The 144,179-nt window shown below is 44.4% G+C and overlaps 5 protein-coding genes and 3 pseudogenes across 7 annotated transcripts in view; 4 read left to right on the top strand and 4 right to left on the bottom strand.

Moving 5' to 3' along the window:
• Positions 1–26,542: 26,542 nt before the first annotated feature.
• Positions 26,543–28,151, bottom strand: LOC136485674 (chitinase CLP-like). Its single transcript, XM_066482521.1, has 2 exons — positions 26,970–28,151; positions 26,543–26,937 (listed from the first exon to the last, which is right to left on the bottom strand). The coding sequence occupies exon 1, from the start codon at positions 28,087–28,089 to the stop codon at positions 26,995–26,997; it is 1,095 nt and encodes a 364-aa protein (XP_066338618.1). The 5' UTR covers positions 28,090–28,151; the 3' UTR covers positions 26,543–26,937; positions 26,970–26,994.
• Positions 28,152–40,050: 11,899 nt separating this feature from the next.
• LOC136485675 (chitinase CLP-like) lies at positions 40,051–41,289 on the bottom strand. The gene has a single exon (XM_066482522.1). It carries the CDS (start codon positions 41,228–41,230, stop codon positions 40,133–40,135), a length of 1,098 nt encoding a protein of 365 aa, XP_066338619.1. The 5' UTR covers positions 41,231–41,289; the 3' UTR covers positions 40,051–40,132.
• Positions 41,290–50,050: 8,761 nt separating this feature from the next.
• On the bottom strand, positions 50,051–51,610 carry LOC136489592 (uncharacterized; annotated as a pseudogene).
• A 1,133-nt stretch (positions 51,611–52,743) lies between these two features.
• Positions 52,744–67,948, top strand: LOC136489594 (fatty acyl-CoA reductase 2, chloroplastic-like; annotated as a pseudogene).
• A 6,104-nt stretch (positions 67,949–74,052) lies between these two features.
• On the top strand, positions 74,053–95,891 carry LOC136489595 (fatty acyl-CoA reductase 2, chloroplastic-like; annotated as a pseudogene).
• Positions 95,892–123,882: 27,991 nt separating this feature from the next.
• Positions 123,883–125,353, top strand: LOC136485676 (disease resistance protein Pik-2-like). The gene has a single exon (XM_066482523.1). It carries the CDS (start codon positions 124,021–124,023, stop codon positions 124,759–124,761), a length of 741 nt encoding a protein of 246 aa, XP_066338620.1. The 5' UTR covers positions 123,883–124,020; the 3' UTR covers positions 124,762–125,353.
• A 9,485-nt stretch (positions 125,354–134,838) lies between these two features.
• LOC136485678 (disease resistance protein Pik-2-like) lies at positions 134,839–140,638 on the top strand. Of its 2 annotated transcripts, XM_066482525.1 has the most exons (3): positions 134,839–136,044; positions 138,333–140,047; positions 140,122–140,265. In XM_066482525.1, the coding sequence occupies exons 1-3, from the start codon at positions 135,095–135,097 to the stop codon at positions 140,133–140,135; spliced, it is 2,679 nt and encodes an 892-aa protein (XP_066338622.1). In that variant the 5' UTR covers positions 134,839–135,094; the 3' UTR covers positions 140,136–140,265. The 2 variants fall into 2 exon arrangements, with proteins under 2 accessions (XP_066338622.1, XP_066338621.1); XM_066482524.1 differs by having other exon boundaries at positions 134,841–136,044; positions 138,333–140,638.
• A 2,157-nt stretch (positions 140,639–142,795) lies between these two features.
• LOC136485679 (disease resistance protein Pik-2-like) overlaps positions 142,796–144,179 on the bottom strand; it is a 7,239-nt gene continuing 5,855 nt past the window's right edge. For both annotated transcript variants that reach the window (XM_066482527.1, XM_066482526.1), the window contains 2 exons: positions 143,205–144,179; positions 142,796–143,107 (listed from right to left, as the gene is read on the bottom strand). The exon at positions 143,205–144,179 is cut by the window's right edge and continues 1,002 nt beyond it. In XM_066482527.1, the coding sequence (XP_066338624.1) occupies positions 142,984–143,107; positions 143,205–144,179 (1,099 nt within the window). In that variant the 3' untranslated portion in view covers positions 142,796–142,983. The remainder of the gene's footprint in view (positions 143,108–143,204) is intronic.

The raw sequence follows: 144,179 nt of genomic DNA on the forward strand, positions 1-144,179 counted from the left end.
ACATTCAAGGTTATTTGGAAATTCTAAATTTATAATTTCAAAAGCTATTAACTTAAAACACATATTTGAGACTCTAAACGACTTCAAATAAAAAAAAGTTTCCACTACAACGTTCTATATTGTATTGAGAACAACTTTTGTGTACACCTTGTCAACATCTCAGGTTGCTTGAAATTTTCAAATATCAAAATCCATGAACTTTAAACAATATTTGTAGTCTCTAAAACAGGTTCAAATAAAAAATCTTTCAACTACAAAGTTGTAGATCATGTCGAGAGCAAGAATTTTGATATAAAGTTTGTCCTCATCCAAATTCATACGAAAAAGTTATGCATTGTTTTTAGACGAAACTATTTTTAGACACAAGTATGGTAAGATGCCTGCCTCTGACAATCAGTTTTTATACACGAGCGCTTGGAATGGCTATCTCTTTTAATAGTCATTTCCAGAGATGGGCATCTTAAGATGTCTGCCTCTGAAAATTGACAAAGACCGATGTTCCAAGACGACTGCCTCTATTAAAAAAGTTTGATCTCTCGACATACGAGATGTGCATTTATAGGAGACGGATGGAATATATAGAGACATGGTACATGTTAAAGAAAATATGCAACATATACAAACAACATATGACATCACATAAACCGGTAATCACATGAGGACGAGTAGTTAGTTGGGCAGTCCGAATAGGCACGAGGCACGTGAACTTTCCGAGCAACCGCCCATGATTGAACAAAAAACAAAAACAACTCAAATATATATTACACTACTACCTTTATGATTTATAGAAACATCGGCATTTTCGAAGTAAAGGCGGCTCAATCTATAGGTGCATCTAAAAATGGTTCCATCTAGAGCCGCCTCCAGAAATGTATTTGTAGGACGGTTGCTATTTTGAGCCGCCTTTGCAAATGCCCTTATCTTTAGAGGCGGCTCTTGATGTAACCTCCTCTACAAATGAATTAATATAGGTGGCTAGATCTATGTCTTTTCTAAAAATCGGTGTAACACAGTAAAATTCATAACTTATTCAAATGAAGTGGGACGAAGACAATCCTTATATCAAAGCTGTATATCTCGAGATATACAGCTTTGTATTTAACAGCTGTTTCATTAGAAATAATTTGGATGCAGCAAATTCTATTTGAAGTTCTCATAATTTTAAATTCAAAATTTTCAAGATTTCCAAACAACCATGGATGTGGAAATGACTAAAACCATGCTACTCCTTCCGTTCCTGTATACCCGGCGTACAGCCGTTTTTTAAATTGGCCACAATACCAGGCGGTGCATGTATGCTGAGGCGTCCGTCATTTACTCGTCCAGTCTAGGAAGCAATGCATGCAAGCTAGTACTCCTCCGTCATTTCTTCTTTGCATGAGATGGAGCTGAAGTGTTGTGACCTCGCTGCATGCAAGCGACTTCGTGGCCGGCGGCACGGTGCTAATCAGACGTACGGAGTTAATGCGCTTCACATATTCCCGAGACCGTCTTCGTCTCTGTAATCCGGGCTTGTACGCCGGGTATATAGGGACGGAGGGAGTACTCCCTCCGGTATCGATTTAGACGTTGTTTAGACAAGGTTTAGCATACCAAGGTGTAATTAATTTAGGGCTATTCTTTCATGTTTTTGCTTATTAAATATGCATCGGATTCGTTTCAATACAACAACCCCTCTTCGCCAGAGTGGCTAGCGCATTTGTTTTGGTCCCTTGAGGTTTCGGGTTCGATTCCTGAGTTGCTTGTTTTTTTCGACTTTTAACGATTTTGCATGGTGCGCTTGTTTTTTCGACTTTTAACGATTTTGCATGGTGTGCTTGTTTTTCCGTTCCCTCGCGCGGGTTGCATGGCGCTCTTTTTTTTGTTGCATGGCTTTGCATGGCGCTCTTTTTTTTTTGCATGGCGCGTGCATGGCGCTCTTTTTTTTTTCTGTTCCCTCGTGCTGGTTGCATGGCGCTCTTTTTTTGTTGCATGGCGCTCTTCAGGTTGTTGCATGGCGCCTTTATTTTCGTTTGCGCCGTGCATGGCGCCTGTGAATGGCACTCTTTTTTCCCCGTTCCGTCGCCTCAGTTGCCTCCTGAACAGCCTATTTAAATGCACAGCAGCCCGGCAGGGCACCTAGCACACAAATTAACCTAGCACGCAAATGACATCGGTAATGAACCTTCATCCTCCGCTTTGGAAAACAGCATCGGTAATGCTTTACTTCTTCTTTATTCGGTTCCCCTGCAACTATCCTTTTAGTATGTCATCAGTTCTTAGTTTTTTTAATAGGATTTGATTTAAACATGGAGGCATAAGATGATGGTTTCATCGATTTGAACTTGCCACTAGATGAATATGGTGCCATCGATTTTGAGGCACCCCAATATGGTCAGTCTGTTATTTGAAAATTCTTTTTATCATCTTTTTATCATGATTTTGAAGCACCCCAATAGGACTACCGGCTAAAATTATGTCTTGTAGGTGGATTTAATCTTATCTTCGATGGCAATGATGTGATGGACTTGATTGAGGAAACAAGTGATGGTAGTGATGGATTAGAGATGGAGGCACCGGAGCTAGGTTTTGTTTCTTCAACTTTTATTTGTGTTTTTGTGAACTTGTACCTGTGTTGAATGTCATGTTCACACATTTCTATTTTAAACTTCTAGGTGCTAGTAGAAAGAACGATGCTACTGATGAAGTTAGGAAACTAATTTACCAAACTTTATTGGCAAGAAGTAACAATGGGAGGTTAGGGAAGGGAGTTACAAGAGAGGTTGCATCTCAATTTGGTTTGCATATTTGTACAGTTCAGAAGATTTGGAAGAGAGGAAAAGAGTCACTAGCTCAAGGCATTGTGATCATTGTAACAAGTAGAAAGAGAGGTCGTTCAGGCCGTAAGGAAACTCCTATTGATTTGGAACCTTTACGCAATATTCCTCTCAATGAAAGAATGACTTTAGAAACTGTGAGTAGGCGCCTCCTTGTTAGCAAGGCAAAGTTGATTCGGTGCATGCGTAAAGGGCTCCTTAGGCGCCATTCAAACAGCATCAAACCTTACCTAACCAAAGCAAACAAGAAGACTAGGTTGCAGTGGTGTGTTGATATGCTTGATCCGGATAGCACACCAAATGATCCATGTTTCAAAGATTTATTTGATCATGTATTCATCGATGAGAAGTGGTTTTTCCTTACACAACATTTTGCAAAAAATTACTTGCTTCCCGAGGAAGATGATCCACATCGTTCTAGTAAAAGTAAGAACTACATTCCACGCCTAATGTTTTTGGTTGCCTCAGCTCGGCCAAGGTTTCATAATGGAGTTTGTATTTTTGATGGAAAAATTGGATTATTCCCTCTTGTGACTTATGAACAAGCTAAGAGGAGTAGCGTGAATCGGCAAGCCAGAACATGGGAAGTTAAACCAATTGCTCACATCATAAGAGATGTGATTAGGGAGTTCATGATTCAGAGGGTGCTGCCGGCTATTAGAGAAAAATGGCCAATGGAGGATATTCACAAACCGATCTACATTGTTCAGGACAATGCACCATCTCATTTAGAGGTTACTGATCCTTTATTATGTGAAGCTGCTAAGCAAAAAGGATTTGATATTAGACTTATTTGTCAACCTCCGAATTCTCCGGACTTCAATATATTAGATTTGGGTTTCTTTCGTGCAATTCAAGCCATTCAATATAGGAAATCAGCGAGAACAGTCCAAGAACTTGTTCCAATTGTGCAAGAGGTAAACTACTAGTACATTCATGCAATAATATTTCATATCAGTTCCATACTCATTCTAACATTTTTTTTTCATAACTAAAACAGGCTTTCAATGAGTACTGTCCAGAGAAGGCTAATAGAATTTGGCTCACATTGCATCTAGTTATGAAGGAAGCTATGAAGGTTGCTGGAGGGAATAAATATAAAATCCCTCACATAAACAAAAAAAGACTAGAGACACTAGGTCAGCTTCCATTGCAAATTGCTTGTGAGACATCCATAGCTGACCAGGCAAAGGCGATTCTTGCTGCAGCAAACAATTAGGTGAAGAAGATCACTACGTAAAAAATGATTTTTAGCAACGGTTCGATTTTTTTGTAGGGGCGGCTGGTGATGGAGCCGCCCCTACAGTGGCGTGCTCGGGTGCCCAGACACCAGCCGCCCCTACAAATGGAGCAGCAGGGGCGGCTGGTGTTACGAGTCGCCCCTACAAATGGCCCCGTATTTATAGCACCGATTTGTAGGGGTGGCTCAATCACCAGCTGCCCCTACAAATGCCCCCCATATAAAACAGATGCAGCACCTTCTTCCTCCTCGGATCACTCACTCCAACCCGTGAAAAAAGGTGGGGAGGCCTTGGGCACTTCCCAAATATTGCTCTACTAAGGGGGGAAGGTTTTGGTCTCAAATCCTTTGGTGGAGAGATTGTAGAAGGTAAGAAAATGCTATTCCATACTTTTTTTAAGTTTTAATGGTTGGTTAGTGAGTAATTAGAGTTTTGTTTTTCTCTCTCTTCTATGGTGCTTGAGCTATTTTTGAAGCAAATTAGAACCAACTTTTGAATGTACTAGGGTAAATTAGGGAGGGAAACAAGATCATACCCTTATTTGGTCCATGTTTCTTGATTTTATTGAACAATTAGTTAGTTTTATGGATGTTTCATGTGCATGTGGATCTAGATCTAGGGTTTGATTTTTTTATTAATTTCGTTTTTGTAAATTTATGTTTGATGAAATTGGACTAGGGTTTGTATGAAAGATATTGGGTAAAGTATAATTCTTGCTAATTGTTATCTTTGAAATTATTTATTGTAATCAATAAATATGTATTTTAATTATTTATGGATAAATGGGCCGTTAATTAATTTTCTTTTACCATGGTGTGTTTGTATGCTTCATGTAATTATATTAGATTTATATTCATATATATCTGAAGTATATACAATTATTCTCAAGTAATTATTAATTTGTTTCATTTTTATATATATCTGAATAAGTACTCCTTTAATGTTTATTTTGTTGTTGTTGTAAAAGATGGAGTACAGGAACTCTTGGATGTATGGTTCGTTAAGGTTCAAGGCAGGTTTCCGTGAAGAGGTGGATAAATTTATTGAAGCCGCAAAGAAGCATGCAACGACATTGAAAGAGAATAAGGATACAATTATTTGCCCATGTAAAGATTGCAAGAACCATATGGCATGGATAGATGTGACTATCATCATATCACATTTGATTATGCGAGGATTTGTTGAGGACTACACAGTGTGGATTCATCATGGTGAAACGGTTATTGTTAACGACGAGGATGAGGAGGAATACGACGACGAAACCATAGAATCCCTGTCCCAATATTTAGGAGAGCTTGATGCACGAATGGATTTCGAGTTTGGCAATAAACAAGGTGGTGATGCTGGTGGTTGGGATGGTAACGACGAAGGTGGTGCCAATAATGATGGTGGAGCACGTGTCGGGGATGAAGATGATTTGGAGGACATGATTCGAGCCCTTGGACCAAAGATTTTACTAAATAGCCCAAAAGGTCTAGAAAATTTGGAAAGGGTGACAAAAGCATCGAAGGAGACTGTGTATGGTTTTAAAAGGGTTGTCCGATACATTGGACATTGCTACGTTTTGTGCTTGAGCTGCTCATCCTGAAGGCTAAGTATGGCTGGTCAGACTGTAGTTTCAATGATCTATTGCATCTCCTGTCATGGGTGCTGCCACAACCAAACTCAGTTCCCACCAACACATACCAAGCAAAGAAGGTCATAAGTCCATTGACAATGGGGGTTGAAAAAATCCATGCATGCCCCAACCACTGTATACTTTTTCGTGGCAAAATGTTCAAGTCACTGGATAAATGTCCCCGGTGTGGGGCCAGCCAGTACAAGAACAATGACCTTTACGGTGGAGACGAAGCCTCCACAGGGAAAAAGAGGAATAAGAAGGGTACCAAAAAGGTGGTACAAGAATCTCAGTCCCTAGAGGACACTCCATTAGGCAACGATGCAAAGCAGAGAAGAATTCCTGCCCTGGTAATGTGGTACCTGCCAGTGACCGACCGCTTGAGACGTATCTTCATGAACCCTAAAGAAGCCGCACTCATGACATGGTGGGATGATGAGCGCAAGGTGGATGATGATAAGATTGCACACCCGGTTGATTGTAGTCAGTGGCAAAGATTTGATGAGAAGCACAAAGAATTCAGCGATGACCCAAGGAATGTACGGTTTGGCTTGAGCACCGATGGAATGAATCCCTTCAATGAGAGGATGAGCGACCACAGCACATGGCCAGTGATCTTGACCATGTACAACATCCCAACATGGCTGTGTCAAAAGAGAAAGTACCTTCTCCTCACTATTCTTATTTCTGGCCCTAAACAACCAGGCATTGATATAGACGTGTTCCTCGAGCCCTTGATGCAAGAAATGGAGAGGCTGTGGAGGCATGGGGAGCAGATGTACGATGCGTTCTGAAAGGAGGACTTCATATGTAGAGCAATAATATTTGTTACTACCAATGATTACCCCGCGCTGTTTGCTTTATCTGGACAGATCAGAGGGAAGATGGGATGCTTTGTTTGCTTGGATGGTACTACATGGGTGTACCTGAATGCATCCAAGAAGATAGTTTACCTAAGGAACCGACGCATCTTAAAGATAAGTCACAAGTACCACAGCAAATTGTTCTTTAGATTTTATGACAACGCCCCGGAGATTGAACCCCCTCCGGAGAGACATCATAACAGAGAACACGTGTACATAATGGTGAAAAACATACGCGTCGTCTATGGAAAGAAGAATCCGGATGGGACGAACAGAGATAGAAGCACACCTCCTGTCGAAGGCATACCTTTCAAGAAACAATCGATCTTTTTTCAGTATCTGCCTTATTGGCCAGACTTAGAGGTCCCCCATGCCATTGATGCTATGCACGTGCAGAAGAATGTCTTTGAGAGTCTCATTGGTAACTTGATGGACATAGGTGTAGCACCCGGTTTTAAGAACAAAACCAGATACACACCATATGTGAGCCCAGGAAGTCAAATCTCACATATAGCTACAAATAAGGGTAATACCAATAGACAATGCTTAAATACATAATGTATTAGTACAAACAATATGACCTTAGATAGCAAACAGCGGAAAGACAACTCTGATCTTCGGGTGAAGACTCCAAATCCACAGGGACAACTGACTGGTTGATCACAAGCCTAATTCCTCCAAACTCTAGCAATCTGGTACCCATCCGAGATTTTTCCAAAGTATTGAAAAGTAAAGCAAGCGTAAGTACATGTCGTACTCAACAAATATAACATGGGGTTCATGAGGCTCAAAAAGGCTGACACTGGTTTAACTGCGATTAGCTTTTAGTGAGTCATGATTTTAGCATAGGAGTAGCAACAAGTTTATCACAAGCCCACAAACACATGATCAGGTAAACATGAATAATGAATAGCATAAACAGTAATAATTAGTGAGTATCTTCATCATCCATATCATTAGTGTTCATCATCTATTCCATAAGGGTTCCAAGGCCGCTCGTGACCGTGAACATGGCTGATATACCAGTTTTACACTCTGCAGAGGTTGTACACTTTCACTGTGAGTCGTGATTTACCCTTTCGCTCGAGGCGGCCAACCTCTTGACCCACTACCAAGGAAGGTCGGCAGGGTTTACTATGAAGCCTTTCAAAGGTTCGTCTAACAAGTTAGGGCCATTAGATTCACTTGGCAAACAAACATAGGAACCCCCCTCTCAAATGGCACAATTCCATCACGGCTATACATATAAGAGTAGAGGCTGTCCTATACCCGATTCAGCAAGCCATTCTTACACCAATAAAGGTAACCACTAACAAGCTAGAAAAGGTCCTCATACTGAGCTAAAGCTAGAGTCATGTAGCCCTCACAGCTGTACTGTAAGTCCCGGAGGATCACTTACAGATAAGTCCTTAAGGAGAGGAATCTAGAGCACCATAAATAGCCCAATGCTCTAGCCCCCTTGTTCCATGTTGCTAAAAAGCATCTTTTAGTGTTTATTGCATATACCATTAGTCAAGTTACAAGATCATGGTCTTTAATTGAGCACTAGCATCATACTACTCAATGCAATAACCCAAAGGTATCAAGGTACAGGATAACAAAGTACAAGGAAAATTATTATGGTTGCCAAGGTAGACGCATGCAGTATGAAATAAATGATTAAAGGTGAATAGGTAACAAGGAAGATCCCATGCTATACTTGCCTTAAAGCACCGATCCTTCGGTAAGCTTTAATCTTCAATGTTCTTCTTCTTCTTGATCACCACGTATACCTCACCGACTGGACGTAATCATAAAGCACCACACAAGCATCTATACAATCATACATGAAGCAAACAATAGATCTAAATTAGAATAATACACCAAACATAAAATTAAGATGAAAAGTTTGTAAAACGAATCTACGTCTTACTATGAACACACAGACGTGAAAAGCACGCTAATCGGAGCTACGGTTAAAAAGATACAACTATCAATAGATTTACTCATAAAACTATTAGCTTCATGTGTCTTAATGGTATAAAAACATATATAAGATATTTTATAGAGATTATAATTTAAGTCAAATTTAGATTTGATTTATAAAACTAAAGTGAAACAAATCATATTCTATTTATAAAATCCAGTTGCATATTTGTTATTTAAGATATGATTCAAACCATGAAATTCCAGTATTAGTGACATGATAAACACTGTTACTAACGCATAGATCTTGACGCTATGAATCCAACGCAACTTGAATGGACTAAAACAGATCTAAGACACAGAAGATATGGTTTAAATAAGATTTCTTTTAATCGAATATTAGAATAAATCTAATCACGAATTTTAAAAGTTAAAACATACAGAACAGTAGTATGAACATGTAGATTATGAAATTACGAACCTAACGCAAGTTGAACGGATCAAATCGGAGTTAAAACGGAGAAGTTATGGATAAAACAAAATCAGTGGCAATTCTATAAATAGTTGAAAACGTATTTTGGATTTAAACTGACGAAACTACGCTTTTAAAAGAAGAAGATGAAGTCTGGGAAAACATTTTGGATGGCGGTCTTACCTAGGGGTACCTCGGCGGCGTAGGAGGAGCAAGACGGCAACGGCAACGGCAACGGCGATGGCGACGACGACGGCGACAGCAATGGCGAGAGAAAGAGGAGAAAAATATAATTTACTACACAAGGGATTTCTCAAACTAGGGGCTTCTCATACGGTAGTTTTGGTGTGCTTTGCCCAAGGTTATTGGTTGATATATATAGAAAGAAAAACTCCCCACATCCACGTCAACTAGCGATATGGTACTAATTGATGTTACCCCGTCCACATTTACTAATGGGCCTAAATAATCATTAAAGCCCATTAGTAAATAAATGCATGGCCCTTTAGGATTTATTAGGATTATTGCACATGGGCTTTGAGCGTTGGGAAAAATAAGAGATTTATTATTTTCGAAATTAATTAATTTCATGGATAAAACAATTCTAGAAAAGTCCAGAATTGATATTTAAGCCACGAAAAATACTCCGAGACCTCCGAAAATTGGAGGAAAATTCCCAGAGACACTTTGGAACATGATGAACCCAAATAAAGTATTTGGAGCTCATAAAAATATTGTTGAAAACTTCGAACATAAAGATTAAGGTGAAGGAGGTAGGAATTAAATTATAGAAAGAAGCTAGAAAATTCCTAGAGATAGATATTCGTCTCCTAAACGTATAAAAAACATACATTTCACTACTACATGATCGAATTTGCACGACGTCGCCCAGGTGGCCTCCGTGGCGGGCATCTTTTTGCCCGCCACGGTTAATGCCTGTCGATTTACGTAGGCGGGCGTTTTTTATTTTCTGAGGCGGGCACTTTTGCCCGCCACGGTAAATCGATTTATCGTGGCGGGCGTCTTAAGACGTCCGCCTCGGAAAATAGCCTATTTCCCGAGGCGGACGTCTTAAGGTGCCCGCTACGGTAAATCGATTTACCGTGGCGGGCGTCTTAAGACGTCCGCCTCAGAAAATAGCCTATTTCCCGAGGCGGACGTCTTAAGGTGCCCGCTACGGTAAATCGATTTACCGTGGCGGGCATCCTATATGGCCCGCCTCGGAAAAAAGGCCCAAGCCCAAAATCCCCAGCAAGGCCTGATTTCTACCCCACTCCTATGTCTCTCTCTTCCTCCACCGGTCGGCCCAACCTCCTCTCCGTTCTGCACGACCGAGTCTGAGGCGAGGCGACCTCCCCACTCCCCACTCCGCGCGAGACCGAGGCAGTCTCCTCTCCACTCCGTCGTCACCACCTCTCCACTCCTCTCCCGACGCGACATCCACCGGCGGCGCTAGGGACATGGGGCGCGCGTCAGCTTCTACGCGCGGGACCTGGCTCCCTTCCTCGCGCGGCGGCACGACTTCCACCGACGATGCGCCCTGGTCTCCTCTCTCTCCCTCATGCGGATCTAGCCCCCTTCTTCCTCCCTGGCCGGATCTAGTGGGAGGCGGCCTTCCCATCCCTCCCTGACGACGGCGGCGTGCGGTTCTAGGTGGAGGGCCGCCGGATCCTATAGGAGGGCAGCTGGATCCGACAGATCCCGGCCGGATCCGGTGAATGCCGCGACGGTGGCGCTGCCAATGCAGGTACAGGTCTCTCTTCGTCTCCCTCGCTCTTCTCTCTTCATCTCCCTCACTGTGCCCTCTCCCCTTTCCCAGATCTAGAGCCGGCACGGACGTCGGAGCCGCGGTGGCGGCGCACACGGATGCACGGCTACTCGGCACCCTCCTCCTTTCCGGCCTCATCTTCAGCAGCAGCGCTGTAGAGGCGGCTGCAGCTGGATCCAGGGACGACAATGGCGGCGCTAGGGTTTCGGTTTGGGATTGGGCTCGCCGGTGGGCTCAGTCAATGGGCTCGCCGGTGGGCTTTGGGTTTTTTTTTGTTTTTTCCAAACGATTAACCGTGGCGGGCGGTGTAACATGCCCGCCGTGGTAAAAGTATATTTACCGCGGCGGGCACGTTACATCGCCCGCCACGGTAAATCGGTTAACCACGGCGGGCAACGCCGCCTGCCGCGGTTAAGCCACGATTTACCGTGGCCTCTAGGCCACGGCGGACGGCTTTGCCCGCCGCGAAAAACCGAAAACGCCCGCCTCCAGTAAAGTTTTTGTAGTAGTGTTTTGCACATAGAAACACAAGGTGCGACCGACATGAATGCAACAAACATGTTTCTACCTTATGATAAATTTTAAATTAATGAAAATTTTTATTTTCCTATGTTTTCATGTGCACGATAATTCACAAATAAATCATTTGAACTCTATTTTCAAAAGTGGCAAATTTTGGGGTGTTACAATAGGCAAGTCAAAGGATGGTCTGAAAGCACGGAAAGACATGGTGCAGCTAAACGTGATGCCACAGCTTCACCCGGTACCTGAGGCTAATGGAAAATACACTCTGCCCGCGGCGTGCTTCAACCTAACACCAGACGAGAAGAGAGCTATATGCACTTTCCTGAGAGGGATCAAAGTCCTGACTGGGTTTTCAACAAATGTGAAGAAGCTAGTATCGATGAAGGACTTGTCAATAACACACTGCAAGGCTCACGATTGCCATGTGATGCTGACAATATTTCTACCTATTGCAATTAGGGCTATAAAGCCAGAGTTCTTGAAAATGACCATCACCCGCATGTGCTACTTCTTTTCGAAGATCTCACAGAAGACGATTGGCAAGGAAGAGCTGAGTGACCTACATGAATTTGTGGTGGAGACACAAAACCAACTGGAGATGTGTTTACCTCCTGCTTTTTTTGATATAATGCCACATCTCATGATTCATATGGTTCATCAAATACAGGCGCTTGGCCCTTGCTACTTGCATGAAATGTGGTCCTATGAGCGGTTCATGTCAGTTCTAAGTCGATACGTGCATAATCGAGCATACCTAGAGGGCTCCATGATAGAGGGTTACAGTACTGAAGAAGTCGTCGAGTGCTGTCAAGAGTATCTAAAAGTACAGAAAGGGATTGGTAAACCTGATTCTCATCACAAGGGTAGGCTGGCTGGGAAGGGCACCAGTGGTAGAAAAGTATTCATCGACCATGATTACAAAGAGGTGAGTCAGGCGCATTACAGTGTCTTGCAGAGTACACAACTGATGCAACCGTATATTGATGAACACTTGGCTATCATTATGGCGGAGAGAAATGGTCGTTCGGATGATTGGGTCATGAAACAACACAAGCAACGACTAACTACATGGTTGAAGGACCAAAACATACCGCCTGGAGAAACCATAGACTCTATTACCATTAGTAGGTTGGCGGAGGGGCCATCGAGACAAGTGACATCTTGGAATGCTTATGACATCAATGGGTATACGTACTATACCCACGCAAAGGATAGTAAATATGTGAACCAAAACAACGGCGTTCGAATAGAGGCTCTTGATGGATTAGGGCGAAAGATCCAATACTTTGGCATCATTGAAGAGATATGGGAACTTGACTATGGAAGGGATATAACGGTGGCCCTGTTTCGATGCCCCTGGATCAAACAACACCAACTGAACGAGATCGGATTGAGAGTCCTGGACCTCGAGAATCTAGGCTACCAAGATGACCCTTGGGTGCTCGCTTCACGTGTCGCACAAGTTTTCTATATGTCTGACCCACAAAGTAACCTCCCCCCGAAGAAGAAGACAAAGCACGTGGTTGTCTCCGGGAAACAACACATTATTGGAGTTGATGGCGTGGACGATGTTGAAGCTTACAATAACTACGATGAGATGCCGCTATTCACAGACTTTCCTAAGAAGATCAGTGTTGTGGAAAAGAACCTCCCCCAAAGACATAATGCCATGGGAACGAAAAGGTGTGAAGGGGAAAGTCGTTACAGCGGGCTAGCTAGTTGTTGAACGTGGAGTGTTTGTGTAAGTGTGTGTTTGTAAGACTTCATTTATGCATGCGTGTGAGACTATATATTTATGTACATGTGTAAGACTACATATTTTTGTATTTGTGTGTGACTACATTTTATGCATGTGTGTGAGAATACCAAGATTTTCAACCATTAAATGATTTCAGCTGAAAAATTGTTGAATATCAAAGTTGTATAACTCATCAAGATCTACAACTTTTATTTTGATCATTTCTTCATCTGACAAATTGATAGTAAACATTGTTCACAAATCAACATGTTTCTCGTATAGTTCACGAAACTATGAGTCATATGTGAATTTATGAACAATGTTTCCTAATACTTTGCCACATGAAGAAGTGACCAAAATAAAAGTTGTAGACAGTGAGGAGTTCAAAAACTTTTATGTTCACGACTTTTATTGTTGAAATCATTTAAGGTTTCAAAATCTTGTTTGAAGTTGCTATTTAGTGAAATTCAAAATTTCAACTATTCAAATTTGGTCAAATGAAAATATGATGAAAATAAAAGTTGTACATATTGATGAGTTCTACAACTTTGGTATTCATGAGTTTTTCATCTGAAATCATTTACTCTTTCAAAATATTGTTTCAAGTTGAAATTGTTTGAATTTCAAAATTTGAATCATTCAAACAAAGTCACATGATAAGATGACCAAAATAAAAGTTGTACATGTCGATGAGTTATACAACTTTTATGTTTACAACATTTTCATTTTATTTCATTTAATATCATAAAATTGTAGTCGAAGTTTTAAAATTCAAATTTTTAATTTTTTTTTTGTTTTCTATATTGTTTTGACTACAATTGTTTATATATATATTTCTTCATATATAGAATAATACAAAATATTATATTTGTGCATATACACAATTTTTTTATATTAATTTGTGTTTTTATGATATCAAAAATTTAGAATTCATAATTTAAAAAATAGAAACTATTTGTAGGGGTGGCTGGATCAGGAACCGCCCCTACAAATGCATTTGTAGGGGCGGCTCGATCAGAAACCGCCCTTACAAATAGTCCCAAGTATAAATAAGAGGGCGCACGGGAGTCAGACTATCTGGGCGCTGTCTTCTTCCTCCGACGCTGTCAGGCTGCCCCGTGCGCCTAGGGTTTTCGCCGCCGGCCATGCCGCCGGTCCCGCACTCACGCCCGCCCACACCCGGCCCCCGGTGTCTTGCACTCGGCCCCCAGCGCCCGCCCCCGCACGCCTAGGGTTTCCGCCGCCGGCCATGCCGTCGGTCCCGCGCCCGCACCTGGCCACGGCGCCCGACCCCCGGCGTCCCGCCCCGCACGCCGACGACCAGGCTCCCGGCGCCCCACGCCCGGCCCCCTGCCCCCACGCACCGACGACACAGGCTACAGCGAGAAGCAGCTGGAGGATTGCACAGTGGCCAAGTCAGTGATCTCCCGCTCTCTCTCCCTGTGCCTCTCCCTCTCTGATTTATGGATTAGAAAGTAGCAAACAAAATAGCTATTCTCATGTGATACTGTTATTTAGTTTTGTTGGTTATCATGAGATTGACTGCCTGGGTTGAGTCATCCTGGTTCAGTTTCATTCCTTGGCCCTTGTTAGTTTCTTGCGGATGTGCTTGTTGGATTCTAATTTGTTGTCTTACTTATCCTGATGCTTGGGATCACCAAGATTTGGTATTCCTAATAAGTTTTATCATGATGATGACCAAGAATGTGTATCTGTCTTGGTTATTTACTAGATCTTAGTATCTCACCTTGCTGGTGTTGCACTTGATGCTAGATGTTTGTTGACATCTGAGATTTGAGATTGGTATGTTGGCTTGTTTAGGATTTACGTTGCATATGGGAATTGTTGCAGTAAATATGGTTTCTGGTAAAATGTGTACCTATATTTATTGTTTTTTTGTTAGAAGCCTTGGTTTACTTTGATTGCTTTGTCAACAGATGCATTTCAATCTTCTTCGCTAGTTGGTTGGTCCTTTTTATTTGCATCTTTTTTTACTCATTCTTATTATCATTGAGTCTTCACTGTTATTAGTGGTGTGTAGAATAACTGTTATTTATCTGTGCATGTTTTCCAGTATTCATGTCGTTGATACAAGTACCTTTACTCCTATTTGGTACTTGGGCATATATCATTAGAAATATGCTTTGACCTAATTTTTACTTCCTACATATATTTAATTGTGCTACAATAATATTCTGCAATCTTCGTACTGAACTAAATAATTATGCGATATATTTGCACTTAAAGGTTTGCAAGATCAGTGTGCAGTTATCAAAACTGTTATACTTGATATTGCAATACTCTGAAAAAGAATATAGTCTCTAAGTTTAATAGTTTATATGCTTTATGTATTAAACATCATATGTCGTACTACCTATGCCTGTGCTAGATGCCTACCTGCTTCTTTGAGATGCGCTTGCTCTTAGCATGTTCTGCTAGGCTGTGAAATTTATAATGAAACTGGGAATCATGGTACTATCTTGTTTTTTGAATGCACACATTTCACATATTGACCAACTGCATCACAAAGGGCTAGCTATACTATATGCATGGAACCTTTCAACTGCAGCTAGTACTGTTTGGTCTTAGTTCTCAACTTTGAAGGAAAGCCACCTTTCAGTTAGCTTGCTTTGTTAAGTTTATTAAACAGTTCTGACCCCCTTCCTATTGGCATTAAATTTCTTTGCTTTGTTCTGTTTACCAAGCTGTTTCAGGTGTCGATCTATAGCATGTTTTTTAGTACTCAATTACACATGAAAACTGAGCACATTTTACTGCTCAAAACAAGGAATTTAACACAGATTTAATTTGTCTTTCTCATTCTGATTCTGCTAGACCTAGATGTATACATATGTCACTAATTTCTCCTGAATATGGTAGAACTGTATTGTTAGTTCTTCTCCAGTTCATGCATAGTTCAGTGATGAGAAACAGGAGGTGTTCAGTTCATGCATAGTTCTAAGCTACTTGATAAAACAAAAATATAGTTCTTCTCCAGTTCATGCATAGTTCTAAGCTACTTGATAAAACAAAAATATAGAGCTGCCCCAGGATTTATTACACGCTTTTGCTGCTTTGCGGGGATCTGGCTGGCCTGCCCCTCGCCCTTTGGCTTGCCTATTCAGCTCTGGCCACATCAACTCGCTGCTACGACGAGCACCATCTACGAGAACCCTAGAGCACAGCCCTCTCCCCCACATCCTACTCCATGGTGCAACTTGAGTCAGTTACTGCAACTTGCAAGAAGGCTTACTATTTTTAGAAATGCCCACTACTTTTAGATATGTGCATTGTTGCTTGAGCTTGTTTAGATATGACAGTGAAATAGTGGGCAATGCAGTCATCAGCCTGTGTGCTTATTTGTTGTATTATTAATCAGCTCCCTAATATAACTAGAAAGATGTAGAGTATTTCCCAAGCTTTTTGGATTGCTAAAGAACATACTTTTTGGATGGATAGAACTCTGGTTATGATTTTTAGATGTAGCCTGGCAGGTTTTGACCTTGCTTTGCGCAGCAGTGGGTCTTTGTTATTTTTGACCTTGATAACTGCAGCGTATGATTGTAGTAATAACTAGATAGATGTAGAGAATTGCATAGGCTTTCCGGATTGTTAAAGGATAATTCTTTTTTGTTGTCCAGAACTCTAGTTATGATTTTTCTAAGCATCTGTACTGCTGTAGCCTTAAAAATTTAGATACTTTGATAGCTGGTTTTGATTAACTGGATGGCACCTGTAGAACATGATTGTTGTACTGGAGTTGTATAGGTTCTATTGACTTGCTCTTGCACCTTCACCAAACAAATTGTGATGAAAGGAAAAAGGAGAGTCCTGTTGTCTTTATTTAGTTAGTGCACGACGTCCTCCTTATGTTGGCTGCTCCTTGCTTGCTGTTTTTCATGTGTAGAAATGTGTTGTGTTTTATATGAAATTTTATCTCTTGTGTATGTTTCACAGTATTTAGGTTGTATGTGCCTTACTTTCATGTACTACTCTTACTACTAGTGGCTGGTGGTTGGTCTCCTACAACTCTTATTACTACTACTTGCTACTCCTACTACTACTCTACTACTATATTGTCCTCCTACTCTTCTCATACTACTCTCCACTCCTCTTCTACTACTACTCTCCTCTACTCCACTCTACTCCTCTCCTCTCCTAAGCAGTTGTTGCTTTTTTTGCTACTTCTACTACTTCTACTACTGCCTTACTACTATTGTTTACTACTTCTACTTCTGTCTTCTATCAACTACTTGTACTTTTGTCAACTACTTATACTACTTCCCTACTACTACTGTCTACTACTTCTGATTGTCCGATCTGTCTATCAGATTCGGAAGATATTAAGCATATGATGTTAAGTCAGTATGGCAGCTGTTGCTTTTTTTGGGAAGCAGCACCTGCTTTTTTTGTCAAATCTCCCCTCTCCTCTATTTTTGCCACCTTTCCTATCCTCTATGTTTGGGAAGCAGCAGCTACTTTTTTTACACCTTTTCCTCTCTATGTTTGTTAAGCAGCTGTTGTTTTTTTGCCAAATCTCCCCTCTCCTCTCCTCTCCTTTGTTTTGCCGATGATGAAATTGTCCAAGTCCATACATTATATGGAATATGAGCTGATGATCAAGAACTTGTGAGGAACTTGGCATCATTAGCAGCCGCCCCTACATTACCTTCTCCTCTCTTCTCTGTTATGATGACTTGATGCTCCAAGTTCAAGATCAGATGATGTTTGACATGTTTCTGAGGCCTCTACCACTGCTACTTCTCATTTTTTATATATTGTTGTTTTATTGGACTACTTTGGTTTATAGACCTTTTTGATTTCTTATACCTTCTCGCATACCTAAAGCACACTTTCTTGCATCTATTAGAACAAAGCGCGAAATAATGTCGCGGACACCAGATAGTGCAGCCCGATGCCCCGAGCATGATGAGCAGCCAACCCTTGAGGAGCAAGCACTAGAGGACCAGCTTACTCAGGAACAGTTCAATAAGGAGGTACAAAATGATCTAGAAGTGATGCTTACTCAGGAGCAGTGTGACGAGGAGGAAGGCCCCAAAGGAGAGGCTGCTGAAGGCGAAGAAGAAGAGGATGATGCTGATGATGACTCAGAAGAGGGATATGTAAGTCCCGAGGATCCTTTCCCACGTGAAGCCAGAAGGAGGCCAATGGAGGAAGATTTGGACAAGGACTTTGACCCGAACGAGGAGGTAGGGAAAAAGCCTTAGCTTGTAATTTTGCTAAAGCTTTGGCTGTGTTACCTCTGCTAACACTTTGACCTGTCGTATATACAGGTCCCTCCTAAAACTCGGAAAAGACAACATCGACGTCCGCGACATCTCGCTGGACAAGACGGAGTAGAGGAAAGGAGAGCAGAGGCAACAGCCACAGAGATGGATCACGATGCCTCTGCTCCACAACATGAAGACACAACCACGACTACCAAGTCTAAGAGGAAACGAGGGGATAGAAAAGGAAATCTATATCCAGGTAAGGCATGCTATGTGATAATGGAGGTCGGGCCAGTAGGGGAGGTCCTTGAGCCGAAGGAATTAAGAGGATGATTCCATAATGCGATCAGGGCCCTAGTAAGAGATAAATTGAACCTAGCAATCCCTAACTGGAAAGAGGTACTAGAGAACAAAAAGAATGAACTATGGGATAGGCACCTGAGGATCAATTTTAGATTTCCAGAGGGTAAGCACGAACTTGTAAAAAAATGCTTTCAGGATGATGGGAGAGTTATTCTGACGTTGGAGGTCGGAGCTCAACACGAAGTATATCCAAAAGGGGTTAACTCCCTTCAAAGAGTTCGGCAAAATAACTTCTAGTCAATGGGAGGAGCTCGTGGCTCAGAAGACTTCACCGGAGGCATTGGAGCTTAGTGCCCGTAACACCGAGCTGGCGAAGAGGAACAAACACCACCATCATCTAGGCCCCAGTGGCTACTATGCCAAGGAAGAGCAGTTTAGGAAGATGGACGAAGAGGCCGCAGCTGCTGGAAATATCGATGTGACGAATCTGAAGGTACGCTCAAGGAACTGGATATATGCGAGGAGTACAGAAACATCCGGCAGTAATCTTAAGTTTGATAAGCCGGAGACCCAAGAGGCGGTATCAAGGATACTGAAATATGCTGAAGACAAGGAGAAGGGATCCTTCAATCCTTCCAGAGAGAGGGACGAGCTTATCCTTGGCTTGGGCAACAAGGAGCACACAGGCTGCACCAGGGGGCTAGGGAAAAGGACGACCAGGAAGCAAGGATTCGAAGAGGACAGGCACATGTACAAGAAACATGGCCAAGACCGGGAGACTAGTCTTGAGCTCCAAGTGAAGGCTCTAGTTGTGAAGGCACTGGAGGAGCAAGGACTGTCTATGGAGCCACGGATGTTAGTGACGCCACCGGGAGAACTGGCATTAGTTGGCAGCCCTCCGAAAGTTCCTAGCAGCCAAGGTTCCACTGCAGCCTCAACCCCCGTCGATCGCATACAGGAACCAACTAGTTGCACCTTGGTGTTTCTAAGCGGCTGATAGAACACTGTGATGGAGGTGGCAATGGGTGTGGCACATCCTCTCGGTGGCTTACACCACAATAATAAGATACCACCGGACTACACTTGGGTCGAGGTGCATACCGTGAAGCCCGAGTTCATGCAGTGGAGGATAGACTACGCAACTCCCGAGGGACTGGTGTTACTCAAAGACGTTATTGGGTAGTTCATCCTCTAGCACAAATGGGACATTATATTGTCTGCTTCTTCGCCACCTCCCCCTCTCCCAAATTTGGAACGAGTTGTTGAGGTTGGGGAGATATTTTCACCGTCTCATGACCACCATGTACCTGAGATGCCATATTCTTCCCTGCCTCCTAGCGAGCATGTGCCTGATGAGATGCCACAACCTTCTCCAGCTCATACCAAGCAAGTGCATGATGAGATGCCACAGTCTTCTCAACAAGCACAACCGATACATGAACAACGAGTGCCTCCTGAAGAAGGTGATGCACAAGAAGATGAGGACGTGCCTGAATGGGAACTTCGAAAGAAGATTCCAATCAACATAAGGTCAGTTTATGTTTCGGTGAAAGACGTCTCATCGGTGTCCAAGTGGTATTCACATGACCAGTTCAAGCTTGAGAACCAAGTTAAACAAGTCCCAAAACGAGGTTCTGAGGAGGCCATAACTAGCAAACTCCACCAAATTGCAAAGCAGTATCCAAATGTTGATGACATCAAATGGTCAAAGGATTGCCCAAAAACATATGAAAGAGGCAAGCCCTTTATACCAAACCGGGACATCCGGCGCCTACCACTTGGAATGAGAAGGTTCCATGATTGGTACTTGCGTGTTCTCCCAACAAGCATCCACCGGCATATTTGGAAGCCCAGCCGGGAAAATTGTCTTTGACTTCAATGACATGCACACATGCTTTCACCTAGGAGAAATGGAGATGAATCTAATTCGCACGTGGTGGTTGTAAGTCCTTGTCCTCCCGATATGATATGAATGTAATCTTTGAATTTTGTTGTAACTAACCAACGCCGTGATTTGTAGAATGCAAGTGCACATTGTCAAACAAATGCCAAGTCTAAAAGCCAGATATGTAGACCCTCAAGCTATAGCCCAACCAAATTTTAATTACCCTAAACAGTTGAAACTGGATGCCAAAGAGCTAGCTGCTGCAAAGACTCTTCGGGAGAAAGAGCGCATCTGTACGGCGAAACTAAAGGAAGAGTCCCTTAAGGTTGCGGCATACATTGCACTGGCTTTCAAAAATCTACAACAACACTCTACTATATGGCTACCATATAACTTCGAGTAAGTTCAACTATATACTTAAAGCTTTGTTTGATATATTTTATTCAATGCAAAAGAGCTTATCTAGTTCTATGATTAAATCCATGCAGCAACCACTGGATTTGTATAGCCGGCGATGTCGGAAGGAGCATGGCATGGGTCTTTGATTCAATAGATAAGGACCCGGCGACATACAAAGACTTCATATCGATTCTCAAGACGTATACATATCGACAATCCTCATTAGCTTATATGTTTGTATACATACTTGTAACGTTCACTTATGGATACTAACAAGTTGTATTTGCTAAAATAATTCGAACAGGGCATTTAGGTTCTATGTCACTCATCATCATGGAAGGCATGATCCAGCGAGGAAGGAAAAGCTGGCTATAAAAACACTATGTGCGGTAAGTGTAACTTACTTCTTCAGTACTCCGTTACATGGCTGTCAAAAGCATTACCTAATATTTTCATATGCAAAACACACAGTGCCCCAAGCAGAGGCCTGGGAGTGTACATTGTGGATACTATATATGTTCTATGATGACTAACACTAGTGCCTACAGGAGACACCCCTTACGGGTAAGTTTGAACCTCTTCATCAGTAGTATAAAAACTTCGTACATGGTATGAAATATTAAACCGAAACTTGTTCTCTTGTAGTGAAGAGAAGAGAAAGGAATAAAAAAAGACCCATACAAGGATGACCAACTCTTAGAGCTCGTCGGCGACCTTTGTAACTTCATATTGGACCAGATTGTATACGTCAAAGGCGCCTACCATGACCGAGAGTCTGACTTAGGTAGAAATCCTCAGTACCAACACCTTCGTGAGACTGAAAGGCTAGCTCTAGGACGTTGATAACAATGTTTATGGAATTTGTATATTAAATGATGGATTGTATATATCCTTACGAATTGGACTTGTAATTGTAGTTTATATAATACTATTGTGCTGGTAGTCGTGTTCGAAACGTTGGTCGCGGGGCGTTCGGCAACGCGAACGCTGGATGGAATACGCGGAAACAAACAGTTCTGGTCAAATTTGAATTGTAAATTTGAATTTTTTTTCGGGAAAACGTACTGTAGGGGCGGTTCTAGATTGAGCCGCCCCTACAAACAGGTATTATAGAGGCGGCTGGCACTACAGCCGCCCCTACAAATAGATTTGTAGGGGCGGTTGGTGATTGAGCCGCCCCTACAAATAGATTTGTAGGGGCGGTTCGTAATGCCAGCCGCCCCTACAAATCGATTTGTAGGGGCGGCTCAATCACCAACCGCGCCTACAAATAGATTTGTAGGGGCGGCCTAAGAACCACCCCTACAAATGCATTATTTGTAGAGACGGTTCGGTAGGGGCGGCTGGCCAAACCGCCCCTACAAAGGGTTACCAGCCGCCCCTAAAAATGCTTTGTGTAGTAGTGGATTAGAACTAGGCAATGACTAGGGTTATTTGATGAGACATATAACAATTTCTGTACTTACCCTATGTATCAGTCTTCTTATTTGCATCTTGTTCGTTTAACTCTTGCATCATTGGACTGAGTTCATCCACCCTCTACTGGACATGGTCTGGTAAAATGATTGTCTCGCCGTCCATTTGAAGCTCATCGACATTGGGAATGTATAACTCACAATCGAATTTGTCGAAGCCATCTATGATCCATGCCGTGAGGTCATAATCTTTGTGGACGAGACGACATCGAGAGCACCTGTTCTGCTCACTGCGAACGCGACGGCATTCTTCAACGTCTTGCACACCGTGTACTTCACCGCAACGTTTGCACAAACATAGGTCGTCGTCTTTGCCTTCGGAATCAGGGATGCTGAGCACGTCCATGGAGTAATCGTCGTCCTTCTCCGGCGTGATGACCTGCGAGCTCTCATCCACTGAACCTGCGTCGATGAACGCCGGTACGACGACCTTCGAGCTCTCATCCATGGAGCCTGCGCCCAGGCGAAGCCGTGCGGCGAGAATGGCGAGTGAGTGAGGCGAAGCAGCTAGTGAGAATGGTGAGCAAGAGAGGGCCGACGCCGTTCAAAGACCAGTGGGGAAGACGAGAGGGCAGCGGCGCGCAGTTTAATTGCTGCCTCGGGAGTCAGAATGTCCAGCCTCGAGAGCGAGTGTGCGGACGCACGCGCGAGGGCAGTACTGTCCATAATGGACGGAAACGTTGCAGAGCGACCTCTTATATGAAATCGGAAGTTTCTCCTAAACGACCTCTTATCTGAAACCGGAGGGAGTATATATCATGAAAAGATATAAAACATCGCAGTTGATAACTTTTCATTTGAAACTTTGTTGTTGATAATTTTTTTGTCTAAAGAAAATTATGTTTGAGGAAACTTTGTTGTTGATAACTTTTAAATTTGAAATCATTTATCCAAAAAAATTATGTTTGAATTTCTTACATTTGATATTCAAAATTTCCAAATGAACTCAGTTGGAGAAACGGCCAAGACCACAGTTGTAGTACTAAACGATACGATATCTACAACTTTATACCTGAATTTTTTTTATTTGAATACAATTAGGGTACCAAATACTCATTTCAAAAGTGAGTAGGAGGAAATTAATATGTTTTATAGACACATGTGACTTTGGGTAGAGTGGGTAAATCAGCTATCCGCAAGATCATAGGTCTCTGGTTTGAGTCCCGCCTATTTTTGTCTGAAAAATCACGTGACTTACGACATGGGTCCCTTGATTAAAAAAATACTTTTTTTGGCCGATTTAATTTATGGTTTCTGGATGATTTCTAGTAAACGATTTGTAGAGTGACTGATTTACCACAGTATCTAGTATCTACAAATCAGTTTCTAGGGAAGGCTGTTATTGCCTGCCGCCTCTAGAAATCGATGATCTCTAGCAACTTAAGAGAGTAGAGACGGCTGGCCCAACCATCTATATAGAGCACCAACAGCTGTCTTTATTGAGCATATACAGCTATCTCTAAAGAGACTGACAATAATAGTGCTATCTACAATTTAGTCGTAAACAATGCATATTTTATGTGAGATGCATATGGCCATGCACAGGTCCACGTCGGCCTGTGCATATGTGCAAGCATATTCAACGTAGGTGCAATCTCGCGGAACTGATATGAAACTTATGACCGCCCACGGAGAGACCTCTTTTCATAAGAGACAACTAGGTTTATTTTAGGATAAGTAGCCTAGATGGTGCCTCAAGTCACAGTACAGACAAAGACAGTACAAATGGATGTATTTGCGTTTTAACCTAGTATTGGATTGGATGCCATAAATCACCTTAGCTTTTTCTATATCAAGTCCAATTTTGGTCAAAGTAGCCAAAATTTATTTGGCATCCTACTATGACGCACGTGGGTAACTAACTACACACACAGCCTACGAGAGAGGAAGTCATCGCTTTTGTGTTGACCACCGACAAGGGGATGTTGATCGGAAAAAATGGACCACCGACAGGGAACGGTGGTGATCTTGCCGGCTGCCGACGTGAAGGACTGTTTATTTGTCTCTTCCTGCTGGTGGTTTTTTAGAAAAAGAAAGCAAAAGTTGATCTGTCCGGCTTAGGCGGCTCATGCAGTCATGCTCAACCGCTATCAATTAAGGTAGCACATGCATGTGAGATGGATGGACTGGAGTATGCGGGAGTGGATTCTTTCCGTGGAAAACTGTACTTCCATGCAACCTAACCTACCATGCATGGAGTCAACTAACGTGGATGTATCATTTATTATGTGCAGTACATTATCTTTTATGTGGTTGTACCTCAATGCAGAGGAAGAAGGGATGATGCACACCAGCCGCCGGCCTCCCTTGGCTTCCCGGCTTAGGAACAATATGATGCACCAGCCGCCGATTGAGGAATAAGGAAGCGGGAATTCCCCATGTGTCATTAAAAAAGATCGCAATACCCTGTATGGTCTTGAAAAAATTCAGCGGTCTTCAGCGCCACTGCTCTAACTTTTTAGTGTCCTCCATGTCACTTCCGTCAGTTCAAGCTCTAATGCTGTCAAACTGCAGGTATGAAAAGACGAAAATGCCCTTAAGCGTAAATATGTCATTAATTTTTTTGAGCATCTTAACGACTTCAAATGAAAAAACTCAAAACTAGAAAGTTGTCGATCTCGTCGAGATCTATAATTTTCATTTAATTCTGCAAAAAAATATGATTTGATATGATTAATATATCTTAGAAAAATCATATTATTTTTTTGGGAAATTAAATAAAAATAATTTTTATATGAAAATTATAGATCTCGACGAGATCTACAACTTTCTAGTTTTGAGTTTTTTCATTTGAAGTCGTTAAGATGCTCAAAAAATTAATGACATATTGACACTTAAGGGCATTTTCTTCTTTTCACACCTGCAGTTTGACGGCGTTAGAGCCCAAACTGACGGAAGTGGCATGGAGGGCACAAAAAAGTTGGAGTTGTGGCGCTGAAAACCGCTGAACTTTTTCAGGGGCACACAGGGCATTGCGATCTTTTTTAATGGCACACAGAGAATTGTCTCGGGTGCGCCTCGGAAGAGGTCCGTCCTGGCCGCCGGGAAGGACTCCATGGAGGGCTCCGGCGTGGGAGCAGAAGCTGAAGCAACTTCGCTTTCTTAATACTCATATCCACCTCGATTTATGTGTTGTAGTTGCAGTAGATGGAGATATAAAATATAACGGGGCACTAGCGCCCGGATGTCCGGCGCCCACAGCGCGTCCGGACACAGCGTCTCCTAGTCTCCAGTCAACCGAACTGTGGGCTAGCGTCGTGGTCCACCAATGGGACCATCTTAGCATCCCACCAAAAATAGAAAACGAAAGGAGACTGAAGCGCCAGTGGCGGATCTAGCACTAGGGCCATTAGGGCTATGGCCCTAGTCTTAGCCCTTAATTACAGTGGACAAAACACTATTTTTTCTATAGCGAAGCACAAATAGCAATGATCTCTATTATAATGGCCCTAGTCTTTGGTGAATCCTGGGTCCACCCTTGTGAAGCGCTACTTGCCCGCTAACGGAAGGGGACAGCGTGCGCTCGCATCCGCGCCGCAATCCCCCGGCTCATCCCATCCGCCGGCCCCTGGCGCACCCCCTTTGCCCGCCCTCGCTGTGTCCCCTTCGCGGTCTGAGAAGGATGCAAGGCAGCAGAAGGCGCGGAGGAGACACCAAGGCGAGGGAGCAAAAAGCGAGGGAGATGCAACACCCGATCTACTTTTTGAAACATCCAGATATAACGCTTGCAACATATGTCTAAAGACAGATGAAACATTTAAAACATGCATCTGAAACATTTGTAAAAACACCTAAAAAAACACTTGAAAACACTTGCAACAAATACGCAACATCAGATAAAACATATGCAACATCCAGATAAACAAACTTACAACATAGGTCTAAAAAACAGATGAAACATTGGAAACAGACGTTTGCAACATACGTGAAGAACCATTGCAACATATGCAACATCCCGATGTACTTTTGCAACATCTATACGAAACCCTTGCAACATACATCTGAAACATATGAAACACTTAAACATATGTAATGTCACCTTGCTACTTGGACGAATGGAGCTTGTCGTTGTGGAGCTCGACATCGGCGCGGAACTCGATGCCATGGGAGGCACGAGTACGGGTGGGGGCGGCACCGGTGAGCAACGTGGGCAGAATCCGTCCTGTGACCACGAGCAGGGGCACACAGCACAGGAGCGGCACGAGTGGCGCGGGCGAGTGAATGAGGATGAGCCACGAGGTCAGGACGGGAAGTCACGCGGGCGAGTGGATGAGGATGAGCCACCTCTGGATGGAAAGTCACAGGACGGACACCCGAGCCATATCGAATATCGAAATATAATCACCTAAGTTGGACCTCAATCCATCTCAAAACATACGAATTGGCATGGATCTGACTGCAGCTAAACATTGCCTTAGATGGATTGACTGGAGTCTGCAGTAGCGGACTCTTTCCATGGAAAATACTTGTACTCCCATGCAACCTAACCTACCATGCATGGAGTCAACTAACGTGGCAGCATCTTTTGTCTGATGCAGTACTTATACGCGTCCTAAATATTCAAACATATCCGATCCGTGTCATAGGAAGGTCAAACTGCCAACCTGATGTATAGCTGGCCTGCACAATCTGTTGGGAGTTGGAACACTCCACAACCAATTTATTCCCATTTATTATTTATTCAACGTGACACAGTAGTAAAAGTTCTTATTACAGTACGCAACACAGCATAAATATTCATTCAGCAGCACTGCACTAGGCGGCAAGAGTGAAATTGAAGTTGCTGCATGAAAGCCCGATCGCGTTGAGGAACGTGGTGAACCCGAGCTGCTTCTTCTCCACGTCGAGCACCAGCAGGTGGTTCTCCAGCTGGAACCCACCGATGACCGCCGCCGGCGCCTGCCCTGCCGCCGCCCGGACGAACCCGAGGCAGGCCGTGTTGCCGTTCACCTGCACCATGGAGTTGCCGCCGAGCACCGAGTAGTTCTGCGCGCCCTCCAGCATCACGTCGATCTGCGGCACTGCGTAGCCGAGCCGCGTCGGCGGCAGCTTCGTCGAGTCGTAGCACCGCTCGAACGGCGGCACCGCGGTGACCCTCGACATCCACGGGAAGTTGGGCCCCGTCGCCGCCGCGTCGAACGCCCTCACGAACGGACCGTACACGTCGGGCCGGAGAGATGTGTAGGGCGTCGTGGAGCTCAGCCCCACCACGAGCGGCCCCCCGGAGGTGCCGACGCGACCCTGCTCCACGGCGATGCCGGTGGCGGAGACGTAGTACCCGGGGGAGCCGTTGAACCCGTGCAGCGGCGCCGTGCCGGCCAGCATCGTGGTGAAGTCGCCCCGGTTCGGGAAGACCAAGGGACCTCCGCCGAAGATCGCCACGCCGACGCTGTTGCCGGACGTGGACTTGCCGTCGCTCGGCAGGCAGAGAGCGATCTTGTTGGCGACCTTCTGCGTGCGCGCCACCTGTGCCGGGAACGACTGGCTCGAGGGCGCGAGACCCGCGACGCCCACGGCGCCGGCAGGCAGCTTCGACTGTGGCGCGCAGGAGGCCACGGCCGAGAAGGAGACCGGGAACAACGGGTTCTGGCCGTCGGTGGCGTTCGCGGAGAGCGTGGTGACCTTGCCGTTCTTGGAGGCGCACGTCCTCAGGGAGATGACCGGGCTGGAGAGGTCGAGGACTAGCGGGTGGCCGTCCTTGAGCGGCGCGGTGTAGAGGGAGATGGACGCGTCCTTGGTGACGGCGGTCACCAGGGGCTTGCCGCCGCCACTAGCTGCCGTGCATGGTGATGACGACAACGCCGAGATGCAGAGTGAGATGACGAGCAGGAGGGGTTTGGGACTGAACATTTTTTGAGCAGCTTTGGTGGCCGGTGTCGTGCTTGTTTGGTGCGGTTGCTGGTTTTAGTAGTAGTAGTAATCTGGTGTACATATAGGCCAATGCACGTGGACTTGTCGAGTTTAGATGCAAAGATCAATCGGTCTAGATGGACGTTTGCTTGGTTTTGCTGTTCTCCTAGTCATCTCCTGGAGATTAGAGTGCCACCATGCATTTTGAAGTCAAAGATGACGACAGTCGCAAAAAAGAAAAGCCAAAGATGACTACGTACTCCTCGACATGTTTAGCTGGTTCCCATTTATCTAGTTGAATTTCACTTTGCATATGAAAAAAGTCCCTCTACAACTCCCTCGTTTCCAGAATCTATCTATTGTATTAATACACGAGTACACAGATTGTTCATCACCGTCAGATCAGGAAGCCTCATCACCATCAGTTTTTATCTTGATTGGTGATAATCAGTGCCGATAACCAGTTTACCGAGTGTCGTTTGCCGAGTGTTTTTGTGGCTTCGCCGAGTGTCCTTGGCACTTGGCAAAGCTACTGAATCCGGTAGTGGTAACCGTTGGACGGTGATAATTTGACATCACCGCTGGCCTCAGTAACTAGTCGTGACAACGGGGACATATATGGGCCAGCACCTTGGAAGCTACTGTCGCGCGCAAGGGCCGCCTCTGCACCGAGATGCCAACATCGCAAGGCTTGAGCGCCCGCCACTGCCGCACCGAGATCTGGAGCAACCGCACTGGGGGCTGCCAGGGCCATCACCACGGTGCGGCCACTGCTAAGATTCATTGCATCGAGATCCAGAGGCCGTCGGGGTGATCGGCGGTTTGGGGCATAGTTGCAGTCGCGGGCATACAATGGCCTGTACACCAGCTGTTGTCAGACAGTTCGGTGTGGGACCCATTGATAGAGGTCCTGATGTCTCCATTCTTTTTTTCCAGACGAAGTCGAGCCCCATTTCCATTTAATGAAAAACGGAAAATACATGAGAGTGTTCAGAAAAATAGAGAAAAGAGCCTAGCGAAGGAAAACAGTTTTTGTAGTAGGTCTGAACTCTGTCTCAGAGTCATGACGTCTCTATTCTTTAGGGAAGAAGAGGTATATTTTGAGATATTCTTGAAAATTGTAGGGAAAAGAGATCTTATTGGGCATTTGCTAGAGCAATCTAATCTCCTACTCCGTTCTAAATTATAAGTCATTTTTGTTTTTTAAGTAATTTTTACTATGTATCTAGACATAATGTATATATATGTGGGTGTGAAGCAAAAGTTATGTAATTAGAAAATCCTGAATGACTTCAAATTTGAAATGGAGGTAGTATATTACAAGATTTTACGGATAGGGGAGGAGATGGGAGATCTGGTGGAGACGCTCTATAATCAATTTTGTAGGGGTGTATTCAACTGATCAAGAAAAATTCCTAGCCCAAATATGATATTAATTGGACAAAAACTAGAATATTGAAAAGACACCGCTGGCTCCATATAGCAGACTCCGTCTCACTAGCAATGCAAGGGTACGGTGTGTGTACATAGGAATTAGCATGATGCAAAGCCTGCCAGTGGAGCCGTCGGAGATGTGCAATCTGACAAAAGGAAAAGCTCTGTGTGGCCATGCAACTGCAGCACACGGGCAACGTCACTAGAAAGGATGCACACACGCAGCAACATAAACGCAAAGGCCCAGCACTGCACAACAACTAACCAAACAATCTGGCGGCAGAAAGCAACGTCACTAGAAAGAATGCACACACGCAACGCAACATGCATATATGCACACGCAACACGATAGGGAGGCATAGGAGTGTGAAAACAAGCCTTATCCTTTTTTTTTAACTGGGAACTTGCATTACTCATATGCTGAAGCATCAGCAGCAACAAGACCGAGGATGTTACATGGGATAGAGCTATAGATTACCTCTCCCGTACAACACACTCATAACCTAGCTCTGCAATCGCATGAGCGACACTATTACAATCGCTCCCCTTGGAGACACATTCGAACTGTAAAGAACTACTAGAGAAAATCAAGGTCTTCAGTTTGCCCACCGAACCACCTTCTGCCATTGCATCAAACTCATTTGAATAAAGGGCCTGCTTCACCATCAGTGCATTGGTTTCCAGCACCATTCTTCCAATGCCAAGATTCAGTGCAGCTTGAACGCCTTGCAAGCAAGCGACAAGTTCAGCCTGGAACGTGCAAAAAGCAAAATCAAGCGTCCCCGTGCCGGTCAGAACAACCTCAGCATCTTGATCACAGATAATGAATCCCTAGCTACCCGGCTATTGAAGTGTCGCTGAAGTCTTGTGTCGTCTATCAAACTCGAAACCAGATATCCAGGGGTGGAGCTAGAGCAAATCTGAGGGTGTACGTTTGTCTTTGTGGGTGCAAGAATTTGTAATGTGTGAGTGCATATATGCTGAAATTTTGGGTCTTATCACTGTTTTTCTAATTTTTTTATTGGAATTGGAGTTAATTTCATTTAATTTTGCTTAGTTGTCTTTATTTTTTAGGAAGAAATAAAGATTTGTGAAAATAGATTAAAAAGAAATATAAGGTAGAAACAATGTAATGATGCATTCAAGATGCTGCATGGTTTTATTATGTTTGCTCATGTTTGTGTCTAGCTAGAGTTTAAATCAAGTTTGTGAAAACCCTATTCAAAATCTCTTTTAGAAAATTGGAAAAGCTTTATTTTCTAAAGGGTGGGCCTGATGCAGGCGGTAGAGTCTTACCACCTGTGACCGGAAGGTCCCGGGTACGACTCACGGTCTCCTCGCATTGCATAGGTGAGGGTAAGGCTTGCCACTGACACCCATCCCCAGACCCCGCACAGAACAGGAGCTCTCTGCACTGGGTACGCCCTTTAGAAAATTGGAAAAGTTTTCCTTTGTCCTTTTCTTTTTCTCTTTTGCCTTTTGTCATGCCTTGCTTTGCAGCCCAACCCGAGCCTCTCTCTTTCAGCGCGCGCGAAGCCCAGCAGCAGCTGGTGGCCCAGCCTAGCCCGCTCCCCTTCCCCGCTTCATCGCGTGGATTTTATAGATAAAATATGATTTGTTTTACTTTAGTTTTATAATTCGAAACTAAATTCGATTTAATTCAATTTATACAAGCTTTTATATAGTTAAAATAAATGAAGCTTATAGTTTTCTTTTCCGCGTATAAAGCAGATCTCTCGGTAGTTGCATCTTTTCAACCATAGCTCCGATTAGTGTGCTTTTCGCGTCTGTGTGTTCGTAGCGAGACATAGATTCGTTTTACAAACTTTTCATCTTGATTTTATGTTTGGTGTATTGTTCTAATTTAGATCTATTGTTTGCTTCATGTATGATTGTACGGATGTTTGTGTGGTGCTTTATGATTACATCCAGTTGGTGAGATATACGTGGTGATCAAGAAGAAGAAGAAGAAGAACGTTGAAGATTAAAGCTTACCGAAGGGTCGGTGTTTTAAGGCAAGTATAGCATGGGATCATCCTTTTTGTCCTATTCACCTTTAATCATTTAATTCATATTGCATGTGTCTACCTTGATTACCACTAAGGATTTCCTAGTACTTTGTTACCATGTACCTTGATACCTTTGGGTTATTGCATTGGATAGTATGATGCTAGTGCTCAACTACAACCATGATCTTGTAACCTGACTAATGTAATATGCAATAAACACTAAAAGATGCTTTTTAGCAATATGGAACAAGGGGTCTACAGCATTGGGCTGTTTTTATGGTGCTCTAGATTCCTGTCTCTAAGGACTTATCTGTAAGTGATCATTCGGGACTTACAGTACAACTGTGAGGACTATATGGCTCTGGCTTTAGCTCAGTATGAGGACATTTTCTAGCTTGTTCGAGGTTACCTTTATTGGCGTAAGAATGACTTGACGAATCGGGTATAGGACAACCTCTACTCTTATGTGTATAGGCTGCATGTCATTGTGCCATTCGACAGGGGGGTTCCTATATCTGTTTGCCGAGTGAATCTAATAGCCCTAACTTGTTAGACGAACCATTGAAAGGCTTCATAGTGAACTCTGCCGACCTTCCTTGGTAGTGGGTCAAGAGGCTGATCACCTCAGGCGAAAGGGTAAATCACGACTCACAGTGAAAGTGTACAACCTCCGCAAAGTGTAAAACTGGTATATCAGTCGTGCTCACGGTCACGAGCGGCCTTGGAACCCTTACGGAATATATGATGAACACTGATGATACTGATGATAAAGATGCTCACTAATGATTACTGTTTATGCTATTCATTATTCATGTTTACCTGTTCATGTGTTTATATGGGCTTGTGATAAACTTGTTGCTACTCAATTGCTAAAATTATGACCATTAAAAGCTAATTGCAGTTAAACCAGTGTCAGTCTTTTGAGCCTCATGAACCCCATGTTATATTTGTTAAGTACGACTGTACTTATGCTTGCTTTACTTTTAAAATCTTTGAAAAAATCCCGGATGGGTACCAGATTGCTAGAGTTTGGATGAATTAGGCTTATGATCAACCAGTCAGTTGTCCCTGTGGATTTGGAGTCTTCACCTGAAGATCGGAGATGTCTTTCCGCTGTCTATACTCTGAGGTTATAATCTTTATACTAATACGCTATGTATTTAAGCATTGTCTTTTGATATTACCCTTATTTGTAGCTATATGTGAGATTTGACTTCCTGGGCTCACATATGGTGTGGATCTGGTTTTGTTCTTAAAATCGGGTGCTACAGATATAAAATATAACGAGGCACTAGCGCCCGAATGTCCGGCGCCCACGGCGCGTCCGGACGCAGCGTCTCCTAGTCCCTAGTCAACCGAACCGTGGGCTAGCGTCGTGGTCCACCAATGGGACCATCTCAGGATCCCGCCAAAAAAAGAAAATGAAAGGAGTCTAAAGCGCTACTTGCCCGCTAACGGAAGGGGGCAGCGTGCGCTCGCGTCCGTGCTGCAATCCCCCGGCTCGTCCCATCTGTCGGCCCCTGGCGCACCCCATCTGCCCACCCTCGCTGTGTCCCCTCCATGGTCTGAGAAGGATGCAAGGCAGCAAAAAGCGCAGAGGAGACACCAAGGCGAGGGAGCAAAAAGCGAGGGAGATGCAACACCCGATCTACTTTTTGAAACATCCAGATACAACACTTACAATATACGTCTGAAGACAGATGAAACATTTAAAACATGCATCTGAAACATTTACAAAAATACCTGAAAAAAACACTTGAAAACAATTGCAACAAATACGCAACATCCAAATAAAACATATGCAACATCCAGATAAACACACTTACAACATACGTCTAAAAAACAGATGAAACATTGAAAACAGACGTTTGCAACATACGTGTACAACCATTGCAATATATACAATATCCCAATGTACTTTTGTAACATCCATATGAAACCCTTGTAACATAGCTCTGAAACATATGAAACACTTAAACATACGCTCAAGTGTAATGTCACCTTGCTACTTGGACGAATGGAGCTTGTCGTTGTGGAGCTCGACACCAGCGTGGAACTCGATGCCACGAAAGGCGCGAGTACGGGTGGGGGCGGCACCGGTGAGAAACGCGGGCAGAATCCGTCCTGCGACCATGAGCAGGGGCACACAACACAGAGCGGGCTGGGCGAGTGAAAGAGGATGAGCCACAAGGTCCGGACAGGAAGTCACGCGGGCGAGTGGATGAGGATGAGCCACCTCCGGATGGAAAGTCACAGGACGGACACCCGAGCCATATCGAATATCAAAATATAATCATCTAAGTTCCACCCCAATCCATCTCAAAACATTCGAATTGACATGGATCTGACTGCACCTAAACATTGCCTTAGATGGATTGACTGGAGTCTGCAGCAGCGGACTCTTTCCATGGAAAATACTTGTACTCCCATGCAACCTAACCTACCATGGAGTCACTACTGGAAACAGAGACTTTGCCGAGTGTAAATTTCTTTGCCGAGTGTCAAAAATCGGACACTCAGCAAAGATCTTATTTGCCGAGTGCTGCACTCGGCAAAGAATTGCACTCGGCAAAGATTTCATTGCCGAGTGCCGGGCACTCGGCAAACACAGGCACTCGGCAAAGGACTTCTTTGCCGAGCGCTAGACTCTCGGCAAAATCTATACACTCGGCATAGGCTGCCCGTGAAACGGCACCGTGCCACGTCCTTCTTTGCCGAGCGCCTGCGGTTAGGCACTCGGCAAAGATTTTTTTTAATTTCTTTGCCGAGTGCCCCAGATCTGGCACTCGGCAAAGATTTATTTTTATTTTTTTTAAATTCTTTGCCGAGCGTCTCAGATCTGGCGCTCGGCAAAGAAAAAATTTTTATTTTTAAAATACTTTGCCGAGTGCTCCCTGGACGGCACTCGGCAAAGATTTAATTTTTTTATTATTATTTCTTTGCCGAGTGCTCCTGTGTATGCACTCGGCAAAGAGGAAATTTAAAAAAAAATTAAAACATTCTTTGCCGAGTGCTTGATGGCTGGCACTCGGCAAAGACACCCTTTGCCGAGTGCCATGCCCTGGCACTCGGCAAAGTTTTTTTGTTTTTTTTTTGTTTTTGGCCTCCAATTTTTTTGTGCAGCCTTTTTAAAGCACCAGGAACTCCTAGTTACAATTTGGAGATTTTTTGTGGCTTTTTGTTATATTTAGTTACTTTATTTCGTTTACTTGAATTTTTTCGGAAATTAGAAATTTGAACTGCACGTGGTACGAATAATGGAGTTTAATGATTCGAGTGCCTCCCTGCTCCGGCAAAGATTTTTTTTAATTTCTTTGCCGAGTGCCTCCCTGCTCCGGCACTCGGCAAAGCCGCGGACACCCGTTTTTTGACCGGCCGGGCAGTCACTGCCAGGCAAACCGCGCCAACGCCAGCCCGCCCCGCTCGCCCGCGCCGCCACCGGCCGCCCGCGCGCCCGCGCCGCCCGGCCGCCGTGCTGCCCGCGCGCCCTGCATTCCGCACCGATCCCGCGCGCCAGCAGAGCCCCATGCCGCCGCGCTGCCCGCGAACTCGCGGGCCATGATGCCCGTGCGCACGGCACGACACGCGCCTCAGCCGAAGCGCGCGTGACCGCGCCGCACCAGACACGGCGCTGCCACGCGAGCCCGGCAAGCCCTACGCAGACTTGCCCCTCCGCTGCCACAGCGCACGGCCGCTCGCGCGCCGTGCCCTCGGGCAGCCCTCCCACGGCCAGCGCCGCCCGCTGGCCTTCGCGGCCCTGCGCCGGCCTCGCCGTTGCCCCTGGCCCGGTCCCTTCCCCCAGCCGCCGCCGCCAGCTGCCCGCGCGCCAGGCAGGCCGTGACCCTGGGATGGCCCTTCCCCCGGCCGCGCGCCCTGACCGGCCGGCCCTGCGGGCCCCGGCCGTGCTTTTCGGCCTTGCCCTGCCCCCGGCCGCGCCCCGTGGACCACCCGCCCCGACGCCATCCGTGCTCGACCCCGTCCCCGACTCTGCCCGATCCCGACGCCGCCTGCCCCTACCCCGTCGCCCGTCAGGTATGCCTTCTCACTTATTATTGTCGAGGTAGTGGTAGTTGTAGTAGTATTAGTTGTACTAGTGGCAGTATTAGTACAACTAGTGGTAGTATTAGTAGTAGAATTAGTGGTAGTAGTAGTAGTAGAAGTAGTGGTAGTAGTAGTAGTACAACTAATGATATTAGTTGTAGCAATAGTGGTAGTAGTAGAAGAACCAATGGTAGTAGTAGTAGCAATAGTGAAAGTAGTAGTACAAGTAGTGGTACTACTTGGATATATTCTTCTGCATGGATTGATATCCAAACTACATGGCTTCTGTTGAGCCATATGTGCTTGTCGGCCATCGTGCCGTTGTTTTTTGCAGGTTTTGGAAACCTCACCGTGCAGGGGAGGTTCTGCCAAATTTTTTTGTAAATAACAGTATTTTGTTCCATTTTTGTAGAGAAGAGCCCGTCAGAGTTGAGTCGGAGTTCTCGCCACCGTGTCGGTCTGCCTGCACCGCGTCGTCTCGCCACTGCACCGACCCGCCACGGCCCCGCTAGCCTGACTCTGTCGCCACCCTAGGTATAATCCCTCTTTTCATATCATTGTCGTAGATCGCGTAACCCAGTTAGGCGTCTCCCGTTCAAAAGAGATACGGTTGGAGGTATGCAGATCTTTGCATATCTATGACCGTATCTATTTCGGATTGTCCACGCTTTTTGGACAGCCCGCGGATGCGTAGATGGGTTAGTTTCCATGTTCTGCTCTAGTCCGAGACAGACTTTCGGCATCACCTCCCTGTTGTTCTCCGGATACACACTCTTCTTTGGCAGGACGTGTATCTGGAGAACAGCGGGGAGGTGCTGCCGAAATTCTGTCTCGGATAGGAGTAGAGCATGGAAACTAACCTCATCTACACATCTGCGGGTGGGATTAGGACCTATCCTCACCTATTAGACAGTAGGAACACCATGTACATGCAATTAATGGTTACATTACTCGCCAATACATATGTTAGAGGATGGATGACCGTCAGTGGATATACACGAGCTGGAGAAGTCAGAGTGATTACACCACGGAATGGATGAACAAGACCGATGCTTTCTTCAACAGTGCATTTGGCAACGCTGCTAAAGGACATTGCCTAGTTTTGTGTCCCTGCAGCAAATGTGGAAACAGGAGAAGGGTAAACAAGGTGGAAATGGGTAAACATCTTGTGAAGAATGGATTTATACCGGACTACACCCGGTGGGTCCACCATGGTGAAGCCCATCGTATGAGAGAGGAGGTGGTGAGACCACGGGTGGAGGCTTTTGATGCTGATGCCGGGGTAGCAGACATGTTAGATGACTTTCACCAAGGACAGTTCGATGAGGGACGTGAGAAGGAGGAGATGGAAGCAGCCGCACAGACGTTCTACGATATGATGGACTCGGCACAGAAACCCCTTCATGATCGGTCAACGGTGTCTCAACTGGATGCCATTGGACGCTTAATGGGGTTGAAGTCCGAGTTAAACTTAAGTCGACCTGGCTTCGATAAGATGTTGGCCGTGATTGGCACCTTGCTTCCGGAGGGCCACATTCTGCCGAAGAGCATGTACGAGTCACAGAAACTCCTTCGAGCACTTAAGATGCCGTATGAGCAGATACATGCTTGTCCGAAAGGGTGTCTCCTATTTAGGAAAGAACACGAGCATGCAAAGTTCTGTCCAAAGTGTAAATCCTCCAGGCCACTTTTCTTGAAATAATGAATCGATACATCGCTTTTGTATGCAGACTTATTACAGATGCGAGGAGGGATTTGAGGCCAGGGCGGAGCAGGCGACTACCAAAGCCTGTAAAAAACTCGTCACCGACATGCATCACGAGGCGCGCATCTAGGCCATCGTAACCTACTACGGGTCGAAGCTTGGAGAGAGGAAAACCAAGAAAGACGCAAGAGAGATGCAGCTGACCCGAGAGCAGTACCTTGAGGTAAATGAAGAACATCAACATTGATTCGATTTGAGATTAAGTTGGTTTAATTTGATCTTCTTATATGTCCAATACTTGATGACGTGTAGGTGATTCCCTGGTGGTGCCATGCGTATCCCGAGTGCTGGGCGATGATGGTGGACAGGTGGTTCACGGAGGAGTACCTCAAGATGCATAGGGATGCCCGGGACCGTCGTTTACTGATGCAAGGTCCAGCACACCATCAAGGCAGCCGCAACCTCGCCGGATACAAACAAACATGGGTACGCGAATTGATTTATCTATTGTCACGCTCAGTTATGTCTGATTTCTAATCATCGTGCTGTCTTTCTCGCAGTCGGCGTCACATAGTGGCCAGGCTTGCTCGGACTTCCAGGCATGGTGTATGGCCCACAAGGGTAAGGCGACGTCCGACGTCTCCTTCAACCTGGAGGACCCGCCCGAGGCATACACGAACCCGAGCGTCCACTCTCGCATCAGTGAGTACACTGAGGTGGCGAGGTCGCTCCATGGGGCAGACCACGATCCGAGCACCCAGGACTTCGATGGAGAGGCCGTCATGAGGGCGGGGCAAGGCAAGAAGCATGGACGGTTCTGGCTTGGCGACGGCGTCATCGACACGGCCTCTACTCCCTCTCTCTCCCAGATCCGAGCACGGAGCACGAGCGAGAGCCCGGCTATTCGCACACGGCCGACCGCTGCACAGCACCGGGTCGACGCACTCGAGGTTATTCCTGTTTTACTCATCATACATTGATCTTTACACACCTTAATTAGCTTTGCATTACTGAAACATTGGAGTGAAATATTGCAGGCCCGGCAGGAACAAGAAATGAAGGAACGTCAGGAGCTGGGGGCCTAGTTGGAGGCCGAGCGGGCCGAGCGGCAAGCCCAGGCGCAGAGGCTGATGGACATTACGGATTTCCTACAAGGGCTTGGGCAACGTATGGGCTTGTCTCTGCCACCTGGGCTGTTGGTTCCACCTCCGCCTCCGCGTCTTGCAGCTGCAGCTACTCCTGTGAGTATCAAAGTTTTTTACTTTCACTTGTGCTTTGCTTGTATGGCCTCTATCGTCCTAGATTAGCTATCAAAATAATTTTGTCTCACATGCAATCTTTTCTCCTTTGTGCAGTCTCCATCTGACGGTGGTTCGAATAATCCACCTCATGCACCTACGAATGATGCACCTGGGCCTTCACCACAGTCGCAGTGGCCGAGATGAGTGCATGTTGTATTTTTTACATTTGTTGTTCACTTGGTGATGGACTTGTGATGCACTTGTGGACTTTGATGGACTTGTAAACTTATTTGGATGGACTTGAGCACTTATTATTACATATTGTGATGGATGTGTTATGGGCGGATGGATGTGTGGATGGATGAGATATATATGTGATGGATGAGATATATATGCGATGGATGAGATATATATGTGATGGATAAGATATATATGTGATATATGTTTGTATGAATGTATTTGTCATGATGGAACGCAAAAAAAAAAATTATTTGCCGTTTTGGGTCACTTTGTCGAGTGTTGCACTCGGCAAAGGACCCCTTTGCCGAGCACAATGGTCACAACACTCGGCAAAGCTGGCAAAATGGGCGACCAGAAAACAGATTTTCCAGCTTTGCCGAGTGCTGTGACTATAACACTCGGCAAAGAAATTTAAAAAAAAAATTAAACTTTGCCGAGTGCCTTCCGTGTTGGCACTCGGCAAAGAGTTTAAAAAAAAAATCTTTGCCGAGTGCCTGGAGTGGTGGCACTCGGCAAAGAAAATTTCCAAAAAAAATAAAAGCTCTTTGCCAAGTGTCTACTGGGTTGACGCTCGGCAAATAATTTTTTTTAAAAAAATAAAAAATCTTTGCCGAGTGCCTGGAGGCTTGGCACTCGGCAAACAAAATTTTCAAAAAAAAATAAAAGCTCTTTGCCGAGTGCCTTCCGGATTGGCGCTCGGCAAAGAATTTAAAAAAAAAAGCTTTGCCGAGTGCATGGAGGGTTGGCACTCGGCAAAGAAAATTCTCAAAAAAAAAATAAAAGCTCTTTGCCGAGTGCCTCACGTGTTGGCACTCGGCAAAGAAAGTTTTAAAAAAAATTTTAAAAAATATTTGCCGAGTGCCGACAGGGTTGACACTCGGCAAAGTGACCGTGAACGGAACCGGCGCCGTGACGGTCGCTTTTCTTTGCCGAGTGTTTCCGGGGCACTCGGCAAAGCCTTTGCCGAGTGCCCGATAAAATACACTCGGCAAAGAGTGCTTTGCCGATCAATTTTTTGCCGTGTGTGCTTTGCCGAGTGCCGCACTCGGCAAAGACTTTGCCGAGTGCAATATAGCCTTTGCCGAGTGCCTCAGGCACTCGGCAAAGAACCTGAATCCAGTAGTGAGTCAACTAACGTGGCAGCATCTTTTGTCTGATGCAGTACTTATACGCGTCCTAAATATTCAAACATATCCGATCCGTGTCATAGGATGGTCAAACTGCCAACCTGATAGCTGGCCTGCACAATCTGTTGGGAGCTGGAACACTCCAACTAATTTATTCCCATCCATTATTTATTTAACGTGACACAGAAGTAAAAGTTCTTATTACAGTATGCAAAACAGCATAAATATTCATTCAGCAGCACTGCACTAGGCGGCAAGAGTGAAATTGAAGTTGCTGCATGAAAGCCCGATGGCATTGAGGAAGGTGGTGAATCCAAGCTGCTTCTTCTCCACGTCGAGCACTAGCAGGTGGTTCTCCAGCTGGAACCCACCGATGACCGCCGCCGGCGCCTGCCCCGCCGCCGCCTTGACGAACCCGAGACAGGCCGTGTTGCCGTTCACCTGAACCATGGAGTTGCCTCCGAGAACCGTGAAGTTCTGACCGCCCTCCAGCATCACGTCGATCTGCGGCACCGAGTAGCCCAGGAGCGACTGCGGCAGCTTCGTCGAATCGTAGCACCGCTCGAACGGCGCAACCGCGGTGACCCTCGACATCCACGGGAAGTTCGGCCCGGAGGCCGCCGCATCGAAAGCCCTCAGCAAGGGGACGTACACGTCCGGCCGGACCGCCGTGTAGGGAATCGTCGAGCTCAGCCCGACGACGAGCATGCCGCCGGAGGTGCTAACTCGGTTCTGCTCCACTGCGACGCCGGTGGAGGAGACGTAGTACCCGGGGGATCCGTTGAACCCGTGGAGGGGCGCCGTGCCGGCCAGCATCGTGGTGAAGTCGCCGCGGTCCGGCGGGATGAAGAACAGGGGACCACCACCGAAGATGGCCACGCCGACGCTGTTGCCGGACGTGGACTTGCCGTCGCTCGGGAGGCAGAGCGCTATCTTGTTGGCGACCTTCTGCGTGCGCGCCACCTGCGCCGGGAACGACTGGCTCGAGGGCGCGAGGCCCGCGACGCCGACGGCACCAGCTGGGACCTTTGCCTGCGGCGTGCAGGAGGCGACGGCGGAGAAGGAGACCGGGAACAACGGGTTCTGGCCGTCGGTGGCGTTCGCGGAGAGCGTCGTGACCGTGCCATTCTTGGAGGTGCACGTCGTCAGCGAGATGACCGGGCTGGTGAGGTCGAGGACGAGCGGGTGGCCGTCCTTGAGCGGCGCGGTGTAGAGGGAGGTGGACGCGTCCTTGGTGACGGCGGCCACCAAGGGCTTGCCGGCGCCACTGGCTGCCGTGCACGGCGACGACAGCGCTGAGATGCAGAGTGAGACGACGACAAGAAGGGGTTTCGGGTTCCACATTTTTTGCTGCTTGGTTTTGAGCAGCTTTGGTGGCCGGTGTCGTGCTTGTTTGGTGCGGTTGCTGGTTTTAGTAGTAGTAGTAATCTGGTGTGTATATATAGGGCAATGCACGTGGACTTGTCAAGTTTAGATGCAAAGCTAGATCAATCGGTCTAGATGGACGTTTGCTTGAGAATCGGGTTTTGCTGTTCTCCTAGTCATCTCCAGAAGATTAGAGTGCCACCATTCATTTTGAAGTCAAAGATGACGACAGTCGCAAAAAAAAGAAAAGTCAAAGATGACTACTCTTCGACATGTTTAGCTGGTTCCCATTTAGCTAGTTGAATTTCACTTTGCATATGAAAAAAGTCCCTCTACTACTCCCTCGTTTCCAGAATCTATCTATTGTATTAATAGTTTAATACACTAGTACACAGATTGTTGGTCACCGTCAGATCAGGAAGCCTCATCACCATCAGTTTTTATCCTGATTGGTGATAATCAGTGGTGGTAAGTTCATATCACCACTGGCTTGAGTAACCCTAGGGCGGTGATAAGTTGACATCACCGCTGGCCTCCATAACTAGGCGTGACAACCGGGACATAGGGCCAGCACCGTGGAAGCCACCGTCGCGCGCAAGGGCCGCCTCTGCACCAAGATGCTAACATGGCAAGGCTTGGGTGCCCGCCACTGCCGCACCGAGATCTGGGGCAACTGCACTGGGGCTGCCAGGGCCATCACCACGGTCCGGCCACTGCTAAGATTTCATTTCGTCGAGATCCAGAGGTCGTCGGGGTGCTCCCACCGGGGCACCACCGCTCTAGGCCACCTGTGACGGGTGTCACCCTCCCTCGGCCACTACACTAGGCCGCGTGCTAGACGACAGGCCCAATACCAATAGTCCAAATGGATGTGCTCTCACTGGCCACCAGGGTCCAGCTGCTGCCACCACGTCGTGGTGATGCTGTGCCGGGTGCCGGCGGTGGAGTAGGAGCTTATCGAGCCATGGGTGTGTGCCACCGCCACCGCCGCTTGTGGATAACAACTAGAGAGGGAGAGAGGGTGATAGATGGAGAGAGAAGGGACGAGAGAAGAGAGGAGGGCACTTGGGGTCTCGGGTCATCAGGGGGTTGCCTGGGGACTTTCGGTCTCGGGTCTTTGGGAGGATGTGAAGAGTCGCACCGTATGCTGGAGTTAACCATTTTTTCGGGTTCGCGCTATAGAACCTAGTGACATGGATTTGTTTCATGCATCTGTGAGTAACCATTTACATCACAAACCCATTTTAACAACACATCACAGAGGCTTTGGTAAGACGCATCTATAATTACATATATTAGAGACGTGTTTTGCTTTCGCGTCACCTGGAACGGGTGTATACTATTTGCTTTTTTTACATACTGAGTTGCCCTGCCCAGCTACACGTGCTAGGTTTCCGTCGCCCCCTAGGAGGTTGAGGAGAGGGAGAGGAGCTTTCTCAGGCAGGGAGAGAAAGGTGAAAAGGGAGAGAGGGAGACATATAGGTTATAGAAGACACTGAGCCACGAAGGATAGAGGAGAGAGGGTTTGTGGCTACGACAATTCGCGTGCTTCCCATGTGCCTATTCGCGTGGCGACACTTTGGTGGACGACCATTCATGTCAGCCAGCAATAAAAAGCACATGGAAGCTAGAGAAAACACACGGTGGGAGAGGGAAGTGAAGCACAACCTGCTCCGATTTTTCACAGTCGATTTTATCTCAAACCGGTTGTGAAAATCATTTTCACCGCCGATTCAGGACAGATGGCTGGTTGTGTGAGGCGTGGCTGTAGGCACACGGTGGCTAGTGGTGCGAGGCACAGCTGTAGGCACATGGCGGGTGCGAGGAAGCGTTTGATGCATGTCGCGGGCGAACGCTGGTTTGGGGCATAGTTGCAGTCACGGGCATACAATGGTCTGTACACCAGCTGTTGTGCGATAGTTCGGTGTGGGACTCGTAGATAGAGGTCCTGATGTCTCCATTCTTTAGGGAAGAAGAGGTATATTTTGAGATATTCTTGAAAATTGTAGGGAAAAGAGATCTTATTGGACATTTGCCAAAGCAATCCAATCTCCTACTCCATTCCAAATTGTAAGTCATTTTTGTTTTTTCAAGTAACTTTTACTATGTATCTAGACATAATTTATATGTGGTTATGAAGGAAAAGTTATGTAATTAGAAAATCCTGAATGACTTCAAATTTGAAATGGAGGTAGTATATTACAAAATTTTAGGGATACGGGAGGAGATGGGAGATCTGGTGGAGACGCTCTATAATCAATTTTGTAGGAGTGTATTCAACTGATCAAGAAAAATCCCTAGCCCAAATTATATGATATTAATTGGAAAAAAACTAGAATATTGAAAAACCACCGCTGGCTCCATATATTAGACTCCCTCTCACTAGCAATGCAAGGGTACGGTGTGTATACATAGGAATTAGCATGATGCAAAGCCAGCAAGTGGAGCCGTCGGAGATGTGCAATCTGACAAAAGAAAAAGCTCTGTGTGGCCCATGCAACTGCAGCACAAGGGCAGCCAGGCGGAAGAAAATTAGGTGCTCCCCCACGCGCTCGTGCGCCTCCCTGCTGGATGGACGCCACGTGGGCCTAGAATCCATCGCACGGCAGCAGTAAACGATCCCCCGAAGAGCTTCAGATCAGCACAAGGCTCGGCTCCACACGCAGTCGTTCCCATCACAATTCTCCTCGCATGCCGCCGTCGCCCGTACCCGTGACTTGCTCTGCCCATGACCTGCCGGGCCCACACGGCGTCCATCCAGCAAGGAGGCGCATGAGCGCGTGGGTGCGCCCGTCGTGCACCCAATTTTTTTCCAACCAGGCACCAAGAAGCAGCGACATAAACGCAAAGGCCCAGCACTGCACAACTAACCAAACAATCAGGCAGTAGAAAGCAACGTCACTAGAAAGAATGCACACACGCAACGCAACATGCATGCATACATGCACACGCAACACGATAGGGAGGCATATGAGTGGGAAAACAAGCCTTATCCTGACCCTTGAAGTGTCGCTGAAGTCTTGTTTTGTCTATCAAACTCAAAACCAGATACGGAGATACCTTTAATCAACCAGCTATGAAATCCTATGACACCCTAAATTTTAATTTCTGAAATTAGAGTTAATTTGATTTAATTTTGCTTCGTTGTCTTTATTTTATAGGAAGAAATAAAGAGTTATGGAAACAGATTAAAAAGAAATATAAGGTAGATACAATGTAATGATGCATTCATGCTGCTGCATGGTTTGACACGATTATATAATGTGGCCCCATATAAAAATTGTATAGGGTAGGTTGGAATGCTGTGGATAATGAATGATCTGATGTTGCTTGAGGATCCTCGCCTTGTTTTTGTGCAAAGTCTTCGTTCGGATATTAGAGTGCCACGACTCAAGTGAAAGATAGCCCCTTGCACGTAGGTATGGCATATTCCCTTTTTATTGCATTTGTTAGTTGGCAAAATAGCCACGCAATTAATAGTTTCCTCCATCACCACATGGCTAGAATTAAACATAGAAAGTCGATCGGTGTCAGCTTGTACATGACTGAGAAGTTTCAAAAGAGACCGCTCTACAAGATTCCTGCTAATTGAAAGCTAAACTAGATGTGTCTTTATTAAAAACAAATGGAAAAAAGAAAAAAAAACTGGGAGCGCTTTTTATTCGGTAGTAGTAAATGGTGTGGAGTCCATACTATGGACATTTTCTGACAGACGACTGTCCGCCTAGGGGCTTCATATCCGCAATTTTAATGCCATACTTAAATCTGGAGATTCAGTGTGCATACTATATCCATATCTAGATAGTCAATTCGGGTATATTTAGGGCCCGTTTGGGACGGCTTGCGCCGGCTCCGGCTTTTTCTGACAGCAACACTGTAGCAACACTGTAGCGCGAAGCCGGTTTTCTCTTTCCTACTTTTCTGTCTTGCTGTAGCACGCGTACTGTAGCACTCCGGGAAAAGCCAGAAAAAATGGCTTCTCCGGCTTCGATGAACAGCGACGATGTCAGTGGGAGGGGAAGAGGAGGAGAGAGAAAACCAGCTTCGCGCTACAGTGTTGCTACAGTGCCAATGTCAGATAAGCCAGAGCCGGCGTGAGCCGTGCCAAACAGGCCCTTAATGTCGATATGTCCATTCATATATCTTATCCAATATAGCTGACACTATTTATCTATACCTGATAATAAAGAGGTAATCTATACCTGATAATAAAGAGGTAAAACTTTCGCCATAAAATCTTTCGTCCAACTAAGACATCGACTCAGTTACCGTTTATGTTTTTCCGTTTTCCTGTAAGTCCTCATTCACAGTTGGGGCACCTTTATGGTCATCGCAGGAAGCAGAGTCCATGACAGATAAGACAATAGCAAGCTATCCGATATAGAGTCACGCCTGCAATAATAAGAGGCAAAAGGAGAAATTGAATACGTGTAGAAGATTCTGATCAAAACTCAAGAGAGAAAATTTCTCCTAGGGGCGACACAGCTCGGCCTCACAGCGACGACCGTTGGCCAGGCTCTGCTCGCTGCCACACGGGGAGGAAAACCGACAATTTCAATTTCGGTTTCTACCGAAATTTGCGTCTGTCGTCTACAGATTGGGGACGCTTGTCTGCCCCTTCGCGCAAGCGCGGTCGCGCCACCCGCAGCTCGCTCGTCCAGCCATGCCGCCCTGGCCGCTGCCCGAAGCTCGCTTGCCCAGCCATGTCACCCATGGCCGCCGTAGCGCCGGTCGCAGCATGCACGTGGCACGCTCGGCCGTGTCGCCCCCGGTCCCCGGCCGGAGGCCGCCGCCTGCAGCTTGCACGCAGCACGCCTAGGCGTGTCGCCCCTGGTTGCCGCATGCAGGCAGCGAGTGACAGCGCCGCCACAGCTCTCTAAGTTGCTGCACTCAGGCACTCGTGAGATGGGTATACGGGAGAGCTCCTAGGGCTACGGCTGCTGGCGATGCCGCAGGAAATGACACTAGTGAAGAAACCCATCTAATCCTTTTTCTAATGAATTTTCCTGGAAAAGTCCCCTACCTAGCACAACAACGATTGGTGTGTTTATAACATCGCCAAATTGGTTCAATCTATCACGTGAAGTAGATTTGAAGGGTAGCATGAGACACAAAGGTTTGTATTGCTCCGTACGCCAAATGCTTGGTTTAGTGTCAACTGTTAGGGGAGACACAAGATGCCGATCAGGGGCTCCCTACCTCCTACGGTAATGCTGGGTATAGGGCATCCGTTCGCTCAGACGGTGCCGATGCTAGGCCACGACGTAACCCAACAACCACATCTTATCTGTTCATCCACTCACCCCCAACGTTCAAAAAACCAAACAAACTCACCTCACCGCTGCGCCGCGCCTCCTCGGTGACGACACTCTCCACGGTGCTTCCCTCTCCACCGCGCCTCCCTCCATCGTGCCTCTGCTTCGTCGGCCGGCATCTCCTCCGTGCCAGAGCATGGCAGCCCGTCTTCCTCCCTCTCCACCGCGCCTTCCACCCGCTGCGGGCTTCTCTAGCGTGCAGACCCGCCATAGCCTTCTCGACGGGACCTCCCACGGCCTTCTCCACCAGAGCAGCGAGCTCCGAGCCAGTGGCGCGCTCTATACCGGTGAACTCCATGCGCTAACGAGCCTCCATTCTCAAGCAGCAAGGAGATGTTGCGCTGAAAGCGCATGTTGCAGACATATGTTTCAAGTGTTTCACATGTTTCAGAGGCAAGTTGCAAGTGTTTCATATGGATGTTGCAAAAGTAGATCGGGATGTTGCATATGCTACAAGTATTTCAGAGGCATGTTGCAAGCGTTTATTCAAAGTGTTTCATCTGTTTCAGACGTATGTTGCAAGCATTTTGATTTGGATGTTACATATGTTTCACACATATGTTGCAAGAGTATGTTCCAAATGTTTCAGCTATTTCATTTTTATAAGTTGCAGCAAGTGTTTTTATGTTGCAAGTATTTTATCTAGATGTTGCATATGTTTCACACATATATTGTAAGTGTTTGTTCTAAATATTTTATCTGCTTCAGACTTATGTTGCATTCAAGTGTTTCATGTTGCAAGTATTTTGAGAGTAATGGGGGCACGGCCTGGGCACCGGGAAAGGGGCGCCGCGAGCCGGGGGCCAGCAGATGGGACGCACAGCGCGCCTGGAATCCTGTAGATGCGGCGTGCCGAAAGGTCCTAATATGGCCAGAGGGGGTGAATAGTCTATTTAAAAATCTACAATACTAGAGCAATTGATTAGTATGAAAAACGACGTAATGCAATTTTGCTCTTGCTCTACAAGGGTTGCAAGCCACCTAACCCAACAATTCTAGTTGCTATAATCACTAGGCACACAAAAGAGCTAAGTCACTACTCACTAAAAGCTCTCAACAAGGCTACACTAAAGAGCTCCACTAGATGAAACTAAGCTACAAAGCAAGCTCTCAAAACTAGCTATATTAAAGAGCTTGCTATAACTAGTTTGCAAGAAAGTAAAGGAGTGAGTAGGGTGATTATACCGCCGTGTCGAGGAATGAACCAATCACAATATGAAGACAATCCAATCACCGGAAGAATTCCAATCACACAATTGACATAAGATTTTTCTCCCAAGGTTCACGTGATTGTCGGCACGCTACATAGGAATTAGCATGATGCAAAGCCTGCCAGTGGAGCCGTCGGAGATGTGCAATCTGACAAAAGGAAAAACTCTGTGTGGCCATGCAACTGCAGCACACGGGCAACGTCACTAGAAAGGATGCACACACGCAGCAACATAAACGCAAAGGCCCAGCACTGCACAACAACTAACCAAACAATCTGGCGGCAGAAAGCAACGTCACTAGAAAGAATGCACACACGCAACGCAACATGCATATATGCACAGGCAACACGATAGGGAGGCATAGGAGTGTGAAAACAGGCCTTATCCTGACTATTGAACTGTCGCTGAAGTCTTGTTTTGTCTATCAAACTCAAAACTCGATAGACACCCTAAAATTTAATTTCTGAAATTAGAGTTAATTTAAGTTAATTTTGCTTCCATGTCTTTATTTTATAGAAAGAAATAAATATTTATGGAAATAGATTAAAAAGAAATATAAGGTAGAAACAATGTAATGATGCATTCATGCTGCTGCATGTTTTTATTATGTTCGCTCATGTTTGTGTCTAGCTAGAGTTTAAATCAAATTTGTGAAAACCTTCTTCAAAATCTCTTCTCTTTTAGAAAATTGGAAAAGCTTTCCTTTTTCCTTTTCTTTTTCTCTTTTGCCTTTTGTCTTGCCTTGCTTTGCAGCCCAGCCCGAGCCTCTCTCTTTCAACGCACGCACGCAGCCCAGCAGCAGCTGGCGGCCCAGACTAGCCCGCTCCCCTTCCCCGCATCAGCGCGTGCCCGCGCAGGTCGCAGGCCCAGCAAGCGGCCCAGCTCCGAAGCCGCGCTCAGCCCAGCAACGCAGGCCCGCCCTCGCACCCGCTGACGGACGTGGCCCGCAAGCCAGCCACCGTACTACAGCGTCGCCCCCTTCCTCGAGTCGGGCTCGACTCCGACTCGGTGCCACGCCGCCTCCGCTCCGTTTTGCGCGCCGCACGCGACCCAAAGGTGGCCGCCCTATATAATGGTTGAACCAGCGCTCCGCACTGCTCCTTTTAACCCTAGCCGCAGCCGCCACCTCGCCCTAGCGCCCTAGGTGGAAGCGCCGCCGCCGAGGTAGTCGCCGCCGTTGATCTCCGCTGCTGTCGCCGTTTCTCGGACGCTAGCGCCTCTGCCGAGTTCGCGTGGAGGTGAGGAATCTCCCCGTACCGGTCGTGTGCTTTTTCTCCCTCTCTGCGCGTCGCCTTGGCTCGCCGAGGCAGCACCGCCGCAGCAGCTCTGCCTCGCCGCTCCCGCTGCTCGCTCTGGCCGTTTCCCGCCGCGGCGAACTGCCCCATAGGTTTCGCCTCGCCGCGCGCTTCGCTCCCGTGCCAGCCGCCTAGGCAGTAGCGGCCTCCCATGGCCGTGCCGCCGCGCTGGCAGCCACCGCCGGCGAGCCAACTCGTCCGAGCCGATTGCAGCCGTCCGATCAAAAACCGAGCGCCCAGATGTTCCGGTCAACCGAAGTCAGCCAGGCTGACATGGCTGCCATGTAGGCTCCACGTTGGCCGGAGACCGGGTCAACCTGCCACGCCAGCATAGAACGCAACAGCATCAACCTTCGACATTTTTAAAAGAGCCCCTGTAAGTTTTCGATATCAACCTGCGCTCTAGTGTAGTCTAAAAGTAATTAGAGTTTAGTCCATTTTTTCCTTTGAGCCCCTGAAATCTAGGTTTTTGTACCGCCGGTCCAAACCTTTTTCAAATCCCTGTTTTAATTAATTAAAATGCGAAAATAGTTCCTTTTAATCATAATTTTGCCACTAATCTTGTTTTAGCCATATCTTGTGCGTTTTAGCTCCGATTTAAATGGTTCTTGCGCCTACGAGTTCGTCTCAGCGAGTAGAATAGCTTTGTGATCTTGTTCATCTCTATATCATGTATTGGTGTACTGTTTTCTAATTTAGTGCATGTTTTGCTTGTATGTGCTCATGTGTGGTTGCTTGTCGTGTATAGGAGAAGAGTTGCACGTGAATCTACAAAGAGCTAGACTTTGAAGGTTGTGAGCAGCACCAACTTGAGGAAGGCAAGTGCAGGCTCCTTGACCATGTTCTTCACCCAGTCACCCTTAATCACAGTTATGCATGCATGTGTCTAAATATGAGTACTCTAAGGATATCTTAGAATTCCATATCTTCCTTGTTACCTGGATTGTATAATGGGTAGCAATGCTATGCTTATCAACTTTACTTTAATACCAATGTCACAAGATGATGAAATGTTAATGATGATTTAACCGGTAGACGCAGCTTTTTGCCAGAATTTCCAGCAAGAACCCCTTCCATTTTCCTTTTCGGTGGACTAACAAAATCATGGCCTTCTTTCATCTCTGCAGCATTAGCAATGGCACTATCACATGCTGATGAGTAAGGCTCCCACCACTTTGCATACTGAACCGTCACACTGGGCTTGTGATTTGGAAAGATAAATGCAGAACTTTCGGCCTCTATGTTGTATGTCTCCCATGCTTTCTCCCAACCTGAGCTTGCATGGGGAACTGAACCAGGGATGTCCTGATCCAAGCCGAGCTGCCTTGCAACACGATGAGGACTATACTTCTGCAGTTCATGCCCACGAACTCACAAGCGTGCAAACACCGCACCCAAGGACAAGAGCGCTTCGCTTGTCGCTGCAGGCCAAAAACCACCCATCTCTGGCTGCAGACCAAACAAACTGTGATTTCCATAGGGCCTCCACTTAAACTCCTTTGGTGACATGAACACTGGATGTCCTTGGAGCTCAGCCTTTTCCCAACTTCATGCCATCAGGTGGCCCGTGGCATGTCATGATCACCTCGAGCAGAGGAGGCCGTTGGTTCAGGGCTTAGCTGGGTGAAATGCTCCCAGACCCATTGCTGGAGGATGTGCGCCGAGACGATGAAAGCCTCGTTTTTCTTGCCCGAGGTTATGCGGTGTTTGAGCGCGGAGAGATCGTGCTAGATGGTGGCGAGCGCGGCGGGGGCGAACGCCATGCTCTGGCCGCGCGCCAGACGGGCCGCGAGCGGAAGGACCTCCCGGCGGACGACATCGAACGGTGGGCCTGGGAGAACGAAGAGGGATAGCCACATGGAGAGGAAGGCACCGTGTTTGACCAGCTCATGCGCCTCGCGGTCGGCGCCACCGCCACCGCCCGCGGACGGCGCCTCCTCCTCCTCCTCTAGCACGCGCTCGACGAAGCGTTTCACCCACATGCCGTAAGAGGGTTTCTTCTTGCTCCGGTTCTGCGCCGCCCAGACGGCCTCGATCGCGGCCACATCCATCTGGAGGCTGTCCGACATGGGCTTGCGCACGGGGACACGAGGAGCGGCAGGCCGGCGAGCACATTGATGTCTTCGAGAGTGAGAGTGTCCTCGCCCCAGGGGAAGACGAAGGTGCCGGTGGCGCCGGACCAGAAGGTGGTGAGCTGCAGCAGCGCGTGCTCATGGTCGTGGTGGCGCACCCAACACTTGCTGGCGAGGATGCCGCATAGGATCCCGACCTCCCGCCACAGCGGCTCATGGCACCGGCGGAGCTTGTCCACCTACTCCAGCCACCGCCGGGGCACGCGCGCCCAAACTCCGCCTAGATCCCATGGGGGAGGGCAGGGACGGGGCTAGGATCGCCGGGCGGAGTAGGGGGAGCGGCGTTGTCCCCCGCGCGGGGGCGCAGGAAGAGGGCTGGCAGGACGTAGGGTTTGGAGGCGTCAGCAGCGTTGGAGATGACCGGGACGGTGGATTGCTCGACCAGAGGATGCTCGCCGGCGTCCATCGCGGTGGTCGGCAGCGGGGTTTTCGGTGGGGGCAGCCCCACGGTCGGGGGGGGGTGGGCAGCGAGTGACACGTGAGTGAACGAAGAAAGGGCTGCGGGCTGCGGCTGGAGAGGGAAAGCGAGGAGCGTTTGGTGTGTTAGCGAGAGCCAATGAAAGAGCGCATGAATGGAAATGGAATAGGGTGGAAATGAGGAATGCAGGTACCGATCGACAACCTTGACGCGGCTGGCAGATGAGAATTCAGAATCACCTTCCTTTTTTACCGTTGTAGTAGGACGTGACATGTGAGCGGGGTTGCAGAATTAGCAAGAGTTAAGTGCTGCCTAACATAAAATTTCAGTGAAGATTGAAGGTAGATTAATTGGAACGGCTTTACATCTGTGGGTGCCAGCTATTTCATTCATTCATATAGGAAGTGTATATCGGTAGTATAGTGTAGGACTTTCTAGGTTGAGTACGTAGTTTGAATCCACTAGGTTACAAAGCATAAGCGTAGAGACGTATCCTATTATTACATTTTTGTATTTCTACGATCCGCTCAATCACAACTTACAAAAGTTAAGCCTAGAACATATATATCTATATTATATCTATATATCTATATTTATCTATATCTAATATAATATTAAAAAGAAATGCATTTTTTCGCCCATCTTTTTTACTTCCCACAATACCCTCATGTATCTACCAACATGCGTATGTAGCATGCTCTTATTATAGACGCGTGTTGACCCCGCCGAACCGACGACCCCACCGGCAACTTACTGCAGATGTTAGTTGAGATGTATCTCAACTTACGATTCTAGTCATGGGCCCATAGTTCTATTTTTACTGAAGCATATTCGTTATGAATCGCTATTGAACACATCTTTAGCGTCGGCAGAAACCATTTATGTACTAGTAATGATTACACGCATCATATTATGTTAAAAAGAAAAAGAAAAACTTGTAGACATAATATTGCAATAGCGGATTGGATTATTATATTTGGCTGCTTCACCACTGTTTGACACGATTATATAATGTGGCCCTATATATAAAAATTGTATAGGGTACGTTGGAATGCTGTGGATGATGAATGATCTGATGTTGCTTGAGGATCCTGGCCTTCTCTTGTGCAAGTCATCGTCCGGATATTAGACTGCCACGATACAAGTCAAAGATGGCCCCTGCACGTAGGTATGGCATATTCCCTCTTTTTTTTGCATTCATTGGTCGGCAAGATAGCCACGCTTCTCCATGCATGTGTGCAATTATTAGTTTCCTCCATCACCACATGGCTAGAGTTAAACATGGAAAGTCGGTGTCAGCATCTGCGCATGACCGAGAAGTTTCAAAAGAGACCGCTAAATGCAAGATTCGTGCTAATTGAAAGCAAAACTAGATGTGTCTTTATTAAAAACAAATGGAAAAAGAAAAAAAAACTGGGAGCGCTTTTTATTCGGTAGTAGTAAATGGTATGCAGTCCATATTATGGACATTTTCTGACCGACTGTCCGCCTAGGGGCTTCATATCCATAATTTTAATGCCATAATAGTTAAATCTGGAGATTCAGTGTGCATACTATATCCATATCTAGATACTCAATTCGGATATATTTAATGTCCATATGTCCATTCATATATCTTATCCAATATAGCTGACACTATTCATACCTAAATCTGAATCCAAGGAATACACTTTTAACTATCTATCCATAGGTGTCCGTTTTAGACCCATGTTAGGGAACCTCCAACAACCAGTTCTAATAAGTAAGCTAGTATTAGGTGCTACATGGAGGAGAGAGAAACTAGAAAATCATTGAGCTAGCATGAAGAGAGGAGTTAAGCTCTTTCGGTGTCCTAATGCATACAAGATAGGCATAACTCATCTATATCTATCTTTCACTACGGTATTCAGGCGCTTTGCCGAGTGCCTAATGCACTCGGCAAAGGCTACTTTGCCCTCGGCAAAGCCTTTGCCGAGGGCAGCACTCGGCAAAGCGCCTCCGGTAAAAAATCCGTCGGCAAAGAATTCTTTGCCGAGCGTCTTTTATCGGGCACTCGGCAAAGTCTTTGCCGAGTGCAATCTCGGCACTCGGCAAAGAAAAGTGACCGTCACGGCACCGGTTCCATCAGCACATGCTTTGTCGAGTGTCATCTCAGAGGCGCTCGGCAAAGATTTTTTAATTTTTTTTTTCAAAATTTCTTTGCTGAGTGCCCTATAGGGGAGGCACTCGGCAAATATTTTTTTTAATAATTTCTTTGCCGAGTGCCCTGCCAGGTCGGCGCTCGGCAAATATTTTTTATTTTTTTCGTAATTTCTTTGCCGAGTGCCAGGGTCACGGGCAACTCGGCAAGAGCGCTAATTTTTTTATTCTATATTCACAAACCAGCATATAAGAGATATATATAACACTGTGACATCACAAACACAATATAGACCATATTATCACATCCATCTCATCACAAGGCAATACCACATATATATCACATGTCGATCACACAATATCTCACATACACGACATCACAAGCATAATAGGTCCAATATCCATCGAAACAAGTCGATAGTTGATCACAGTGCATCACATGTCCATCAAGCGGTGAAAAAGAGATACAAACTACCAGTGGGGAGGAAACGGAGTGCTTGGTGAAGGAAAAGTGTCGTCGCCTGCTTGCGCCTGAGATGGGTTATTCGAACCCGCCGACGGAGGCTGCATAAAGGACAAGAGATTGCATCTGTTAGAGTGGTCATCTAATGAAAGCACTAGTCAAAGCAATTTGGTTTCATACTCATAGGACTAGCTATAACTGGCGGCGACGGTGGAGCGAACTATGGCACAGCTACACCGTGCATTTGCCCAAAGTTCTTCAGGAACGTCGTAATCTCCGCCAGCTGCTTGGCCTGCCTTTCCCGCTCGGCCCGCTCGACCTGCTCGGTCCTCGCCGCCAGGTCCTGCAGCTCCTAAGCCATCCTCTCGTTATCGGCCTGCAACATTTCAATCGAATGTTTCAGTAATGCAAAGGTAACTAAGTTATTTAAAGATCAATGCACGAAGAGTTAAACGGGACTAACCTGGAGTGCGTCGACCCGCTGCTGTGAAGGGGACGGCCGTTGGCGTATGGCCGGGCCTCCGCTCGGGGTCTGTGCTCGGATCTGGGAGAGGGAGGGAATCTCGCTGGGCTCGAGGGTGCCATCGCCTATCCAGTACCGCCCATGCTTCTTGCCTTGTCCGAGCCTCATGACCATCGTCCCATCGATGTCGTCGGTGCTCGGATCCCAGTCTGGCCCATGGACCAACCTTGCCTCCGACGCGTACGAACTGATGCGGGTGTGGACGCTCGGGTTGCTGTAGGATTCGGGCGGGTCATCCAGGGTGAAGGTGATAGCGGACGTCGCCTTACCCTTGCGGGCCAGACCATATGCCATGAAATTGGAGATGGACTGCCCACCATGTGACGCCGACTGCGAGAAAGACAACAAGATGATTAGAAGAAACATGTAGAATGGAGCGTAAGAATACTAAAAATTCACGTACCCATGCTTGCTTGTATGCGCCGAGGTTGCAGCTGCCTTGATGGTGTGTGGGGCCTGTCGCTGCCATACGCCGCTCCCGCCCCGCCTCGTGGTCCTGGATATAACCCTCCGTGAACCACCTGTCCACGATCATCTCCCAGCAGTCCCGATACGACTCGCACCACCATGGAATTATCTACATGTCATAAAGAATTTGAGATGTAAGAAGACCAAATTAAAGCTACTTAATCTCAAAACGAATCAGTATTATTCTTCTTCATTTACCTCAAGGTACTGTTCCCGGGTCAGCGTCCTCTGTCTTGCCTGTGTGTTGGTGATCTTCTCACCAAGGTGCTTGGCGTAGTACTTGACGATGCAAGTGAGGCGCTCCTCGTAGTGCATGTCGGTGATTCGTTTCCTAGCACTTTTCACCATCACCTTCTCCGCCCTGTCCTCCTGTCCCTCTTCACATCTGAAAAAAGTCTACAGACAGACACAATGTATCAATTCATTATGTCAAAAAAAGTCAAATGAATGCGATGTATTGATCAAAGTTGTGCGGGCAAGACTTACCCAGAACTCTCTCCTCACCCACTCCTGCTTATCTCCACATGCATCGGGGGCATCTTTGTAGTGGTCCCACGATTTGGCCGGCTCAGTGTTCCCCTTGTGCGTGACAATGCCGGGGTAAAAGTGCCTGCACACAAGACCCAGGATGTGGTTGGGGTTGTGTGAGTCACCAGGCGACACAACTAGCCAGTGCCTGCACAAGTGATTAACAAACATTATTAGTTTCTCTGACAATTTTCAACAGGTTATATGAAGTAGCTGTGATAAAATCTAAAGTTACTTACCTATCCCCCTGGGGGCAGATCACTGGGCGTAGGGGAAGAAGCGGAGGCCCAGGGAGTTTCGAGGGACCTCGCAAGTAGATGCTGGCCACAGCAGAGGAGTCCGAACCAGCTGTGCCTCCAGCCTCGCCGCCCTGCTGTGCCTCGTCTCCCTCGTCGTCCATCTGTCAATCCAGCTCCTCCTCGTTCGAGGAGTCCGGGGTACGGCGCTCCTCCTCCGGCACGTCACATGGCCTGACTAGAGGAGGCTGGCCCCTCCTGCTGCCGCTGCTCCTGGCCCTCTGCCTCCTCCCGTCCAACGACCCCTCTTCTGCATCCGGATCTGCATCGTGTGCCCTCATGAACCTCGAGTTCACGTTCCTTGGCACACGACTGCCCGCCATCTTTGTTCAATCACCTGCAATTAAAAAGAAACAAACAAGACATATTAGTACATGTGTTAAAAATAGATGCTAAATAAAAAAACAAAACACGATTACAAAATAACATAGTATTACATGTATTAGAAGTAATCATCATTATTGGGATTATCTAGATCATATGTCTTGTCATCACTATCAAAATTGTCCAAATAAACAACACTGTCCGAAGGTTCAATGTTGCCTTCATCGTCATCGTCTAAATGTAATCGCTCAAGCATTTCTATGTCCTTGGCACTTTGCACCTCATCTCCTTCTTCCTCGTCATCGACCCTTTCATTGTCTACTTCCATTCCGATCGCCTCGGTTAAGTCTATCACCAACCTCCCTAGTAGCCCTTCTTCTTGATAGAACTCTCCTTCATATGTGTTTGGGTTAAAGTTGTAATCTTCATCGTTTGGGACAGCTAGTCTACCATGTGGCGATACCTGGTGCACAATAGCCCAACCCTTAAGAGCCTTGTTGCCTTGGCACGCGTATGGCAAATAATAAACCTACACGGCCTGGTGAGCCACAATAAAGACATCTTTTCCTTGATAGACGGAATCTTGTCGAATCTCGACTTGACCAATATTAGGGCTCCATTTCGTTAGTCGAGGATTGAACCAGTGGCCTTTGAACATGACGAGACGAAGAGGTTTCGAACCATAAAATGAAAGTTCATAGATTTCTTCGATTATGCCATGATACTCGAGGCCATCAGTGCCGGGAGTACAAACTCCACTGTTTGTGGTTTTTCGATGGGGCCGAGCTCGCTCGTAGCTTGCTGTGTGAAAGCGATATCCATTCACATCATAACCTGAATAAGCTTTCACCTTATTGTCGAAGCCATTTGCAACCTGTCTCAACTCCTTACTCATAGTTGCATCGGTTTGGGCCTGCAAGCGCAAGAATGAAAGATTGCCGGACTAAGTACGCGAAACTCGAAATCTCGAACTAGGTACGAGGTGAATTGGACAATACCTTTGTTTTGAACCAAGAAATGAAATCAGGCCTCCCTGCTCCCGGACCCTGTGAAAGAAGGGTATCGGTTTGCCGTGGGGTAGGACCCCTTGGTTGATGCCAGGATACACGAATAAATTCCTGTGCAAACAAGAAAGAATCAGTTGGATGCAGAATAGTGACGGCGTATTGAAACAAGTTCGTTGAGAACTTACTCAATGAACAGCTTCACCTCGGTTAGGTTCTGCAACACATATAGCATGATACTGCGCCACTCTTCATTATCCAACCTCTTATTGGTCGATCCACTTGTGCTTTCGAGTTGCCCTTGGAAAAGGCTGAGGTTGGATTCATTCTCGTCAGCATTGTAGCGAGGGAGTGGATTATGCATGCTAGGAAGGTTCGTTGTGTAGTATAGCTGTCTGAAGTTTGTCACCTCCTCTAGAATGGAAGCCTCTACAATGGAAGCCTCAATTTTGGCTTTATTTCTACATTTTTTCCGAACGGCCTTTAGACATCTCTCGATTAGATAGCACCAACGGGCCTGCACGGGCCCCCCCATACGTGCCTCATATGGGAGGTGCACAATCAAATGCTGTATCAACAAGAAGAAGCCGGGTGGAAAGATCTTCTCCAACTTACAAAGCAACTCAGGTGCCACTTTCTCCAAGTTTGCAACCACGGTCCGAGATAGCTCCTTGGCACAAAGCTGGCGGAAGAAATAGCTCAACTCTGCAAGCACTAGCCAGACATGCTCAGGAACATAGCCTCGTACCATCGTCGGAAGAAGCCACTCAATCCATACGTGGTAGTCATGACTTTTCATCCCGTTGACTCGCATAGTGCCTAAGTTCACTCCCCTGCTCAGGTTCGCTGCATACCCATCAGGGAACATTAACGCCTTGATCCATCGTAGTACTTCCCTCCTTTGTTCGGGTTTCAAGACGAAATCGGCCTTAGGCCTTTTCTAGTTCTTGCCGTTTGCAGGAGGTCGCATCTCTTGCTGTGGTCTATCGCACAACGTCGCCAGGTCCACTCTAGCCTTAGGGTTGTCCTTAGACTTGTCAGTGTCCATGAGTGTTGCCCAAAGTGCCTCAGCGATATTCTTTTTAGTGTGCATTACATCAATGTTATGGGGCAGTAGGAGGTCATCGAAATAGGGGAGCCTCGTCAAGCCGGACTTATGAGTCCACATGTGTTGCTCACCATATCCCACAAAACCACCTTCTTCATTGGGCATGAGAGCATCTATCTGAGCATGAACCTTGACACCAGTCTTCAAGTGCGGTCTAGGGTCCATGACTGCGACACCTTTCTTAAAGTTCTTGGTGTCTTGTCGGAATGGATGGTTGGAATCTAGGAATTGACGATGTTGATCGAACGACGAATACTTGCCACCCTTCTTCAACCAAATGAACCTCACAACTTCCTAACATATTGGGCACGGGAACTTCCCCTGAACACACCAGGCACTGAATAACCCATACGCCAGGAAGTCATGCATGGAGTATTGGTACCAGGCGTACATTTTGAAGCTTTGCTTTGTAGCTCGGTCACATGTCCATACCCCTTCATTCCAAGCTTTGATCAATTCATCAATCACAGGCTCCATGAACACACCCGTATTCTTCCCCGGGTGTTCAGGAATTATCAACGTCAAGATCACATTATGTCGTTGAAAGGCGACGCCAGGGGGGAGATTGAGGGGGATAACAAACATGGGCCAACATGTGTAAGGGGCGGCCATCATGCCATAAGGATTGAATCCATCTGTTGCCAGCGCGACACGTACATTACGAGCCTCATCGGATTTTAGACGATGTTTGTCATTAAAGCTGGTCCATGCTTCACCATCAGATGGATGTACCATCTTGTCAGGATTGTACCATTTGCCATTCTTGTGCCACGTCATCTGTTTCGCGATTTCCTCGGTCATGAATAGCCTTTGAAGCCTCAGCACAAAGGGAAGGTGCCGTAAGACTCAGGCGGATATCTTAAGCTGCCTCTTCTGGCCACCACCATCACCAGACTCTATCTCCAGGAACCTGGAAGCTTTACACTTCGGACAGTTATTTGCCTCCTTGTGTTCTTCACAAAATAGGACACACCCGTTCGGACAAGCATGTATCTGCTCATACAGCATCTTCAGTGCTTTAAGGAGCTTCTGTGCCTTGTACATGGTCTTCGGCAACATGTGGTCCTTTGGAAGCAGGGTGCCAACCATGGCCAACACCTTATCGAAGCCTTCTCGACTCATGTTCAAATCGGACTTCAACCCCATCAAGCGACTAATGGCATCTAGCTAAGAGACCTCAGAATGAGCGTGAAGGGGTTTCACCGCCGAGTCCATCATGTACTTGAACGCATCTACGACTGCCTGCATCTCCGCCTCCTCACGTCCTTCAGCAAACTGTGCTTGGTGAACGTCATCTACCATGTCTGCTACCCCGGCATCAGCATCGAAAGCCTCGACGCGTGGTCTCACCACCTCCTCTCTCATACGATCGGCTTCACCATGGTGGACCCACTAGGTGTAGTTCGGCGTGAACCCATTCTTGTGCAGATGTATACCCATGACTTCCTGGTTTTGCATTCTCCTGTTACCACACTTGCTGCAGGGACACAAAGCCATTTTCGGGTATCTAGCGGCCTTGCCAAATGCACGCTTCAAGAAACGATCGGTCTTGTTCATCCATTCAATGCTGACATCACCCTGACTTGTCCGGCCCGTGTACATCCACTGACGGTCCTCCATCCTCTAGCATATATAACATCTCCACAGGTGACCATCAATTGCATCTACGCGGTGTCCCTACTCTCTAATAGGTGAGGATAGGTCCTAATCCCACCCGTGGATGCGTAGATGAGGTTAGTTTCCATGCTCCGCTCCTATCCGAGATATAATTTTGGTAGCACCTCCCCACTGTTCTCCCGATACACGTCCTACAAGGGAGAGTGTGTATCCGGAGAACAACAGGGGGTAATGCCGAAACACCATCTCTGACCAGAGCGGACCATGAAAATTAACCCATCTACGCATCCGCGGGCTGTCCAAAAAACGTGGACAATTCAAAACAGATACGGTCGCAGATATACAAAGATCTGCATACCTCCAACCGTATCTCTTTCGGACGGGAGACACCTAACTAGGTTACGTGACCAAAGACCACATACGGATAGAGGGGTTATACCTAGGGTGCCGGTGAGGTCAGGGTAGCGGGGTAGTGGAGAGTCGGTGCAGAGGTGAGTCAAAGCGGTGCAGGAAGACCCGCAGCGCCGACGAAGACGATCGGGGTCGCCGAGTCCCTCCCACAGGTCCTCCTGCAAAAAAGGGCAAAAATGGTTAGTGTCGACTCAAAATTTTGGCAGCACCTCCCCTGCACGGGGAGGTTCCCAAAACCTGCAAAAAACATGGCACAATGGCCAACAAACACATATATACCAAACATGGGCACGAAGGCCAACAACCACCAATATATCAAGAGGAGCCATATACTTTAGTTCTCTTTCCATGCAGATGAAAGTATTGAAGTAGTACAACAACAATTACTACTAACCCTACAACTACTACTAAAACTACTACTAACAACTACTTAACTACTAACAGTACTAATACTAAGAACTACTTAACTATTAACAACTACTACTACTAACCACTACTACTTACTAACTACTACTATTTACTAACTACTACTACTACTAACCCTACAACTAACACTACTAACTAATACTACTAACCACTACTACTTACTAACTACTACTATTTACTAACTACTACTACTACTAACCCTACAACTAACACTACTAACTACTACAACTAACACTACTAACTACTACTACTACTAACCCTACAACTAACACTACTAACTACTACAACTAACACTACAACTAACACTACTAACTACTACTACTAACACTACAACTAACTACTACTAACTACTACTACTACTAACCCTACAAGGGTAGGGCTTACCTTGGCGGCAAGAACGGCAAGAGCGAGGGCTGGCGACGACGGCGGGGATGACCGCAGCAGCGCGAGGATCAACGGGCGGTCGGAACGGTGCGAGGATCGACGGGCAGTCATGTCGGCACCTTCCTCTTCTTCCTCCTCCCCCTTCTCTTTCTTCCTCTTCTTCCTCCTCCCCCTTCTCTTTCTTCCTCTTCCTCCTCCCCCTTCTCTTTCTTCCTCTTGCTCCTCTCCTTCTCCCTCTGCTGGCCAGCCGCAGGGCACGGCAGGGCCAGTGGAGCACGGGGCCGGCAGGGGAGCTCGGGGCCAGCCGGGTCGCTGTCCCCGGGGAGCTCGGAGCCCGGGGCGCCGGCAAGCTCGGGGCGGCGGCCGTGGACCCGGGGCGCGGGGCCACCGGGGCGGGGGCGCTGGGCCGCCGGGGCCGGGCGGGAGCTCCGACCGGGCGCCGGGCCGAGCGCCGCTGGGACGGGGGCGGGGGGAGCAGGACGGGGGCGCCGGGGCGGGACGGGGGCGCCGGGGCGGGCCCGGCAGGAGCTCGCCGGAGGGGGACAACGGCGGGGGCGACGCGGGCACTTGTCGTAACGTGGCGATGTACTTTCGGGAAAAGTGTATTTAAATTATATAAAATCCAAACGAAGTCCAAAAATCACGAAACTTGTCGAGGTGTCTTGTTATCGCATGTGGAGGCTGTGGTAAAAAATTGAGAAAGTTTGAAGCAAGTTGTGACGTCGGATGTCTAGAAGCTAGACATCAAGATGCTGGTAACTTCATGCGAGTTCCTGGATACGGCCTCAACATACGCCAAACATCATGAATACCATTTTTTGAATGACCAAATTCTATTATTTCATGTACATGCAGTTCAAATTTGAAATAGTCGGAAAAATTCAACGAAACAAAAATAATTAAGGAAATATAGTAAAAAAAACTCAAAATTATCCCAAATTTTGAAATGGAGTTTTAATTACTGTAGCAAGGCCCCAGGAAAAAATGGGGCAAAAAAAAAACAAAAAAAAATTAATTTACCGAGTGCCAACCTTGGCACTCGGCAAAGAAGCCTTTGCCGAGCGCCAGGTCACAGGGCGCTCGGCAAAGAATTTTTTTAAAAAAAAAATAAAAAACCCTTTGCCGAGAGCCTAACGTCGGGGCACTCGGCAAAGGCTGACGGCAGGTGGCCGCCATCACGCCGGCCACCTTTGCCGACGGCCAAATTTTGCCAAGTGCCCGGCACTCGGCAAAGATTTTTTTGCTGACGGCCGCTCTCGGCAAAGGCATATTTGCCGACGGCCTATCTTTGCCGAGTGCCGCTGGGTCCGGCTCTCGGCAAAGATTGTCTTTGCCGAGTGCCCGACAGAAAGCGCTCGGCAAATCGTTTTGCACTCGGCAAATCGGCCGTGTCCGGTAGTGTTTGACAAGAGAGAATATATGAATAAATGCTTCAAAAAAAAAGAATATATGAATAAAGAAAAGAGGCATACACAGTATGTGGATGGCATCATACTATTGGTGGTGTCATTACTTAGTGAACCAATGTGTAGGAATATAAATAGATCCATACAAGCAGTCAAAGACGGCGTCTTGACACATACGATGCACCAGGTTGTGGAAGAGATATATATATGAAAAGAGATATGTCCTTCTGAGATGACTATTTAATTTCATTGTTTACAGTTCCGTTTCTAGGGTTTTTGAAATACATGTAATAATGGCGTTTTTTTTTTGTTCAAAACATCAGTTAATCCTACCACAGGTTTCGAACAGTACTAAATTTTGTCGGACCTTCTCAGAAAACTGGGAACTCCATTGACGGAACGAGACCATTCCACGCACTCGTCCTTGCATAGAGTTTATTGCCGTCTCCATCAGGCCCGTACTGCCAATTATTCCTTGACCACGACGCACGAGTTAATCACAAAGTTTTAGCGTTGATCCGTTCCATCTGCCATTCTGCCAACTACCTTCTCCTGCAGCACATTATCAATATCTGGTCATACTGCGCTATAAGTTTCTGGTGAGACATACTTTTCTCTTAATTTATCCTCCATTTTCAGATAACGGTACTGGAGTAGCAGGTGAGGTAGTTCGTCCATGGCAAGCTTGTCTTCCATTGCACCTTGCCAGCACCATACCTCTCTTCTGGATCCATTTTCGAACCTCCCCGGCCGTGCTGTCATCGTCGCCTCCAGTCATGGAAATGGTAGTGTGTCGTGGTGTATTTCCAGCGGTGGGTGGCGGTGGCCATCAAGCATCCCGACGGCAGTCTGAGCTCGTGCACCATCGGCGACAATGGATAACACCAATGGGATTGGGATCGCAGAGTTCTATCGGGGAAAGAACATTCTAGTCATAGGTGGAACTGGGTTCCTTGCAAAAGGTGACAAGATAGGGTGTTTTTCCACATTCGTCTTATTGTTTTTCATTCCTATTAATTCTTTCTCATTGATCAGTTCTTATAGAGAAGATTTTGAGGATGAATCCTGACATCGGTAAGATATACGTAGTGGTGAAGGCCAAGGACACTGAAGCTGCTCTCAAGAGGTTGCAACATGAGGTATATATCATCTGTGGTGTTACTGTGTCATGCTTCTACACCCATGAACATTTCCTAGCAACGTATATGATGTAGTAGATGACAACAGTTATCTACGTGACATGTGGACATGTGGTTTATTTTTTTATTTAGTCATTTCCATAATTTTTCCGTATAGACTTTTTATGAAAATATTTCTAAACAAGAACCCAAAGCTGCTTGGTGTCATCAGAAAACGTTGAGGACACATAGCTCGTGGCGAGTCACCCACATGGAGGGTTGTTATGGAAGCCATCCTCGTGCCAAAGTATAACATTCTAAGCTTTGGAAGTCAGCGTCAAGTAAATTATATTTCCTATTTTCACGTTATTTTGTTTGGCGATGTTACAACCACACATCAAGTGTGTTGACTATGAATGTCTTATCCTACTAGGTACTTCCTCTGTTCCAAATTATAAATCGGTTTGATTTTTTTTGTTCATCCATTTTGCTATGTATCTAGACATATTATTATATCTAGATGCATAGCAAAATGGATGTACCAAAAAAGTCAAAGCGACTTATAATTTGAAATGGGGGAAGTATATCTTAGCGCATTTTAAAGTCATGCCAAGCTATTGTTGTCCTTGGCATTATGGTGATATTACACAATGTTTCTGGTCCATTTTGTAATGCTCCCTCCGTCCCAAAATACAACGTATTATCGAAGGTTTAAAATTTATCTTGAACTAAAACGTATTATGGATTGCAGAACCTTATCCATACATGCCTTTTAAACAACATATTGCCCTAGCTGATATCAATGACATGCATTCTTCCCTTTTTAAACTATGTCTTACTACAAAATTAAGCAACTTAACAATAGAACTAACTAACTAGTGAGGGGCAAGTTAGTCCTTTGTCATACTCTTTATTTGGTCGTAAAATTATGTAGATACCTTGTATATATTTCAAGATGGAGGGAGTAATATTTATCGAAATTGTAAAATTTGAAAAACTCTAAGGCCGTGTGCAGGTGGTAGACACAGAACTGTTCAAATGTTTACAAGAAATCCATGGGGAAGACTATCATACCTTTGTTGCAAGTAAGTTGGTTCCTGTGGTCGGCAATGTGAGGGAGTTCGGTGTCGGAATTGCCAAGGAGATTGCCAGTGAGATCGATGAGAAAGTGGATATTATTGTGAACATGGCGGCAAATACCACTTTCGATGAGAGGTTCGTATTGCTATATACACGATAATATATATAGACGGAAACAAAAGATTGAAGGTTTGTCACCCCCCCTAACCACTAAAGTGCTGAACTCCTGATCATAGTTACAATGTTGCAATTGACACGAACACCTTGGGGCCTCTTCGGATGATAAGTTTCGCACACCGGTTCAAAAGGCTAAAGCTGTTCTTGCATGTGTCAACAGGTAAGGGTGTCATACTAAAGATTGTTCTGTAATGAAACATGCTCATCATATTGGTAGGCATGTATTATATTTTCAAAACATAAATCACACAGCACACTTGGCTCTTGACTACATGCCGTGTTTGTTGCCAAACAGCGTATGTGAATGGTCAGAGGCAAGGCGTAGTGCTGGAGGAGCCATTATACTTGGGAGATACAACAGCACGTAGGTTAGGCTCTTCATCAGATTTTTCAGAGAACATAAGAACGCTGTCCTGGATATTGAGGCAGAGATCAAGCTTGCTTTTGACTCTAGAAGACAATCTAAGAATTCTGCCAGTTTTCATAAAGAAATGAAAGATTTAGGCATACAGAGGTACGTATTGTATCTACGATGCTTATGTCGTTATTACAGCTACATTTATTTGGCCAACCGAAGTAGAATTCGTTTGTCATCTCTGCCTGTTTGTCATCGCTGCATGCTAGGGCAAAACTCCATGGCTGGCAAGATACTTATGCGTTCAACAAGGCTATGGGGGAGATGGTCATCAATGCCTTGCCAGGAGACATACCAGTGGTGACGATGAGGCCAAGTATCCTCGAGAGCACCCTCAAGGACCCCTTCCCAGCAGGTTGGATACAAGGGAATAGGTTAGTCTCCAAGATAGTTATTAATGTGATGCAAGTATTTACTTCTATATATGTATTCGATGATCATGCTCCTGCTTGATTTCATGAGAGATCAATGAAAATGAAATCAGGATGATGGATCCCAATATCTTGTACTATGGCAAAGGCAAGATGAGCTGCTTCCTCGCGATCCATACTGCGTTATCGATGTCCTAAGAAGCTGCTTGCCAAGATCTTTTAATAAGGACTCATATATTACAACAGATAACATGCTATAAATATTTGGAAAAACCTTACCAAAAAGACATGTCAGCAACCTAGCTATGATGGAAATGCTGAAACAACAGATTGTGACAGAGAAATCGATTACTGAACTCAGAGAGAGTGAGTGAGTGAGAGAGAGGGAGAGAGAGAGAGAGAGAGAGAGAGAGAGAGAGAGAGAGAGAGAGAGAGAGTAACGCTGGCGATAAACTCGTTAGGAACACTAGGTTATAGTGGCCAAACCTACCACAAAGACATGACAAGAAAATTTGGGCTCCTCAATGTAGCTTGGCGATAGTAATGCATGTGTGTTCTCTGCATCTATCTCATCAGAAAATAAAGTTGTTTAAAGATTGAAGGGTTTTAAGTCATTGGCATGTTGAGAGCGACGTCAACTGCAAACCAGTGGTTGCATTGCACACGCCTTGCCGTAAAATCTAGGGCTCAACGATCACACGATTTAGACAACCACCGGTGATCAAACCAAACACCAAAAACATCATCAATACACAACTCAAATCTTTAGTTGCACCTTTGTGGGCACATAGCGGAGGTCCAGAGCACCTCACTACAGGAATTGCTGAATTCCCCGAGTGCCGGTTGCACTCGGGGAAGGCCCAGTTGCACTCGGGGAAGCCTTCCCCGAGTGCAACACTCGGGGAAGAGCCTCCGGCTAATCCTCTAACGGGAAAGTCGCCTTCCCCGAGTGTCAATAGGCCTACTTCTAACAAAAAAATCTGTTGCCCAATACATGCACAAACGTGCTGTTCAATAGACAGAAAAAGAGTGGCTCAAGAAAAACATAGACTGACAAAGATGGGTATGTAGAATAATTGATAAGTCCATCATCACCCATAGAAAGTTGAAAGTATTGAATTATATATGATTTTTACCTCATTAAGAAAACGAAAGAATAGACACAGCAAATAACTTCGTGCATATATACTCCAATACGATATATTGTAACCCATGCAGGAGGATGGCTTGGACGAGTGAATAACTAACCAGTGCATATACAGATTTACAAAACACCGGTTTGGATTTCTTGTAATAAGGCAACCCCTGAACTTTAGACATACAAACATCTTCAAAGACAATGCAGTTTTTTCTTGCAATATGCATTTCATCCTTGCCAGTAATGAGATGGTGGCCAATTTCCTTAAAACCTTGCTTGTACTGCTAATCTTTTGAGCTGCAATTTGTATTGCTCTCTGAGGCAATGAATTGGTGGGGAACTCTCCGTCCTACCACCTCCCTTCCCCCTCACCCGTTTACCATAAAAAAAAGTAATGAGATGGCAATCTTCTTAATTTTGTATATCGTCTTGTTAAGGTTCCTGTCGACATGGTGGTAAACACAATGATAGCGGCGATGGCGAAGCATGGTAGTGGGACGGCTACGGTGTCAGGGGCCCATGTGTACCATGTGACGTCGTCAACGGTGAACCCAATGTTAATCGGCGATCAGCTGCGGTTCATGTACCAGCACTTCTCCAAGTCGCCCCTCCTCGACATAGCAGGGCGGCCCATCCTAGCGCAGCCGGCGTCCACCCTCGGCAGCATGGAGGAGTTCATCAGGTACGTGCAGTCCCACACCCTGCTGCGAGAAGGCACCACCGAGGGCATGTCATCGCGGCGAGCGCGCAGTCGTCTCCTTGCCAAGGCCTTGGAGGAGCAGATCATCCACCTCAGCGGCATCTACGAGCCGTACAACGTTTTGCCAGGGCAGGTTTGACAGCGCCAACACGGAGGTGCTCTTCGCGGAGATGTCGGCGCAGGAGAGAGCGAGGTTCCACTTCGACATGAGGAGTGTCGACTGGATGGACTATCTGACATTTGTTTTTTAATTGTCGTTATTATACCCGTTTCCTCAGACATGCTGTGTTTGTTTGGTCTGGCATCAAACCACCCAGGAATACGAACCATCTTTTTCATAATTGGTCAAAGTTGGAGGTCACAAACATAATTATGTTTAATTTGATGTGGACTGCTACCCTTTGCTAGGAAATTTCGATTACAAGGAGTGACGTGGTGTTTGATAAAGGTCATCCAAAAACTTTTTGTTGGTTTGGCCCTATTTGGTTAGATGGGACTAGAGACTAGTCCTCCCATTTTACTCCAAAATAGTCCCAAATTTACCAAACAGGGGACTACTAGAGGGATTAAAGTGGGTTTCGGTTTTAGTCCTTTGAGGGGTGGCTATTTAGGACTACTGGCCCAACTTGACACCCCATGCCCCTCAATAATTGCGGTCCCTACCCCTCCCGCGGTCCCGCTCCCCACACTTCCCAACGCGCCGCCGGTCAGGCCGCCCTTCCCACTCCGCACGGCTCCGGTTGGAGTAAGGCCAGCAGGCGCCCCTGCCATGGCCACTCAGCTTTTTGGGGGTTTTTTTGTGAGGAAGCTTGTTTGTAAATTTGCATTCAAGATGACAAAACTGAAGGAGACTTCTCCAGCATTTGTTGGGGACTTGGGGCCAAAGCATAAGCTTCGGTCAGTGGAAAAGGAACACAGAGTATCAAAAGGTTTTGAACCATCAGAAGAACACACACGTGTTCTGCCTTTTGGGCCGGAAGCACGCTCGGGATCACTACCATAGCCAAATAAAAGGTAAGAACTGCGGACTATCATTGCTGGTTGCTTTGGAACCGGTCGGTTTGTTGTTTCAATAGCTAGTGCTAGTACAAATAGTGATAGATGAACTTTCGTTGCTGGTTCAAGACTACAACTAATAGTGATAGGCTGCTTTGCATAAAAAATACATTACTCTTTACTATGAGGTGGGATCAAGATTGTTCAGTTCAAAGAGATCTAAAACTTTATAGTTGACTTTGAGATGGTTTATATCCAAATATTCAAAATAAGTTCTCGAATTGGATTTGAGATAGTCGACAATGTCGAATGGAGACAAAGTCAACATCAAAGTTGCAGCACCCAACGAGATCTATAACTTTGCAGTTAACAAATTTTTTATATTTGAGATCGTTGAAAGTGTTAAATTTACAACATAAGGTCCGTAAATGTGTAGTAAAAAATAGTTTCGGTTTTACAGTGTAAGTGTTGTATAACTCAGATAGAATGGATGCTTGATAGAACGTTGAGATACTGAGTTTGAATCTTGGAAACACATATTTTCTGCCACTATCAGGTTGATAGTGACGCATTAATCTGGCGTAGCGAATGGATGGTGACCTCTAGTCTTTTGAATTGGCACTCGTTCTCCATTAGTTTTTTTTTTTTGGTTCTTATATTAGATAATGGAATACATGCCCCGATCCATTTGTTGTTCATTTGAAAACAAAGAACGGAGGTGGGGATAACTCTGATCTGGCGTTCCTATTTTGGAGGAACCTGATTTCTTAACGATGACCTTGCTGAGCGTAGAGTGGAGGCTCAACATATTTGCGTCCTGCAAAAATAATGATGTTGCATCCTGCAGCGGCGACCTGCTGTAACTTGGACATGGAAGGGTCGACTCTGAAGTACTTGAAGCGTGAACTGCTCAAAATTCAGTTTTAGCGCCCGATTGGAATATGCGTGCATAAAGTTCACTTTGCGTGCATGTGTAGTCTTCAGCCTGCAGGTGCACGTGCATGGAGCCTGCACTCCGGGAGACTGGATGGATGCTTCTTCATGGACCAGACGCATAGCACGATTGAAAGGCCTGTTGGGCTAAGCTTCAGGCTGGAAATGATTGGGCCCAACGTCTGTGTGGGTTGGACATGATTCGTGTGACAAGCTTCCACTCCACAGCAGCGTGCTACCCCAACTCCATGTGGCCTAGCTGGAACAGAATTGGCCCAGCCCATATCATCTTAAAGCCCAGAGAAACTAAGCTATACCATTATTGACTAGGGTGGGCGCCCAGTGCCCAATGCCCAAGATAACTGTTAAAAAAATATTACTCTAGCATTGCTAAAAAAAACTACGGAAATGATTGGACGCCGCAAGCCCCCGTTTTTTTTTACCGAAACAAGCGGGTTCGGACAGAGAGCTCCGCGCGGCCCGCCCCGCGCCCCACTCGCGGCGTTTTTTAATAAAAAAAAGTGGGCCGGTTATATTTTAATCCATGGACGCAACTTGCCAACGTAACACAAATATGTGCATATACGCGTATGTATGGCAGCCTCATCAGAGCGTGAATACGTGACAAGCATGTATACCAGATCAGAACATAATCGACATGAATGGAGAGCTGCGCTAAATGACCAGCTAGAGCAACGTATGGCAGTCGTCTATACTTGTATGCATGTGCACAAAAATGCCTTTGGTCCAAAAATAATTATAGACCACAAATATACGTGAGCTTGATCATATTGCGAGTCAACTTAGCATGGTCAACATAAATAGCAACCATTTTTGTATGGGCCCTAATATGTTAGAGCCACATATAAAATATTTGTATAGGCGTTGATATGTTAGAGCCACATATAAGTATGTCAAATGTTTCAGATATATGTTGCAAAAGTTGATCTAGATGCTGCATATGTTGCAATTGCTATACACATATGTTGCAAGTTTATGTTTTAAATGTTTTAGCTGTTTCAAACGTATGTTATAAGTATTTTATCTAGATGTTACGTATGTTGCATGTGTATGTTTCAGTTATTTTTAAATGTATGTTGCAAGTGTTTTTATTTGGATGTTTTATATGTTCCACTGGCTATACAAGTATATTGCAAGTGTATGTTTCAAATGTTTCAGCTGTTTTAAATTTATGTTACAAGTGTTTTATCTGGATGTTGCATATGTTACAGTGGTCATACACATATGTTGCAAGAGTATGTTCTAAATGTTTCATCTGTTTCAGACGTATGTTGCAAGTGTTCCATGAGTAGGCGCGGGAAGTGGGTGCAGGCAGAGGTGGTCCCCATGGGCACAGCGGTCCCCGCGCGCGCAGGAAGCGAAGCGGACACGACAGCAGGCGCATGCGTACCATAGCAGCAGCAGCGCACAACTGCAACAACAGCAGCAACACACGGGCAGGTGCGGCAACAGCGCGCAGCCAGGCGCAACAGCAGCATGCGGGTGGGCAGGCAGGAGCTGCATGCAACCATGCATACGAGTGGTTGAGCGAAAGAGCCCTGCAAACAACAACGGGAGTCGGAGAGACCAGCTACTGCCGAATTGATCGATGGGACAAAACCTAAAGGGCGGGCAGTAGGCGCAGGCGTCCAGACGCGTCACGCGCGCTGGATGTCCGGGCGTTAGCAAAGTCCAAAAAACTATGTACTTTAGAGAAGTATACTAGTTTTTCTCTAAAAAAACAGAAATATACTAGCTTTAAAATGTAACGTTATACTGCTAGAGAAATATACCAGCTAGGAGTAATAAATAAAGCTCTAGGTATACTGCAAGACACTACTACAGAAATGAACTTGCGCAGCGTTGCATAATTGGCATCCGTGGCGGGCACTGTTTTTGCCCGCCACGGTAATTCGGTGTCCGACCGGCCACTGAGACGCCCGCTGTGGTAAATGATTTACTGCAGCGGGCAACCTTATTTGCCCGCTGCGGTAAATCCCCATTTACCGCAGCGGACATCTTAACGCGTCCGCCACGGTAAATCGATTTACCGTGGTGGACGTCTTAAGATGTCCGCCACAGAAAATACCCTATTTTCCGCGGCGGACATCTTAAGACGTCCGCCACGGTAAATCGATTTACCGTGGCGGGCGTCCTAAAATGCCCTCCACCTAAAATGTGGACGACGACCGGATTCAGCCCAGATCTGGCGCCCGACGGTTTCCTTAAAAAAAAGGGAAAATGACTTCTCTCCCAGCTCGGCCCCTCTCGCTCCCGTCGCTTTCCCAAGCCGCATCGGCGCCCCTCTCGCTCCCGTCGCTTTCCCAGGCCGCATCGGCGCCCCTCTCCTGCTCAAGCCCGCAGCGTCCGGGGCTGCCTCGCCCGGCCTCCGTGCGAGCCCCGGCTTCCGACCGCGACCTGCTGCGCCCCTAGCCCCACCCGGCGTCTGGCTCCGCTCGTCCGCTCGGTGCGCGGCCTTGGCCGCCCTCCCCTGCGCCGTCCGTCCCTACTCCGCGCACGACCTCCCCCGGTGCTCCGTCAGCTCGGCGGTGCCTCGTCCGTGATGCTGCCGTGTGCTCCTCCCTCCCCTCCGGTGCCCCCAGCACGTGCGCTTGCTGCCTCCTCTTCCCCGAGTGGCTCTTCCCCGTGCGCTAGGGTTCCTCCTCCTCCCCCACGGATCCTCTATGAACGACGACGGCGCGGGGCTAGGGTTTCAAATCTAGTGAGTTCATCTCCCTCTCTCCCTCTTCCTCTCCATCTCCCTCACTCCTCCCTCTTCCTCTCTCCAGATCCGGCGACGGCGACCTCTTCCTCCACGGATCCGGCGGCGGCGACCTCCTCCCCCACGGATCTGGCGGCTGCACCCTCCTCCTCCGTGGATCTGGCGGTGGAGCGACCGGATCCGGCGGTGGATCTCCACCACGGCCACGATGCTGGGACCTCCACCACGGCAGGCGAGGACGCGTCGACGTGGCGGGATCCGCGAGGAGGCACGGGGATCCGCGAGGAGGCGTCGGCGTGGTCCCCTGCGAGCGACTGGCGAGGTGGTGGCGGCCGTGGGAAGCCCGGATCCGTCGCCAGTGGGCTCGAGAACGGGCTCGCCGGCGGGCTCCTATTTTTTTTTGTTTTTTTTAAATGATTAACCGCAGCGGGCATCCTAACGTGCCCGCCGTGGTAAAAGTATATTTACCGCGGCGGGCACGTTACACCGCCCGCCGCGGTAAATAGATTAACCGCGGCGGGCAAAGCCGCCCGCCGCGGTTAAGCCACGATTTACCGTGGCCTCTAGGCCGTGGCGGACGGCTTTGCCCGCCGCGGAAAACCGAAAACGTCCGCCTCCAGTAAAGTTTGTGTAGTAGTGAGAGAAACATAGCTTTAGAATCACAACTAGAATATTAAAGTTCTCCTAGTGAGGTGGAGTTCTAGTGTTTTGGCATTCAAAATTTAGTATAAATTTTTCCTACTAAATGTCTGCTAGTGATATTTCCATGTGATATGACTAGTGGTAGTGTTTTATTACTACTTAAAAGCACTAGGAGAATTCCATCATTTTGGTAGTAAGGGCGTGTTTGGGACTGCTCCGCTCCACGTTTTTCAGCTCCGCTCCACGTTTTTTAGCCAAACGGTTTCAGCTCCACGCACTCTGCTCCAGGAAAAAGGGTGGAGTTGTGAGAGCACCTAAAGAGGTACTCCACAAACTCCAGTTTTTTGTGGAGCTGCTCCACGGTGGAGTTTGTGGAGCAGTCCCAAACACCCCCTAAATAGAGCGATTTTTCATCTAAAACTTTGATGCAGCAATTCTCGGGAGAAAATTGTTCTACTACCTGAACATCACATATATCTCATGAAACGTAGGAAATTTAAAAGGTAAATAACAAAAATAAAAACAAACTACTTAGTTAAAAGTAAAATAATGAGTGGTCGTACGCTGGATTGGAATTGAATCATGTTAGACGTCTACAAATAGTATATGAATACATATACCATCTTGTAAAACAGATAGGTTACTGCGTCAAAAAAATAAAAGAAGAAAATAAATAGAGGAGGGACGCACGTGGCTTGGGGTATCATTTTGTGTTCGCGTGCGGCGTGCCTGTACTGCTGACTGGCTACGAGCCGGCCGATCGAACCCTGTGCACAGACACGGACTGGCATGGTGGTTCACGCGCGCAAGCTCAAGGGGAGACGCGAACGCGACACGCGCGCGGCGTGGTGGAGGACGTTCGCTCGTTTGGAAATGAGCGGTCGCCCACGAAATTAGAATTGGGTGCAGGCAACTACATGATGCAACTACACTGGCACAATATTTTAATTAAAAGTCGGATCACGGTTCGTATCAGTTCAACTACATTCTGCAGCAGATTCAATCTCTTGTCATACTGCAGCTATAAGTTTCAGGCGAGACGTACTTCTCTCTTAATCTGTTATGTGTCCTCCATTTTCACATGGCAAGCTTGTCTTCTGTTGCACCTTGCCAGCATCTTACCTCTGCTGGCTACTTTGCGGAATCCAGTTGCGAACATCATATCCCCGGCCGTGCTGTTCAAATGGTAGTGCGTCGTGCAAATCCGTCGTAGGTGGGTGGCGGTGGCCGTCGTCAATCCATGGCGGCGGTGCCCGAGCTGTTGGCAATTCAGGAGCTCGTGCGGCGTCGTCAGTGACGGATAACGCCGCCGCCGGCAGCGGGATTGGGGTCGCAGAGTTCTATACGGGAAAGAACATTCTCATTATAGGTGGAACTGGGTTCGTAGCGAAAGCCGAAAGGTGAGAGGGAATAATGGTTTTGTTTCTCAACGTACGTTCGTCTTGGTTCCAACAACATTGGCCGTCTTGTTTTTTTCGTCAGTTCTTATGGAGAAGACTTTAAGGACGAATCCTGACATAGGTAAGATATATGTAATGGTGAAAGCCAAGGACACACAAGCGGCTCTCAAGAGGTTGCAAAAAGAGTTATTTGTGCTGTTTTTGTTGCATTCTACTAGACCACATGTCTTGTTGCTGACAAATTAACAATACTAGTTCATCAACCCGTGCTCTTGCACGGGATAGAATTTTAGAACAAATAAGAGCTTGTTTGATAGGGCACCTCCATGGCTCTGATTCCGGCTCCTCCAAAGGAAACCTACCAAATGTTCTGCAGAAGGAGCCATTTTTCAGTGTCATTTTGGAGAAGGCACAATTTGTGTCGCCTTGAAAACCGCTCAAGCTCCCCCGGACCCAGCCAAACACACCCTAAGTATGAATTATTGTTAAATACCTTTCACTATTAAAAATATTTGTATTAAATTTTACTTTTTTCTATCATATAATAGGCATAAAAGATAATCTGACACCATCGTAATAAATTTATCAGATGCCGATATGTATGTTTTCGCTCACATCCAAAGGTTTTTTCTTTGCATAACCTGTTTGTGTATATTCAACATGCATTTAGCTATAACCTTAACTTCAATTATGGTGGCTCTTATTGCGGCTTATATATTATGATGTTGTGAATCTAAATTTTAATTTTTCAAAGTTTATCTTACTAATTGCTAGTTTGCTACAGTTTTTTTTTTTTTCCTCCAATCAAATTGGAAACTTTTGCTTATTCTATCCTTTTGTACTAATTAAAAATAAGGATTTGAAAACATAACCTGCACACTTATAACTTATAAGTACTACAATGGCATATACAATCATTTAAAATTTGCATCATGATCCATATATAAGATCGGTGGTAGAGGTTAGACTAAGATCTAGGATGGGTACTGGTGCTAACCACAATAGGATATTAATATTGAAGACGTATAATGATGGTTTGCTTCAAATAATCTCAAAGGCCAAGAAGATATAGCCACATGTGGCCGCGCCTGCACTAACCTCCCCCACTTCTATAAGATATTTGAATTTTCTTGTGAAGAAATATGTGACAATATCAATCAATACAAATATGTCATACATTTTTTGTTACAATGTGTAAATATATCTAAAGTAACATATTTGATGATTGTTGAAACATTAACATATATGCATGCAAGTGTACATGAATTTTATGAAGGTACAACATGTATATTTATTTTAGTCAAAATTTAATATATTAATATTAATAGAAGTGGGTAGTGTATAAGTATATATGTTTTATGGTTATTTAAACATTTTCTGCGATAGAAGATGTTGATGATTTAGATGTAGATTTGAGGGGATATTTCAGTTTTTTATAATGAAATAAGTGGTAATTTAGATGCAAATTTAAGGGGTTATGTAAACTATATATCATAATATGGGCAATTAGCGTTTTATCTAGCAATATTTATCCAAAGTGCTAAATTTGAAAAACTCTACATGGTCCACGTGCAGGTGGTAGACACAGAACTGTTCAAATGCTTGCAAGAAATCCATGGGAAAGACTATCAGAGCTTTGTTACGAGTAAGCTGATTCCTGTCGTCGGCAATGTGAGGGAGTCCTTTGTAGGAATTGCCACAGAGCTTGCCAAGGAGATCACAGAAGAAGTGGCTATTATTGTGAACATGGCAGCAAATACTACTTTCGATGAGAGGTTCGTAATGCTATACACATGTACATATATAGGCCGAAAGAAAAGATTGAAGGTTTGCCAACCCCTAACATATAACTACTGAGTTGGTGCAATACTGATCACAGGTACGATATTGCAATTGACACGAACACCTTGGGACCGCTTCGGATGATAAGTTTCGCGCATAGGTTCAAAAGGCTAAAGCTGTTCTTGCATTTGTCAACAGGTAATTATGGGTGTCATTCTGATCGAAATATAAAGCACACAGCACACTAGGCTCTATATATGATATATCTACATGCTGTGTTTGTTGCCAAACAGCGTATTTGAATGGTCAAAGGCGAGGTGTAGTGCTGGAGGAACCGTTGTACTTGGGAGAAACAATAGCAAGTAGGATAGGCTCTTCATCAGATTTTTCAGTACATAAGAACGCCGTGCTGGATATTGAGGCCAGAGATCAAGCTGGCCTTTGACTTTAGAAGGCAATTCAAGAATTCTTCCTCATTTTATAAAGAAATGAAAGATTTAGGAATACATAGGTACATATAAAGAGAATGCACCAAGCTTGTAATTACAGCTATATTTGGCCAAATGAGATAGGATTGATTAGTTTGTTTGAACTGCTGTTCTGTTGCTGCATGCTAGGGCAAAACTCCATGGCTGGCATGATACTTATGTGTTCACCAAGGCCATGGGGGAGATGTTCATCAACACCTTGCGAGGAGAGATACCGGTGGTAACGATCAGGCCAAGTATCGTTGAGAGCACCCTCAAGGACCCCTTCCCAGGTTGGATACAAGGGAATAGGTTAGTCACCAAATTAGTTCATCTGATGCACGTGCCTACCTCATATTTGATGATCACTCCTTGATTTCATGAGAGATCTTTGAAAATGAAATCAGGGTGATGGATCCCAATATCTTGTACTATGGCAAAGGCCAGATGAGCTGTTTCCTCGCTGATCCTGACTGCGTTTTCGATGTGGTAAGTAGCTGCTCGATGAGTTCTTTCTATAAGAGCTCAAATATTAGCATGGTAAAACAGATATTGAAAAACCTTACATTGAGTCATGTTTCAACCTAGTTATGAAGGAAAAGCCAAAACAACAACCCCGACCGAGAACTCGATTATTGTAAATTGGAGCTCAAGAATGAAGATTGAGAGAACCACCAGTGAATAACCCAAACACTAACAACATGACCATGACGTATGTTGATTACCCACCGGAGAGACAATGCAATGAAGCTAAGAGGATCTAACACCTACTTCTACCAAAAAAAACTGTGTTTGCCAACACATGCGCAAATGTGTTATTCACAGAGACAAACATGGGTAATAAATAAGTCTATCATAACAAGTAGAAAGTATAGAGTAAACATGTATGGTTATGGCTTTAGAAGATGAAAAAATAGACAAAGAAAATAGATAAGTAATAATTTTGATTACGTGCATGAACTTTGTACATATGTCTCCTGTAAGATTCTAGCCCATGCTGGAGGATGGTTTGGACCTGTTGTGGATAACTAAAAAGTGCATATCCAAGTGTACAAAACATCGCTTTGGATATATATTTGTTAGAAATTTAGGCAATTTCAGTAACAGTTTAATCCAGAAAAATATTATCAAAATGTAGGTGACATCAGACATGTGCACGTGTGACCTAATTGTCAAGAACATGTAGACGATACTAATTATCATGATTTTAATCGCTGAAAATAGGGGATGAACTACAACATACCCCGCGGCACCAGAGCCGGTTGTGCTAGTCGGCATGGCTCCTGTTGGAGTAAGCGCCCCGCTCTATGCAGTGCAGAGATGTTGCAGTGCCGATCTCCCACTGCCGCCATGAACGCCGGGAAGAAGATGAGGTTGTTGTACGATCGAGCAGTCGCATAGTCGCTTCCCAAAAACCTGATTGCCGGTCTTCACCTGAGCAGATGAACTCACGAACGGCGCCGGTTTTGGAGGCCTACTCTCCCTATTCCCGTGCGTGTGGGAATTGAGATGGGGATGGCAGGGAGCAACTCAACAGTGAATTGGTGAGACGTGGTTGTGTATCATGCGCACACGAACAAGAGGAGAGCCCTGCCTTATGTAGCCTTCAGGGACACGAAGAGACAGATGTAGTGATTGATAAATAGTCATGAACACAATGTAAGTTACCAGTAACTGACAAATAAATTGTCTGTTACTAGTAACCCACTAATCAACCCCGTTGATGATGGCATGAAGACCATATTAGTTACTAGTAACTGACAAATCAATTATCCATTACTAGTAAGTCACTAATCAACCACTAAGTCTCCTTGAAACGTCCCCTAATGGCTATTAACACGTGATGAGTTTCACCTAGCATTAATCCTAGCCTTGAAATTTCTTTTGATTTAATTGCTAAATGTAATTGGTTAATTCCAATTAAATCCAACAATCCCCACCAAATTTTAAAGCATAGAAGAAATGCCCTCAACTTCGCTATTGTTTAATATACCGGTGTTTTGGTGGAAACTGTTAAGTTGAACATCCACCTTGAACAGAGGTTACGCTTCTTCACAACTGAACAATGGACTATGCCTTGAATTGACAGTTTTATGCGAAATAAGTTTCACGTAAGTCCTTTACTGATACCAGGCTGCCTAAAGCATCCCCTCTGGTTGGAGCCTATAAGTCAAACACATGGGCCTTTCATGAGTATCTAGAGATTACTCACCTCTCATAGACTGTGACTAGCTGTTGACACAAAATGTGACGCACTGTGCCTCACACACAGCAAGCCGAAAAGCGTGGCTTCAATCGGGTTCCCGGGTGCTTCGTGATCCGGAAGCGTGCCAGTCAGTTTGACCTGAAAACTAACAAGGGATAGAACAATTAAATGTCAAACTGGAACATGTCGGGTAATACCAGACAGTTCCACATATACGGCCCTGAAGCCACTTACAACGACATACAGCTATAGAGAGCTGTCTGCCAACAAGTTCATAGACCATTCAGCTAATCGTAAGATGAATGCACGTAAAGACCTAATTGCCGAATGCATGTGCATGGGAAGACATGTTTGAACAAGTGAAATTAATTATGAGTTAATGCATAACCAAGCTCGGCAGTCCAGCCGAATTAGGGTCCATGAGGAAGGAACGTGCAAATAAAAAACGATTAAACTAATCTAAAACCTGCATCTGCCGCACGACACCTGGTTTCGTTAAAGCTTAAACGTGATTAACATGCATGAACCCGCAACACGTGACAATCTAGATTAAAATAATTCAGCCATTATGAGCGTGTTATCTATTTGCAAAGGTAATATGAAAAGCAACGATCGTTGAAGCACGAATGAAACCATAAGAGAAAAAGAGAGCCGAACAATATCAATCTAGATTGGGCAGAAGTATGTTACAAATATATAAAATGTTTAAAACATGCAACACTGGATAACTTAATGAATCTATTTAGATTTGCCATATCTAATAGAGCCGATAACTATCTTGCTTTCACTAAGCATATTGAGCAAACGCCTGCCGCATGGTATTTACTCATAAACAAAGCATAAGCAAAGACTTCTTGATTGTCAAGCAAAGATCCGCCGCACGATCATTGAAAACAAACAAGACTACTTGCATCACGTCTAAATCCACCGCATGATACTAAACATGATAACAAGGTTGTCGGAACTTACGGAGGTCGACGGATCGATTACTCCTCTCGAAGAACTCGACGACACGACAAAAGGACTTGAAAGTTGGCACGGGGCCGGTTGTATTGATTTGGTTGTGAACCCTTATTACAATGGTCGGGGGTCAATATTTATACCCTAGACAAAACACGAGTCCTAGAGGACTACGATTTACAAAGGAACTTTTAAACAAACTTGGAAACTTACGATTCCTTACCCTAAACTTTTAGATTCCTTTATTATTACAACTTTCATCTTTCCGATCGGCCTTGCCTGCCATCTTCTGTTTTCCCGAATGGAGTCACCGCCTTCTGGAGTAACCGACCGCACAAGCATTTAGCCGACCGCCTGTTTTGTTTGCCGAACACCCTTCTTCCCGCATGCGGGTCCACCTGTCATCCTCCAGAATCGACCAAAATCCAGTGTTAACACATGCCCCCTCAATTTCGGGATAAAAGTTGTTTTATTCTGAAATTGACCACAAGCTCTTTCTTCCTCCTAGGTCAGCACCGTTCAATACCGCAGCCGCTGCCCAAAAAATTCAAGCTTTCAGCGCAACCTCGGACCCACTTCGAATCTTCAATGGCGACCCAGGATGAAATCCCAGAGGTAAACTTTACTTATATTCGGCAACTTTCATTTGATCCTCCCGCTCCTCTTTTGATTTATTCCTCTTTGATTTCAATCACCTTCTAAAGGAATACAAGAACCAGATTTTGATCCCCTATGCTGCCAACCTCGACTCCTATTTCCTCGGCCCAATGGGAAATCCTGACCCTTCTGAAATTATCGAGAAGGAAACCCAAAGAATTCCTTTCAAATCTGGGATCACCTCGCCAAACCGATGGCCAAACACGTTCAAGAATTGGCCATTTCCCCCAATCACCGGATGGCGGAATTGGTACAGGAGAATGCTGGAGAAAAGCAGCAGCCACTGGGAAAGTCAAGACATCAGTCATTGTCTGGAATTATCCTTAGCAGAAACACCCAGAAATGATTCCCTTTTAATAGCAGCTTCCCATTTTTGGTCTGACACTATTAATGCCTTCATCTTTGGTCATGGTATGATGACCATCACTCTAGCCGACGTGTTCATGATGACTGGCTTGAATGTGTCATTGCCAGTATATCCCTATAAGTACAAAAGCAAAAGTAATCAAAGAGCCGTCAGCTCTGGATGTGGATGGGTCAAACATATCCAGAACTACATGAATGCATCTGGCACCGTCTCTGACAAAGAGTTGAAAGCCTTCATGAATATGTGGCTATGCAGATTCATCTTATGTGGAAAATCCAATGAACCAACCCTGAATCACATGGTAATGGCTGAAGACTTAGCTACAGGCACTCAGATCCCACTAGGCAAATATCTCTTAGGGTCTGTTTATCATATGATGCATCAGATTACTCTTCAGATGCGCCAAGGTGGAGAAATTTCTTGTGTGAATGGTCCCTGGTGGCTAATTCAAATGTGGCTTCAGCTATATATGCATCAGATAACCTCTGTGAGCCTCTTCAATCTAAGTTCTCCTTCAGTTAACTATGCTGAAGGTAGTACAGCAAAGGTTAAGGCTTGTCAGACTTATGGGGAAGCAGCATCGTCTATAAGCATTGACATAGACATCGGTCATTTCTTCAAGCTGTTTTTCAAAGGATTCGGCAATGTGCTCTGGTTTCCTTACAGAGAAAATGAAAATTTGACTTTGCCCTGCAAGTTTAGCTATGAAATTGGTTGTTCAGGTCAAGAATCCATGGAGATTTTCAACTCCTTTATCAAACCTTGCACTCTGCCAGCCGATTTTCATCATGGGAGGTTAGTTCAATCCACCTATGAATTCTATTACCCAAATATGGTGGCCAGACAATTAGGATGTGGCCAACTGCCTCCAAGATTCCTCTTCTCAACAATCATAAAGTCAAGAGAAGCAATAACAGAAAGAATGGAAGCCAAGAAAATCTTTGAATTAGGATAGGAATTGCCAACATATGAACCATCTCCATTTGGGCTAATAGATGTTGCTCATCCCTTCTTCGTCTCTTGGTGGCAAGAATGGCATGCTCATATCTTCAATATGTCAGTTCATTCTTTATGCAAAAACTTGCAACCTGACTTTGCTTCTGATAGTGAGGTAATTTCATTATGCTCATCATTTCTTGCTCCTGAATCCACTCCTTATTTTAAAATCTGGTTATGCACAGGATCTTGAGTTTACTCCCCCAGCCAAAGCAATCCAGTACTATTCGGCTGGTCCCAAGCCTACTCTGGGGTTTGATGCTCCAAACTAAGGAATTCATGAAAACTCCTGTAACTTTGGATTCAGCACCTTTAAAGGCACTCATGAAAACTCCTGCTACTTCAGCTGCTGCATCTTCAAGAGGAAAAAGCAAAAGGAAAACACCTGAAAGTTTTCTCTTACCCAAGAAACCAAGGACCAAGAAAGCCAGATTATCTCCTAAGGCATGAATCTTTTTATTTTCTTATCAGGTTAACAACCTCACTTAGCAGTAAACCTGACCACCTCTAAATTCATTACTTCCATTGCAGCCACAAGTCGAAATTCCCACACTGGGCAATACCTCAGCGCCTGTAGAACCAACCCCTGAAGTTTCTACTGAAGATGAAGAAATCCATGATAGCGAAACTTCAGAGACTCATGAAGCTGAAGGTTCAAAGGCTCATAAATCTGATGAGACTATAGGTAACATTGTTCAACCAATTCTCTTTTTCTCCTTTCCCCTTTTTCTTTTTAATAACATCTATCTCTTATGCTCATTATCATTTACTTTATTGAGAATAGATGAAATCTTAGATGAACTGGCAAGGGAAAATTCTCCTGATCAAGCTCCAAACCCGTCCCTTCTGAACCTTCAGCCAAGTTCTCCAGCAAGCCAGGGTATAACCCATCCTGATGATCAATCAGCTCAGCAGGTAATACCTTATCTTACACTATATTTTAGCAAAATTACCCAATCGGCTAACACCTTCTTTCTTCTCTTTTCTTTAGAAGAACATCACTAAACCGACCACCAGTTACTCCTTCTCTATTGAGGACTACATCATTGAGAAAGGTGAAGAGATCACTTCTCATCAAACCTTATCGCTGGAAAATCAGGCTCGGCTAAAAGAGGTGATCATTCTGCTGAATAAGGATACCATTAGTCTGGTTCAGGATGCAGACCAGATAAAAGACCTCCTTGAACTCATTGATCAAGACATCCCCTCTGCTCTCAAGACTCCCCTAGAATCTGCAGCCCATCTTGATGACCACTTTGCTATGGTGAGAAGGGCAACCAAGAACATATCTTCGAGGGCTGCTCTGCAGAAGGATAGATCTTTGAAAAAGCTGGAGATTAAAGATCTTCACTCTCATATCCAGACTACAAGAAATTCCTTGACAACCTTGGAGCCTGAACTGAAAGCCATGGAGGATGAAAAAAACCAGACTAGAAGCTCAACTAGCCGAACTGAATGCCAAAATTCAGTCTCACAGGGCCCATATAGCTAATTTGCCGAAGAATATAGAAGCAGCTTCACTAAAGATAACTTCGACCATCAAAGAAGACCAGCAAATCAAAAACAAGTTATCCAGCATCCAGAGTTCTGAAGATGAAGATCAAAAAGTGCTGGATAATGTTAGCCGAATCAGGACTGAGGCTATAGAGGCAATCAATCATCTTCTGAACAAGTAGACATTGGGTTTGTAATAAACTTAAGTGTGATACCCTCTGTCCTTTAACCAATCAACTTTGTGTTTACATATTTTTATTTGTTTGAAAAAGCAATCGGCCTTTTCCCCTTAAATTACTCAATTAGAATGTAGCCGATTGTCTCCATTCTTCCGATAGCAGAATGAATCCAATTTAAATATTGTGAGGGTATAGCCGAACAATGTTGGCTCCAACAAATCAGGGAGATAGTCGAGCGACGTCCAATTTAACCCATGCCTGGCCCAGCCCAGTAGCGGCCCAGCTGAAAGGGAAAAACCCTACTCCACCGTTCGGCATTCTTGCCCCACAACCCCGTGGAATTCGCCACGATCCTTCGCTTCGGCTTATAAATAGACCCTTCCGTTAGCCTTCATCGCTATCTTCGCTTTAGCGTTCTCACATCCGTCTCCTCCACTTCCTTCGTTCGATTCATTCCAGAAGAAAACCCTAACCTCCACCAAAGCAAATGACGAACAGTGGCAACCGTGGCAAGCGTCCTGCCGACGGAGAGGCTGAAGGAAGCAGAGCATCGCGCTGCCGGCGTCGTGGGTACGATTCGGCTTTTTGCCCCCTTGCAATTTCCTTGTTCATCTCTTAGTTTCGATTTTTCCTTCCTCATTCACCAGGATAAGGGTCATCAGCTCCAGCCAATATATCTCCTTCCTCCGGCGACAGCAGCTCAACCGGGGGAACTCCATCATCCGGCTCTTCTGGATCTTCCAGCTCTTCAAGCTCCTACCATTCCAATCCTTGGGGCCCGGCGGAACCAGCAGATGCACATCATCCATACTCTCACGAGGAGGCGCTCAAGTTTCGCCAGGAGAGGGACGAAGCCCGGGAGGAGCTAGGCGACGTCTCCAAGAAATTCGGCATCGATCAAGCCGAATGGGAGGACCAGCGGAAGCAACTCTGCGACGCCATCACCGGTTTGATATTCTCATTTGGTTTTATCATTCTGGCTTCCCTTGCTTGCTGATCCATTTTTTTTCTTTTCTGCCCAGCTCTTTCTGCGGAGAATGACCGCCTGAAGGCGGCGGCGAACAAGATCGCCGACAAGGTGAATGCCCAAGGGGAGACATCCGAGGCACGCCTTGATGCTGCGGACGGCCGCATTGATCAGGCCGTCATCCAAGGTGTGCACCTTGGCGCTTCTCTCGGGCTGGCGGCAATGACCTCCCGAACCAACGAGGACTACTCCTTCCGGCCAGTCGGCTTCGCTGGAGGACGCCCGGACGAGATTGACGACATAGACGAGCGTCTGGAGGCCTACGATGATCATGCCACCACCCTTGCCGAATCCACAAACCCCCAGTCCGTCCTCAACAAGTTATTTGAGGAGTAGTTTGTATTAGGATGGACTTCTATGAATAATCTCGTCTTTTGGAAGAATACTTATTTCTTTGATTCTTTTCGGTAAAATTCTGCCTGCGACTGTCATAAAAAATGCTGAAAACACCCCAGTCTTGCATAAACATTCTTGTGCTAGAGGCGATGCAAACTGCATCGGCTATTTTGTGCTAAAGGCGATATGAACAATATCGGCTATTCTCAGTCTTATTTATTTTTAGGCTAAAGGCGATTTTCCCTTCATCGGCTTTTCTGATCTACATTCATAAACCAACTTCAACACTGGGGTAATATCTCTTAAGAAATCTTCCATTGATAGCTCTGGTAAACTCCTCTCCAAATAAAGTTTTCAATATGTATGCATTGCCAGGTACACATTCTACTATTCGGAAAGGACCTTCCCAATTTGGAGACCATTTGCCGAACGCTCTATCCTTTGTTCCAACTGGCAATATAGTTTTCCAAACCAAGTCTCCTTCTGCGAATTGCTTCAGCCTAACCCTTTTGTTATAATACTTGGCAACGCGTATTTTATTTTTCTCAATATTTCTAATGCCTTGAGACGAATCAAATGTAGATCTTCCAATTCATCCATCATTAGATTCTTATAATCTTCTTCCACCAATTCTTTCTGTAACACAACTCGCCTTGATCCTGACCGTAATTCCCATGGTAACACAGCATGATGCCCATAAACCAGTTCATAGGGAGACGTTTGAGTGGACCCATGACAAGCCATTCGGTAAGTCCACAATGCTTCACTAAGAACCAAGTGCCATCTCCTTGGTTTTTCATCAATCTTCTTCTGGATGATTTTAATCATAATCTTATTTGATGCTTCTGTCTGACCATTAGCTTGTGCATAATAAGGAGAAGAATTATACAACTTAATCCCCATACTTTGGCAAAGTCACGGAATTCTGAAGAAGTAAACTGAGTTCCTTGATCAGTTGTTATAGTCTGAGGAATCCCGAATCTGTGAACTATATGTTCCTTAACAAAACTGATCATATTCTCTGATGTTACCTTCTTCAAAGGGATAGCTTCAACCCACTTGGTGAAATAATCCGTGGCCAAGAGTACAAATTTGTGTCCCTTACTAGAAGGAGGATTAGATCTGACCAATTAAATCTATACCCCATCCTCTGAACGGCCAAGGCTTGATTATAGGATTCATAGCAGATGCTGGAACTTTTTGAATATTGCTGAATTTTTGACAATTGTGACACCCTTTGTAATATTCGAAACAATCTTCCAACATAGTTGGCCAAAAATAACCAGTTCTCCTAATTATCCACTTCATCCGATAAGCTGACTGATGTGCACCACATAATCCTTCGTGAACCTCATACATCACTTCTTGGCCTCTTCTTGACTTAAACATTTGAGCAATACCCCATCAATGGACTTGTAATATAACTGATCATCAAGAAACACAAATTTGAGAGCTTTGTACCTGAGTTTTTGGGAAACCTTTTGAGATGGATCTTTCAGATAATTGGTAATTTCGTATCTCCAATCACCATCTACTTGATCAGTATTTAAAACACCTTCTTCTATAGCAAAAACTTCCCGACTGTCTCGATATCCAGAAGCAGCTTGAGCTAACTTATTTGCTTCTTCATTGTACTCTCTAGGGATATGATGCAAGGTCACCACCAGAAAATTCTTCAAAAGTTCTCTACACTCCTCATAATATTCTCTTAACACATTGTTCTTGCATTCATACTGACCATTCAGTTGATTAATCACCAACTCAGAATCCCCAAAGATTTCAATAGCAACGGCCTTTACTTCTATAAGAAGCTGAAGCCCTCTAAGCAATGCTTCATACTCTGCCTGATTATTAGTAACATGAAAGTCAATAGGAACCGCGTACTCAAAAGTTTTTCCTTGTGGGGAAATCAAGAGAATACCAGCACCACCACCTTTGTTACAAGATGATCCATCGAAGAACAAGGCCCAAGGCACAATGCTTATCGCCTCAACAGAAAGATCCCGATGTTGGGTAATAAAATCGGCAAAAATTTGACCCTTTACCGCCTTTGCCGATTCATACCTTAAATTAAATTCTGACAATGCTAAAATCCATTTGCCAATTCTTCCATTCAAAATCGGCATTGATAGCATATGTTTGATTACATCAAAACTAGAAACTACCACGCATTCGGAATTCAACAAATAGTGCCGAGATTTGGTACATGAGTAATACACACATAAGCAAAGTTTTTCTGTAGCCGAATACCTTGTTTCCGGGTCTAGCAGCTTTCGGCTAAGATAAGCTATGACTCTTTCTTTTCCTTCAAACTCTTGCATAAGGGCCGATCCTATCGTTAGGCTATCGGCCGCCACATACAACTTAAAAGGCTTGTCAAGTTGTGGAGGTACCAGCACAGGTGGTGCCTTCATATATTGCTTGATCTCATCAAAAGCCTTTTGTTGTATGTTACCCCATACAAATTTTTGATCCTTCTCTGAGCTTTAATAAAGGAGGAAAAGGGTTAAAACTCTCTCTGATAGATTGGATATGAATCTTTTTACAAAGTTGATTTTGCCTAACAATGACTGTAATTCTGTGAGATTGGTTGGCGGCACAACTTTGTCTATTGCTTCCATGCTCTTTTTCCCAACTTCAATTCCTCCTTTATGAACCAAAAATCCCAAAAACTCACCTGCTGAAACTCCAAGGCACATTTGTTTGGATTCATCTTCAAGCCATGCTTCCTTGTGCACTCCAGAGTCTTTCTTAAATCGGCTAAATGTCCTTCATAATTTCTAGACTTGACCACCTACATCATCGATGTAGATCTCTATAATCTTGCCGATCAACTCGTGAAAAATATAATTCATAGCTCTTTGATAAGTTGCGCCGGCATTCTTTAACCCAAATGTCATGACTATCCATTCAAACAAACCAATATGACTAGGACATCTGAAAGCTGTTTTCAAAATATCTTCTATTGCCATAAAAAATTTGATTATAGCCAGCATTACCATCCATAAAACTAATGACTTCATAACCTGCTGCTGCATCTACCAGTAAATCGGCAACTGGCATTGGGTAACCATCCATGGGAGTAGCCTTATTAAGATTTCTAAAATCTATGCAAACTCTCATTTTTCCATTTTTTCTTGTATACCGGTACTATATTTGAAATCCACTCTGCATATTTGCATGGCCGAATGAAGTTTGCTTCTATTAATCTTTCAACCTCCTTCTTCACATCGGCCAATATTTCCTCTTTGTATATCTTCCGTGGAGGTTGTTTATAAGGACGAAATCCAGGTTTAATGGGTAATCGATGCTCAACAATGGAACGATCCAATCCAGGCATTTCCGTGTAATCCCAAGCAAAACAATCTTTAAACTCTTTCAACAGATCTATCAACTTTGATTTATATCTGGGTCTAACTTTGCACTAATATACATCGGCCTTGGCTTAGAACCATCACCAACATTAATTTCTTCCAACTTATCAGCCGACATAAAACCACGTCCCAACTTTCCTTTGTTGCCATCGACGGGATTTCCCATTAAAAATTGCTATGAGAGCCGACTGCTTGGATCGGCTGTTGGCCCTCGCTGAAAACATTTACAGGACCTTCTTTCCACACTTTTCCAGAGAAAACAATCAACGCCCTCATATTCCCAGTAGTGTAGATTCTGTGGCAGCAACACTTACCGAATTATCAGCATGTACAACTTCAACATCATCTCCAATCCATTGAATGAGAATTTGATGCATAGTTGAAGGAATGCAGCAATTAGCATGGATCCAATCTCTGCCCAAGAGTAGACTATATGCCCCCTTGCCATCAATGACAAAAAGGTAGTAATCAGAGTTTTCGACCCAATAGTCAACTCGACATGGATAGCACCTCGGGTATCGGAAGGATTGCCAGCAAAGTCCCTAAGCACCATGTCAGTTTTCAACAATTCCTCATTAGTCATCCCAAGCTTTCTGAAGGTAGTATAAGGCATGATATTGATAGCAGCCCCTCCATCAACAAAACATCTTGGTTAAAGGCTTGCCATTGACATATCCTTTTAAATAGAGTGGTCTCAAGTGACGATTCTTGATTGGTTTGTCAAAAACAGCTTGCTGTGTTAATACAAGCTGAGCCATCAAATCTTGACATTCACTTTCATCAAAATCAGAGTACACCTCTTCTTGGACATCTTGGCTTTCGGGAGCTATAAACTCTGATGGGAGAAAGAAAGCCATTGCAAGCATCAGCCGAAGGACCAGATCCATCAAGCTTCTTCTTAGGACGCCATATTTGCTTTGTTTCGGTAACTTCCTGTTCCAACTCCTTATTCCTCAACCGTTGAACTCTTCTTTTCTGACTTTCCTCAGGCCTGGAGGACACCACTGTCCTTTTTGCCATTCGTATCTATAGGAATCAGCTTCTTCATCATGCACCCTATCATGAATCCAACCTTGACCTGCAAATCTTTTCCTTTGCTGATTCTCAAAATCATCTACTTTTTAATCACCGATCATCTTCAGGAACCTTCGTTCCAAGTCTTTCATAGACGGGACGGCGGTTGACTCGAGATTTGCCTATACTCGGAGTACTGAGCACTACACTCCAGACAATTATTTCTTGCAGGCAACCTCAAGCCTTCATTCCAACAATGCCTAAAGAATGAACAAACCCCAATGAGACTGCTCCTGTTCTATCATGTATTCTTCTTGCTCCCTTCGGTATACCTCTTCCTCATACCTCCGGCACTCTTCCATAAACCATTGCTTCTTACAGTATTCCTTCTCTTGTTCTCCTGCCACTTGTTTAGCAAAATACGTGATGTAACTCTGGGTTTGGAAGTTTGACCTTTATCGGTTCGGCTATTCTGAAAACCGAACTCGTTGCTGCAGCTCTCTACTGGTGACTTGCCGATCCGGGTCAACCTGCACCCACTCTCCTTTGCTCTATCAGAAGTCAACACCTTCACCTTGCCTTTACCTTTGAGATCATTGGCAGAGACATATTCACAGAGAAAGAAAATCATATTTTGTGGAAAAGGCTGATCATCAATTTTCATCTTGCCATCAAACCTCAAATGTCCCTCTTGGATAGCTTTCTGGATTCGTATTCTGAACACTCGGCAATCATTGATAGAGTGAGAATTAGTGTTATGGAAGCCACAATACTTTTTGTCTTTCACTCCTTCAGGACGTAGCATAGGATGTCCTTCTGGCAGCTTGATGCGTCCTTCCTTTATCAACAATGCAAAAAGTCTGTCTGCCTTAGTAACATCAAAATCATAGGTTCCCTTTTGTTGTTTCAACCAGCGTTGACTAACTTGAGTGGGTTCCTTTGCCCAATTTAACTCAGCTGCAGCTATCTCATCTTCATCAATATACTCAGTCGCTTCATCTAGAAAACCTTGATACACCTCATTAGTGGCATTGTTCTACTAAAAGCGATTATCTCTCCTGAATCCTTGGGCTTGATTACTCATAGCTGCTAAACGCTGTGCAAGTTGGCCAAGATCATCAAACTCTAAACCGAACAACTTCTCCCTGATATTCGGCAACATTCCTGCTATAGCTATTCCAGGTAGTTGATCATTTGGTAAATTTAGAGAATAACACATATTCTTGGTCTCCCTAAATCTGCGAAGATATTCCAATGGTGTCTCATTTGTTCTCATCCTCAGACTCATGAGATCAACCAACTTCTTCTCATTAGTACCCGTATAGAAATATGAATGAAACTTCTGCTCTAGTTCTGCCCACGTACCAATGGAATGAGCTGGTAGAGACGTGAACCATGTGAAAGCTGGTCCTGTAAGAGACAAAGGAAAATATCGAATCCTCCAAGCTTCATCTGAAGCAGCTTCTCCAAGCTGCATTAAGTACCGACTGACGTGCTCTATGGTACTAGTATCATCTTGACCAGAAAACTTGGTCAAATCTGTTGGAGGCTTCACCCTTGGAGGTAACGCCACTCTGTTGTACCATTCTGGATAAGGAGACTTGTATGAATAGGATTGATTCTTTGGCTTCAAGCCGAACTGATTTTGCATCATATCAGCCATCCTGTGCATCAAAACATCAATGCCTGGATCCTGATTTCCTTGTACTTGCACTCCAGAAGGCAATCCTGAAACACTTCTATACCCTGGATTTGGCACAGCATTGATAGCACTGTAATCAGTAAATTCTTGATACCCATCTCCATACATATTCTTCTGCAATCTGTTTGATGCTAGAGAAACTCTATAAGCTGAAGGTGGCACTTCTCCTGTGGTACCAAATGTCACCTGGCCATAGGTGGGATGTGATTGCTTTTCAGTGTGAGTCAATCCACCTATATTTGAAGGCGACGCTACTTCTTTTCCAACAGGCTTCTCTTGATGCTTTGGAACATTGAAAAGCGTCGGCCCACTGAGTGGTCCAACATTTTCTTCGAAGTATTTATCAACCATTGGACCAAAAGTACTGATCATGATTGCCGAAAGGTATTCAGAAAAGCTGTGTGATGGTTTGTCATGGTTTCTCCCATAGCTTTATAAACCAGGGCTGCCATCTTCTGAGCATCCTCCTCTTCAGTGTAATCAGTTTGATGCGGAAGAAGAACCCTTGGCATTGACTGCTTTTGAAACACTTTATTGCTCTTGTTTTTGGAAAAAGACATCAAGCACTTTCGTTGGTATTGCTCACATGCTTGTAGCACTAAATCCCTGTAATTATCTGGCAATTCTGTCATGCTCACATCCAGAACATGATCATTGTTGATCTCAGACGCCATCTTGAACTAACAGGTTGTCCCACCGAGCGTGCCAAACAGTGTGTTGACACAAAATGTGACGCACTGTGCCTCACACACAGCAAGCCGAAAAGCGTGGCTTCAATCGGGTTCCCGGGTGCTTCGTGATCCGGAAGCGTGCCAGTCAGTTTGACCTGAAAACTAACAAGGGATAGAACAATTAAATGTCAAACTGGAACATGTCGGGTAATACCAGACAGTTCCACATATACGGCCCTGAAGCCACTTACAACGACATACAGCTATAGAGAGCTGTCTGCCAACAAGTTCATAGACCATTCAGCTAATCGTAAGATGAATGCACGTAAAGACCTAATTGCCGAATGCATGTGCATGGGAAGACATGTTTGAACAAGTGAAATTAATTATGAGTTAATGCATAACCAAGCTCGGCAGTCCAGCCGAATTGGGGTCCATGAGGAAGGAACGTGCAAATAAAAAACGATTAAACTAATCTAAAACCTGCATCTGCCGCACGACACCTGGTTTCGTTAAAGCTTAAACGTGATTAACATGCATGAACCCGCAACACGTGACAATCTAGATTAAAATAATTCAGCCATTATGAGCGTGTTATCTATTTGCAAAGGTAATATGAAAAGCAATGATCGTTGAAGCACGAATGAAACCATAAGAGAAAAAGAGAGCCGAACAATATCAATCTAGATTGGGCAGAAGTATGTTACAAATATATAAAATGTTTAAAACATGCAACACTGGATAACTTAATGAATCTATTTAGATTTGCCATATCTAATAGAGCCGATAACTATCTTGCTTTCACTAAGCATATTGAGCAAACGCCTGCCGCACGGTATTTACTCATAAACAAAGCATAAGCAAAGACTTCTTGATTGTCAAGCAAAGATCCGCCGCACGATCATTGAAAACAAACAAGACTACTTGCATCACGTCTAAATCCACCGCATGATACTAAACATGATAACAAGGTTGTCGGAACTTACGGAGGTCGACGGATCGATGACTCCTCTCGAAGAACTCGACGACACGACAAAAGGACTCGAAAGTTGGCACGGGGCCGGTTGTATTGATTTGGTTGTGAACCCTTATTACAATGGTCGAGGGTCAATATTTATACCCTAGACAAAACACGAGTCCTAGAGGACTACGATTTACAAAGGAACTTTTAAACAAACTTGGAAACTTACGATTCCTTACCCTAAACTTTTAGATTCCTTTATTATTACAACTTTCATCTTTCCGATCGGCCTTGCCTGCCATCTTCTGTTTTCCTGAATGGAGTCACCGCCTTCTGGAGTAACCGACCGCACAAGCATTTAGCCGACCGCCTGTTTTGTTTGCCGAACACCCTTCTTCCCGCATGCGGGTCCACCTGTCATCCTCTAGAATCGACCAAAATCCAGTGTTAACACTAGCAGTCGAACTCATATAGGTGTGCTCCTTCTAAGATGTCCCGTAGGCCGACATCTCTGCTTAAATAAGCCACTCGGGTCACATTAAGGTTTATACCATCCTGCCATACAGCATAGGAGAAATGTGCATCTCAAATGATATGGACCTTAATTCAAAGGATCTCTCCATCAATCAACCACTAGCTTGTTTCACCATCCTACTTCACAGGATCTCCGATCACATATGACAGGTTATCAAATGACTTCACGTGGGTCTCAATCCCATCTCCCTCGATGCACCATCTATCACATTACGTGACAGACCCTTTATGAACTGATTTGCCATATTCTTAGATGTATGGACATAGTCCAATGCTATTACAACAGAGTTTCTCTGTTTTCTGATAGATTTTAACCGCCTCTTCACATGCCTTGTAGACTTCATATTATCCCTAGAACTATTCACTTTGATTATCATAGTTTATGGAAACAGCAGATATTGGTTTTTCAGCCATCGATAAATCCATAAGGAGTTCACGAAGCCACTCAGCTTCAACAGTTGTGGTATCTAATGCTGTGAGTTCTGCTTCCATTGTTGATCTCGTTAAGATGATCTACTTGCAAGACTTCCATGAAACAGCGCCACCTCCAAGTGAGAACACATATCTCATCAGCATCAGATATCCAATTTGCATCACAATAACCCTCTAGTACCCTTGGATACCTAGTATAGTGAATATCATAGCTCATAGTCCCTTTTAGATAGCGCAATACCCTCTCAAGAGCACGCCAATGATCACCTCCTAGATTTGAAACAAACCAGCTAAGTTTGCTCACAGCAAATGAGATGTCAGGTCTCCTTGCACTAGCTAAATACATAAGTGAGCCAATAATTTAAGAATATCTCAATTGATCTCGTGCTATTCTATGATTTTTCCTTAATAGCACACTTGGGTCATATGGAGTTGAAATAGGTGTGTAGTCACTATACCCAAAGCGACTCAACACCTTTTCCACATAGTGAGATTGCAAAAGAGTTACCCCACCATTTCCTTCTCTAAATAGCTTTATGTTAAGAATAACATCAGCTTCTCCCAAATCTTTCATTTCAAAGTTACTCAATGAAAATCCTTTCACTTCCTCGATCACATTAATATTGTTTCCAAAAATTAGTATATGATCCACATATAAGCAAAAGATCACACCATCTCCCCACCATACCGATAATAAACACATTTATCAGTTTCGTTCACAGCAAAGCCGGCTGATGTCAAAGTTCTGTCGAACTTCTCATGCCACTACTTAGGTGCTTGCTTTAGGCCATACAAAGATTTCAATAATTTACACACTTTTTCCTCTTGACCATTTGCTACAAATCCATCCGGCTGATCCATATAGATCTCTTCCTCAAGCTCTCCATTCAAGAAAGTTGTCTTAACGTCCATCTGATGAACGAGAAGACCATGTGATGCAGCCAAGGAAAGTAACACTCGTATAATCGTCAAACGGGCAACTGGTGAATAAGTATCGAAATAATCTTCGCCTTCTTTCTAGGTATCACTACGCCAGATTTACACATCACTGCCAGCATCATCACTGCCAGATTTGTGAGAACCGACAGTGATGTACCTTCAGTGCCGGTTATGAGCTTGAAAATAAAAAAATGATTGGGGCTGGGCTAAAACCGGCAGTAAAGGACCACATCACTGCCGATTTGTGGCTTGAACAAACAGTGGTTTGGCGGCCACTCGTCACTACCGGTTTAAGCCAAGAGCTGACATTGATTGGGCTCTATCACTGTCGGTTCTAGCCAAGAACCGACGGTGATAAGCCTACAACACAAAAGGCTGCAGCCGTCCTCTCCTTCCTCCTCTCTTCCATCCCGAGAACAGAGGCGCGCGTTTGGACCCTTCCCTCCATTATTGCGGCTGCTCTTCACCATGAAGCTAGTGCTTGGATTTTGAAGAATGGCTTGATCTTTTTGCTTTAAGGTTAGTAACAAACATCCACTCCTTTGATTTTGTTGCTTAATTAGCTTCGTTTTGATGGCTACATTGCTTGATTCTCATTCTAGTTCTTTCTCCATTCTAGAGAGCACTTTTCCAATTGGACATTTGTGAAAGGCTCAAATTGTGGTGAATCCATCATCCAAACGGTTGGTGTCTATGAACACATTTAAATTCCTAGCTAATTATTCCATGGTGGTCAAGATCATCATTGTTAGTATGTGATGCAATAATTAGTTCTTAGAAGTAGAGTAGAATAGATGTTCTTCATTATTGCGCAATAATTGTTTTTTACTACGATTTTCAATTTATAGGGCCGGGGCTACCAATTTCAATTTTCCAATAATTAGTGTACAATAATGTTTTCCAAAAATAGTACTTTCGAGCTACTTCCAAAAATAATTAGTGCAGAGATGGATCGAGAGTGGATGCATCTGTCCCGAATGGACAAGCGGTACATGCATGGCGTCAGCCAGTTTATCACCGATGCCAAAGCCCATGCTGAGAATGGGAACCCTGTCTTCTGCCCATGCAAAAATTGCAAGAATCATAGGAACTTTCGTCAAATGGAGTCTATACGATCGCACTTGATTACTAGGGGGTTCATGCCAAACTATATGATATGGACTATGCATGGTGAGGTTGGTGTGAATGTTCTGCAGGAAAACGATGATGATGTAGACATGCCTGACGTAGCCATCCACGATGCTGACGAGGAACCCAGTGTCAATACAGACCCTATGGCCACAGTTAATAATGTGTTTAGGAACACGCTAGCTGACGACACCGAGGATAACGATGACATTTCTCAGCTGCTACGTAATGTAGAGACCGGATGTCTTAGTGAAAGGCAGCTGAGAAAGCTATAGAAAATGAGACAAGATGGCAAAACACCATTGTATAGGGATTGTCCAATGAGCAAACTAGAAGCCGACATCATGTTGTTAGAGTTTAAATCGACAAACGGATTGAGCGATAAAGGCTTCGATCAGTTGTTAGGTATAATAAGGAAAATGCTCCCAGAAAAAAACGAGTTGCCAGAAAAGACATACTTGGCCAAGCAAATGATTTGCCCCATCGGCCTCGAGGTTGAAAAAATCCATGCGTGTTCCAATGATTGCATATTGTATCATGGAGAAAAATACAAAGACTTGGACAAGTGCCCCAAGTGTGAAGCTCCACGGTACAAGGAAGGGCCGTCAGATGAGGGTACCAAGACCAGAGGAGGTCCCATAAAGGTCATTTGGTATTTCCCTATAGCTCCCCGGGTGCATAGGCTGTTTGCATGTGCAAAGTCAGCCAAGCTGTTGCGCTGGCATGGCGAAGAGCATAAGAAAGATACAATGATGAGGCACCCCGCCGATGGGCATGACTGGAGGACTATCAATACTATGTTCTATAAGGACATCGGTGGAGAGGTAAGGCACCTTTGGTTTGCTTTGAGCACAGATGGGATGAATCCTTTCGACCAGGTTAGAAGCAATCATAGCACCTGACCAGTGACACTCTGTATATACAACCTTCCACCTTGGGTCTGTATGAAGCGATCGTACATCCAGATGCCACTACTAATCCAAGGGCCAAGACAACCTAGGAATGACATCGATGTGTTTCTGGAACCAGTGATCGATGAACTAGTGGAGATGTTTGAAAAGGGTGTGCTGGATGTTTGGGACGAGTACAAAAAGGAACATGTCACGATCAAGGGAGTACTTATCACTACAATCACTGACCTGCCAGGTCGAGGTTCATTGTCCGGAGAGAAGACAAAAGGCTATACTGGACGTGTCGAGTGCTTGGACGACACCGATGCGGTAAATCTGACAAATAACTCAAAGATAGTTTATATTGGACATCGTAGGTTCCTACCTAAGGATCACCCTTACCGTAGGAACAGAAAAGATTTCAATGGTACTATTGAGAAACGCTTAGCTCCAAAATATCGAGACGAACCTGCGATACTTTGAGAAACGCTGAGCACCTGATGGGAGCGTTTGGAAGAAAAAAATCTGTATTCTAGAAACTACCTTACTAGCCATTTCTGAGTGTACGCCACTGTCTTGATCCCATGCACATCACTAAAAACGTGTGCGCTAACACTCTTAACACCTTGATGGACACCGGGGGGACATCGAAGGATTCACTAGCCACACGCCTAGACATACAAAACTTGGGAATCAGGAAGGAGCTGCATCCCGTGGAGCTAGAGAATGGCCAGTTTGAACTTCCGGTTGCGTCATGGACATTGAAGAAGGAAGAAAAGCGTGCGCTTATTTCTTTCTTCAATGAACTCAAAGTCCTGACGGGCTACTGTGCGAACCCGAAGAGGCTAGTGAACATGAGAGAACTCAAGTTCAACTATGGCCCTATGAAGGCCCATGACTGTCATGTCATTATGACTCAGCTACTCCCTGTTGCCCTACGTGGTATCCTCCCCCCAAAGGTCCGTGCCCCAATCATAAAGCTTTGCTCGTTCTTCAATGCAATCTCAAAAAAAGGTCATTGATGTGTCCACGCTAGAGCAGCTACAGCGGGACATAGCCGAAACTCTTGTTAGGCTTGAGATGCATTTCTCGCCGACTTACTTTGATATCTCATTGCATCTGCTCATTCATCTTGTTGACCAAATTAGAGCCCTTGGCACAATGTACCTACATCAGATGTTCCTTTTCGAAAGATTGATGAAAGTTTTTAGGAGGTATGTTAGGAATAGATTCAGGCCAGAAGGGGGCATGGTTGAAGGATGGTCAATGAAGGAGGCCTGTCGATGGGGAACCCTACGGGCCCCCCATGGACCATACTGTAGGGAGGTAGACCTTGGTAACAAGGCCTACAGCCCAATCGCCAAGAAGAACGCGGAGCAATGCAACGTGCAAAACCGAAACTCCAACGCAAACTATACAAGGAAAGGCGCCCGAAGCGTAGCTTAGGACTCTGACCTTGTATCCAAATAGGACACAAACAACGCCTCTCAGCGCCTGGACTATAAAGGGCTAGTGAGGGTACCCATTGTAAGAAGAGAATGCATACCCAATACTCAAAGCAATACAACGCAAATAGGCTAACGCCAAAACTGGACGTAAGGTTATTACTCGACCAAGTCGAGGGCCTAAACCAGTATAAATCGTGAGTCTCTTTGCGTAACCGCCGAATTCCGCTATTCACCGAAGCCCAAACAACTGTCTCAGGTACCCCCGTGGCAGGCTATCGGTGGTAAAACATCGACAGCTGGCGCGCCAGGTAGGGGCTTTTGACAAATTTTTTCTCGAGAGTTCGGCGGACCTCAACCTCAAGATGACCTTTTTGGCAGGAACAACCTTTGTCTTCAGATCCTGGATCTGCAAGACTGACGGCGACGGCAAGCTTCGTACCTGTCTCCGAGAAGAAAAAGAATTCGATGACGAAGTTCAATACAAACTCGCCGAGAAGATGACGAAACTCTCAACTTCGGATACAACTCGGAATAAGGAAGAAAGCGGATACGAAACCGACTCTGAAAAAGAGATACAACCCGATTCCAAGACAATCTTCACGGCACAAGAGCCAAGCCTAATTGGACTCAGAGACACAACAACGATCGCAAAGGGATACGACCCGTACAACTCAAAGAAGAACTTGGGAACTTACGGACTGCGCAACGCGTCATCAGTCTATCAACACTTTACCCAAAACAAGATGAACTCAGCAAGAAGAATACTCCTGGAGGGAGCACAAGAAGGGATGATCATGACAGTGACCCCGCAAGATTGTGTGGTGCATTGGCTAGGTTCTTTCACCTCAAGCAAAGTCCAGACTGGCACGCGCGTTGAAGAACTACCTTATCAAGAGGGAAAAGAACTCGGATCCAGTTCAGAAGCTACAGACAGCTCAACCAAATGAAGGATGGAATACCGTATAAGAAGAGCTCGGAAGAGGTATACTGTATACATGGCGGAGCAGTTAGAACAACCTTTGGAACCACCACAGATACCAGATATAAAATCTTCAGACAAATCAGAAGGCAACATCTCGCTAGATGAGAAAAGCGACAGCAACGAAAATGATGAGCAAAGACTAGCAAGGCTAAAGAAGAACAAATTGAAAGCTGGAAGGAGGAACCAGGCTAAACAAAGGAAGCAAGTCTAGAATAAATATAAAGCGGAGCTAACAGAATACAACAGAAAGAAGGCGGAAAAAGAAGCCACAAAAAATACAAAAAGGGAAAGAATTGAAGAATTAACAAAGGAGTTGTACACCCTCATGAATAACGGGAAAGCAAAGGAAGACCAGAAGAAAGAAGTCGGGGGATCAGAAAAACAACCCGGCGAAGAAATTCCACAGGAGCCACAAAGGGAGCAGCCACCCAAAAAATCAAATTTTCAAAGGATAGGACTAGTAGAAAGTGCTGATATGAATGGAAGGAAGGAACACTACTCAAAGCAACAAGAAAGAGACAAACCAGAATTGAGCCAACGCTACCAAGAAATATCAAGAAGATTTAACAAAGAAGATGACTACGGAGAGTCTGAGTTAAAAGAAGACAGGTCTTATTACAGAAGGGCAAGATCGCCAGATTACGGAAGAACGGAACCATACGACAGATTCCCTTGTTTCGTAGGAAGACTACAAACTTTAAAGCTACCGCACAAGTTTAAACCAGCAAATCATTCCAAGTATGATGGCAAAGTTGAACCAAGACAATGGCTAAGGGTTTACTCCCAATCTATTGAATTAGTTGGAGGAGACAACGACATCAAGGCTCTATTCTTCCCAATGGCCCTCGAAGCAATGCCGCTACAATGGTTTGACAAATTGAGGCCAAGATCAATTAGGTATTGGGAAGACTTGCAAGAAGCTTTCTGCAACAACTTCGCAGGCATTATTACCCATCCAATGACTGCAGCCGAATTGAAAGGAGTAAAGCAAAGGAGAGGAGAAAGTCTAAGGGAATACTATAGAAGATTTGGAGAATTCAGGGCTCAAGTCCATGACATTACTGATAGGGAGGTGATAGTGGCCTTTGTAGAAGAATCTAGGCAAACTGGCAATACAAGGACTATTTCAATGAGAACCCAAGAACAAATGAAGACTTCAAGAGGGTTGTTGAGAAGCTAATTTCGTTAGAAGAAAGAACTCGGCACAGATTTGCTAGGGACAACCCAGAGAATAGAAGACCCGATTACAGACAGCAAGACAAAAGACCAAGGCAGGACAATATGGTGGCAACCACAGACAACAAAAGAAGATACAATGGCAACGGCAATGATAGCAATGGTAGCAATCACAATGGCAACTACAACAATAGCAACAACCATAACAACAGCGGTTACAACAGTAATAGCAACTATCAGAGTAACAACTACCGAGGAAGAGCGTCGGAAGACATAGAAAACATGCCGTGTCACATACACCCAGGGGCCAGACACAAGTTAGTTGAATGCAGCACTTTTCAGAGACAATTCATGAAGAGAGAAAACAGGAATCAAAACAACTCGGAGCCAAAGCAAGAAGAATCCAAGAAGGAGGAAAAGAGAGCTGAAGGAGATTATCAAGAACCCCAACGCCAATTAGCGGTGATATTTTTAGGTGTTCCTAACACACGAAGCAAAAGACAAGAGAAACTAGCTCACAGAGCCATCATGGCAGCTGAACCAGCCATCCCAAGATATCTAGATTGGTTAGAGTACCCCATCCACTTCACAAGAGAAGACCAATGGACCAGTGTAGCAAACGCAGGATGCTACCGGCTGGTACTGGGTCCGACTATCGCAGGAGTAGCAGTAACTAAAGTACTCATCGATGGAGAAGCTGGGCTTAACATAATTTTCACAGATACTCTCAAAAGGATGAATCTGGATTGTGAAGGTCTAATGACACCCACAAGCACACCATTCTATGGAATAGTAGCCGGTAGAGCAGCTATGCCCCTCAGACAGATAACCCTACCCGTCACCTTTGGCACACTAGACAAATACCGGACGGAATTCATCAAATTCGAAGTTGTAGACTTTGAATCATGCTACCACGCAATACTTGGGAGACCAGCTTTAACAAAATACATGGTAGTACCACATTATCCATACCTACTGCTCAAGATGCCAACAACAAAGGGCGTATTATCATTGAAAGGAGATCTAAAGAAAGCACATGATTGCAACGTATAAGCAGTACAAATATCTGAAAGATTACAAGATATAAAGGAAGGAAAGGAGATTGCAATGCTGGCCAACGAAATGAACCCAAATGAGATTAAGATACCGGCTAAGAAGCCAAGCAACTTTGCACCACCAAAAGAAGCCGCTACCAAGACTATTGACCTACTGACTGGTGATCCGGAGAAGACGGCAATCATCAGTGCAAATCTCAACCCCAAATAGGAACTCGCGCTCACCAACTTTCTTCGGGACAACAAAGATATTTTCGCTTGGAAGCCAACAGACATGCCAGGGGTCCCAAGGGAGTTGGCTGAGCACATAATTGATGTGAACAAAGGGTCCAAACCCGTTAAGCAGAAGTTACGAAGATTCGCTCCAGACAGAAAAGCTGCAATCAAAAAAGAGATCACCAAGCTCATGGCAGCAGGATTCATCAGAGAAATAATCAACCCGGATTGGCTTGCCAACCCGGTCCTAGTAGAGAAGAAGAATTCAAAAGAATGGCACATGTGCATCGACTACACAGACCTCAACAAACATTGCTCAAAAGATCCATATGTCCCACCAAGGATTGATCAAATCATCGACTCGACTACAGGATCAGCTCTGTTATCCTTTCTAGATTGCTATTCAGGCTATCATCAAATATCCTTAAGAGAAGAAGACCAAAGCAAGACTTCGTTCATTACTCCCTTTGGGGCATATTGCTATAAATCAATGCCTTTTGGGCTAAAAATGCAGGGGCAACATATCAAAGAGCAATTCAAACTTGCTTGGGGAGTCAAGTCGGAAGAAATGCAGAAGCATACATTGATGATGTAGTAATCAAGACCAAAGAACCCGGATCATTGATAGAAGACCTCGAGGAGACTTTTAAGAATCTAAAAGCATGGCAGTGGAAGCTAAACCCCACAAAGTGTGTTTTTGGGGTACCATCAGGACAACTACTCGGGTTTCTAGTCAGTAATCGAGGAATTGAAGCAAGTACAAAGCAGGTTAAAGCCATCATGGATATGAAACCTCCAAAGAAAGTTAAAGACATACAGAAGCTTATAGGATGCATGGCAGCACTCAACAGATTCATCTCCCGACTAGGAGAAAAAGGGCTACCTTTCTTCAAATTATTAAAAAAGGCAGGAAATTTTGAATGGACAGAAGAGGCAGAAGAAGCATTCCAAAAGTTAAAAGAATACTTGGCATCATCACCAGTAATGACACCATCAAAAGACAAAGAGGACATGATGCTATACATTACAGCAACCAAGAACGTTGTCAGCACAGCAATTGTGGTTGAGAGAGAAGAACCCGGACACGCATACAAAATGCAAAGACCAGTCTATTACATAAGCGAAGTACTAACAGAATCAAAAGTGAGATACCCACACGTGCAAAAACTACTTTATGTAGTGTTGATATCATCAAGAAAGCTGAGACATTATTTCCATGAACACAAGATTACAGTGGTAACCAATTTTCCACTTCAAGACATTCTACGCAACAAAGATGCAACAGGTCGGATATCAAAATAGGCAGTAGAACTCGGTGCTCTCAACCTAGACTTCAAACCAAGAACAGCAATCAAATCTCAAGCATTATCTGACTTCATTGCTCAATGGATAGAAATCAGTCAAAAAGAACCCGAACCAATACTTGATCATTGGAAAATGTATTTTGATGGTTCCCTAAAGTTAGGAGGAGCTGAAGCAGGAGTACTATTCATATCACCAGAAGGGAGACAGTTAAAATATGTGCTACAAATACTTTGGCAGGCAACTAACAATGAGGCAGAATACGAAGCATTAATACACGGTCTAAGAGTTGCAAGCTCGCTTGGGATCAAAAGACTACTTGTCTACAGTGATTCAGCTGTAGTAATCAATCAAGTCAACAAGGATTGGGATTGTATAAAAGATAATATGGATGCGTACTGTGCAGAAGTCAGAAAATTGGAGAAAATTTTCCAAGGGCTCGAAATCCATCATGTATTAAGAGATTCCAACGTTGCAGCAGATGTGCTAGCCAAATTAGGATCAGATAGAGCAAAAGTACCACCCGGTATATTTATGGAAGAACTCATAGCCCCATCCATCAAACAACTCGGAAACACAGAAAAAGAGAAGGAGACAACAGATCCAATGGAAATAGATCAAGCAGAAGAACCAGACCAGTCAAGACAAATCATGGTCATACAAAGTGATTGGAGACAAACATACATTGATTTTATCAAAGAGAAGAAACTACCCGAAGACAAAGCAGAAGCAACTCGGGTTGTACGAAGAAGCAAAAACTACGTTCCGGTGGGGGATAAACTATACAAAAGAGCAGCAGCATCAGGAGTACTGCTTAAATGTGTTCCGACAGATAAAGGAAAGGAAATCTAGGATGAAATCCACTCAGGATGCTGTGGAAATCATGCAGCCTCTAGGACACTAGTCGGCAAAGCATTCAGAACCGGTTTCTATTGGCCAAAAGCACTCAAAGATGCAGAAGAGCTCGTCAGAACATGCAAGAATTGCCAAATGTTTGCTAGGCAATCACATGTGTCGGCTCACAACTTAATATGCATACCGTCGGCTTGGCCATTCTCATGCTGGGGGCTGGACCAAGTCGGACCACTCAAAAAAGCAAAAGGAGGCTTCGAATACATATTTGTGGCAATCGACAAATTTACAAAGTGGATTGAATACAAACCTTTGGTCAAATATAGTGCAGAAAAGGCAGTGGAATTCATACAAGACATCATGCATAGGTTCGGCATGCCCAACAGAATAATCACAGATCTTGGTTCACCATTTACAGCAAGATAATTCCAATACTGGGCAAGAGATTGTGGGATAGAAATCGACTTTGCATCAGTAGCACACCCGTAGGCCAATGGACAAGTCGAAAGAGCAAATGGACTCATATTACAAGGTTTAAAACCAAGATTATATGAAGATTTGAAAGATTATGGTGGAAAATGGATCGACGAATTACCAAAAGTAGTATGGGGTCTAAGAACCCAGATCAGCAGAGCAACTTGATACTCACCGTTCTTTCTGGTCTACGGATCAGAGGCAGTACTACCAGCCGACTTAATATGACTATCTCCAAGAATAGAACAATATGAAGAAGGCGAAGCAGAAGAAACAAGGCGGTTAGAAATTGATTCAATAGAAGAAATAAGAGACAGTGCAATCATACAAAATGCAAGATATCAGCAAGGGTTACAAAGACATTATGACAAAAGTACTCAACCCCGATCACTAAAGCCAGGGGACTCAGTACTACGACTAATCCAGAAGAAAGATGGACGACACAAACTACTCAGTTCATGGGAAGGACCCTTCATCGTGAAGACAGCAATAGGACCCGGCACATACGAGTTGATGACTCTAGATGAAATACCTGTAAAGAACACTTGGTATATTAGCCAGCTCAAAAGATTCTACAATTAAGTACAACAGATTGTACTCAAGTTTCAAGAGAAATAAAACAGAGATTATTCAAGAAGAACAGCTTCAAATATGAGCCCTGTCCAATGGACAGAACCAACCCGTAATCAGGTTGGGGAAAAAGGGGCTTCCCTGTTAACAGCCAACCCGGAAACGGTTGCGCTACACGGGCAATCTTGTCACTCAACCATATGGAGATGGTTTGACTGACGGCCAATGGCCAAATAGCTTCTTGGGTAAGGAGACCCAAGCTAGCATTTGTCACTCTACCATAAAGAGATGGTACGACTAACAGCCCTGTCCGACTGACAGCCCTGTCCTACGGACAGAACCAACCCGTAATCAGGTTGGGGAAAAAGGGGTAGCCCTGCAAATAGCTCAACCCGGAAACAGTTGTTGCTATACGGGCGCAAACGCTTACCCCAAGAGCTGGTACAATTGCTTACTTACCCTGCAAACAGCCAACCCGGAAACGGTTGTGCTATACGGGTCCGGTCGCCTACCCCAAGAGTGGTACGATCGAATACTTCACCCAAGAAGCGGCACAAGCACTCCAACAACTAGGTCGCCTACCCCAAGAGTGGTACGATCGACTACTTCGCCCTAGAAGCGGCACAAACACTCCAACAACTCGGTCGCCTACCCCAAGAGTGGTACGATCGACTACTTCGCCCAAGAAGCGGCACAAGCACTCCAACAGCTTGGTTGCCTACCCCAAGAGTGGTACGATCGACTACTTCGCCCAAGAAGCGGCACAAACACTCCAACAACTCGGTCGCCTACCCCAAGGGTGGTACGATCGACTACTTTGCCCAAGAAGCGGCACAAGCACTCCAACAGCTCGGTCGCCTACCCCAAGAGTGGTACGATCGACTACTTCGCCAAAGAAGCAGCACAAGCACTCCAACAACTCGGTCGCCTACCCCAAGAGTGGTACGATCGACTACTTTCCCCAAGAAGTGGCACAAGCACTCCAACAGCTCGGTCGCCTACCCCAAGAGTGGTATGATCGGCTACTTCACCCAAGAAGCGGCACAAGCACTCCAACAGCTCGGTCGCCTACCCCAAGAGTGGTACGATCAACTACTTCACCCAGAAAGGGACACAAGCACTCCAACAACTCGGTCGCCTACCCCAAGAGCGGCACGATCGACTACGTTGCCCAAGGAGGGGCACAAACACTCTAACAACTCGATCGTCTACCCCAAGAGCGGTACAATCGACTACTTTGACCAAAGAGCGGCACAAACACTCCAAACAACTCGGTCACCGACCCAAAGAGCGAAACAAGCTATGGCAAAGCAGAAAAAACCACAAGGAAAGACAGGGCGAAACTTGTCCATATTATTCAAAGACATCTAAGAAGAAAAGAAAGACAGGACGAAGCCTGCTCACATCTTAAAAATTCAGAGACAAAGTATATTACAAGGACATCAAAAGAAGGTTGACTTTTCACATCTGTTCAAGAAGACGGAAGAGAAGGAGGAAGTACATTCATTTGATCAAGAATTTGGTCTGATAGACCACTAAGCTATACTTTGGCCTCCTCCCAGTGTCTTGAAAACTCAGCCATTACAGAAGCTTTAGTAATCCGCTCAAAAGGAGCATCAGGGGCAACAACCCGGACATACGAAACCACATTGTTGATGCACCAGTAAAAGCCACCCTTCACAAAAATCATAAAACCAAGAAAAAAGCACCAGTAATCCCTGTTCGGCAAAGACCTGAAGGAACAAGAAGAAGTTCCCAGAACTCCACCATGAAGTACTCAGAGGCTTATCAATCTCAAGATCGTTGATCCTAAGTCTTTTCAGTACTAGCAAGAACATGAAGTCTGACAAAACAACAATTTATACCGAGTTGTTTGCACGAGAGCCAGACAAAGCACTCAAAAACAATTTGTCAGGACAACGATCTACAAATACCGAGTTGTTTGCACGAGAGCCAGACAAAGCACTCGAAGACAGTCTCTCAAGATGACGTTCTACACATACCGAGTTGTTTACATGGTGCAAATGAAAGCCAGACAAAGCACTCCACCTATCAAAGAGTCATTTCACGACAAATGGAAACAACTCATCTACTCAAAGCTATGGATACGTACCACGAAGCAACTACTCGGAAGAAATCCTGATCACTCACACAATTCGTCTGACGAATAAGTAAAGCAGAGACATCCACACAGAGAAACAAAAGAAGCCACATCAAAAGAAAAGGAAAAGAGAAATTGGGGAAACAAAGTTTATGATGATCATAGAAGAACACGACTACTACATACATCAAATCACCAAGATAAATCTATGACCGGACAATCTGCCCTTCGATATCCTTTACGCCAACATCAAAGCGAGGGCTAATGACAACGCATCCAGCCATCATCAGTTCCTCGCCAGAGACCCGCTACCCACAGATTCGACATCATCGTCATCTTTGACAACAAGGGTGCCCCAGTCGACTTCGTCTTCGGCGGCGAGCGCCTCCCAATCAACCTCATCTTCACTATCACTACTAAGGACGATCAAATCCGCCCTTGTCGAAGTAGCGTCAGCAGTAGAGAGGGGGACAAGAGTGACCATAGGAGCAGCCAAGGGATCCTCCTTCTTCTACAGAGGGACAACCGGCGCTGATGTCCCAACAAGGGGAGCCTTCCCCACCACCGGAGGGGCTGGCAATGAAGGCGACGACGAAGACCTTCTGCTCGACGACTCCGCCACGGCCGTCCTCGGAGAGCGAACAAGCGAAGAACGCGACACCTTACAGACACTCTGCCTATGGATGAACTTCTTCTTCATCATTGTGGCTATGGCGAAACAATTGCGGAGTGGCCAGTTAAATAGAGACCAAATCGCCATCCCAGGCAGTTCAACAGCCTCCTCGAGATAAGGATGGAGTTAAAACTTTCTTCATAAAAGGTTAAGTGCGGAGTTAATTCCTTCATCAAAACTAATATGGCGATTCGGCTTCTACCGTCAACCACACAACGATCCATTTACTGACACAGCTAAAATGACGGAAGGCACAAATCTACACAATGGTACAATCCAACGAGCATATTTCAGACTTATACATCCAGCACCACGACAGAGTTTTTAGATTACTACAAGAACAACCCATCAACCATGAAGAAACGAAGGGCCACCTCGCAAGGAACAAAAGAACCCGGTTATTAAAGAAAGAACTCGGGAGCCTCATGAATAACTAGGATTACAGCAGAAAAATGAATGACAACTCTGAAGACAAGATTCTTTCCATTACAAATGGCTTAAAAAATAGAAGATTACACATCTTACAAGACCCAATGAACTCGGCACTACGACAAGCAAGGTAGCAAAAAGGAGCCCGGACACAACTAGGCTCTAGAACGACTACGTGCTCCAATTTGCTACTCGGTAGAACAAACCGCGCTCGGCTACACTGTTTTCTTCAAAGGACGGACGTAGTGCATCCAAGGCGGAAATCAGCAGCACGGCGGGACAACATAGACCACGGGAAGTCAGTAGGCATCTATCTACCCAAGCCCGACGTGATGCAGGATCAGGTGTTGATCTGCACCAGACAGTCTCAAGACAGACGGCGAGGATCAACCTAGAACTGCCGGATGAAGGAACGAAGCCCACATCACTAGACTTCCTCCAACTACCACCACGTACTTCCAAGTACAATGCCGCTGCGGGATTAGTCTACCTCTAATCCCTATCACAAGACTTCCTCCAGCTACAACAAAATGTACAAGAACTACAAAATACGCCCAGGGGCTGCTCTACTTCACACACGATTATATTCATAACTACAGAGACTTCAGAATAGGCAACAAAAGGCTCGATGAATCAAAACAGCACTCCGGAAGGGCATTTATAGACAAAAAAAGCGGTGCACATGGACTAGGAGCACCAACAGAAGAAATCTAACAAAGGACACAATGAAAAGACAGAATTCAATGAAAGAGGACTCTGGCATGAAAGAACGGCACTCAAGGACAAGCATATCCAAGAGAATATTCCACAAGCAACAATACAACCCGTGAAGACATGCATTGAATTCTCCAACAACCAGAATGACAACAGCAATAAGTAACCGAACAAACAACTCGGAGACGTATGAAGGATCACATACAAAATTACAATGTCAAAGGATTACAGTCGAAAAAGAACTCGGACAGAGAAAAATTATACATCTCATTGATCGAAGACAAATACAAAGGTTACAGACGGCCAAACAGGACCGGATAAACTCAGACATAAGATAGAGACAAGATTCTTAAATATTGCAACAAGGAACCCGGTGGTGGCAGCAGCGGCAGCCCGGACGCAGAAGAACAGATAGAGCAGCATGTTCATTACCAAGCAAGCATAAGCCTGGGGGCTGCTCAACCTCACACACCAGCATATCTACGAATGAAGAAAGAATTGAAGAAGAAATTTCCTACTCAAGGAAGAACCACAACCAACAAAGAAGTTATTTATAGCAAACCAGAGGTAAACAAGGCTAAAGATCACAAGAAAGAAAGAGGAAAAGAATAAAAGAGCAAAGCAACAAAGGCGAATAGTACCCAAAAGCAAGATTCCTGACAAAAAGTAAAAGAAGACGCTCACTCATGGCTATACAAGACTCATCCGTGACCAGCAAAAGACAAAGATCAAAGGAGTACAAATCGAGACCCTTCTTCCGGCTTCTTTTCAACAGAAAAGAACCCAGAGAAGGCTCGGGGGCTGCAAGTACCTACCACAGAAAAACATATTTTCAAATTTTTTGACCCTCCAGCTTTTTGTACCAAAAAACAGAAGGCTCGGGGGCTACGCTCAATGCAAAATTGCACTCGCTGCACTCAAAAGAAAAAGAACCCGGAGGACATCAAGCAAAAGTGCACATCGGCCAAAAGAAGAATCAAAGAAGACCATCTCAAGATTTCACTTCAAGAAGGACCCGGATCAAGACTACAACAACTCGGCCCTTGAAGCTCAATCATGAAATGCTCGGGGGCTTGTCGATGGGGAACCCTACGGGCCCCCCATGGACCATACTGTAGGGAGGTAGACCTTGGTAACAAGGCCTACAGCCCAATCGCCAAGAAGAACGCGGAGCAAAGCAACGTGCAAAACCGAAACTCCAACGCAAACTATACAAGGAAAGGCGCCCGAAGCGTAGCTTAGGACTCTGACCTTGTATCCGAATAGGACACAAACAACGCCTCTCAGCGCCTGGACTATAAAGGGCTGGTGAGGGTACCCATTGTAAGAAGAGAACGCATACCCGATACTCAAAGCAATACAACGCAAACAGGCTAACGCCAAAACTGGACGTAAGGTTATTACTCGACCAAGTCGAGGGCCTGAACCTGTATAAATCGTGAGTCTCTTTGCGTAACCGCTGAATTCCGCTATTCGCCGAAGCCCAAACAACTGTCCCGGGTACCCCCGTGGCAGGCTATCGGTGGTAAAACATCGACAAGGCCATTGAGTTCTGCACATATTATATGGACATCAAAAGGGTCAGAATTCCAGAATCTCGTCACGAGGGAAGACTACGTGGCAAAGGAACGATTGGGGAGAAATCTATTATAGTAGACGACCTTGTTTCTTTCAGACAAGCATAGTTCATTGTTCTACAGCAAGTCGAGGGTGTGATGCCATACATTGATGAGCACAGGCAATCGCTGCAAACTCTGTATCCGAGCAGGTCACAGGCTTGGCTGGATAAAAAACATAAGGAGGAATTTGTCAACTAGTTGCGACGTCGCTTGCTTGGAATACAGTTGGGTAATCAACTGGATGCCTTAGCCAAGGGACCTTCGAGTACATATCTGAAGTACCAAGGGTATGAGATCAATGGATTCACATTTTACACAAAAAAGCAAGATGGAAAGAGCACATACCAAAATTGTAGTGTTCGTTTTGATGCTCACGACAAAAACGGCAACGTGCAGGCGACATACTATGGTTTCATAGAGGAGATATGGGAGCTAGCTTATGGTCCATTGAAGGCAGCTCTTTTTCACTGCCAGTGGGTCCGGCTTGAGGAAATCAACACTGACAGCAAAGGGTTCACTACCGTTGATCTCACTAAGACCGCATATAGAGACGACCCCTTTGTCCTTGCAAGAGATGTTATGCAAGTCTTCTATGCAAGGGACAACAAGATAAAAGGAAGGCTAAAAGTAGTCCTAGAAGGGAAAAGGAAGATTGTCGGTGTCGATGGAGTGACGGACGATGAAGACTACAGGGGCTATCAGGAAATGCCTCCATTCAGGGCGAACGTACCCCTACCTATCATTCAAGAGGGTGACGAACCTGCTTACGTACGACTTGATCGCAATGAGGCCCTCATTGTTGATGTGCCTAAAGATAGTTAGATTTTTGTTAACTATGTAATCATTATGCACATAACCGTGAAGGATGTTTGATCCTGATGAAACTCTCATCTCCTCTCTCCTCCTCATTAATACTCTGCCAACTCAGCAAATATGCCGACGTATCATTTCTAAACTTTACTCTCTGAATTTAAACACCAGCTAAATATAAATATATATGTCTAGACTTCTGATAGAAGGACATTGGGGCGGCCATTCTCTTTTGAGCTACTACTAGTAGTGAGGGATCCACAGCTCCTTGGCGCCGGGCTGGGCTCCTTCGAGTATTGCGAGTAGGGACTACAAACTCGAAGGAGCCCAGCCCGGCACCAAGGAGCTGTGGATCCCTCACTACTAGTAGTAGCTCGGAAGAGAATGGCCGCCCCAATGTCCTTCTATCGGAAGTCTAGACATATATATTATAAAATTGAAACAAAAAAATTAAAATTTGGGCCGTCTGGGACTCGAACACGGGTCTCGGGGGCTAAGTTGCGGAGTCTTAACCATTGAGGCAGTCGGAGGAATTCGAAAGGAAGGGAAAAGTTATACTACTTAACCCCTAACTGGTACAGCCACATCACTGTCGGTTTGAAGAATGGCCCGGCAGTGATGGTTCCTCATCACTATCGGTTTAGAATTACAACCGACAGTGATGAGCAATTTCCCAAAGTCATTTAATAATTTATAAAATTGAAACAAAAAATTTGGGCCGCCTGGGACTCGAACACGGGTCTCGGGGGCTAAGCTGCGGAGTCTTAACCGTTGAGCCAGTGGGTGGTATTCGATATAATTGGAAAAGTTATCCTACTTAACCCTTTAATGCTACACCCACATCACTACCGGTTTGATGATTCACCCGGCAGTGATAATTCCTCTACACTGTCGGTTTAGAGTTAAAAACCGACAATGATAACTCCATTCACAGTCGGTTTTTAAACTAAAACCGACAGTGATGTGTAGATGCTCCTCACATGCCAACAGTGCTCCCACTGACCACAACAGTTGGAACACTGCTCCCACCTACCTCGACAACTTTAGTTCAGAAATAAAAATGTACCACGACTGCTAGCCCCTATGAAATGGCCCTCAGCTAGGAGCTAGCCTCTCCATGCATTTTGGTTTCAGCCAGGCCTTATCAGCCATGACACAATGTTTTTCTCTCACAACAAACCACAGATATCGTTATGCGTCGTAGTCCACCAAAATGGTGCACACAAGAGGTACTAGAAGAATGCTACTGAAGATAGAGCAACGCCGAAGATTGGAGATGCCACGAGGTTCACAGAGCCATCTGTTGCGGTGCGCATCTGGAAAAAGGCCATGTACAGACAAGGCGGATTCATCAATGCCACCTTGTCATCTCCAACTAGTATAGCTCGTAGACCACCTCGGTGCTGCTGTTTGCCCCTAATTGGTGCTAGAAGAATGCTACTGAGGTGGTTACATTATAATGTGTTGATACACATTGATTGTAACATTGACCTGTACACAAATAGGTCTTTGACATCATATATGGAATTTTAGTTTAAGGTCTTTGTTATTGTATATGTAATTTATTTCTAATATTTTTGTTATTTTTTGATGTATTTCATTACTATCTAAATAAATATATCATTGTTGTTAAAACTTTCCCACTGTACAATCTAAATAAATATATCCTTTATATATATGCACCTTCATTGTCGGTTCTAATTAAAAACCGGCAGTGATGTCCATGCCCCCTATATAAAACAAACTGCCGGCCACATACATCAATCCCACCCACCCACGAACTCTTACCATCTCATTTCTCACGTTTCACTCTCACTTCTCAAGAAATCCACTCTCTCTACGTGATTTGGTCATGGCTCCTGTATTTTTCAATGGTATTGATATGTTGTCTTCTCCAATATTCTATCTATATTCATTTGATCTATATTTATATTCATGTTTCTTTGCATTCTACATTTATATATATTGTTATTCCTTGCATTTGATCTATATTTAATTATGTTGCCACATTTTACTTGGAAGAATTTTTTGTGCATATATTTTATGTTCATATTTTTTTTGGCATTTTATCGATCAGGTGGTATGAACAACGGACCTCCCCCACCACAAGAACCAGGTTTCCACCCTGGCGATGAGCCATTCGCTCCTAATGTGGCCATTCCACGGTTCCCTGTTCCAGCTATTGTATGAAATATTTTCCAACATCTTTTGTTTTTTTTATGCTAACAAATAAGTGTAATTAGTTTAATATTATTGTTGCATACATATATGTCGCAGACTATATCCCCAATAGATTGGCTGCGAATAGCACTTAGCTGGTTCTTTATCTCGGACATCGTTGAGAACACGACATCTAATGCAAGTGGTCAGCTATGGACGTGTGAACTTAGTTTTTCCATCCCTTTGAGGGGTGCAAATCATCGGAACCATATCCACGAGACGAGAAGACAGAGCCCGGATGTGATAAGCGCCCAATTCAGTGCTGTGCACATCTGTTTAGATGCACTTCGATATGTTTGCTATGATGTGCCTGATTTCTCATACTTCAAGGCACTTGCTTTGAATGCTGGTGATATCCCCATCCCACAAGCAAGCGAATGGTTTGTGAGCTACAACCGTGTGGATGTGGTAAAATGGTCACTTATACCTGAGTCGTGGTTATTTGTTGTTTATTATTGTAATAACATTCTCTATTTTTTTCTTTTTCTCCGCATACAGATTGCGCTCTAGGACCTTACCTATGCTGCATGTGGCTTGTGGGCCATTATAGACCAAGCTACGGAGCAACTCGAGTACGATTGGGACTTCTGCAATGGTAACCTCGGCCAGCTCACTGTAGAAGGACGCCAGTACTGCATAAGGATTACTAACATGGGCAGTGGTCATTCAGTAGGTTACATCTATGGCCGACCATTCTTTTGGTATTGTGAGGCACGAGAGAGTGCACTCATACGAGCATTGAACTTCATCGATACAAGCGGATACATAATCTATGACATCAATTACCATATATGGCTACAGAGGCTTATTAGTGTGCGTGGCCCGATCGAACCCGGCAGTGATTCCGATAGTAATTAATGTTTATTAGGTTGTTTTCAAGGTCGTAGTTTAATTGGGTTCCAATTTTAATTTGTACGGCTTTGTGTGTTTAATTATTGTCATGTATGTAATTCGTGTAACATTTGTTGGGCAACTAGAAATATACATTCCGGTGTCGTATTCGTCTCAAACTTTTTCTTAGGCTTCCGCGTGCCATGTGTGAAGGAAACACCTAGTTTGGGATTTTCCAGAGATGGTTTGCTACTTTCTAAGGTTTAATTAAATTTCCGTGTGACGACATCGTTTAATTATAGGTTGAATTGAGTCTACCCACGAAAAGATCCGGAATGGTGGCAAACTTTTACACAGGCTCTAATATGCCCTAGGGATAAGAATTTTGTGGAGGTGGATGACAAAATCAATTGGGTCCAAGATGAAATTCATCCTCTTTTGTCTCATTCTGCATAGAGAAAAATATAATAAATAAAAAAACTGATCAGAAAAACCTCAGATCCTGTGTGGGGTCTTAATTTGAGTGTACATGCTAAACAAAAAATTTCAAGCCATTTTGATATAGGCGGAGTATACATGCTTTACAGAGGTACATATGCTTTTTCATCGAACCATGACTATACGCATAGGTTATCAAGGTTTCTGTGGTTCATAGGCATTCCAGTGTTGTATTCGTCTCAAACTTTTTCTTAGGCTTGCACGTGCTACGTGTGAAGGAAACACCAAGTTTGGGATTTTTCGGAGAAGGTTTGCTACTTTCTGAGGTTTAATTGAATTTCCGCGCGACGACACCGATTAATTATAGGTTGAACTGAGTCTACCCACGAAAAGATTCAGAATGGTGCCAAACTTTTACACAGGCTCTAATGTGCCCTAGGGATAAGAATTTTGTGGAGGTGGATGAAAAAATCTATTGGGTCCAAGATGAAATTCACCCTCTTTTGTCTCATTCAGCACACAGAAAAATATAATAAATAAAAAAACTGATTAGAAAAACCTAAGATTCTGTGTGGGGTCTTAATTTGGGTGTACAAGCTTGCCAAAAAATTTTAAGCCATTTCGACATAGGAATACATATGCTTCTATTTATTCAGTATATAAAAGAAATTTTTTAATATATATAAACATCACTGATGGTGTCAACAAACCGGCATTAATGAGAATAAACCGACAGTGATACTGTTTATCACTGTCGGTTTATTTGTGCTAGCCCTCGGGTTCGAGCACGGGTCTCGGGCTGTAGAGTTTAGAGAATTAACCGCTGCGCTAGTATAGGATGTGTGCCAAGGGTTATTTACTTTTTCCTTTTAACCTTTAGGCCGCTTAAAAAATTATAAAATAGAACAAAAAAATTTGGGCTGCTTGGGACCCGAACACGGGTCTCGGGGGCTAAGTTGATGGGTCTTAACCGTTGCGCCAGTAAGAGGAGTTCGAAAGAAAATGAAAAGTTATCTTACTTAACACCTAAGTTAACACCTAACTGCTACACCACATCACTGTCGGTTTGGGGAATGACCCGGTAGTGATATACCCTAGCACTGTCGGTTTACAATCAAAACCGGTAGTGATGAGCTATTTCTCGTAATAAATTAATAATTTATAAAATAGAACAAAAAATTTGGGCTGCCTAGGACTCAAACACGGGTCTCGGGGGCTAAGTTGAGGGGTCTTAACTGTTGCGCTAGTAGGAGGAGTTCGAAAGAAAACAAAAAGTTATCCCATAAGAAGGGAAGAGATCAGGGTCCCTTAAAATCTATGACCAACCTTGCACCTATAAAAATGAAGGAAATTTCTACATAGATGTGCACTAGTTTTTTCTATGTATTTCTTCAACTAACTCATTAGATTTTTGTACCCTAGGCTCCAATCCTATTTACAACACATGCTATTCTAGGAAATTAAAGCCGCACCCAATGAAGGTGCAAGAAAGTAATGAGTAGTGTAAATAGTAGTAGGGTATGAAACTCGTACATAGAACATTTAATGAGGTATTGAAAATCTTGCACTTTTCATAGTCCTTGTTGCATCTCTTATTGAGTTGTTTTCAAAAATATTTTATTTGAATTAAACTCAAGGTATTTTATCAAAACTTGTAGGTTATGATGTTTTTTTGCAATTGTTGTTTTAAAAATATTGTAAAGAGACAAGTACATGCATTCAATATGACAAAGCTGAAGGAGACTTCCCAAGTTTTAGAGGTAACAAGACAAGGAACACTCTATATCAGGTTTTGAACCCTCCGAAGAGGTGGAGAGAATTGAAACTAGACATGGAGGATGAAGAAGAGGAGGGTGATGCTGTAGGTGATCTTAGTCCAATGGGTTGGTGAAGTCATTTCGAATTAGTCCTTTATAGATTGAAATGGAAATATTGAAGAGTTATAATGATGGCGGTCTGATTTATTATTTTTCTATGATTTTCAAGAATGGATTAGTGTATCACAGAAACTGTTCCTCTGTGATCACTACTGGAAATCGGCACTTTGCCGAGTGCCGCACTCGGCAAAGGGCACTCGGCAAAAAATTAATCGGCAAAGAAGCCTTTGCCGAGTGTTTTTTGTCGGGCACTCGACAAAGCCTTTGTCGAGTGCCGGAAAAGCACTCGGCAAAATGAAAATGCGAAAAAAACCAAAAATAATAGCAAAAAAAAAAATTCGGGGGAGGCCGCCAGTGGTCAGCACCCGTCCGTCCAGCGCCACCAGCCATCGAAGTCGTTGTATTTTTTGCGTAAAATTCGTGGCTAACGCGGCCGGCGGGATTCGAACTCACGACCTCTCCCTCGTGTGTCTGTTGCTCTATCACTGCACTACACTGTTGCTTATGTCTAGATTCCGTTATCTATCGTCATATATTATACTAAACCGAGAATAAATTGCTTGTTCGAGGCCCTCAACGAATTCAAATCAAAAAGTGGTCAACTACAAAGTTTCATAACTTTTCAAGATCTACAATTTCATTTAGGAAGTTTTTCCATTCGAGGTCGTTTGAAAAATTTGAATTTCAAATTTGAGAGATTCAAACGTAGTTTTGCATGATAAGATGATTTCAAATCAAAAAGTTGTCAACTACATAGTTTCATAACTTTTGGAGATCTACAATTTTCATTTAGGAAGTTTTTCCATCCGAGGTCATTTGAAAAATTCAAATTTTAAAATTTTCAAATTCAAACGTCGTTTTTGCATGACAAGATGATTTCAAATCAAAATGTTGCCAACTACAAAATTTCATAACTTCTCAAGATCTACAAAGTTTATTTTGGTCATTTGTTCATCCGACATAGTGGTAGTAACATTATTCACAAATCTTATATATCTCTCTTCTACTTTCATGAAACTAATATGAGAGATATGAGAGAGAAGTAGATTTTATGAACAACGTTATGGTCGCTTTGTCAAATGAAAAAATTATCAAAATAAACTTTGTAGATCTTGAGAAGTTATACAACTTTGTAGTTGAAAAGTTTTTCATTAGAATTCATTTAGAGCCTCAAAAATTGCTTTGAAAAAATGATTTGCCGAGGGCCAAAAAAAATGCACACGGCAAAATGCCTCTTTGTCGAGTGCCAAAAAAGGCACTCGGCAAAGACGCATTTTGCCGAGTGCCAAAAAATGGCACTCGACAAAATACATCTTTGCGGAGTGCCAGAAAAAGGCACTCGGCAAAGACGTATTTTGCCGAGTGTCGAAAAATGGCACTCGGCAAAATACATCTTTGCCGAGTGCCGAAAAAACACTCGGCAAAGCCATCTTTGTCGAATGCCGAAAAAAACACTCGGCAAAGCCGTATTTGCCGAGTGCCCGATAAAATACACTCGGTAAAGCTTCCGGTACTCGGCAAAGTACCTGTTTCCGGTAGTGGATTTCTTTTGTTTATCAATCGTTGTTGGTCAAGTAGATGTCGTTGTGATGTTCATGTGATTTTTAGATTTTTTATTAGCATGTTCTTTGTTTTTTTATTAAAAAGTGACCAGGTTACACATTTGTATACTGCCACCTTTCCAACTTCTAGCTAGGTCACTTTTGATTTGTTCTGTGTTAATTCTAACATAATATATTTATAGATAAACATAGCAACATCTATGACAACAAATTAGTTTGTTAAATTCTTTATGATATATATGTGTTGAAAATTATAAGTTAATTTTATTTTAACTTTTGTTCATATGTTTTTTCTTAAAATTTCTTTAAAGATAGAGAAGTTCTCATGACAAGGAGAATATGGTAACAAATATCAAGTTTGTTAATTTTATTGTGATAAGAAATTAAATTATTTTTCTACTATTTGAAACCCTCCCTCTGTCTAGAAAAACATGGAACTATGGATTACGTGCCAGATGAAGTTGTTCACGTTTGATCAAGTTTTTAGTGAATAATATTCATATTTATGACTCCAAATTAATTTATTATGAAAATATATTTTATATTTGAACTAATGATATTTATTTGATGTTATAAATATTTATATATTTTTATCTATAATTGGTCAAACAAGCATATAGGTGTATGCTTGTTAATAAGTATTTATAAATTTATAACTAAGTTATACGTGAGCCAATGAGTATGAAACTTTTACTACAGTTCAAGCATATAATAATTAGCCCACCATAAAAATTTCACCATAATTAGACCATAGGAACTGCATCTATGATTTAATTACAGAAAAGCATAGATCTAAAACTACATCAACAAATTTCTACTAAAGAATACCATATTATATGTTCAATGTGTAGATCTACTCATGTGGTATCCAACAAAATTTAATTTTCTATTTTATAAATTTTCTGTGATTTTTTATAATGTTTCATAGATTCAGCCGAAATAAATAAAAAGAAAAAAGACAAAACCGCCTTTGAAAACCGCTTGTAACTGGTTAGAGAGGTAAAATGAATGGTTTTAAAAGTGTAGGAAGGTGGCTTACCTGATTTTAGATTTTAGGGAGGAAAAACAAACTTTCATAAAAGTCGAGGAGGTAATCTAGACTTTTTCTTTTATTTATCTCTGCATGCATGTATCGTTTTTTGTTTGTTGTATCTGCGGCTTGCAGGTGCATGTAGCCCAATTGACAGGCCTGGTGGGCTCAAAAGCTTTTACGATAGAAGTGATTGTGGCCCAACGTCTGTGTGGGGTGGACATGATTCCACTACAAGTTTCCATTTCAATTCCTTCCACAACAGTGTACTACTCTAAGTGGCCCAGGTGGGAGAAAATTGGCATGGGCCCGTATCATCCAAAAGCCCAGCTAAACTATACCAGCTGACTCGGGCCGGCGTGCAGTGCCCAAGGCCCAATGTAACTGTTTAGCTTTGTATATACTCTGAAAAATAGCTTTACAATTGAAAGTTATACTGCTAGAGAAATATACCAGCAATAGACAGAAAAAAATACTAGCTGGGAGTAATAACTAAAGGAGCACAAGACCATTATTTAACGTGCATACTCAAGGTACTGCGAGAGTAATAGCTTTACAATAGAGCAAGACTTCATCTAAAACTTCAGATCGATATTTTGCCGAAATGCATGCGCGCGATGGTCCAGCTGCATGGTGCAACGAGCGAGCAGGGCGGCAGAATCCGAGACATCCGAGCTGCAAGTCCGCTCGACGGGTGCGCTGCGGGGCGGCGACGTCCGCGACGACCAAAGCTGCACGACGTGATGGAGAACGGGGCGGCGGGCGGGCCGCGCACAATGATGGACAAATGCCGACGAGATGCGCGCTGTAGTTGCAGCTGACGGCGTTGCATGACCTACAGGAGCGACGGTGGCCCGAGCCCTAGGGAGACGAAACAGGTGCTTGGGTTATAGGGAAGTAGAGTCAAAGTGAGTAGGATTATGGTTGGGCCAGATAGAAAATAGAGAATTTTTGACTCTTTAGGAAGGTTTTAATTCTGTAACTATAGCTGCCGCTGTTTCTAGATATATCTGTTTGCAAAAGACAAAGCCATTGTATACAATTTAGCCGCTGTAGCCCGATTTAGTCCGCTATTAGCTCTTTGAAAAGGGTGATTGCTAAATGTCTTAGCATGTTACGCTGCTCTTTAGTAGGAGTATTAGGTGTATACTAGAAAGCAACGCGCGGCAATGCTGCGTGGCCGCGTGGGGTGGAACCAGTTGTGTAGAAGCTGGATTTAGTGTTGATCTTTTAATTTTTTAGGATAAGTAGCAGAAAAGTACATGGGCTTCCAATATTTTAAGCAGATCATACAATAACGGATGTTATTGATATGTATTGATTTTTATATGAAGTATAGAATTTCCAAGTCTCATCTATTTTTTTTTAAATTGGAAAAAGGGCAACAACGTTCATAGACGTGGTTACTTAAGACTACAAGCACATGCATGGCTTTTAACCGGTGACAATAAACCTTTGCTTGATCTGGTTTCTCAAATATTAGTATCTAAAAGTAAACGATAAAAATACTTAAATATGTAGATGGAGAAACTAAACTGCTAATGCTGAACATTTGAATTATATTTGTAATAATACATACGATATTATATATCTATTGCATAGATGAGAAACTCAACAAGACTTGTTTTGCACCTAGGTCCCTGTATTTTTTTCCTAATTAAACCATGTCCTGATGTAGTGTGAACAACTGTTCTTATGAGTCAAGAGATTTGCATTGGGAACCCTGGAAAAGCTTCTATTATTCTTTTTTCCTTACCCACGAGCGCTCATCAGAGCAGAGCGCATACGCCGGCGTCGACTTGTCCGAACACGACCATGGCTACGGAGCCGAGCCGGTCGACAAGCTGCGCGGGCCCGCGCGGTCCTAGGGCCGGCCGTGGCTCGGCGGGAGGCAGGTCGTGGCCTGCTTGCCACACGCACAGGCTCTGCTACAGCGGTGCAACGCACGGCCGCCAGGGTCGCTGTGCCGCTAGGGACCGCACCCACGCAGGGGCTGCTGGCCCCGCCCACACCGGGAGGTGGAGGGACGTGCAGGAGTCGCCCACGAGCGAGTTCGCGAGGATTCGCGACCGTCCGAGTTGTCGGCTATATAAACGGGTGAGAGACCCGCTACGACCCGTATCAAATGGACCAGATCGCATGAACGCTCGATCCAATGGCTAGCGGGTGACGTGGCACACTATCGGGTGCCCGCTTTTGGTGCAGGATTTGTTTATAGAGATTTGGATTGCATTTGTTTATGTTCCTCCTAATCAGGCTCAGGGCATTTGCAAAATATTTCTTAGGCCAATCTTAATGGAGGTTTCCGTGTTCCAATTTCCAAGGCTCACATATGTTGGGAACAGTGAGGCAAAATGAGATGTTGAAATGGAAATATTGAAGAGTTACAATGATGGCGGTCTGATTTGTTATTTTTCTATGATTTTCAAGAATGGATTAGGGTATCACCGAACTGTTCCTCTGTGATTTCTTTTGTGTATCAATCGGTGTTGCACAAGTAAATGTCATTGTGGTTGTTCATGTGATTTTTAGATTTTTTAGTATGTTCTTTGTTTTTTTTTTTAAAAAAGACCAGGTTACACATTTGTAAACTACCACGTACCTTTCCAACTTCTATCTAGGTCACTTTTGTTTTGTTCTATGTTAATTCTAACAAAACATATTTATACATAAATATATCAAAATCTATGACATCAAATTATTTTGTTAAATTCTTTATGAAATATTTGTTGAAAATTAAAAGTGCATTTTATTTTAGCTTTTAGATGTTAATTATGTTTTTTCTTAAAATTTATTTTAGAAAAAGGGAAGTTTTATACATGACAAGGAGAATACGGTGCCAAATGCCAAGTTTTATTGTGACAAAAATTTAATTTTTCCTACTATTTGCCATATTTTTTTACCAGAAAAATATTAGAAAGTATAGAGAAATATATTTTTAAAAATAACATGTAACTACGAAAAATATTTTAGGAAGAAGCAAGTACCTCATCTTGGGGTAGAACAGGACCTTGGTCCTCTGTCACACACCTCATAAGATCTTGCTTCTCGCTCACTAATTATAATAATTAGAGGCCTGATCAGATTAGCCTTAAAAGCAGCCTTGATCCGCACACGTGTGTTCAGCGTTCTGGTGGGAACACGCTCGCGATGGATGATTATATTCAATCTTTTTCAACGTGCTCCCTGTTCTTTTTTAATTTTTTTCATCAGATAATGGAAGACTTGCTCCATTTGCTCTTCATGTATGAAAACGAACGAAGGAGGCCGAGATAAAATGACGTTGCCATTGGAGGAACCTGATATCTTAAGGATAATGACCCTGCTTAACGAAGAGTGGAGGCTCAACATTTGCAACTGAAGGATGAAGGATCGATTCTGAAGTCTGAACGTAAGTGGACCCCTGAACATTGATTTTATTTCTCTGGATATGTGGTAGAGACATGCCACGCGATAGTGGCTGAATTTATTTTTCGTTTTTTCTGAGCTTGATAAACAGCTGAATGCTGAAGCCGGAATATATTTTTTTCTTTTCTAAAAATATGTTTTTCAGTGTATATATCGTTGTCTGTAAACGGAGCTGGAGAGTGTGGATGGATGCTTATTGGTGGGCCAAATGTATAACCCCCAAGTGAAAGTCCTGTTGGGCTAAGAAGCTTCAGGTTGGAAGTGACTGTGGGCCAACGTCCATGTGGATCGTAGGGACATGATTCCGGAACAAGCATTATTTCCACAACATCCTACTCCAAGCTGCCCAGCTGAGAATCGGCCCGGCCCATAGAACATGGGGAAGGAGGTTGATTTATGAATCCACCTCTTTATTAACAACATATACTCCCTTCGTTCCAAATTGAAAGATGTTTAGGGTTTTTTAGATATATAATTTTGGGCAGCACTAGCACCCGGACATTCGGACGCCCGCACCAGCGCCTACTACACACACAGGCGAGTCCCGCTCGTGCCACTCCCCCACGCTTCCCTACTTCCCGCGCCCCTCCACGCCTGCTGCGCCGCTCCTCTTCATGCACGGCGCTCCAGTAGCTGCAGCAGGTGGCTTATATTGCAACATGCATGACACCCCTTATCCACTTTTGAAACATCCAAATGAAAAACAATTGCAACATACGTACGCAACAACTGAAACATTCGAAACATGCGTCTGAAACACATGAAAACAACCGAAACATTCGAAACATGCATCTGAAACACATTAAAAACACATGAAAAATACTTGAAAAACAATTGCGAACATATGCAACATCTAGATAAAACATTTGCAACATATGTGTGAAACATATAGAACATCCAGATAAACACACTTGAAACATATATCTGAAAAAAAAAATAGATCAAACATTGAGAACAGACACTTGCAACATATGTGCACAGTCATTGCAACATATGCAGCATATCGATCTACTTTTGCAACATTCCCATGAAACACTTGAAACATACCTACGAAACATCTGAAACACTTGAAACTTGCGTCTGGACAGGAAGGCCGTGGCCGGAGAAGGCCGCCGTGTTGGAGAAGCCAGCGGCGGGCAGGTGGCGCGGTGGATGCTCCCACGGCGGTCGCATGCGCGGCCGTGGAGAAAGGAAATATCGTTGTGTTTTTTTTTTTTGGAGAAACTACGTCGTACTGACGGTGGAGCGGAGGAGGCCTATTGGGCCCGATCGTTGGGCAGGCCCCGGAACGAGCCGCCCGGACGGAACATGGCTGGACGGACGCCCGTGGGCGAGCATTATCATATAATTTGATTCACGCACTTAGATATATACACTATGTATAAATATACAGTAAAAAGAATGGATGTAGAAAAGTCAAAACATCTTATAATTGGAGCAGAAGGAGTAATTCACAAGATGCATCATATTATAAAGGGCGAGGGTGGCTCTCAAGAATACGCAAAAGAATACCGCTCCATTCTCCGGCCGATTATTCCGATTAAGCTGCGCCACTGCCGCTTGCTCTTCCATCGCCTGACTGACTTCCCCGCCGCTCACTGCCATCCAAACATCACCGACGACTCCACTAGTCCACTACTGCTCTTCCACCCTGTATTGACGACGACAGCCGGCGGTGCCCCTCCCGTGCGCCGCGAGCGGCCGGCCCCTGAGGCAAGGGCAAGGCCATGGAGCTGGCCGTCGGGGCGTCGGAGGCGACGCTCAAGTCCCTGCTGAGCAAGCTCGGGAGCCTCCTCTCCGAGGAGTACGCCCTGATCCGGGGCGTCCGCGGCGACATCCAGTTCATCAACGACGAGCTGGCCAGCATGCAGGCGTTCCTGAGCAACCTGAGCAAGAGCGACGAGAGCGGGCACGACGACCAGACGGAGGACTGGATGAAGCAGGTGCGCGACGTCGCCTACGACATCGAGGACTGCATCGACGACTTCGCCCACAGCCTCCGCCCGGACCCGCGCGGCACCGGCTGGGTCACCGCCGCCAAAAAGGCCCTGTACGAGATCTGGACGTGGCGGCCCCGCCGCGCCATCGCCGCGCAGGTCGTCGAGCTCAAGAGCCGAGCGCAGCAGGTCGGCGAGCGCCGCGTCCGGTACGGCGTCCGTGACCCGGAGCCCGGCAAGGGCAACGGTGGCCTGGCTGGCCTGACGGAGCACCATGCCGCCGAACACCAGCACGTCGCCCGGCAGCTCGTGCGCGTGAAGCAGCCGGTGGGGAAGGATGTGCCGGATGCCCGGATCTCGAGAGCTGGATGTCTTTTGACGAGAAGAGAAAGAAGCCCGGCGTGCTGTCCATCGTCGGGTTCGGTGGTGTTCGGAAGACCACCATCGCCATGGCGCTGTATAAGAAGTTTGGGCCTGAGTTCCAGTGCCGAGCGATGGTCACCGTGTCGCAGAACTCGGATCCTGAGGTAGTCCTCATGAGTCTTGTCAGCCAGGTCAGGCCGCCGCCCAACAATGGGGAACGGCAAGGCAAAGACAGCTCCATGGACAAGAAGATTCCAGTTACCAGAAGCATATTGAGCCGACGACTTAGGCTGCCGTGCGGAAAGGATGGGGAGGATGGTAGCGCTGTGCTGCAAAAGCATGGACAGATACAAGCGGAGCTGAAGAAATACCTCGAGCCAAATAGGTATAGTAGATCCTAGATTTATTATAATTCCTCTACTTTGGATATTAATTGTCACACACATAAATCCGACTCTTTCATGGTACACATATTACTTCAACCACGGAGCCTTGCTTACCAAATTCAGTACACAGTTCTTCTAGTAAAACAAATATATTCGTATCAAGGCATTTTATTATTTAGGTATATTTAGTTAATGTTTATCGTCTCCTTTTGAATTATTGCTATTACTATTATTCAGATCTCCAAAGTAGCCTCCACAATAATCCGCATAAGATTTGCTGAAAAAAGTAAATCCTAAACATTTCTCATAAGAACTATGAACATCTATCCATTAATTTGTACTCCCTCCATCCTTTTTAACTGTCGTTGTCACTTCCGAACCAACAAAACTTTAACAAAATGTATACAAGAAAATATTAATATTTATGGTACAAAATTAGTATCATTGGATAGATCGTTGAATCTATTTTCATAATAAACTTATTTGAAGATATAAATAGTGCTAATATTTTCTACAAATCGAGTGAAACTTAAGAAAGTTTAACCAGCATGAATACTGTAGTAACACTTAACAAGGGAGAGGGAATAAACCATAACAAACATTCATAAAGTACCTAAGATATGCCGCTGTACTAGGGTCACGGCGTGAGGAGCATCTAGTAGCTAGAGTTCAGTCAAGGACAAAGACTACAATGAACTAGAATCAAATAGCTCGGTACAAAATTCCAGTGTATTATATTCCATTTGTTTTCAGGTAACTAAAATGTTGATGAAAAGACAAAAGAATGAACCGTGTTTCCAGGTACACCGAATGTCCACCCCTGTACTAGTGGCTTTAATCTTCTTAGGCTAGCTTGCACTGTTTCCCTTCACCTGTGGTAACTCTAGGGCGTGTTTGATAGAGCTCCAACTTGAACGTCAAAATAGTTTTCCTAATGAAACAACTTTTCCTGGCTATAAGTCACTGGTTATAAAAACAATTGGTAAAATAATTTCTGCTAGTTGTTGAAAAGGGTAAAATGTCCATAATACCTTTATTTTTTTCTTTTCTTCTCTCTCCTTATCTTCTCCCACTCCCGAAACCAATATAGGTCTGCACCGCACATGGCAGATCTCCTGTTCTCTTCTTCCTCTTGCCATGCCTCCACCCGGCGCCGCCATCGACTCACCCCTACCCTCCCTGACGGAGCTATGCCACCAGTGTCATGCGTCACCAGCATTTCCTCATCCAGTGCTGCAAGGACATGTCCCCTGCCCATGCACTATCGGACAGAGCATCTTTGCCGAGGGCCTGAGAATTTGCTGAGGGAAAATTCTTGGGCACTCGCCGAGGGCCTGGCCCTCGGCAAAGAACAACCCTCGGCAAAGACTCTATGCCGAGGGCCAGACTCTCGGCAAAGACAAGCACACGGCAACAATAATTGTTTGCCGAGGGCTAAGCCCTCAGCAAAGGGTCGGCCCTCGGCAACACCGCTTGACATGACGTCCATCCCCTGCCGTCAATCTTTGCCGAGGGCATCACCGTTAGGCCCTCGGCAAAGACTTTTTAACCGTTTTTGAAAATTTTCTTTTAAAAAATTCTTTGCCGAGTGCCCCTGGCCCAGTACTCGGCAAAGACAGTCTTTGCCGAGTGCCAAGCTGGCACTCGGCAAATTTTCAATTTTTTTTTGTTTTTTTGACCCCAAATTTTTTGTTGGGCCCGCCTACATTGTTTACAACTTCTTGTTCAAATTTGGTGCTTTTTCTAGTTTTTTTGTTTATTTGGTTGATTAATTTGATTATGTTAATTTTTTATATATAATTCAAATTTGAACTGCAAGTGCATGGAATATTGTAATCTAGTGCTTCGAAAAATGTTATTCAAGGTATTTGGTGTATGTTGAGTCTCTATTAACAGTTGCAGTAAATTGTTGAGACTCCACCTTAAAACCACACATCTTAAAATAAATTAACAGTTGCAATTTAATGCTTATTCTAAATATAGTAGAAAATGAACCATATTTCAATATGGGTATTTTTTAAATTTTTTTTTGAAAGAATAGCTTCCTGTTGTTGGCTAAATTGTTGAGACTCCACCTTGCAGTAAAAGAAGTTTATTAGATGCAATTCAGATTATCTTTTAATGCCAAATAGTAGGAAAAAGATACTTATTTTAACATGAGAGTTCAAATATAAACATCAAAATAAATCAAAAGATAAGACAAATATAAGAGAATAACCAATCTATTTTATCAAAAAGAAGGGCCCCAAATGAGATTACAAACAATTATTATATCATCCTCATTGATTGAACCTTTTTTTTTTGCGAAAGCTCATTGATTGAACCATGACGCCATAAGAAGGGAAGTGATCAGGGTCCCTTAAAATCTATGACCAACCTTGCACCTATAAAAACGAAGGAAATTTCTACATAGATGTGCACTAGTTTTTTCTATGTATTTCTTCAACAAACTCATTAGATTTTTGTACGCTAGGCTCCAATCCTATTTACAACACATGCTATTCTAGGAAATTAAAGCCGCACCCAACGAAGGTGCAAGAAAGTAATGAGTAGTGTAAACAGTAGTATGGTATGTAAACTCGTACATAGGACATTTAATGAGGTATTGAAAATCTTGCACTTTTCATAGTCCTTGTTGGATCTCTTATTGAGTTGTTTTCAAAAATATTTTATTTGAATTAAACTCAAGATATTTTATCAAAACTTGTAGGTTATGATGTTTTTTTGCAATTGTTGTTTTAAAAATATTGTAAAGAGACAAGTACTTGCATTCAATATGACAAAGCTGAAGGAGACTTCCCAAGCTTTAGAGGTAACAAGACAAGGAACACTCAATATATCAGGTTTTGAACCCTCCGAAGAGGTGGAGAGAATTGAAACTAGACATGGAGGATGAAGACAAGGAGGGTGATTCTGTAGGTGATCTTAGTCCAATGGGTTGGTGAAGTCATTTCGAATTAGTCCTTTATAGATTGAAATGGAAATATTGAAGAGTTATAATGATGGCGGTCTCATTTGTTATTTTTCTATGATTTTCAAGAATGGATTAGTGTATCACAGAACTGTTCCTCTATGATTTCTTTTGTTTATCAATCGGTGTTGGTCAAGTAGATGTCGCTGTGATGTTCATGTGATTTTTAGATTTTTTATTAGCATGTTCTTTGTTTTTTTGTAAAAAAAAAGAGACCAGGTTACACATTTGTATACTGCCACCATTCCAACTTCTAGCTAGGTCACTTTTGATTTGTTCCGTGTTAATTCTAACATAATATATTTATAGATAAACATAGCAACATCTATGGCAACAAATTAGTTTGTTAAATTCTTTATGATATATATGTGTTGAAAATTAAAAGTTAATTTTATTTTAACTTTTGTTAATATGTTTTTTCTTAAAATTTCTTTAAAGATAGAGAAGTTTTCATGACAAGGAGAATATGGTAACAAATATCAAGTTTGTTAATTTTATTGTGATAAAAATTAAATTATTTTTCTACTATTTGAAACACTCCCTCTGTCGAGAAAAACATGCAACTATGAGTTACGTGCCAGATAAAGTTGTTCACGTTTGATTAAGTTTTTAGTAAATAATATTCATATTTATGACTCTAAATTACTTTATTATGAAAATATATTTTATATTTGAACTAATGATATTTATTTGATGTTATATATATTTATAGATTTTTATCTATAATTGGTCAAACACGCATATAGGTGTATGCTTGTTAATAAGTATTTATAAATTTATAACTAAGTTATACGTGAGCCAATGAATATAAATTTTTTACTACAGTTCAAACATACAATAATTAGCCTACCATAAAATTTTCACCATAATTGGACCATAGAAACTACATCTATGAATTAATTATAGAAAATCATAGATCTAAAACTACATCAATAAATTTCTACTAAAGAATACCATATTATATGTTCACTATATAGATCTACTCATGTGCTGTCCAACAAAATTTAATTTTCTATTTTATGATTTTTCTGTGATTAATATATTTTTTCATAGATTCAGACGAAATAAATAAAAAGGAAAAAGATAAAACCGCCTTTGAAAACCGATTGTAACGGGTTAGGGAGGTAAAACGAACGGTTGAAAAAGTGTAGGGAGGTGGTTTACCCGATTTTAGAGTTAAGGGAGAAAAAACAGACTTTCACAAAAGTCGAGGAGGTAATCTGGACTTTTTCTTTTATTTTTCTCTGCATGCATGTATCGTTTTTTGTTTGTTGTATCTGCGGCTTGCAGGTGCATGTAGCCCAATTGACCGGCCTGGTGGGCTCAAAAGCTTTTACGATAGAAGTGATTGTGGCCCAACGTCTGTGTGGGCTGGACATGATTCCACGACAAGTTTCCATTTCAATTCGTTCCATAACAGTGTACTACTCTAAGTGGCCCAGGTGGGAGTAAATTTGCATGGGCCCGTGTCATCCAAAAGCCGAGCTAAACTATACCAGCTGACTCGGGCCGGCGTGCAGTGCCCAAGGCCCAATGTAACTGTTTAGCTTTGTATATACTCTGAAAAATAGCTTTACAATTGAAAGTTATACTGCTAGAGAAATATACCAGCAATAAACAGAAAAAAATACTAGCTGGGAGTAATAACTAAAGGAGCACAAGACCATTATTTAACGTGCATACTCAAGGTACTGCGAGAGTAATAGCTTTACAATAGAGCAAGACTTCATCTAAAACTTCAGATCGATATTTTGCCGAAATGCATGCGCGCGATGGTCGAGCTGCATGGTGCAACGAGCGAGCAGGGCGGCAGAATCCGAGTCATCCGAGCTACAAGTCCGCTCGACGGGTGCGCTGCACGGCGCAATGGCCGAGCGGGGCGGCGACGTCCGCGACGACCAAAGCTGCACGACGTGATGGAGAACGGGGCGGCGGGCGGGCCGCGCACAATGATGGACAAATGCCGACGAGATGCGCGCTGTAGTTGCAGCTGACGGCGTTGCTTGACCTACAGGAGCGACGGTGGCCCGAGCCCTAGGGAGACGAAACAGGTGCTTGGGTTATAGGGAAGTAGAGTCAATGTGAGTAGGATTATGGTTGGGCCAGATAGAAAATAGAGAATTTTTTACTCTTTAGGAAGGTTTTAATTCTCTAACTATAGCTGCCGTTGTTTCTAGATATATCGGTTTGCCGAGGGCAAAGCCATTGTATACAATTTAACCACTATAGCCCGATTTTAGTCCGCTCACTACTAGAGAAACGGGTTTTAGTCTCGGTTGGGAAGGCCCTTTAGTCCCAGTTTTCCCAACCGGGACTAAATTCCCGGGACTAAAGGTAAATAAAGGAAATCCTCGAGGCCTCGCTTGCTCTACGTGAGATTCGAATCCAACACCTCTCTCCTCGCGCGTAGGTACATTACCAACTCAACTGCACACCACTTGTGACAGAGTCATGTGCGCTCTCCTTTTGAATAGACTCGTGGGAGACCTTTAGTCCCGGGTAAAAGACCTTTAGTCCCGGTTGAAGACACCAACCGGGACTAAAAGGTCACCCTTCAGTCCGGGTTGGTGTTACCAACCGGGACTAAAAGTTGGTGAACTTTTACTCCGGGTTGGTGACACCAACCGGGACTAAAGATGACTTTTAGTCCCAGTTGGTATTACGAACCGGGACTAAAAGTCATTTAGTCTCGAACACAAAAAATATCGAGACTAAAGGCTAAAATCAAAGTGGGTGAAAGGTCTGTTTTCTAGTAGTGGCTATTAGCTCTTTGAAAAGGGTGATTGATAAATGTCTTAGCATGTTATTTAGAACGATGCTCTTTAGTAGGAGTATTAGGTGTATACTAGAAAGCAACGCGCGGCAATGCTGCGCGGCCACGTGGGGTGGAACCAGTTGTGTAGCAGCTGGATTTAGTGTTGATCTTTTAATTTTTTAGGATAAGTAGCAGAAAAGTACATGGGCTTCCAATATTTTAAGCAGAGCATACAATAACGGATGTTATTGATATGTATTGTGTTAGTCATATAACCAATTTTTATATGAAGTATAGAATTTCCAAGTCTCATCTTTTTTTAAATTTTTTTGAAAAAGGGCAACAACGTTCATAGACGTGGTTACTTAAGACTACAAGCACATGCATGACTTTTAACCGGTGACAATAAACCTTTGCTTGATCTGGTTTCTCAAATATTAGTATCTAAAAGTAAATGATAAAAATACTTAAATATGTGAAATATTTATAGATGGAGAAACTAAACTGCTAATGCTGAACATTTGAATTATATTTGTAATAATTCATACGATATTATATATCTATATTGCATAGATCTAGCTATGAGAAACTCAACAAGACTTGTTTTGCACCTAGGTCCCTATATTTTTTCGTAATTAACCCGTGTTCTGATGTAGTGTGAACAATTGTTCTTATGAGTCAAGAGATTTGCAGTGGGAACCCTAGAAAAGCTTCTATTATTCTTTTTTCCTTACCCATGAGCGCTCAGCAGAGCAGAGTGCATACGCCAGCGTCGATTTGTTCGAAGACGACCATGGCTACGGAGCCGGGCCGGCCGACGAGCTGCGTGGGCCCACGCGGTCCTCGGGCCCGCCGTGGCTCGGCGGGAGGCAGGTCGTGGCCTGCTTGCCACGCGCACAGGCTCGGCTGCAGCGGTGCAGCGCACGTCCGCCAGGGTCGCTGTGGCGCTAGGGACCGCTGGCCCCCGCCCACGCCTGGAGGTGGAGGGACGTGCGAGAGTCGCCCGCGAGGGAGTTCGCGAGGATTTGCGACCGTCCGAGTTGTCGGCTATATAAACGGGTGAGAGACCCGCTACGACCCGTATCGAACGGACCAGATTGCATGAACGCTCGATCTAATGGCTAGCGGGTGACATGGCACACTATCGGGTGCCCGCTTTTGGTGCAGGATTTGTTTATAGAGATTTGGATTGCATTTGTTTATGTTCCTCCTAATCAGGCTCAGGGCATTTGCAAAAAAATTCTTAGGCCAGTCTTAATGGAGGTTTTCATGTTCCAATTTCCAAGGCTCACATATGTTGGGAACAGTGAGGCAAAGTGAGATGTTGAAATGGAAATATTGAAGAGTTACAATGATGGCGGTCTGATTTGTTATTTTTCTATGATTTTCAAGAATGGATTAGGGTATCACCGAACTGTTCCTCTGTGATTTCTTTTGTGTATCAATCGGTGTTGCACAAGTAAATGTCATTGTGGTTGTTCACGTGATTTTTAGATTTTTTAGTATGTTCTTTGTTTTTTTTTTAAAAAAAAAGACCAGGTTACACATTTGTAAACAACCACGTACCTTTCCAACAACTTCTATCTAGGTCACTTTTGTTTTGTTCTATGTTAATTCTAACAAAACATATTTATACATAAATATATCAAAATCTATGACATCAAATTATTTTGTTAAATTCTTTATGAAATATTTGTTGAAAATTAAAAGTGCATTTTATTTTAGCTTTTAGATGTTAATTATGTTTTTTCTTAAAATTTATTTTAGAAAAAAGAGAAGTTTTATACATGACAAGGAGAATACGGTGCCAAATGCCAAGTTTTATTGTGACAAAAATTTAATTTTTCCTACTATTTGCCATATTTTTTTGCCAGAAAAATATTAGAAAGTATAGAGAAATATATTTTTAAAAATAACATGTAACTACGAAAAATATTTTAGGAAGAAGCAAGTACCTCATCTTGGGGTAGAACAGGACCTTGGTCCTCTGTCACACACCACATAAGATCTTGCTTCTCGCTCACTAATTATAATAATTAGAGGCCTGATCAGATTAGCCTTAAAAGCAGACTTGATCCGCACACGTGTTCAGCGTTCTGGTGGGAACACACTCGCGATGGATGATTATATTCAATCTTTTTCAACGTGCCCCCTGTTCTTTTTTAATTTTTTTTCATCAGATAATGGAAGACTTGCTCCATTTGCTCTTCATATATGAAAACGAAGGAAGGAGGCCGAGATAAAATGACGTTGCCATTTGAGGAATCTGATATCTTAAGGATAATGACTCTGCTTAACGAAGAGTGGAGGCTCAACATTTGCAACTGAAGGATGAAGGATCGATTCTGAAGTCTGAACGTAAGTGGACCCCTGAACATTGATTTTATTTCTCTGGATATGTGGTAGAGACATGACACGCGATAGTGGCTGAATTTATTTTTTGTTTTTTGTGAGCTTGATAAACACTGAATGCTGAAGCCGGAATATATTTTTTTTCTTTTCTAAAAATATGTTTTTCAGTGTATATATCGTTGTCTGTAAACGGAGCTGGAGAGTGTGGATGGATGCTTATTGGTGGGCCAAATGTATAACCCCAAGTGAAAGTCCTGTTGGGCTAAGAAGCTTCAGGTTGGAAGTGACTGTGGCCCAACGTCCATGTGGATCGTAGGGACATGATTCCGGAACAAGCATTATTTCCACAACATCCTACTCCAAGCTGCCCAGCTGAGAATCGGCCCGGCCCATAGAAAAATGGGGAAGACAGTTGATTTATGAATCCACCTCTTTATTAACAATATATACTCCATTCGTTTCAAATTGAAAGATATTTAGGGTTTTTTAGATATATAATTTTGGGCAACACTAGCACCCGGACATTCGGACGCCCACACCCGCGCCTACTACACACAGAGGCAAGGCCCGCTCGTGCCACTCCCCCACACTTCCCTGCTTCCCGCGCCCCTCCACGCCTGCTGCGCCGCTCCTCTCCATGCACGGCGCCCCAGCAGCTGCAGCAGGTGGCTTACATTGCAACATGCATGACACCCCTTATCCACTTTTGAAACATCCAAATGAAAAACAATTGCAATATATGTGTGAAACATATGGAACATCCAGATAAATACACTTGAAACATACGTCTGAAAAAAATAGATCAAACATTGGAAACAGGCACTTGCAACATATGTGTACAATCATTACAACATATGCAGCATCTCGATCTACTTTTGTAACATTCCCATGAAACACTTGAAACATACCTACGAAACATCTGAAACACTTGAAACTTGAGCTTGCAACATGGGAGAACCCGGGGCCGGGCAATTCCAACCGTCGGGGGTCGCAGCCAGTGCCGCGTGAGCACCACCACCACGACCATCATCGCTAACAGCACCGGGCTTGGCTCGGCCAGGTGGGCGACGCGTGCAACAGGTGGGACTGAGCGGTGCAGGATGGGCGAGAGGTGGAGCGGGCGCGCGGCGTTTGGACAGGAAGGCCGCGGCCAGAGAAGGCCGCCGTGTTGGAGAAGCCAGCGACGGGCAGGCGGCGCGGTGGATGCTCCCACGGCGGTCGCATGCGCGGCAGTGGAGAAAGGAAATATCGCTGTGTTTTTTTATTTTTTTGGAGAAACTACATCGTACTGACGGTGGAGCGGAGGAGGCCTATTGGGCCCGATTGTTGTGCAGGCTCGGGAACGAGCCGCCCGGACGGAACACGCCTGGACGGACGCCCATGGGCGAGCATTATCATATAATTTGGTCCACACACTTAGATATATACACTATGTATAAATATATAGTAAAAAAATTGACGTAGAAAAGTCAAAACGTCTTATAATTTGGAGCAGAAGGAGTAATTCACAAGATGCATCGTATTATAAAGAGCGAGGGTGGCTCTCAAGAATACGCAGAAGATATAGAAATGCAGTTGAAGGATAGCGAGATTCTTACTAAAATGACTCTCTAATGATGATTTGGAGAGTAAATTTTAGCAAGATGAGTGAAGATGCTCTAATCTGCCGTGGTTCCTCTCCAATCCAATTAAAATATATACTATATATTTATATGTATCATTGTTACTAAAAACACATGTGAGCACATTGACCTGTTGAGCATAATACAAGGGAGCAGCTGGCAAACAACTCCCCTCATCATTAAAGAGTCTCTCCGTTGCCCAGATACGCTCCATTCTCCGGCCGATTATTCCGATTAAGCTGCGCCACTGCCGCTTGCTCTTCCATCGCCTGACTCTGACTTCCCCGCCGCTCACTGCCATCCATACATCACCGACGACTCCACTACTGCTCTTCCACCCTGTATTGACGACGACAGCCGGCGGTGCCCCTCCCGTTCGCCGCGAGCGGCCGGCCCCTGAGGCAAGGGCAACGCCATGGAGCTGGCCGTCGGGGCGTCGGAGGCGACGCTCAAGTCCCTGCTGAGCAAGCTCGGGAGCCTCCTCTCCGAGGAGTACGCCCTGATCCGGGGCGTCCGCGGCGACATCCAGTTCATCAACGACGAGCTGGCCAGCATGCAGGCGTTCCTGAGCAACCTGAGCAAGAGCGACGAGAGCGGGCACGACGACCAGACGGAGGACTGGATGAAGCAGGTGCGCGACGTCGCCTACGACATCGAGGACTGCATCGACGACTTCGCCCACAGCCTCCGCCCGGACCCGCGCGGCACCGGCTGGGTCACCGCCGCCAAAAAGGCCCTGTACGAGATCCGGACGTGGCGGCCCCGCCGCGCCATCGCCGCGCAGGTCGTCGAGCTCAAGAGCCGCGCGCAGCAGGTCGGCGAGCGCCGCGTCCGGTACGGCGTCCGTGACCCGGAGCCCGGCAAGGGCAACGGCGGCCTGGCTGGCCTGACGGAGCACCATGCCGCCGAGCACCAGCATGTCGCCCGGCAGCTCGTGCGCGTGAAGCCGCCGGTGGGGAAGGATGTGCCGGATCTCGAGAGCTGGATGTCCTTTGACGAGAAGAGAAAGAAGCCCGGCGTGCTGTCCATCGTCGGGTTCGGTGGTGTGGGGAAGACCACCATCGCCATGGCGCTGTATAAGAAGTTTGGGCCTGAGTTCCAGTGCCGAGCGATGGTCACCGTGTCGCAGAACTCGGATCTTGAGGTAGTCCTCATGAGTCTTGTCAGCCAGGTCAGGCCGCCACCCAACAATGGGGAACGGCAAGGCAAAGACAGCTCCATGGACAAGAAGATTCCAGTTACCAGAAGCATATTGAGCCGACGACTTAGGCTGCCGTGCGGAAAGGATGGGGAGGATGGTAGCGCTGTGCTGCAAAAGCATGGACAGATACAAGCGGAGCTGAAGAAATACCTCGAGCAAAATAGGTATAGTAGATCCTAAATTTATTATAATTCCTCTACTTTGGATATTAATTGTCACACACATAAAGCCGACTCTTTCATGGTACACATATCACTTCAACCATGGCGCTGTACTAGTGGCTTTAATCTTCTTAGGCTAGCTTGCACTGTTTCCCTTCACCTGCGGTAACTCTTGGGCGTGTTTGATAGAGCTCCAGCTTCAACGCCAAAATAGTTTTCCTAATGAAACAACTTTCCCTGGCTATAAGTCACTGGTTATTAAAACAATTGGTAAAATAGTTTCTGCTAGTTGTTGAAAAGGGTAATATATCCATACTACCATTTTTTTTTCTTTTCTTCTCTCTCCTTATCTTCTCCCACTCCCGAAACCAATATAGATCTGCACTGCACATGGCAGATCTCCTGTTCTCTTCTTCCTCTTGTCATGCCTCCACCGGCCGCCGCCATCGACTCACCCCTACCCTCCCTGACGGCGCTATGCCACCAGTGTCATCCCGACCGGTGCTGCGCCACCAGCATTTCCTCATCCAGTGCTGCAAGGACATGTCCCCTGCCCATGTCGGCCCTAGCTTGTCTCGACTCTTGTGCCGCACTGCCATCGGCTCAATCCTCCCTTCCCTCATGGAGCTGCGCCACTGGCGTCTCCCCAACCCATGTTGCACTGCCATCTCACTGGCCCATGCTGCGCCACTGGCCTCTCCCTAGTCCAGCCTGTGAAGAAAATCAGACATCGGCACCACGCAAGGCCCACGGGATCGAGAGGAAGCCGCGAGAAGCTATTATTTCCGGCCCCTCTCTCTCATCGTGATTCAGAGCTAATTTGGTGGAGTGGAGCGGCAGGATGGCGTTTGATTGCGGCTCACGTGGAGCTTCTCACGGAGCACTACCAAACATGCCCCTAGTTTTATAGAACCTTTCAGAGTTGTGTCCCTTAGTCTTTTTCTTACATTGTCCTATTGTATTGCGGTCTCTTGTCTTTTGTATGTTCTAGTTTGATCAAACTTTGTTCCAGCACTAGTGTCTTACCTACAATAATTCCTAGGACCTACTAAAACATATAACTGGAAACCATGATAGTCCCAGTGACTATTTTTCATTCAATCACCAAATCTCAAGACATGGCCCATATATAATGGCCATCTTAGCTGTGAAGTCATATTTACCATACAATAAACATATAAGTTGCTAATTGGCTGGAATGTTTTCTTATATGTAATATGGATATTAAAACTTTTTTAATTAAGAGTTTAGTTGTAAGTGCTACAATTTTTAGAATACTGTATGAAACACTCATTGTTTTATGACATCTATCTTGGGGCGATTCCACGTAACATGGCTATCTATATATCACTAATGCAATTAAGGGTACGTTTTAAAACATAGAATCTTTGATGCAAAAGAAAAAAATGAAAGATTGGAGTCGAGAATAACAACTACAAAGAGCTTTATGTTTTCCTTACGAAAGTAGGTTTTATTTTCAAGATAACCACATCGAGTTAATACAAGCATTTTGAAAACTAGTCCTGGCCTCTACAAGAAACACAGACTAAAAAAAGCTAGGAATACATATATTTTAACGATTATTAGCCCATAAGGTAATTATATTGCCACCCATATTCTTGGGAAAGAAATGCCATGGCGACCTATGCCAACTATTATGGTTTTGAATATAAATTGAAACATAGTTATACATGTCAATAATTAAAACCTAAAAAGGGCACATAATGGAGTGAGAAAAATAAGTCATTTGATTAGTTGGGACCATAAACTTATCAACAAAACTTTCAATGCTTTGTGACTAATGACGGAGTATGGTTTGATGGACTAGTGTGGGTTAATTTCAACATGGTATTAGTTTCCAGTTCAACAAAAGTCTAAAGGAAACCATGGGAAAATCCTTTGCAAGGAGCATGTATAACAAGTATAGCAAATTTGTTATATGCCATCCGAAGTTACAAATTCCCTTCATTGCAATTATTTTTTTTGCGCAACATTCATTTGTTCAGCTGAAAAATGTGACATTGATAGTGATGGCATATAAGGCATGAAAAACCCCAAATATAAATGTCAATGAAGGTAAAATATAATTTTCATTGCCATATAAACGATGAAAAAGTCTAGATGAATGGCAACAGAGGGAAGTTATAATTTTCAGTGGCATAAAAAAGATGTATACAACTTTGGATGGCATTGAAAGAATTTTCTTGCCCTAAAGAAACATTAGTTAGATAACATACATGGAATTAGATGTTAACAGTTCTCATGTATTTTTGTTTTTTATATCGTTGTAGGTACTTACTGTTGATTGATGATGTTTGGTCATCATCTAGTTGGCTTTATATCAAGAAATGTATTCCTGAAAATGATAAAGGAAGCAGAATAATAATCACCACAAGAATTCAAGCTGTCGCAACGACATGCTCTTCTCGCAAAGATCAAGACCGTGTTCATCCAGTTGATGTTCTTAATGAGAAAGAAGCCAAAGAATTGTTCCAAAACACTTTGAATGAGTGCAAGCATGCCGTAAATAAACAACTAAGTCATAACCAAGTTCCACACAGAGTCTGGGAAATGTGTGGTGGCTTGCCATTGGCCATAGTTACTATGGCTGGTCTCGTGGCATCTAAGCTGCATATGGTCCAAAAGGATTGGATTAAGGTTTGTGATTCTCTGTTTCTAGAGTCACAAGTATGCCGTAAGCCAGAGGAATTTATGAGGATAATCAATCATTGCTATAATGATTTGGATAGTGATCTCAAGACTTGCTCTCTATATCTAAGCATATTCCCAAAGGGACGCAAAATCAGTAGGAAGAGGCTTACCAGAAGATGGATAGCCGAGGGCTTTGTCAGTGAGAAGCAGGGGTTGAGTGTCGAGGATGTTGCAGAGACATGCTTTAATCAGCTCATTCAAAGGAAGATAATAAGGCCTATTGAGCACAACAACAATGGCAGGGTGAAGAGTTGCCAGGTCCATGATATGGTTCTGGAGTACCTAATTTCAAAGGCAGCTGAAGAGGATTTCATCACTGTGATAGGTAGCCACTGGTCCATGCCAATGCATAGCAACAAGGTCCGTAGGCTTTCGGTCCACAACAGTGACTCCAACCGTGCAAAGCATGTGCATAGCATGAACCTGTCCCATGTTCGGTCACTAACAGTGTTGGAGAGCCTTGACAAACTGCATTTCAAATCATTCAAAACAGCAATTGTGCAAGTATTAGATCTCGAAGGTTGTAGAGGTTTCAGGGAGAGCCATGTCAAGGTCTCAGACATATGTGAAATGATTCTGCTAAAGTATTTGAGCCTCCGAAGAACAGACATAAAGAATCTTCCTCAGAATATTCACAAGCTCAAGTATTTGGAGACTCTAGATATAAGAGAGACAGAAGTTCAGGAGTTACCTGCAACTACAGGACAGCTGGAACGAATAAAGAACATACTTGGTGGTGATAAGAGAACAAGGAAGACATTGAAACTTCCTAAAGAGCTCAAGGGAACAATGAAAACGTTGTGCATATTGTCTGGAATTGAGATTGCAGATGGATCAACCACAGCTGCATCAGACCTCAGTTACTTTACGGGGCTAAGGAAGTTGGCAATTTACAAGATTCACAAGAGTGAAGAAATATTCAAAGATTTACTCTCCTCTATCCAGTATCTTAGTGGTTATTCTCTACAAACTCTTGTAATTGATGATGAGTCATCTGAGTTCCTGAAGACTCTGGACACAATGTCATCCTATCCAATAGACCTGACTGCTCTTGAGCTGTCAGGAAGGTTTCTTAAACTCCCAAAGTGGATGGACAAGCTCAATGATCTAGTCAAGTTGACACTTTCGGCAACAGTCCTCAGGACAGATACTTTACAGCTACTTAGCCGTCTAGGTTCACTGTTTTCCCTCACATTTTCAATTAGTGAAAAGCAGGATCCTTCTTTCGCAGCCATTCTTCAGAAAAATAAGTCTGATTCAGGAGGAGACATATTTGTTCCGGCAGGAGGATTCAGTAAGCTTCGTCTGCTTCGCATAATTATTCCTTTTCTTCCATCTCTTAACTTTGCAAAGAATGCAACACCACAGCTGGAAAGGATTGAACTGCACTTCAAAAGATTGGAAGGTCTACATGGCATGGACAAACTTGGAACGAACCGTTATGATGTCTTATTAACCATTGATGGCCAAGCAAGTGGGCTTACAAAGTTGATAGTAGACAGTTTGAAGAAACCAACATCTGATCAGTACTCCCTCATTGTTAACGAGCATCATACTTGATTGGACATCATGTTATCCATCTAATATTACCTTGTTATATGCCAACTGTAGTTATGAACTCATTTTTTATGTTACTTGTGTGGAGGTCCACAGAGCCTCATGCTTTATTGCCTCGGATCATTTTATGCTTAAATGCTGTTGTCACTTGTAGTTGTGCACTAAAACTATTCATCCTAATTGTATCTTATTAGCCTGCCAACCTGTTCTCCAACATAATTAGTCTTATGTCACATAAATATTAAGTTTCTTACATGAACTTTGTATGTAAAACTAATAAAATTTTATTATGTTTACTTTTCTCTTTTCATTCCCTAACACATACCACTATTATAATAATCTTAGGAGACACTGGATTTTAGTTTCAGAGTCGGACCTCAGCATCTCATGTTTCAGAAATCCAATGACCATGGCCTGCCTTTGGAACCTATTTTCAGATGCAGGCCATTGTTGTCACAAAAAATATTCAGAACTTATTCATTTGACCATAGGTGAATATAAACTTTATATCAAAACTACAGAGCTCAACATGATCTAACAATTTTATAATAAACAAGATAATTAGAGGCCAAATTATTTGTTTTTGTTCTAGTGTTATGAAATTTAAATATTTGAATTTTTCAAATGAGGTCAGATTCTGACGTGGTCTATACTGAAATTGAAGCTATTGATGTGTTATACAACATTGTTGTTGACAAAACTTTGATTTTAGATTGTTTAAAGGGTCAATTATTTGTTGTTGATGACAGTGATCGTCGGTATCACACAGAAGACATATATGGCGTTTGGCCCCCTAGACAAGGTTGGGTTGGGCTGACTACTCAGACTCCTGGGACATCTCACCAACGTGCTATATTAGGCGTAGCCAATGTATCGTTCTTGTTGTAACCGACTAGGAAACAAATTTATAAACCGATCGGGCTATGATTCGATCTGTATCTCTACCCTCAGACTATTTAAGGAGGGTTAGGGAGCCCTGAGTGCACCCCGAAACTCTTGATGCAACCCCAACGCATACCATCATATGGCACACAAGCAATATAAGCATCATCAAACACTGGATGTAGGGCACCCCGCCCGAAACTAGTATAAACCTTTATGTCTCGTGTACTACCCTCTAGATCTATTATATGTAATACACCACATAATTATTGTAGGTGGTAATTAAAAACAACGATAGTTAGCGCACTAGATAGGGGCTTTCATGTATATTAACCTAAACAGATCTAGACGAATTCCATCGGTAGCTTTGCCATCAACTCAGTGGGGTGCCCATTACTTGATGTTCCATGGAGACACTCAGGGTTCCCTCTTAGGCTAGTTAGTTTCTTGAAATTGAGGTTTATTGTGAAAACCTCAATCTGCGAGATAAATCCTTCAATTAGTGTTGAAGCCCATACCTTTTTGGAAAGTTCACATGCAATTTCCTTTACCATGAGCTAGTCAAGATGATTTGGACCAAGTTTTATATTTTTGGAGGTGATTTAAAGTAGTTCTGGAATTTTTTGGATCAAGTTCCTTGTTTGTGGAAAACATAGTCATCCAGTTAAACATAACCTGGTTTTTGCAATTTGTCATTTTTGTGGAGATCTCCTAGTGATTGATTCATCTTGTTATTGTAAAGCCTTATTTCAAATTTCACAATTTTTGGGAGATTGTTTGAATGGACTTTTCCTTTTTCTCCAAAACAATCTCAGGCTGAAATATACGAAAACATGCATATGGTCATCCTGCTTGGAAATAGGGTGATTCGATTTTCACTATGTTTCGGTGTTTTTTCGTTCTTTGCTCGTTTAGCTTCCTCGCCATGCTTCTAGTCTCGTTCCTAAGGCCAATAGGTACATTATCACTACGTGATTTTGGCAAGAGGTAGAAGAGAGAAGTGTTTGGTTAGAAGTGGGATATATGCCAAGTTCTTTCTCTGTGAAATTTTTTGATTGGCTCCAATTAACCCCATCTGGTTATCTGTTCCAGTCCTTCAGTTAGCAATATGGTTAAGTAGGGGTAGGCGTTAGTCTCATGTGACCCAGTCTCTTTATAAAATAGAGAGGGCTGCACATGTAACACAGGGAGAACTGAGAGGCAACGCAACCACATAGCTATAAGCTCACAAGGGGGTGCCAATGGCTTTGGTGGGTGCCCTGAGCAGCCAGTGTCACGGATTCAGGGAGGAGCACCTAGCTATAATCATACCCTGGGGATGTAGGCTTTTTGCCAAACCTCGTTACCAAATCTTGGGTCTCTGGTGTTTTATGTGATCTCCCGTGAGCACCGCCTAGGTATAGATCAAATCAATTGCTTCCGGTTAGTTGCAGGTGTCACCACACAAATGGAAACTAAACTGGACATTTGGCAGAAGGAGATTGGCTACCAGTTCACATATTTGCATAGACATCACATTATGCGATACGTTGATCACTTGACACACTGATCATTTTTTTCCTGGTGAAAACTCATGCACTGCACCTGTGGCGATTCTGGGACTTCAAACCAGATGAGCAGGACCCTCACAAGGTTCTAACTGTTTAGAAAACGTGATTTTTTATAAGATTGGAACTGAAAAGATTTTGTGATGAGATTCTGTAGATCACATAAAAAATAAAAAAAATATGAAGTGGTAAAAGTGAATTGTCCAGGAATAAATAGTTGAGTATGGATGATACACAGGGAGTGTTAAAGAGCTCGAAGTGTCAAAATGTGGCTTTCAAGTTGAAGAGATACGATCTTATATTTTCTTGCAACTCCTTTCTTCTTTGGTCGAAACTTTTTTGCAGTAACTCTGACCTTCCTGCTTGATCTGTGAATAAAAAAGAACAGTACTCTCATCAGTAGATGTAAAGACAAAATCACAAAATCTATCTGTTCAGCTAGAGTTGTAGGTCGAGAATTAGTACCTCTTGTTGTTCATTTCCTTCTCTGGTTTTTGTTGTGCATTGTCGAGGACCTCATCACTATTTGTCATATTTTCTTGCCGAACTCTTTTTATTTCCAGATTTGGGCGACCGCTGTGACAGGATATTGCTCCCTGAATTGCAGCTTCTGCCTCACCCACCACTCGGTGGCTAGCATTGAAACATATTATTTCAACATGGAGGTGATCTAGGGTTGACAAGTCCTCTAATCCAAAACTGAAACCATGGTTTACATCTTTTGTAAGTGAAGCTTGAAACCTAAGCTTGAGCCTTTTGAGCTTTTGCATGGCATCTGGTAATGGTTCGAACATTTTTGCCATCACATTACTAACCAACTGTAAGCCTTCTAGTTTCTTGAACCCGTCGGTGTCCATGCCGAACTTTCCCTTGGGATGATGTTTCGATGTCAGGGAGAGGAAACAAAGATTATCCAACTTCCCCAGCACGTTTATCATATCCTGTGACAACTCATTGACCTCGATGGATAACGAGGAAACATGAAGTGAATCAATCCATTTCGGCAATTTGTCAAATGCTCCGTGCCTTATTTCAAGTTTTTTGAGACTTGGAGGCGCCCATTGGGAATCCGGTACCGGTGTATCCATAAAATCTATGGAGCAGCATGTCAAAATGGAGAGACTTTGGATATTTTGCCTGACCTGAACCAGCGAGCGCAAGTTCTCCAGCAGCTGCTGATGATAGGTGTGTAACTTCTCATCCTCCCATGACCATATGGCAATTCTAAGAATCCTCAACTTTGTTAGATTGTGGAGCTCTTTCAGAAAATTGGGCTCACTGATTTTGATATCTCCTAGCTCCAGCAAAGCTTCAAGTTTTCCAATCCCCTGTGGTATGTTTGTACTGCTATTAACGTATAGACGTTTCAGTTGTTTTATTTGGAAAATCCTTTCCGGCAATTCAATCACACCACTTTCCCTTAGATCCAGTGTCTCCAAA

This window comes from Miscanthus floridulus, chromosome 10 (genome assembly GCF_019320115.1).
Source record: "Miscanthus floridulus cultivar M001 chromosome 10, ASM1932011v1, whole genome shotgun sequence".
Lineage (NCBI taxonomy): Eukaryota > Viridiplantae > Streptophyta > Magnoliopsida > Poales > Poaceae > Miscanthus > Miscanthus floridulus.

What these genes read in the sequence shown, in the direction of transcription:
- LOC136485674 (XM_066482521.1), bottom strand. Translation starts at nt 28,089, where the DNA reads ATGTTCAGTCCCAAACCCCTCCTGCTCGTCATCTCACTCTGCATCTCG.
- LOC136485675 (XM_066482522.1), bottom strand. Translation starts at nt 41,230, where the DNA reads ATGTGGAACCCGAAACCCCTTCTTGTCGTCGTCTCACTCTGCATCTCA.
- LOC136485676 (XM_066482523.1), top strand. Translation starts at nt 124,021, where the DNA reads ATGGAGCTGGCCGTCGGGGCGTCGGAGGCGACGCTCAAGTCCCTGCTG.
- LOC136485678 (XM_066482524.1), top strand. Translation starts at nt 135,095, where the DNA reads ATGGAGCTGGCCGTCGGGGCGTCGGAGGCGACGCTCAAGTCCCTGCTG. An exon ending in AAATACCTCGAGCAAAATAG is followed by an intron (nt 136,045 to 138,332) that starts GTATAGTAGATC and finishes ATATCGTTGTAG; the next exon opens with GTACTTACTGTTGATTGATG.